At 41.4% G+C, this 144,179-nt stretch overlaps 3 protein-coding genes across 5 annotated transcripts in view; 2 read left to right on the forward strand and 1 right to left on the reverse strand.

The window, feature by feature from the left end:
- The first annotated feature begins 19,455 nt into the window (after nt 1-19,455).
- LOC140536260 (protein disulfide-isomerase A2-like) lies at nt 19,456-23,956 on the forward strand. The gene is made up of 4 exons (XM_072657980.1): nt 19,456-19,572; nt 19,669-19,850; nt 23,033-23,254; nt 23,888-23,956. The coding sequence occupies exons 1-4, from the start codon at nt 19,458-19,460 to the stop codon at nt 23,954-23,956; spliced, it is 588 nt and encodes a 195-aa protein (XP_072514081.1). The 5' UTR covers nt 19,456-19,457.
- A 1,151-nt stretch (nt 23,957-25,107) lies between these two features.
- LOC140536168 (uncharacterized) lies at nt 25,108-81,159 on the reverse strand. Of its 3 annotated transcripts, none has more exons than XM_072657850.1 (13): nt 81,096-81,159; nt 65,677-65,736; nt 64,891-65,247; nt 64,112-64,462; nt 61,663-61,752; nt 59,809-59,974; nt 55,642-55,815; nt 55,389-55,562; nt 55,136-55,309; nt 51,493-51,666; nt 44,423-44,593; nt 43,462-43,508; nt 25,108-27,043 (listed from the first exon to the last, which is right to left on the reverse strand). In XM_072657850.1, the coding sequence occupies exons 2-13, from the start codon at nt 65,732-65,734 to the stop codon at nt 26,505-26,507; spliced, it is 2,475 nt and encodes an 824-aa protein (XP_072513951.1). In that variant the 5' UTR covers nt 65,735-65,736; nt 81,096-81,159; the 3' UTR covers nt 25,108-26,504. The 3 variants fall into 3 exon arrangements, with proteins under 3 accessions (XP_072513951.1, XP_072513949.1, XP_072513950.1); XM_072657848.1 differs by lacking the exons at nt 25,108-27,043; nt 43,462-43,508; nt 44,423-44,593 and adding exons at nt 54,880-55,053; nt 55,943-56,116; nt 59,000-59,173 and having other exon boundaries at nt 51,582-51,666; XM_072657849.1 differs by lacking the exons at nt 25,108-27,043; nt 43,462-43,508; nt 44,423-44,593 and adding exons at nt 54,880-55,053; nt 55,943-56,116; nt 59,000-59,173 and having other exon boundaries at nt 51,582-51,666; nt 81,101-81,135.
- Nucleotides 81,160-136,681: 55,522 nt separating this feature from the next.
- LOC140536261 (protein disulfide-isomerase A2-like) overlaps nt 136,682-144,179 on the forward strand; it is an 8,808-nt gene continuing 1,310 nt past the window's right edge. The window contains exons 1-4 of the mRNA XM_072657981.1: nt 136,682-136,780; nt 140,142-140,321; nt 140,851-140,971; nt 141,068-141,246. Coding sequence (XP_072514082.1) covers nt 136,682-136,780; nt 140,142-140,321; nt 140,851-140,971; nt 141,068-141,246 — 579 coding nt within the window. The remainder of the gene's footprint in view (nt 136,781-140,141; nt 140,322-140,850; nt 140,972-141,067; nt 141,247-144,179) is intronic.

The following is a 144,179-nucleotide window of genomic DNA, read 5'->3' on the forward strand; positions in this document are numbered from 1 at the left end:
CGCGCCCGGACGATCTAAAGATGATGCGATAAAACGTCTAAACTTCTAAACTGTTCTCGTCCGTAAGGGGTGAACCGGGCCGACTTTCGATGCCGTTTTGCTTCTCGCTTAGCGAAGGTGAGAACAACCTCACCCGTTTGTTGTTTTCAAATTCACGGTCGTCGTCGTCCTGGTCGTTTCGACTGGTCAGCAGTACTCTTATCCCAGATATGTCGCAGTCGATGCAGGTGCACTTGTCGCTCGCAGAGAAATTGTTGAAATGATCGTACGTGAGAAAAAAAAAAGTTTTACTTACCGGACAAAATGTTACGGGTCGTTTCATAGAGGTCTAAAAGTTCAGATTCCAGCAGCGAACCTTCAGTGATCTCTTCGGTCTCATTTTCGAGCGGAGCGAAAAAGTAAATCCATTGCTCCTCGTAATTTTCACACAAGCTTTCTTGACGTACGACCTTAGCCGTTCGCACCCCCAGCTGAACTCTGTAGGCGTTATCTTGGTCCGAATAGCGTGAGATGATCAGAGTTATGCGTTGTTGTTGAAAGGCGGATCTCACCTTAACGCTTAACGCTTATCAGTCCACCTTTCCTTACAGACACAGAGAATCCCAAATCGTGACTGGTGGTTCTCGTGTTTCGTGTCTGGACCAGCATAGAATGGATTTCACCAACCTGTTCTGTTTTTCAGGATGGTTTGATTGAGCATGTAGAGCTCTCTCTCAGTCAGCCTCACATTGGTCAGGTTACAGTTCTTTTCCTTCTGAGAAAAGGCGTACTTGCGAAAAACAACGTAACGTTCCACGTTTTTGTTCTTTTTCGGTAAAATGACCATAGACCATTTTCCCTCAAAGTCTTTAATCTGAATCATTTGAACAGTCTATCAGAGTACCAGTCTATCAGAATTGGCTGGAATCCCTACAGAGTTTCCTCAAAGTGTGTGTGTGTGTGTGTGTCGCTCTTTCGCTGATGATGTGTGGAAGACATACGGTCAGAGGTGGGGTTTTGAAAGCAATTCTGTACCGCTCCTTTTTTCCCCTAACGTCACCTCCGACCATTTATGATTATATTTTTGTCACGTTTTACAGAAAGGGACAACTGTTTGACGGAAACATAAGTCTTACATAAAAAGACGTCAAAGCATAAAAAGTTACGAGCTTGTTTTTTACTACACTGTGGGTCTTCAATACAGCTGTCGCTTAGGAAATACCTAATATAAAAGCTAAAGTAGGACAGGAATCCGTCTATGTTGCTTGGGGAACTCCTTCGGACAGAATCTAGTCTCAGACGGTGGTGTATATATATAATGTTGTCTGTATATTCCTTAAAAAAATGTTTATTAATTAATACGGGATTAATACGGAATCATCTTAATTTTTACACACTCCTACATAATCCTAGAGCAGGAAAAATAAATTGGAAAAAGTACCATGGACAAAAAAACCCCAATATTCTACTTAAAGTTGTTTTTTTTTTCAGCCAGAGTACACATACATATCTTTTTATTTTTTATCAGTTCATAATCAATTGCAATTTACAAGATGTTTTTTATGCTATTAATTACAACATTTTAATAATATTTATGGAGGTATGCGTCATGATCCGTTAGGACAGACACAAAGAGGGTGAACACTCGCAGGGGATGGACCAAAGCGAGAGAGTTTATTGATAAATAAACAGGGCAGAACAGAAAACAAAAGCAGCAATAGTTAACCAGGGATAATATGAACCAAACAATAACAGTGACAACTAAACTGAGCAAAACAAAGGAGCACCCCTGAGGCTGACGTGAGACGAGGGCTAGGCTAGCGAGCCAGAGAGAGGTCTGAGCCAGAGATAATGCTAACCAAAACCTACAGGCAGTGCCTGGGTGAAAACCGTGAAAACACAAAAAAACGCGCTAGTCAGGCGCTTCTGAACTTACGTGACTCCAGAGCTGAGGGAACCGCTACCGAACCTGAACGACAGAACCTGAGAGAGGGCTAACTCCCCTGAGTACCGGGGATCCTTAGAGCCTGTCTTTAAAACAAAGACCGTGATGTAGCTTCATACCTGAGGCTACGGGAGCTAGGGCTCAGTCCCCTGAACGAGCCCTTCCTGAACCTGCCGAAGAGTAGACTACAGAGAGCTGAGAGTCAGAACTGAACGGTAGCCAAACTGATTCTCCCTAGCTAAGGAGGATAGCCTCTAAGCTACAAGGCTATCAGCAAACCCAACGAACCCACTCTGAACCACGGTGCCTCAGATAGTAACACTGAACACCTTCTACGTTACACAAAGGTATACACAACCTTAGGATGTTAATCCTCGGCACTGGCTGCTGGTGTTAGCCCTCCTTAAATAAGTCAGCCACAGGTGAAACACATTAACCAAACATGAACTAAAACACAAGACAGAATAAAACTGTGAACCATGAACATAATGTGAAGGAAAAATGCAACATTTAAAAATTCAACATGACGTTCCGTCTCTTGACGTCCTGCGCGCCACGACACATGACCGACCCCGAGGCGGGCGCGGCGACGCGGGCGTGACAGTATGTCTCACAAAGGCAGGATGTTCCGCTATTAAACAAAACTTGTTTTAGAATATCTGTGATTTACTCTTGTTTGTCATGACGTAAAAAAGCTGTCTGAACATCTGTTGAGTGTGGTGATTTTATATGTTTAGTCAGGGGTTTTATATGCTATATTGCCAAAAGTATTTGCTCGCCTGCCTCGCACGCATATGAACTTGAGTGACCCATTCTTAATCCATAGGGTTTATTATGATAACGGGCCACCCTTCGCAGCTATAACAGCTTTAACTCTTCAGGGAAGGCTTTGCACAAAGTTTAGGAGTGTGTTTATGGAAACTTTTGACCGTTATTCCAGAAGTGCATTTGTGAGATTAGACACTCTGAGGACGAGAAGGCCTGGCTCAAAGTCTCCACTGTAATTTATCCCAAAGGTGTTCTATCGGGTTGAGGTCAGAACTGTGTGCAGGCCAGTCAAGATTTTCTACACCAAACCCCAAACTGTTCCCCCAAAGTTAGGAGCATGAAATGCAAAATCAATGCATTCATCAGACAAGTAGCGATCTCCTGGCAAGAGCTCAGGGCAAACCCAGACTCTTCCAGCGGATTACCAGACAAAGAAACGTGATTTGTCACTCCAGAGAACACGTCTTCACTGCTCAAGAGTCCAGTGGTGGTGTACTTTACACCACTGCATATTACACTTTACATTGTGCTTGATGATGTAAGGCTTGGATGCAGCTGCTCGGCCGTGGAAACTCATTCCATGAAACTCTCTACGCATCATTCTTGAGCTAATCTGAAGACTACATAAAGCTTGGAGGTTGGTAACGACTGACTCTATAGAAAGTTGGCGACCTCTGCACACAATACGCCTCAGCATCCGCTGACCCTGCACTGTCATTTTACGTGGTCATCACCTACCACGTGGTAGGTGAGAAGTGTGTGGATAATGGGAACTCATGACAGTGTTTTGGTGTTTAAATGATCTTTAAATCAGGAACAACTAGGAACTGTGAATTAATCAAACAAAAACAAACAAATGTTTGTTTTTATTTACATTCACTCTTAATTCTCCATCGCTCCAACACTGAGACACAGCAGAACAGAAATGCAGCGATTACTGTAACGTTCACATGATATGTTTTCATGTTGTGAAACTATCATTTATCACAATTACAGTTTCTGCTGAGCGGATTTCTCTAAATGTATGTTTGCTTTCCACTTGGCTTTAGATAGGGCTAGTCTAATCTATGGAGCTTAAAAGGTGACAGAATCTGCATTTGTACATTTAAATCACTTTTATTAAACTTAAAATATTTAATGCCATGATTCATAAATCTGAATTTTAACTGTGATTTTTTAGTTTTGGTGATGAAATTTGCTGTCACAGAGCTGTTTATTTGGGTGTTCAGCATGATACGGTCATGCTGGCTAGGCTAGACAATGACCAGGGAACACTCACAGGGACAGTGCAAAGCAAGATAATTTAATAACAAAACCAAGGATGAAAACAAAACCAGAAGTGGCAGGAAAGTACAGGGTAAAAACGAGAACAGAACACAAACTCGGGACAACTCAAACAGGGTAGACTAAACTTACTTGACTCGAACACTAAGGAGTCGGCCACCGAATCCCACAGGTGACCAACCAGTCAGCAAAGAAGCAAACTCCTTCTGAATGAGCACTGGCTCTTAAAGAGCGTACTCCAGTGAACACCATAAACGAATCAAGAATTATCGTAACAACGAAGCCAACCATACAGCTTGGCGTGGCAAGTACAATTCCCGGCACGGAGGAGTCTGCTTCAGCTCCCTATATACCCCAGCTCCCAGGTGAAACAAATCAGAACACAAATTAACCGTGAATGAACAACACATGGACTGAACAGAAAACATGGCATCATACACAAACAGCTGTCAACATAAAAGTCCTTCGTGACTGACGTGAACAAGAGGAACAGAAAGTCCGTGAGTAGGGAAATCAACCAAACGCCAACTTAAAAGTCCCGAGAAGCCTGGGACCGCGGACCAAAACCGCCCCTGGGGCGGGTGCGGCGACGCAGGATTTCCGACGACTCAGGAATTTCCTAATCATCTCTAAAAGTAAATATATATGCTAAGGAAAGTAGTCACTGATGTAGTCATAAATGATTTTGTCTTCTGTTGCATTTATTATTACTCCCTTATTTATAGGAAAGGTGTGTTTTGAGATGTAATCAGTGTGTGTGTGTGTGTGTGTGTGCATGTGTGTGGGAGGGAGGGAGAGGTAAGGAGGGATAAATTACATGAGTGAGATCTTGGTGCATTTGCTGTCCTGCTACTCATCATACCTAAACGCTATCAACTGATAACACGGGCTCCAAATAATTACAAATACTGTACGTGCTAACAAGCGCTAGTGTTAGCAGTTAGCAATCGTAAACATGCACTGTAAAGACTTTGAGTCCACTTGGAGAAGAGCAGTTTACGTGAGGATGCTTTCGGTTCAGGTGCTACAGCATTGACGAAGTACTAGTATGGTAGTCATTGTCCGTTTATACAGTGAATACACTGCACTTCATTGTCCGACCTAAGCAGCGTAAAATCGTCCCACACCCACACCCCGGTATCTTCATTTTCCGTCATTGACATAGAGAGCAAAAATAAACATGCCAGCTTAAATCTTTGAAATGTGTCTCATTTATAACAGTAAAACAATGTTGACTGGAGCTGCGCAGAAACCTCTACAAGCTGGGAGTGATGCGATAGCAGAGACATTTAAAATAGATGGACGTTGGTGACATTATTTAAACGAAGCCTCGAGGCAAACAATTTGCCTTAACATTTTTTGTAACTGAATTCTAATAATCGTTTCAGCCCTAGTCAGCAATGTCCAAAAATCCAGTCACCCTTTCTTTAATTGTTGCAGCATGAAAGTAGCATATGATACAGCAACTGGAGTCAGGTGTGATGAAACTAAACCCTGCTGGGTGGTAGATAGGAGGAGAGTTGGGCAGCACTCCTGTGATGGAAATGATCACGCTTCATGGTTTACGCAGTTCAGACATTGTGATCTACTTGGTGTCGCTCCACCAGCCTCTACGTCTTCTGCTCCTCCAGGGGTCCCAGCGTCCTGCTTAGACTGCCTCCACTGACCAGCTGCCAATCCTGTGGTACAGACTGGTCTTCTGTTTTGGGATTTGGGAGACGCACTTTATGTACCCTCTTGTTTGGGATGGGTCATTCTAGCTCTGACTCTGCCCACTCATTACCACACAAACTTGCAGCCCATTTTCAGGACTGAATAACAGACACACAGTACTATGAAAATGCTTTAGGCTTTTGAGGGAAATGTATTTAAAGCGATGTTCAGTTGGTCATAATAATAATATTCATAAAATAAATATTAAACACCAGACATATGCACTGAATACACAGAGGCTAAAGGAACAATGCTTTAGGGTGTCTGGCAATGTAGAAAGATTCAGATGGAATGAGGTTCGAGTGACTTGTGAGAAGATATGCTATCTATTTCCAGAAAATCATAATTTTAATAAAAACGTAAAGATCTAATAGCACTGTTTTGGGGAAAAATCGCACCGTCCAAATATTACAGACTGGATAAGACAGACTGGATTAACCCTCAAAGACCTGGTTGAAACATATGGATTACAACTGGTTCTAAAGTTAGATTTCTTTACTCATTGGTTTATTTATTTTTTTAATTATTTTTATTGTTTTTTTCTTCTTTATCTATTATATAATTATTATATTTGTTATTATATTATATAATTATTATATTTGTTAATATAATAATTACTAGCTTACAAATCCAACCCTGCTTATTGAATCAAACATGACCGTCACCTGGTGAAGCTGCTTTAGAACATAACTTAGTTGTAGAACAAAGGCAGGAAGCCTTCTACCCACTTCCACAGCCAGAACTAGAATTTCCTCAGCAAATTGTTCAACCTGTACACTTGACCCAATTCCCTCTAAATTGCTAAAAGAAATACTTCCCATTATAATCAGACCTCTTTTAACAATTGTAAATTCATCCCTTAGCCTAGGGCATGTACCCAAAACCCTTAAATTAGCAGTCATAAAACCTTTAGTCAAGAAACCAAATCTTGACCCCAGTGTATTGTCTTATTACAAACCCATCTCCAACTTAACATTCATATCCAAGATATTAGAAAAAGCTGTGGCCCAACAACTCTGCTTATACCTGAGTAAAGATGACATGTATGAGAAATTCCAATCTGGATTCAGACCCAATCACAGCACAGACACAGCTCTAGTGAAGATTACAAATGATCTCCTTCTTGCCTCTGATCAAGGTTATGTATCTTTATTAGCCCTACTAGACCTAAGTGCAGCCTTTGATACAATAGATCATACTATATTACTAGAAAGATCAGAGAAAATGGTTGGAATCACAGGAACAGCCCTATCGTGGTTCAAATCATATCTAACGGGACACTATCAGTTCGTAAAGATAAAAGATTTATCTTCAAATTACACAGAAGTAAGATATGGAGTTCCGCAAGGCTCAATTTTAGGACCGCTATTATTTACATTATACAGGTTACCGGTTATAAGCAGACATGGCGTTAATTTCCATTTTTATGCAGATGACACACAGCCAAACCTGACGATAAATTTAGATTACAGAAAATTGAGGACATAAAACTCTGGATGTCACATAACTTCCTTCTCCTTAACAGTGACAAAACCGAGGTTCTCCTTTTAGGTCCAAAAGCTAAACTATCAGACTTTTAGTAAGTGCTAAAAATCTTGGTGTCACATTTGACTCAGATTTATCATTTGAGCAACATATAGCCAATATTAGTAGGACAGCCTTCATGCATCTTAGGAACATCGCCAAACTAAGAAACTCCTTATCTCTTCAGGACGCAGAAAAGCTAGTACACGCTTTTATTATCTGGAGGCTAGATTACTGTAATGCACGTTTGTCAGGTTGTTCCAGCAGGAACCTCAGCTGGTGCAAAATGCTGCAGCCAGTGTCCTTACTAAAACTAGAAAATTTGACCATATCAGTCCAGTTCTATCAGCACTTTATTGGCTCCCAGTTAAATTCTGTATTGAATACAAAATTCTTCTATTAACATACAAAGCCCTACATGGTACCTGCGGGATCTTATTACATATTACGAGCCATCAAGATTACTTAGATCTCAGGGTGCTGGCTTCTTAATAGTTCCCAAAATTCAGAAAACCACAGCAGGGGGAAGAGCCTTTTCTTATAAAGCCCCCCAACTCTGGAATAACCTTCCAGATAATGTACAGGACTCAGACACAGTCTCAATCTTTAAATCTAAGCTCTGTTTAAATCTGTTTAGTTTAGCTTTTGGTAATAAATGTTTCCTCTTAGATAAAGGTTGCAGGTCCAGGGGTTTGCAGACCCAGGGAATTGTAGTACACTGAGATGCTGGAGCTGTCGTCTCGCTGCTTATACGCGATCACTCAGGTTTGTTGACGGTGGAGCAGATGGATGCTAGCGTTTTCAGGTTGCTCCCGTGTCTGTGTTACCTTCTGGATCTCTCCTTTTAATTAGGCTGTTATAGTCAGAGTTGTCAGACACACTCTGATACTGCTCAACATTCTCTGCCCTCCATAAAATCCTCTCAGTACTAACTCTCTCTCTTTACCTTCTCAGAGTAAGTGGCCACCCAGCCCGACCTGCTGGAAGATTGCTCGCTGAGGTCCCCTCTACCTGCGTCAGACCAGCTGCCACCTACCAGTCCGACCAGCAGGCCCCCCCACCCACCACAACCCATAGCAGACCAGCGGCACGCCCGCCTACCACTGCTACCTGTTTAATGACCATGTTAAAAATTAAATGGACTCCTAACTATCTACCACTATGAATATCACCATCTGTTGTATCTGGTAATTTTTATCAATAATGTCTGTCCTTTATTAAGTACTAATCTGTCCTTTATTAAGTACTAATTATGTAAAGCTGCTTTGTGACGACAACAGTTGTAAAAAGCGCTATACAAATAAATTTGACTTGACTTGACTTGACTTTAAATAGTTCTGACCAGAGGAAGATGGGTCTCCCTTGTAAGTCTTGGTTCCTCCCAAGGTTTCTTCCTCCAGCTCTGAGGAAGTTTTTCCTTGCCACTGTCACTGTTGGCTTGCTCACTGGGGGTCTTTGATCCATCATGTCTTATGTTATTTCTTCTTTCTTCTTTGTCTCTGTCTTTTATTAATTACTAATTACGTAAAGCTGCTTTGTGACGACAACAGTTGTAAAAACTGTGTGGTTGGTGTGGCACAACAGATAATACCACTGCCTTCCAGTGAGCTATTACACCATGTGGGAGACCAGTGTTCGATTCCCGGTCTAGGTGACTATGCGGTGCTACACCAATAATGTAGCACTTAGTCCTTGGGTAAGACTCCTAACACTACATTGGCCCGCCCCTGTAATACGAGTAACCTTGTAAGTCGCTCTGGATAAGAGCGTCAGCTAAATGCCATAAATGTAAATGTAAAAAGCGCTATACAAATAAATCTGACTTGACCTCCGGAGCACTGACCGTTTGTTATCAGAAAGAGAAATACAACACAATGTTGTTTTAAGGGAAGAAAATCTCAAAAATAAAAGTGAAAAAGAGAATGAAAATGTCCCACTGGGGAAAAGAAGGCAGATAGCTTCTCTGATAGAATGGTCAAATGAGCACAGATTCAAGAGTCAAAATGGTCTCTTTGCCAAAAAACAACCAAACACGGAGAGCGGTACATCTTTTTTCGTAAGTACACATTTTTAAGGTTTTGTAATCTGATAAATGTGACGCTTTCCGGGGGATAGCTCTACACGCTGAGTCGATTCCGAATAGCAAGTGTGTCGGGAAAAATTCATTCAAACGCGAAATACGAGATATATACGGTTCACAACTCGAGTTTATTGTTATCTGTGAGGAAGGGTGGAACGATAAGCCTGAAGGTCAGTTCAGACTTTCAACAATTGCGAATTGCACTACACGGACCATGAGTATACCTACAGAGTTCAGCTAGACCTGCGTCCTGTGTCAGGAAAGCGTGTGTGACAATGAAGAGGACTAATGGGTCTACTTTTTTGTTCCAACCAAAAATTTGACTCTTTTGGAATCCAAACTTCTAGATAACAACCTGCCACATTTATCCTGTGATCAGCTTCCATAGTTTTTTGTGTATGTAAGATTTTATCTTTTTATGTTTGACCAAACAAATCAGAGTAAATCCTTCTAGTTTCCCCCTAGTATGAACGTTAATATTATAATATTGTTTTTTTATTAAATCTTATTGAGGTTTTTAGCAGTTATTAAACTATAAGAAAACAGCTGTTGCTTAGCTGAGGGGAGCTCCAAAACAATTTCAGATATACCAAGTATGATAAGAATTGGGTCTGGCTCCAGTTATACCTTTAACATATCGGATAAGGTGGCAAAAAATGTTAATTCAAAATATTATAAATCTTAGGACATGGTGCATTATTATAAGAGAGGTCTCCGTCTGTGGTATCATCAGGCAAATATTATTTAACATAATCTTTAATCTGTACATATCTGAAGTATGGAAATCTTGTTTGTCGTGCTATTGGTATCATAACCAAAAACACCTGAATGAGAGACTGAGCTCAAGGGAAGACATCTTTGCTCACAGGCGTGCTTAAAGAATCTCTGCATATAAGGGGAAAGTAATTACATTTTTGTATTCATTGCAAAGCCCATTCTGGTTATCCCAATTGTCCTGATCTAATGTAGGTAGTGCACAGTTCACAAAAAGATTGTCTAGTGAATTTGGATCTGCATTTGTTTTAGAAGCATATACATTTTGATTTAATGCTTCTGATTTAACTGTATGACTTGTCCAGTCACAGTCTGCTTTAAGATGTTGCCTTGCTAAAGGCTTTTTTGTTACTCATTTCTTACTAATTTAGGATACCTTTGTAATTGATACCTTTTTAATCAATTGTAGGATTAGCCGCATTTTTCTTTCTCCCCTTTTTTATTTTCTAATTTGATTGAAATACAATGCAATATCCACAAGTTTTATATACTATCAACGCCTGATAGAATATAAAACATCCTCTTACATAATACTTAAATGCATCCCAGATAAACGCAACTGATATGTCAAGTCTGTCATTAGTCTCACAGAAAATTTGGATTTCAAGCTGCAAGTAGGTACAAAAAGCAGAATCCACAAGCAGTTGGGGATTAAGCCGCCAGATATTCTGTGGTTTATAAACCTCTCCCAGTTTCAAGGAAAGAGTAACTGCACTATGTTGATACACATATCCACAAACGAATGGCATGAGTTTAGCATCTAACAGAAAATAATCAATTTGTGTATACATTGTGAACCTGGGAGTGAAAAGAGTACTCTTGACCAGCCAGATTGAGGATCCTCCAAGCATAATACATATTAGAATGACTGATAAATGTCTTTAAAATAGCACTTAGCACAATAGCACAATTGTCAGAGGTATTTTTACAGTTGATGATTTATCTAGGTACTGGTCCAGAATGCAATTTATGTCACCCTCAAATATTAAATTAGAATTAGAAATATTAGGAATCTTGTTTGTAACCTTCCTAAAAGATGTGAGGAAAGTCATAATTTGGCCCATATACATTCAGCAGAGTTATAGGTATAGATTGCAATTCTCCAGTGATGATTATTTATCTACCTTCTTTATCTGCAATAGTAGAGTGGTGTTAAATTATACTCCTTTATAAATTAAAATTGCCACACCTCTGGCTTTGGCTGAGAAAGAAAAATGATATTGTTGCCCAACCCAATTACACCGGAGCCTACTATGGGAATTCCGTTTAAGATGGGTTTTATGCAGCAGTATTATATCGTAAGAGAGAGGTTTCGGGTGTGTTAAGACTTTCTTACTCTTAACTGGTTCAATAAGCCCTCAAACGTTCCAACAAGTAAATGTTAAAGTACTTCCTAGTAGAGTTCCCAGTATCATCCTGCATAGAGACCGTATAGACAGGTCATCATTCAGTCAGTTTGAATGGGACATCTTTAACAATTTGCAGCATTCATATTACCCTGCCCCCCACATGTGCAAACCCAGTGTAACAAAAGCTGTCTAGCTGATACCACAAGCAGTACAGCGTGACTCACATGGATGGAGATCCAAACCAACAAAGAAAAACAAACATCCATCCACTATCAGCTGGATTTACTCTTACTAACCAATTACAGCCCCACTATATAAACAAACTGGGTTAACACGAAGCTAACCTAGCAGAACCAGATTCAGCAGCTCAACAGATAACATCACAACCTGCCAGTGAGCCACCACACCATGTGGAATACTGGGGTTCGATTCACAGTCTGGGTGACTATGCTGCACTACACCTATAAGAGTCCTTGGGCAAGACTCCTAACACTTCATTGGCCCACCACCTAAATGTAAATGTAAAACAGAAATGATCCACCCTATTATCAGATCAAAAATAAACATATTGTCTCAACAATGAAGGTGACAGATAAATTAGTGCTCATACAAGTTTCGACACTGCAATTATTAGGCAGCAGCAATAAACATTAAAGCGCTCATCGCGTAGTAATATAAAGTTTGCAACATGCAATTCCAAGCGTTACCTGAGCCTTCCATGACCGGCAGGAAGAAAGACAATACTCATTGGAGGCTACCTGACTGTTACGGTTCTTTTTTGGTTGTGAAATGTTCATATGCGAAGTTTAGCGCCTCAGTGAGATCAGTGAAGACTTTCTCAGTGCCCTTGTATGTAACTCGCAGCTTGGCTGGGTAAAGCAAGCCAAACTCCCGGTTTGTCGCTCAGCAGTTGGTGGAAAGTCTCAAAAACTCTGGATGATCTGATTGTTGAAGTGTAGATTCCTCTAAGACGTGACCTTGCACATACACATGGTCGTAATGGACCCGAAAAATGAGTTCATCCTTGGGCTGAACGCGCAGGGCTTGTTAAGCTCGGTCAAGAAGTGGTGAGCAACTCAGCTACAAAGTCCCTCATATTTTGTTCATGATCCAGCTGTCTTGTACTCCTGTAGATTTTGTCTCTTTGAGCGACCTTCCAGGTCAAGGCATTTCCCAGAAAGTCCGCTACTTCGGCAGCCAAACTTGACTTAAGTCTGAAGGGTAGGAATAGTGTTGGAATTTGCAGCTGCTCTATGTGTTCTAATGCTATGTTCATCTGTAGCTGCACGGTGTTTTGGCAATTCTGTGTTTAAGTGTGTAAATAAAAAGATCAGAATCAAACCAGACACACACACACTTAGTCATTATCTGGTCATCATTGGGGAGGATATTAGGTGATAAATGATCTTTTCCTTTATTATGTCTGTTATACTGCCTGTGTACTATTTTGCTCTAATTTTTTGTTCAGTTATCTATTTAAGTTAAAAGACATTTTGCATTTGCTGAAGACCCCCACAGTATATCTAATTATAAATCAGTCAGAGCCCTGAGTACTTTGGCTGATGCAAACGTTCGACTTCTGCTGTCACGCACCATTCAGTGAATAAACTGTGTTAATGGTGTTGGGCAAGGGGTTTCGGAACCGAACATTCAGTCTGGCGTTACCGGACTGGACCAGCGACAGCGACTACTGGATCAGTAGCCTCCACCGTCTCATATATTATGACGGTTAAAAACGGGTCGGAACGACGTCAAATGGTTTGACACACCAACCACCGGCAGATTATGGTGAAACTTAAACGGTTTGCGCGAGTAAGATGCGCTAAAGGCTTAGTTATGAACGAATTCCAAAGATATACATGTAGAGATTTCACTTGAGGGGATGCTGAGCACAGCCGGAGTTTGGTTCAGAGGACATCAAAACAAATTCGTTTTATTATGCATCATTAAAATAAGTTTTCCGTCAGTTTATCGTTTAGAGTGTGAGCTTTGAAAGGCAGGCTGTTGTTTTTATAGGGTTAGAAACGCGTCGTCCAGTTTGCTACAGAAAATGACGTAATTTGCGATGTTCCGAACCGCCGTCTTCAGGTGTGGTTTGACCAAACAGAAACCCCGTTAGTCCTGACTCCGCTTGAGTAACATAATATTCCAAACGTTTTGACTATTCTTTGTTAATGTTCAGTTCCACGGGTCTAGTAAGTGTCTCTAACGTAAAACCGAATCTCAGGTATTTTTTTTAATACTTAAAGGACTCAAAACCCGAAACAAAACCAAATTTCCACTTCCTTATTTTGACCTTCCACTAGGGATTTTCTAATTCGTATAACAGGTGGAGGGATAACGAAGGAGAAGAAGGGATAAAGATGAAATGTTATGAAGGTACAGTTCGCTGCTGGCACTGTTCGGTAGCGTGATGTATAATCACTTTTCTCCTCCATGGTTTTCTACCAGCTGAGATTCGAAGAGGGGAGTCGTAGTTTTTTAATGATTAGGGTGGGGGAGAAAGGCCGTATACCTTCTTTTCATGGATCCACGAAACACATTTCTGATCCCAGCCTTTCCACCTGACTTTTATTTGAATGCCGGATTTATTTCCTTTTTCCCTCTATTTTTTTTAACCCGATAGGTCCTGTTTACCAGTACTAAGATTTTCTGCATTTTTTCTTCATTAAAATAACCTTCTATCAAATCCCCATCCATGTCCCTAAGTTTATACACGGATGGGCTCGTTTTAATACTTTTTATACTACGAAAAAATATTCATTGAAAAATGTTGCTCTTAGCCTTTGTTCACTTCATATCTGGCTAGCTGGACCATTTCCTACCGCTGAATGTCTGTTTTTACCAGACGAATAAATTATAATAAAGTTAGTTATGTCCAGTCACCTCCTCGAGTTTCATTCCAATAGATCTGTGAAACGTATGGTTGTAGGAACGCACCAGCCATTTTAACACGTCCAAATACCGGGCAGATTTATCACCCAACATTTTTCCATACTCGTAAAAAACGTTAGAATAAACCTTTCCTCATCGTTGTACTTCGATTACATTGATTACTTAAATCCACCAAATCAATTTGCTTTGTTAGTATCACACCGATGACACAAATGTTTAGTAATTCTAATACCATAATAAAAATTATGCTATAATAAAATAAACTGAACAAAATAATGTTCAGTTCAAATACTTTGGATACATGTTTTGTAATAAAATTATGCTGAATACAATGGGTACATGTTTAAAATAAAATAAAGCTAAATATTTTGAATACACTCTTTGGGCAAAGAGTTGAAAAAAGAGTTCTAATCGTTCAAACCTTCTTTCAGCTTATTGTAAACGGTTTTCATGATGCTCATCACAAATCCATCCAGTTGGACAGTAATCTTAAACTCCTGATGCAAAGCTTTGCGAACGACGGTTTCACAATTAACGAAAACATTCCTCAATTTCTACTTTAAAGAAAACGCACGGGACACCTTCCACGCATGTGTGCTGTCCTTGTGAAGGGTGATCATTTTACACCCCGGACACATTTTTCCGTTTTCTTCTTTTTCACTCTCCTGACACAGTTGTTCTTTTTGTTCACTCTGATTATTCTTTGTCTCAAAGATCTTTGCATCCACAACGTCTATGTCCTCAGGACCGTCATTTGTCCCAGATTCATCATCAGAGGATTCCAACGAGTCGCTTGTCACGGACATAAAAACCCCGCCCTTCTTCTTCCTAACGCGCGAACCCGGTCGATCTTTCAGGTCTTCATGTCTCTCGCATAGCGACAACCTGGCTCGTTTGTTTGCTTTTACATCTTCCTGGCTAGCAATCATCATTCACAGCTTGAGAACATCGCAACATTCACATGTGCAGTTGTTGCTAGCTGGTGACAGAGCGAGAAACTAGGAGGATTCACACATATGAGTTTGGTATGAACACATGTACCATTCTACCTAGTTAAAACTGAGACTAACAACTGAATGGATCACATCTAAATATAAAGAGCATATAAGTATTTGCATTATTGTAATATTATTTAGTAATAGTAATAATAATAATAATAATAATAATAATAATATTTTAATATTTCTATCTAATAATCTTTCAAGTTTACAGCTCACAGCTTTCGGTGTTGTGGAGAAGTAAACTGAAAGCTTAAGGACACTTTTTTGATGAGTTTGTCTTATTTACACAATCTGAACAAAAGTAAGAGAACATTTGCTTTACTTGTAAATGTGAAAAACCTTTTTTGGACCAGAGGTCAGAAGGACCAGCATTCCCAGAAGCAGCACACCAAGACTAGTCATTCTTCAAGGAAGGGTGAAAATTCCCTCCAAAATTAGCTGAGGGTGACAACAACTGGATATTAAAGAAAATATCCATCATGTGAGACTGAACTTTAACATCTGGGTATAGTCTAGATAAAGAACCCTCTTAATAATTAATGCATTTTACATGTATTTTTCTTATCAGCAATAACCAGCTATTTTTTAGCACCTATCAAATTCAGATCTGTGAGTACAGTGAGGCAGGTGACAATTCGATTTTTTCATGCCAAGTGAAGTATATTTTCTACTTGTATCAACAAGTGGGAACCCCTGAAGTTTATTAGAAGTTTGCAATAATTATTTAAACGAAATTAGACATGTGCATAAATTTGGGCACCCCAACAAAAAAAATTACATCAATATTTAGTAGGTCCTCTTTTTGCAGAAATAACAGCCTCTAAACGCTTCCTATAGCTTCCATTAAGAGTCTGGATTCTGGTTGAAGGTATTTTGGACCATTCTTCTTTACAAAATATCTCCAGTTCAGTCAGGTTTGATGGTTTATGAGCATGGACAGCACGCTTTAAATCACACCACAGATTTTCAGTAATATTCAGGTCTGGGGACTGAGATGGGCATTCCAGAACGTTGCACTTGTTCCTCTGCATGAATGTCTTAGTAGATTTAGAGCAGTGTTTAGGATCGTTGTCTTGTTGAAGTATTCAGCCTCTGCGCAACTTCAACTTTGTCACTGATTCTTGATCATTGTTCTCAAGAATCTGCTGATATTGACTGGAATCCATGCGACCCTCCACATCCTTCTGTTCGTCAACTTAACCATTGAGTCCGACAATGCCCTGCTTGATGACTACAGAGCTGCCGCAGTCGAGTTTAAAGGGAAAGTGAGTTCTGGACAACCACAGATGAACACACTCAGACATTTATTTGCATGTGATTGCTTTGCCTCTCTGTTTATCTCTATTCCTGTTTAAAAAATAAAAATTCCTGTTACTGGGAATAGTTAAATGAGAGGTGCACTGACTTCCAAAAGGCATACCATTAAGGGAAGGCCAGGTCATGCACATTTCAATGCTTTATAAAAGAAAACCCTGCAAACCTTCTGCCAACATGGGGCTACCAAGCACTTTGGCCATCAAAATAAGCTCTGGAGACCCAAGAACAGTTTCATAGAGAACTTTTGTGAGTTCTGTGGACTAATTAAGTTGACAACTGAGCTTTTTGACTTCAATGAGCAAAGATATGTTTGAAGAAAAAGGGTTCCTAAAAAGAACACCTTTTCAACTGTTGAGCATGAGAGTAAATCAATCAGATTTGGGCCTTGTGTTGCAGCCAGTGGCACAGGAAACATTTCACTGGAGGAGGGAAGAATGGATCACAAATGGAGGGTGGTTTCACACTAGTGCTTTCTTCCGGATTGCTTTGAGAGTTCTGTAGGTTTTTAAAGCCAGGAACAGTCAAGAGCACCGATCTTTAGTCCTCTTTGACCAGGAGTGCCCAAACCTTGAGACTGAAGAAAAAAAAGAACAAATCTGACTCAATTCTGTAGCAAATCTAGCCTAAGGAGGTCTCATGATAGCAACAGCTCGGGGAGACTCCAAAATCAGTGGGTTGTGATTGAGCTTTTGGTGTAAAGGCCTAATTTATGATCTGGTTAATTGTTTTTATAAAGAAAAAGGTGCATGTTTATAATGTTCTCTTTCAGAACTGTAGTACATTGTGTACATATACAAGGTGCTTCACAAAGTTCTTTCAGCTGTGCCATAGGAGAAGCATTTTTGTATTAGAGATGTGTAGGTGAAGAACCTTAAAATTGGACATTTATATCTTTGTGTGGTTCTTCTATGAACCATTTGAAGCACCTGAATTTTAGGGCCTGTTTCATTCTGTAGATGGCTTCCTTTCCATATCAGAAATGTTTAAACTGGGGCTTTCAAAAATCATCACTATCGCCCCCCTGTGGTAAGCAAAAGTGATACATTCAGTCTTTGCTAACATTTTTCTCCCAAATATCACTGGATCTTTCTGCTGGATTCTTGTCCTGGAGTCTTTGACATACCCACGCCGTTCAAACCCCAGATTGTTGGTCTGATTCGGGCTTGTATACAGCTTTGCAATGAGCAGTATGATTTCCATGTAGCAACAGATATTTAAGGGATTTTTCCTATATGAATGAATGAGTAACACCCAACCAACCACATGGGGTACCAAAGCAACTATCAAGCAAACACCTGGCAACACCCTTGCAACCCTAAGTAGCACCTGATATAATATCAAACACGTAGCAACCACCTGTGACATTGTAACAAATGGGTTAAGGCAGGCTGCATGTGCAGGTCGGGAAACAGGCAGGCAGGTACAACACAGGTGAATCCATAATCCAGGTCATACAACAAAGTAGGTCAAAACCAAAAGTACCAACAAGGCACTGCAAACACGCCAAAGACTGGTAGAGTAATAGTGACACCCCTAAAGCACCAAAAACTGAGGCGCTTAAGGGGAATCCCAATCCATGAACAGTCATGAACAGCAACTGTGTGCTGGAGATGAGCCTCAGGTGAAGGGTGGAGTTTAGCCACCTGACCTGTGCATGAGCTCCCCACTGAGGCCAACAGAGAGAGACATTACAGATACCATTGCAACCACTTAACACAATAGCAACTACCTTGGATACCATAGCAACCACAAAGTAACACCATAGCAACCCACCTAGCAACACCACAGTAACGACCTAGGATACACCTTGCAACACCATAGCAACCACCTTTCAAAAGGACATGCACTTTTATGATATTATATATATATATATATATATATATATATATATATATATATATATATATATATATTTATTTATTTATTTATTTTATTTTTTTTACTTCAGCAATATTAAAGACATTGACACAGCTCCAGATGGTTCAGTTTGATCCGTGAGTGTGATCCGGGCTTATACTTATGTTATAATGATACAAATAGAGTAGTAATACCCAAACCAAGCACATAGGGTACCACAGCAAACAAACACTCACCAACAGGCTAGCGACCACCCAAGACACCACTGCAACCACTAAGCAGCTTAATAACACATAACTACTAAGCAACCACTTAACAACACCATTTTAACATTGTAGAATTCCTATGGGATACCATAGAAACTGCCTAGCAGACAAAGCAATTCCATAGCAACAACCAAGCAACTAAGCATTTTTTTTTGTTTTTGTTTTTGTTTTTAGCAGTTTAGAATGCCTTCTAGTTTGCAATCATTAATTTGATATTTAGCTTTTGCAGTACTGATACTACAGAAGGCTGAGCGCAGTAATAAGTTTCTATTATTGTGTGCTTTGGTCACTGACCAACCTCAGATGTTCCAGATGAGATTCTCAGGGTGGTTTGATAAAAAGACAAATACACTACAAAACAGTGAATAAGCAGCAAACAATCACATTAAGTCGACTTCTGTCTGTTCAAGAAAAGCTAAAGTAGGGCTGTGTCCCAATAATTTACTACTTTACTCATTTTTACCTAATCTGATGTGGATTCACATATTAGTCAGCTCTTAGTGATGCATTGGGCAACAGATCAGGCAAGGAAGGCAGAAAGGAATTTCTAAGGAGGTTATAATCTTTCCATGTCTGTTTGTGTGTTTCTCATAATGTATTGTTTTTATTACTGTAAGCAAATGTAGTACTAATCTGACAACCAGTAAGTTCATGAATGAGTCTTAATTTGGTTCTTGATCCTCAACTGTCTTTACACAGCCTCATATGATGAGCCAAGAGATTCCTGAAGACTGGGATAAGAATCCCGTCAAAGTCCTGGTGGGAAAGAACTTCGAACAAGTCGCCTTTGACGAGACCAAGAACGTCTTTGTGGAATTCTGTAAGCAGAATATTCTGATCATTTCAGTCAAAACTAAAACTACATAGGCGGGTCACTGATCTTTGCTATTATCCCTATTATTTTGACATTTCCCAGATGCTCCTTTGTGTGGTCACTGTAAAGAGCTGGCCCCTGTGTGGGAGAAGCTGGCAGAGAAATATAAGGACCATGAAGACATCATCATTGCCAACATGGATTCCACAGCAAATGAAGTGGAGGGGGTGACAGTGCAGGGTTTCCCCACCCTGAAGTTCTTTCCAGCAGGGACTGAAAGAAAGGTCAGCGATTTTTTTTCTTATCTGACCTCATCAATGCTTTTCATCATACTTTAGTATACTGCTTTTGGGGGAACATGGCATCCTGCATGGGTAATATATGACATGGGATGTTCTATAATGGGTACAAATAACTCAGATTTTCTCAGGATAATTATCTCGAGTTAATTCATTTGGGAAACAAATTCCAATGTTTTTCTGGGATTTTTTTTCCAGCTTTGCCCAGGTAATTTTCCAGGCAGGAGTTTTGGGGATAATTGTCCTAAGTTATACAACCCCTGGTAAAACACATGAAATCACCACACTTAACACATATTCAGATCTGTTTTACTTCCTGACAAACAAGAAAATCTCAGATATTATAAAACAAGTTTTATTCCTTCTGGCTTACTTTTAAAAAATGTTACTAAAATATTGTGTGAACACAGACGTCTCTGTCTGTGACAGGACTATAGGAAATTAGCTGAATGAGATAGGATTAACATATAGGAAACCACTAACCCCTAAACAGTATAAAACAAGGTTACACTGGGCTAAAGAGAAGCAGACTGTTGATGATTGGATGAGAGCAATCTTTAGTGATGAATTGCCACTTTGCATTGGCCAAAGAGATGATACTGGAGCTTCTGTCTGGTACCGTCCAGATGAAACATTAAAAGATGACTGCTTGAAGATGACAGTTAAATAAACTCCTTTATGATATGGGGTCCCATTTAAGGTGAACAAGCAGGGACATAACAGATATTACCTCAACAGTCAATGCACAGGTGTTCACTGACATTTTGGAAACTTTTCTCATGCAATCAATAGAAAAAGGTCATGGGAAAGTTATCTGAGATCCTGGACATCCTAGTCGGTCCTATTATATATATAATATGAGTGTGTGTTTGTGTATATAAATATACATATGATTGTAAGGATGTACGTATGTATGGGTGCATATGTACATAAAAGTGTATATAATAAGTTCTGGTCACCAGAAGGTGGGAGGTTGTGGCCAATGGAGAGTGGCCTGGGGTTTATCCATCCTACAAAGATGATCCATTAGCCATTGGGTTGGAGTTGGAACCAACATGATGTAGAATATTGTTTTTTCATGATGTTTTTTAACACTTTCATGAAGTCCATTAAAGAATTCAAGCCTTCATAAAAGCCACAGGAGGCACAACAGAATCATGCATGATTCCATATTTTTCTGTAGTTCATCCTAAAAAAATTTCATTAATTACAACAATTACAACAATTTTATTTAAATGTGTGTGTATATTTCACAAAGCCAGAATGTTCAGCTGTTAAAACTGAAATGGTTTTGTCTTTCTTTTTTTTTTTGCACTAAAAACAACAACAACAACAACAATAGCAATACTTTGGTTACAATATTTGTGTAGCCCCTGGTGTCCAGGAGATATGGAGTAAATGGAGTACTGGTGCCATCTGCAGGACAGCACTTACATTCTCCCTGTGTATCTACAGAGAATTTTCTACAATTTATTTTTCAAGATGATAAGCTAATTATTCAGAGACATATACTAAAACTATACTAAACCCTAGTGTATTTCCCACATGTTCTTTCAATGGCTCCATACATTTATCACCATCATCTACAAATGAATATAATATCAAATTAATTTAAACTTTGCTTCCAGCACCTGCTGTTTATGAACAATTCAGAAGTACGTAGAGTGAGTGTGAATCCTGCAGCTGTAACAGACAGAGGGGTTAGTTGTTAGTTTCTTAAAACTGTAAACAGTAACAAACACTAGTAATTCAGTAAAAGTGCTCCATATTAGCTTTATAACCTGGATTTGTAAGAATATCTGCAGCTAAATCAATATGATCAGTCAAAAGAGGATGTGTGCAAAATTCCACATTTATTTTTCACATCAAAGTGGAACAGCAATTATCAGCATTAATCACTTAATTAAGTTTATTTAAAATGATATATATGGGCTCACGCTGTTTACTTTGGGACGCTTAGTTCTAACACTGTGTTAAAAGTACCTCCAGCATGTGTGCTTGCTTTGAGTTGTTTACATGCTTCCGAATTATACACACGACTCAGTACGCAAACACACTTCACTTCAGGGTTCATCCTGAAAAATATCTTTCCTATCTTTTTACATTCTCACAGTAAGGTCTTCTGTGAATTCTGACTATATTTAGACATTTTCTCAAGATTCACACCATAGTAAGTAACTTTAAGCACAGATCCATTAGAACGTTTTCTAAATAATTTGTATTTTTATCAAACAATTGTATCATTGTTCATTTGCTCTTCTACTTTCCTGGGGGGCTTTTTTTATTAATTTTACTCTGATACAGTACAATGAGCACCTCCCACTGTTACAGTAAACCCAGTTCACTACTACTGAACTACTACAGTCTCTGTAGACTGCATCAATCCCACTGTGGATATACAGTACCAGTCAAAAGTTTGGACACACACTTTATTTTTATTTTTTATTTTTTCCTACATTGTAAATGAATACTGAAGTCAACCTGACTATGAAGGAACACACAAGGAATCATGTAGTAGTAAAATATAATAAAATACTATACTAAAATACATTTATGTGGGATATTATTTGGGGGTGCTGTTAACTTGCGGTTTCTGAGGCTGGTAACTGATGAACATATCCGGTGCAACAGAGGTAGCTCTTGGTCTTCCTTTCCTGGGCTGGTCCTGATAAGATCCAGTTTCACCATAAGTTTAAGAAAGTTTTCGGATTGACTGACCTTCCTTTCTTAAAGTAATATTGTACTGTCATTTGTCTTTACTTCGCTGAGTAGTTTATTATTAATTACTCAAATAGAGTTATTCACTGTATACCAACTTTACCCTATTCACAGCACAATTGATGGTCTCAAACACATTAAAATGGCCAGAAATTCAAATGTTTAACTCTTGATCAGACACAGCTGTTAACTGAAAGCCATTCCAGGTGACTACCTCATAAAGCTGACTGAGAAAATGCAAGTGCAAAGCTGAGCAAGAGGTGCCTTCTTTGAAGAATCTAAAATATAGTTTGGGTGACTTTAGTATTAATCTACAATGCATAACATTTTTAAATAATGAAAACACAAGGTGTATCCAAACATTTGATTGGTGCTGTATATAATATATTGTTTGAATGTTTTTGAAGAAATAAACTCTAATCAATGTATTTTCAACACTCTGATATCAGGTGGTGGATTACAATGGAAATAGAGATTTGGAAACTTTCTCCAAATTTCTGGATAACGGTGGGGTGTTGCCTGAAGGGGAGAAGGAGAAAGATGACGATGATGATGATGATGATGACGATGACGATGATGATGATGATGAGGATGATGACGATGATGATGATAAAGATAAGGACAAAGATGAAGATGAGGACAAGGATCAGAAAGACAGTGAAGAAGATGAGGTCTGTAATAGAATATAAAAGTCATACATTCCATGATGCTGACAAGTCTGCCTCTATCTCTGACGTTAAAATGTCCAAACTAAGATGTAATGCTAAAAACAGCATTTTTTCTCATCTCCTTTTAATAATCTCCTGATTGTTCATTTATAGTCTCAAATCTTTAATAAAATAACAATAATAGCAGCCGTAACTGAGCAAATAAGACAAGTTAAACTGTTAATAAATCATTGGAATACCCATGCTAGCATAATTTTAAAACCTCCAGGAGTTGATCCTTGGAGTAGGAAAAGAACTTCTTACAGTTTAATATCTGAAATCTGAATATGCAAAATACAAATTATAATGCACATGAATAGCTTTCTGGAACTACACTGAAATCCACTACACTAAAACCCATAAAACATCACTTTAATGCTGACTGAGGCTCATTACCCACTTCTGGTAGCCTTCAGGCCTTTTTGGAAATATGTTTTTGAACTGGTTAAATTTGTGTGCTTGTTCACACTGGACGTAGTAAAATAGATCAGTGTGTAAAATCAGTGCTTTCTTTTGTATGAAAGATCGTCTTATACAGGCGTTCTGTTCTGTTAATTTTCCTCTTGATCACATGTTCTTTCTATTTTTTCTCTTTAGGACTCAAACGAATCGGCGGAAGATTCAGAGAAACCCAGCAATGAATCCAGCAGCAAAGATGAGCTATAAAAAACAAACCAGCTCAGAAATCAGTTGGATAAATGAAGAATGACTGACACCGAACTGAATATTTGAACACAGGTTCACACAGTGTGAATTGATTGACTCTGCACTGAACCATTTAAATGTCATTCTATAGAGCAAAGCCAAATAATTGATCATGGTCAGAATTGTTTTAATGTTTAAAACAAACATCTCCCAGTTCTTTCTACAGACCTCAATTCAAGTGAAGTCAAGACATCTACCAGGTCTTTCCTGAGGTGTGAAGAAAGACCTGAGATGTTATGATGTAAAGCAGGACAGATAGGGAAGTATTATGGTATATCCATACATTGGTCTCATTATCGTCTTAATATCTTTAAAGAGTTTATATAAAGCATTTCTAAACCCTGTTCAAACAGTTTTAACTGAATAAACTCTGGTTAATAATTCTGGTGATGACTTTTCACTTTTTGATAGCACACATACATTACAAGTTACATCATTTCTTCATCCAGTGTTTTCATAAAAATAAATTAGTGAACCTAGTGGTAAAAAAATTACTCAATTCCTGTTACACAAAGAAGAATAAGTACTACCCAACTGTGAAGCAAGGGGGTGGTAGCATTATGTTGCGGGGGTGTTTTTTTCTTACGTGGAGTCACCGCCAGTCTATGGGTGTGTGTAATATTCTTTGGTGCCATAATGTCAGTTAATCCATTTTAGTTTCATTGGTTCACAGCAAAGAAAGGCTTCTTCTGCATTACTTTCCCATACAGCCTCTCCTTCTGCAAAGTGAGCTGAATAGCTGATCGATGCACAGTGACACCATCTGCAGCAAGATGATGCTGTAGGTCTTTGGAGCTGGTCTGTGGGTTGACTATGACTGTTCTCATCATCCTTCACCTCTGCCTATCTGAGATTTTCTTGGCCTGCCACTTCGGGTCTAAACTAGAACTGTGCCTGTGGTCTTCCATTTCCTCACTATGTTCCTCCCAGTGGAAACTGACCGCTGAAATCTCTGAGAGAGCTTTTTATATCCTTCCCCTAAACCATGATGTTGAACAGTCTTTGATTTCAGGTCATTTGTGAGTTGTTTTGAGGCTCCCATGTTGCCACTCACTTCTCCAATATCACTGTGTTCATCTGCTATGATAAATTTAACTGAAATTGCTGATCCGATCAGCCAATGATTTATAAAGGAAAATCATCAACATTATCAGGGGTGACCAACAACACGTACTCCTGACATATTGAAATATGAGAGATTAATGCTAATGTACTTGAACTTGTCTGTGCTTTAATATGTCAGCAGTGCTTCAGCTTCTATAAACATTTACAGAATGTAGAACTCACACATATTTAACTCTATATAAAACATCTCATATAAACCCCCAATCTCCAAAACACCAACTTCACACCTTCTCACCTTTCAGTGGAAAAGATTTTATTACCAATCAGAATCAATAAAATCAGAATCAATAAACTCACAATCAATAATCAATAAACTCACAAACATAATCAATAATCAATAAACTCACAAACATAATCAATAATCAATACATGTACAATCCCAATCAACAAATTTACAATCATAATCAATACATTTACAATCCTAATCAATACTATTTATTGATAGAGAATCAGAGCAGATCAGTGATCAGAATATTGATAAGAAAAATCTCTAATATTGATCTGAATATTTTTGAAGAGCTTCATTTAATAAAGTTTCTGCTAAATTTAAATTCTCACACACTCTCTCCCGCTCTCTCTCACACACACACACACACACACACACACACACACACACACTCTCTCGCGCTCTCTCTCTCTCTCTCACACACACACACACACACACACACACACACTCTCTCCCGCTCTTTCACACACAGACACACACACACACACTCTCCCGCTCTCTCTCGCGCTCACTCACACACACGGCTCTCGCTCTCTCTCGCGCTCGCACACACACACACACATACACACGGCTCTCGCTCTCTCGCGCTCGCACACACACACACACACACACACGGCTCTCGCTCTCTCTCCCGCTCGCACACACACACACGCACACACACACTCTCCCGCTCTCTCGCGCTCGCACACACACACGGCTCTCGCTCTCTCTCCCGCTCTCTCACGCGCACACACTCTCTCCCGCTCTCTCACGCGCACACACACACACGCGGCTCTCGCTCTCTCTCGCGCTCGCACACACACACACACATACACACGGCTCTCGCTCTCTCGCGCTCGCACACACACACACACACACACACACACGGCTCTCGCTCTCTCTCCCGCTCGCACGCACACACACACAGACGCACACACACACACACATACACACTCTCCCGCTCTCTCGTGCTCGCACACACACACGGCTCTCGCTCTCTCTCTCCCGCTCTCTCACGCGCACACACTCTCTCCCGCTCTCTCACGCGCACACACTCTCTCCCGCTCTCTCACGCGCACACACACACACGCGGCTCTCGCTCTCTCTCTCTCGCGCTCGCACACACACACACACACACACACACACACACACACACACACACACACACACACACACAGGTTATTCTATCTTACAGAGAATCACTGAGGAGTCATAATAAAGCCTAAAACCAGCATAGGGGGGTTGAGTGAATGTGGTGTAGAATGTGTGTAAGTGTGTGAGTGTGTGTGTGTCAGAGGAGACGCTGTAGAAGGACAGAGTGCCGGCTGGACAGTCCACATACACTCCTACTCTCTTACAGCTGGAGGGAGGAGGAGGGAGATCAGTGCTGTTCTTATTGTGACGAACAGAGTAACTGTTATTAGAGCAGAACAGAATCCAGGAGTTTTCATTCCGTCCAAACTCACAGTCTGAACTGACTCCTTTCCTGCTGATACTTTTATAAGTCAGAGCTACTTCAGCTCCTATCCCGCTCCACTCAGCCTCCCAGTAACAGCGTCCAGTCACACTCTCTCTACTCATCACCTGATAATACACATTAAACCTCTCTGGATGATCAGGATACGACTGCTGCCTTCCACACTCCACCTTCCTGTTCCCCTCACTCAGAGAGAGACATGTGTGAGCTGTGTTTGGGTCCAGTGTGAGATCACAGGCATCTAAACACAGAGGAGAAACACATCACTAAGAGTGTGTGTGTGTGTGTGAGTGAGTGAGCGAGAGACAGACCGCGCGCTTGCGCTTGCGCGCGCGTGTGTGTGTGGCAGTCTCTCTCTCTCTCTGCCACACACACACACACAAACACACATACACACACACACACACACACTCTCTCAGACTGTGTGTGTGAAAGAGAGAGAGAGAGAGAGAGACAGGGGGACAGTGTGTGTGTTTGTATGTGAGTATGTGACACAGAGAGAGAGAGAGGGACAGTTTAAGTGTGAGAGAGAGAGAGTAAAGAAAAAGAGAGTGTGTGTGTGTGTGTGTGTGTGTGAGTGTGTGTGTGTGTGTGTGTGTGTGTGTGTGTGTGAAATGTCTACACTTTTTTATTTGTAAAGGAGAGAGCTCACAGGAAAGAAAGGGGTTATATTTAGAATAGTGAGTGAAGGTCATTTCAGTTCAACTAAAATCATCAGGATTTAATCAGACAGAAAAACAACAGAACAATAAGAAGCAGAAGCAGAGCAGCTGGCAGAGCAGCTGGCAGAGCAGCCGTCAGCACTGGAAGCAGATACACCAGAATCAGGATCAGGATCAACTACAGAAAGAATCCAAAGGAAAGAGGAAAAGAGAAAAACTGAACAGGGAGCTGTAAACCTGCTAAACCCACCACAACAAAGAACACCAGAGGAACAGAGAAGAACACAGAGACAAACCAAACCCACTAAAACAGGAGCAGAGACCAGACACCACTACACCTCCGCCTCACACTGGGGTAAGAAAACAGCTTCCACAGAGCGACAGATTCACAGACTGGAGATTCTCATCCTAAATGAACGTCTACATTCAAATATAGCTACAAAAGAGGAGAACGTGCTCAGATATCACTAACCTGGCTAAGTTTGCTAAAGCAGCTAATCTGACTCTTACTGTGAGCCTCCTCTGATTGGCCAGCTGCACCGCCTGCATTTTTCAAAAAACCTGCTACAGCCAATGAGAATGTCCTCAGCAGCAGCAGCAGCAGCAGCTCCGCCTTCCCACACTTTTGACTTCCCCACAGAAGTTGGATCAGAGAGCAGCAGAGAGCAGCATAAACAGAGACAGCAGAGAGAAAACCCCTGAAATCCTGTTTAAAGACTGCTGCTTAATCAGAGGGAGAAACACCACCACCAGCCTGCTCTTCCACACTGAGCACAGTCCAGCACGGCATTCAGCTCTGATATTACACACACACACACACACACACACCACAGAAAGAGGATCTGCAGGAGCCGCCAGTTATACATCTTTGAGGATGCAGAAGACGACTCAGAGAACAGCTTCTAACACTGAACATGTACTGAAACAGCACAGTGATGGTGCAGAGGAGTGAAGGCGCTCTGCTGAAATTTAAAATGGCTTTTCCAGACTCATAAACCAGACCAAACAAGAAAGAGATGAAGCCCCCTGCCCCCAGCCCAGCAAACAAACACCTGCTGAAGGGGAAACAGAGCTCCCCACAACAGCACTGTAGAGCACAGCCCTCCATCAGTCAGCACTCAAAATCTTCCTGCTACACAGCAGACCATCATGAGCCCTCCTCTTATTCACCTGAAGAGCTACAGAAGCCTGAAGCAGAGGAAGCAGCAGAGCAGCAGATCAGCAGATCAGCCACCGAGGAGAAAGACACTGACATTACCATTCTGATCGATTCCAACGAGAAATTCCTACAAGAGGATTTACTCTTCCCAGGTCAAAAAACATCAAAAATATGGAGCCAAAAAATAAAGACGCCCACAAAATTCTCTCTGATTCCAAACCTGACACTGCCAAATCCATCATTCTCCATACTGGCAACAAGGACCTCTGAACAGAGCGAGAGAGAGAGAGAGAGAGAGAGAGAGAGTAGAAAGACTGATGTGCAGAGTAGCAGAGAGAGCTGCTGAGTCCTTTCCTAACCCCAAAATCATTATCTCCACCCTCCTGCCCTGCACCTGACCCAGCCACCATCCACAAGATCAATGCAGACATCTCTAGAGGATGTGCCCTCATGCCTAATGTGCACCTGGCCCAGCACTCTAACATCACCCCCCACCATCTCTACGACCATGTGCACCTGAGCAAACACACAGTCAGAGAATTTACCAGAACACTTAAAGATATTACAGTTGGCAGACATTCCTACTCAACACAGGAACACGGAGGAAGGTTCCCAAGACCACAACACAGCTTCAGGCACGCAGCCATCAGCCCTACCATCCACAAACATCTCCTGAGAGCTCGACACCTACCTGGACAGCATAGTCCTCCTCACACCCCGCCAACTGGTACATTCATTTTGCTCACCTCTTGGCAGTAGTGCCGTAGATTACATAACAACAGATTTAGACCCTTTCTCTCTCTCAGCACATTCACTGTAACACCACTAACCCCTCTGTCTGATCACAGCCAGAATAACAGCAGTGCACACACACAGCCCAGTAAGCTGTACAACATCCGGAGACCATACAGATGAGCCCGAAACAGCACAGAAGAGTTCCAGAAAGCAGCTGAAAACACTTTTACACCTTCTTTACTGTGAAACACTAAAGAATTATAAATGTACACTCAGAACCAAAACAGCTCAACATACGTACAAGCAACTAACACTAAATGAGGAGTCAATAACAACAAATACATTCTGGAATAACTGGAATAAACTAAAAAAAGAGAGATTATGAAGAACTGGAAATATAAAATGGAGATACATGAACAAACCACTTCCAAACACTGTTTAAAAAATAGAATTTGACTCAAATTCAGAACAAAGCAAGAGAAACAGAAAGCTAAAACCAAATAAAGCATCTGAACCCGACGGCATCCTGAATCAGATGCTAAAATGTACCAGTTCAGAATTTCATTTGGTCATTTTAAAACTGTTCAGTTTAGTTCTGAGTGTAGGTCACTTCCCTGAAACCTGGAACCATGGACTGATAACACCAATCTTTAAAAATGGAGATGAATTTGACCCTAATAATTACTGAGGCATCTGTGTGAACAGTAATCTGGGGAAGTTGATATGTGGCATCTTAAATTCTAGAATATTAAACTTCCTTATGAAGCACAGAGTCTAGAATAGAAGTAAAACTGGATTTTATTAAATCAATGTACACAGGAAACAGATCTGGAATTAAAACTGGCAACAAACAGATTCTCTCTCTCAGGAGCGCGGAGTGAGACAGGGCTGCTGTTTAAGCCAAACCCTGTTCAACATTTATATTAATGAACTAAACAAAATACTAGAGGAGTCTACAGCTCCGGTCTCACTCTGCACGACTCAGAGATCAAATTCCTGCTCTATGCAGACAACCTGGTCCTGCTGTCCCCCATAGAGCAGCAGGGTCTACAGCAGAACCTGGACCTGCTGAAGCAGTACTGCCAGATCTAGACACTGGCAGTAAACCTAAAAAAGACAGATCATGATATTTTAAAAAAGCTCCAGATCTCAGGGAACAAAACACACATTTCTATTAGGCAAGACGAGAAACCAGCCACGCCTTCAACTATAACTATTTAGTCATCACAATCAGTTCCTCTGGAAATTTCCACCAAGCAGTAAATCAGCTGAGAGAAAAACACGCAGGGCTTTCTACGCCATAAAACATCAAATTTGTAGCAGAAATTGCAAATCGAATTCAGTAATGGAATCTACTGCCCTTCATGGCAGTAAAGTGTGAAGTCTGCTTACCAATCAACAATGTGACAAATGAGACAAACATCCAATTAAGACTCTGCATGCAGAATTCTGTAAAAACATTTAAAAAGTGCACAGAAACGCCACCAACAACACATGCAGAGCAGAATTAGGCCGATATCCATTAATCATTAAGATACAAAAAAGCAATCAAATTCTGGAAGCATCTAAAAATGAGCGACCCAAACTCTTACCATTATAAAGCTCTGCAGGACCAACAGTTGAGCAAAGACAACAGTCCCCTCACTCAGCTGGTCCTGAGCTCCAGTTCTACACTAACACACACTAACACTCAACAAGCTCAGGACCAGAATATCACTAAACTAATCAGATATTCTATTCTATTCTGCACTTTCTGACTGAGTGTCCCAAATATACCCTGATCAGAGAACAGTTTTATAGACGAATGATCAGCATCTCTCCTGAGTTCCTGCACTACAGTAACACTGAGAGACTCTGCTGTTTATTAGGAGAGAAGAGTGAACTCCTCCCACTCTCTGCTCTCTATATCACAGCCTGCCACAACCTGAGGAAGAGCCACTCCCACTAATCATTATCCTTTATTAATCATTATTACTCTAACTCTTTACTTATTATATATCTTATACAGCTTCATCACTTTTCTCATTATTATAGTTAATATTGTTATTTTAAATGTAATATTATTTATAATTCTGTACATTTCTTGTAATTATTTGTATTCTGGTATTTATGTTTGTGTATTGTTTGTCTGCTTTGGCAACAGTGTACCCTGTTACAGTCATGCCAATAAAGCATTATTGAATTGAGTGCGAGTGTGTGAGGGAGAGAGAGTGTGTGTGAGAGAGATTTTTTTTTTAAAGCAACTTAATTTGATCATTGAACACTGAAACACAACATCACCACAGAGTACAGCACTGCAAGACCCTCAAAACAAAACAAGGCATGAATCCCTTTCACACACTCAGCTCAGCTGGCAAAGGCTTCCCTTCCTCCACACTACACAAAAGACTATTGAGGCACCATTCCACTTCAAAAATCTCCATGGTAGTCATGAGCTTATGAAAACCAAATTCAAAATGGATTTGCCTGTCCAGTTAAAAAAAAAAAAAATCAGCAGCTGCCACTTAACCCGTTCCTTCTGACTGTAGCCAGCCCAAAGTATAAAACTCTTGGGGGGTAAAAATCTTGGGGGGGTATCAGAAAGGGGCCTGAGTCTTTGGCATTCTAAAAAACAATGAAAACCGTCTCTGAGCCCACAGAAGACACAAGCACTACTCACCTCAGGATTGAACATTGAGACGAAAGCATTAACAGCCAACACACCATGCAGAATTCGCCGTTGGAGATCCCCAGTCCTTTTCGTCAGAGGGGGCTTATACAGCACCATCCACACTGGACGTTTGTCCAAACCCAGCCCAAGCTTGCTTCTCCACACAGTGTCCGGCCTTCCATTGAGCACTGATTTATTTAAAACCTTCACACAGCATTTATTCAAAAGCCTGGCCCGACACAGTGTGAAGATCCAATTTTCTGACAAATAGGAAAAAAAAAGGTGTCAAGCTCCCATTGCCATACTCCTGCAAAAAGGACTTGTCCTCCAACGACAACCTGCTACTCCCGAAGTCCAGAATGATCTTGGCATGCCGAACAGACCACTGCCCCAACAAAGAGGCTACAGCATGAACATTATCTAGGCCCAGTCCTGCCACTTCCACCAAGTTCCTCAGTTTAACTGTCTTCGAGACACAGAGTCTATGTGTAAGAATTACTGCCTCATCAGCCAACACATCCAGCCCAGCTCCTTTAACCAAGGGCTCCTCCAACAGCCAGTAGAGAGTTCTGCTCCAGTCGGTGGTGCTTGAAAACCTCAAAACCTAAAAAGTCCACAGTAAAAAAGGAGTAATCCGTTCAAATGCAACTGTCTATGATCCATAAAAAATAGTGCCATTCTGCTGTAAAGGTGAATCAGTCCTTGCCCCTCTTCCTCCCTGGGAAGGAACAGCACACTCTGCAGGTCCCAGTGAAGGCGGTCCCAGAAAAAATCCACCTGGACCACTTGCAACCGTGACAATAATCCAACCGGAGGGTCCACACAAGACAGTCTGTGCCAAAGCATTGAAGCCACTAAATTATTAGCAACCAGCACTCTTCCTCTAAAAGTCCATGGATCCATCTCCATTTCTTTAAACCGCCTGTCATTTTCTCCAGTTTTTCCCAGTTTTTCCACTGAAACAAGTCATCCCCATTTCCAGGTCATGTTAGCTGGTAGCTGCAGCAAGCCCTCAGACCACTGCCCCGCTGCCAAAGCGTCACGCTTTTTCCAGTTTACTTTAGCTGCAGATAAACACCCAAAATCTCGAACAGTAGCTACCAAATGGTCAACATCTGATTGTCCACTCACCATTATAACAATGTAATCCGCATAAGCGGAAAGCTGAAGCCTAGAGTGCCCATCCTGTCCCAAATCCAGACCAACAATAGTAGAGCGAAGCTTATTAAGCAGTTGTTCAATGGCCAAGGAGTAAAGCATTCCAGACAGAGCACACCCCTGGCGTATGCCGCCACATGCTTTAAATGGTGCACTCAGACCCCTGTTAATCTTCAATACACTTTCAACATCCTGATACAGCACTTTAACCATGTTAAGAAAATACAGGTCAAAACCAGCACTTCTAAGGTCTGCCACAAATACTGGTGCTCAACTCTGTAAAAAGCTTTTTCTTGGTCTATGGAGAAAAGACCAAAGTCGAGCCCATGAATCCTAGCAATCCAAAACATCACGCACCAGGAAAATACTGTCTCTGATGAATCTGCCAGGCACACGGTAGGTCTGGTCATGGCGTATGACCTGCCCCATCACATCCTTCAACCTATTAGCCAGGCTCTTCGAAAACACCTTGAGATCTGTGCACAGGTGACTCAGCGGTCTCCAGTAAGTTGCCCTTCCTAGGCATGTTTTAGGCATATCTTTAGGTGATAACTGCCCGTCTGCAGCTCAAGGGTAAACAGCCCTCCTTCTGGCTCTCATTAAGGACCGCTGACAGATCCGCACCTAGCTCAGTCCAGAAAGCCTTGTAGAATTCCACGGGTAGGCCGTCTATACCTGGGGTTGTCCCACCTTTCATGCCCTGTAGTGCTGCATAAAGCTCATTAACCCCTAGCGGTCTTTCAAGAGCTATGCTAGAGCTCCTAGAGAGCTTAGGCATCCCAGCATAGAAGTCATCAGCCAGCACAGCAGCATGCTTGTACTCACTTTTGTACAGTTCAGTATAAAACCGGTGTGGTTTCGAGATCATAGTAGTACAAAGTCAGATGATTATTATCTCTCACATATACCATATGTATTCCATTAGCTTCATTCTCTTAGTATATTATATCCAGACTAACATACTAATAGACTTAGGCACTTAATCATAACTTTCGGGTGAACTTTTACTGCTCTGTGTGAAAGGGACCACAAATCAGTTACTCCCCTTCGCTCAGAGTGGAACAAACTAGCTACTCCTCCGGTCCTAAGTGTAAGCCTTATCTGTTTTCCCTATCCCTATCCCTATGTTTCAAGGTTGCATACCAACTCGTTTGGATATCTTCAGGTGTGAGGGGCTTCAAAAAAACATATTTGAGCTTCCTTCCTCTTCATTAATTATGCACGTATGGTAACGCTCTTTTGTTTATTCATATCACAATTAGGTGTAACCAATGCGTTGTAACTTCTTTGTCTTCTGTGAACCAATGGAAGGTGACAACACCCCATTGGGGAGGTATATAACCTTTTGTAACTTGGTCAACCTTCAGAGATCTCTGGGTTTTTTCTAGGAGTTTCTCCCCAGCCGAAAGCTTTTCAATAAATATATTACTTTGGAGCATTAACTGTGACTCTGTGATTTTACTGATTTCTGCTTATTTAGAAAATTTCACACCACACCGGACAGCCCGTTTCCTGATCTCAGCCGGCTCTGTCAGATCCCGTCCATCCTCAGAACGCAGGGCATGAATTAAACGGCTCTGGCCATTCTTTCTCTCCAGGCCAAAGAAAAACTGAGATGGGACATCCAGCTGTGTTAGAGTCTGAAAATGTGATCAGACCAAAGCCCCCTGTGCCCTGACACCCAACAGGTCCTTAAGGGCAGATGTTTTCCACCCCAGGACCGCAGCCCGACCCTGATCTCCAGTAGACTCCAGCTGTCGTTGCAGGTCAATAATTTCAGCCTGAAGTGATCTCACTGACTGAGTGATGTACCTCGAAACACTGAAAGTGTATTGTTGACAGAGCTCTCATGTTCACCTTTCCACAATCCCATCATTCACGTAAACTGCAGAAACATCACTTTTGTAGTTTAAGATTATTCCAGTAAGTCATAAACACTCGTTGAAATGTCAGTAGGCACTCTTAGGTTTAATGTTGGCAATAAAAACAGAACACAGAACCAAGCTCTGATCTGAAAAAACAACAGGCGTGATATCACAGCTTTTAAAAACATTAAGGTGATGCTTAAAACAGTAAAATCGGTCCAATCTAGCCAGAGACACAAAACCGTCTCTCACCTTAGCCCAGGTATACTGCCTAAGAGTCTGATTCAGAACCCTCCACACATCACACAAGCTATAGGCTTTCAAGGACTCTCGCAGAACACACTGTGATGCAGCATGAGGTTCTATATGGTTCCTATCTAGTGCATCATCCTCAGTGCAATTAAAATCCCCTCCCAAAAACAAAACGTCCTCAGAACAAAGGTTCTGCAGAGCAGTTTTAACAGTATTCAGTACAAGAACCCTGTCCAGTCCCACAGTAGGAGCATCTACATTAAACAAAACTATCTTAAACTTCTCATATTTGACACAAACCACCAATCACCTTCCCTGCACCACCTGCTCCACCTCAAAGGACATCGGAAGAAAGTTTTTGGCAAATATAATAGCCACCCCCCCTGTAGCTGAGCCTAAACGGCTCATTCTGTCCTCCAGTCAACCTCACTGACAGGATCACTGTGTGTTTCTTGAACGAACAAGATGTCAAGACCCTTTTTCTCTTCATTAAATCATAGATCATTGCTTTTTTCAGCCAGTAAACCTCCTGCATAGGTTTCCTTTCCTCATAAATGCACAAACTGATAGTATAAATAACTTGTGGTCAGGAGAGTAGTCACACTGCTCCACTCCACCACCTCTCCCACACTCAGACCAGTCCTCCACAGAGCACCTCAGCTCAGGTGCAGGTTTAATCGCGTGCCTCAGAGTGAGCTGCTCATACTGAGTTTTCCCCTTTATTAAAAACTATTAAAAATTATTAAAAACTGCTTCATAAACCAACTACCAGCAAAACAGAGAAAAGAGAGAGAAACAGCGGCCCTCCACTCACTCACACACTCACTCACTTCAGCTCAGAGAGAGTGTGAGAGAGAGAGAGACAGCGTGTGTGTGTGTGTGTGTGTGTGTGTGTGTGAGTGTGCATGTGTGACAGGGAGAGAGAAAGTGAGAGTGAGAGACAGTCAGTTTGTGTCTGTATCTGTGAGTGTGTGAGAGAGAGAGAGACAGTGTGTGTGAGTGTTGGAGGTTCTTACCTCAATAGTTCCTGAAAGGAAGCTGGAGTGAAGATGAGCTTCTGAATTTTGAAGTCTTTTATTCTTTCTCAGTGTTTTTCCTCTGTTCAGTCTCTGTTAGCTGAAGTTTAGCTCTGGATTGTTTTCTTCTGTTTCTTATTTTTTTCCTCCAGAAAGTCGAACAGTTTTTCCTTCCTTTTAGTGGTTTTCACTGGTTTTCACTGGTTTTTGGATTTTATCTCATTTTAAAACCATTTAATTTGCAAACGTTTCAGGAGCTGAAATGAAACATGTTTCTCTCTATCCCAATCCTTAACAATCACACACACACACACACACACACACACACACACTGTTTCTCTCTCACAATCACACACACACACACACACACACACACACACACACACACACACTGTGTCTCTCTCACACACACTTTAAAATAAGATAAAATCCAAAAACCAGTGAAAACCACTGAAAAACACTAAAGGAAGGAAAAACTTTCTGGAGGAAAAAAAGAAGAAACAGAAGAAAACAAGCCAGAGCTAAACTTCAGCTAACAGAGACTGAACAGAGGAAAAACGCTGAGAAAGAATAAAAGACTTCAAAATTCAGAAGCTCATCTTCACTCCAGCTTCCTTTCAGGAACTATTGAGGTAAGAACCTCCAACTTAAAGGAAAAGCTAAAGAAATCCTAGCTATTGAGCCTCTAACAGGTTAGCACCTGCGCTAATCTAGCTAGCTACAGAGCGCGAGCCATAGCTGATGCAATTACAACAGCGCCCCTCCCTGTAACTATACCCCTCACTCTACCCCTCACTATACCCCCCCACCACTATACCCCTCAACTCTACCCCTCACTCTACCACTCACTCTACCCCCCACTATACCCTCACTCTACCCCTCACTATACCCCTCAACTCTATCCCCTTCACAATGCCCCCTCACAATACCCCCCCTCCCCCCCACACACTCTACCCCTCACTCTACCCAGAAAAGCTCACAGCAGATTCCAGTCAAGCAGGAGATAAAACCACCATCACCAACCTCCTGCTGTACACAGAGCACACTGAAGCCTGGCACACTGCCATCTGTGCTCACTACAAGCACCACAGAAAGAGGGGCATATGCAGCGGGAGACAGATAGTTAGAGCGAGGATGGGGACAGCTTCCTGACTGTGAACGTCTACCACAATGGAACCATCATTGAAGCAGTGTCTTGAGGGAGGAACTTAGGAGCCTTAAAACCAGTCAGCAACCAGCAGAGCAAGGACCAGCCCACTGTGATACACAGCCCGCCCACTCTGAAGCACAGGCTAAACATCCAAAACCAGATCCCGTCCTTTCTGGACAAGGACCCGCCCACTTAGAGCAAGAAACTGTCCACCCAAATCTACAACCCACCTCTTCAGAGCAAGGAGCTGTACATTCTGAGCAGGACACCACCCACTCCCAACCACAATCTGCCCACCCCAACCAGGAATCTGCCAACTCTCAACAAAGACCACCCCTTCTGAACAAAGGCCCACCCACTCCCAGTAACAACCCACCCGTTCTCAATTGTACAGTAGTACAGTATTCCTGGGATGCAGTCCAGATAGCCCTCTGAGAAGTAGACCACCCAGCCTACATGAAATCAGGCCACTTTATACACCATCAGCCAGGAAGATCAGCGGACACCCAGTCCCCCAGTCACTTCGACCCCCTGCCTCCACCCAGCCGTTCCACACCCAGTGCAGCTTCAGCACACTGGATCTCCACCTCACACAGACCTGACAAACCCAGCCCAGCACCCCACCCCCAGCACCTAGAAAACTACACCCTCAGCCAGCACCCAATCCAACCCACCCACATCCAGCACTCAGTCTGAAACACCCAGCGCTGAACCCCTGTACGCAGCCACAGAAGCAGACCTACGCTGCAGCAGTGAAAAACCCAGCCTCTATCACTCACTGTCCCGCAAAGTATAAAGAGATCATCATTCCCACTGTTAAACACCCTAATATTAAGAAAGATAGAGATTACAATTCGGTACAAATCTGAACAATCTAAATTTATAGTTCCAATAAAATAAAAAAAATTGGATGAAAATTCACAAAGAAATTAAAAAAACACTCCAAAAGAGATTTTCTTGTGCACTGTATACATCCCTCCCAGCGAATCCCTGTCCTTTAATGAAGACTGCTTTTCTAGTTCACACGATCAGATCAGCAGCTTCCAGGCCCAGGGGAGTGTGCTGATCTGTGGAGACCTGAACACACACAAGGTTCTCTACCTGACCTCAACACAGAACATGGTAACAATTATATATTCGGACATCAACACTCAAAACACATAACTAACCTCACCCATATAATTCTGATCCACAGGTGAACTGCAATGGTAAAGACTTCTGCAGCTCTGTTAATGTCTGGGTCTGTACATCGCCAGCGGTAGGTTAGAAGGGGACTCTTTAGGAAGATATACATTTGGCTCACCTCTTGGGAATAGTAAAGTAGATTACATAATAACAGATTTAGACCCTTTCTCTCTCAACGCATTCACTATAACACCACTAACCCCTCTGTCTGATCACAGCCAGAATAACAGCAGTGCGCACACACAGCCCAGTAAGCTGTACAACATCTGGGGACCATACAGATGAGCCCGAAACAATTCCCTTTCAAACACCAGTCCGGATTCGGCTCAAATTATTTCAATCAATTATAGAACTGATTCTCCTGTATGGTAGTGAGGAATGGGGGCACTTCAAATCAGAATTTTGACCAATGGGAGAAACATCCCACAGAAATTATGCAAACTGAATTCTGTAAAAATAGATATCCATTATTACTTAAAATAGGGCTGGGCAAAAGATCATATCTCGATATATTTTAGCTGAATGGCGATACGATATACAATATGATATTACATACATTGTGAAAAATAATGTGAATAAATATCTTATGAATATTAGACAAACACAGGTCAAACCGGGTCACTCATCATCCATGCCATGTCCTGTAAAAGTGAGTTTACTTTTTAATAACTGTATGTTAAAAGTATAACTTTATTAAATGAAAGCTAATTTAGGCCTAATGAAATATGATTAACACCTCAGTGTACACTAGACATTAATTTAATTTTGTTACAATTTTAAGTCAGTAGGTCTATATAAAATGTAGTAGTAGGGAATACTGTATAAATACTGGAAAAACTGTCCAGTCTAAGGACATTTTACATTGTATGCTGTAGCTAATTTAATAGAGTGAATAGAATGTTTTTAATGGAATAGGTAATAAATATTTAACTGATATAACTCATTGTAAATGAATACAGTTAAATAAACTCACTTTAACTGCTTAGTTCCAGCTTTGAGAAATGTTTACTCTGCGAGCTGGATGGAAAGGGTCTGTCTGACTGAATGGACGTGTTGAGCAACGCTTCTCGTGTAAAGAAATAGCGACTGGGCAGTGGGTATCGTGGGTCAAGAGTTTATCAGCTGTTTGAAGCCTCTTGCTCGACTGTTGAGGGGAACATAGCTACCTTTTGCTGTGTAGAAACTACCGCCTCAGTAATACCACGAAACCTCATGCTTTTCTTTTCGTCAGGCACAGCGTTAGCAGAGGAGGCCTGCAGTGCTGGCTGACCTGGTTTAGAGCTGCTGGGACATGAACGCTTCAGAACAGCAGCAGCAGCAGCTCAGAGTTTAACAGCTGCTCAGTACTGAAGTTTGAGCTGCTGCTGTAAGCAGTGAAACGTTCAGTAAAATCCGAAGCATTTCCACATAACTAACCACTTTTTACAGACTAGCACTAACTCCTCTTCACGCTCTGTGTTATTCGTCTCCATAGTGTGTGTGTGTGTGTGTGTGTGTGTGTGTGTGTGTGTGTGTGTGTGTGTGAGAGAGAGATATGGAGTAGGCAGAGTGAAGTAGACAAGCTGAGCAAAGTGATAATGAAAGAACACAATGAGGCGGTGTACAAGATTTAAACTCACCAATCAAATATCGATATAAACGATATAGCCTCACTCCATATCCTGCTCTGTTTATATCCTGATCTATTTTAAATATAGATTTATCACCCAGCCCTAACTCAACATTAAAAAAAAAGGATCATTAAATATTGGCTACACCTAAAAAACAGTGACCCCCCCTCCCCCCCTCTCCTATCCCCATAAAGTCCTGCAGTGCCAAGAGCTGAGCAAAGTAAAGAGTTCCCTAACACACACTAACCCAGTCACAAGTCAGGACCAGTCTGTAGTACAATCAGTTAGACCAGACCAAATTCTAACCCTCCTAAAACAGAACTACATCACCCACTGATACACACACAAAATTCACCCCCAGTTCAGCCGTCTCTCTGCTGACCTCAGACTGACCCTTCTGTTAGGAGAACAGAGAGACAGCAGCCCTCTGGCAGCACTGCATGTCCCACAACAAGAGGGACAGCGAGTGACACACACACGCACACTTATGCCCTTATTGTAAATATATTTTATTTGTAAACATTATTTCACACAAATATATATATATATATATATATATATATATATATATATATATATATATATATATACATGGACAAAATTGTTGAAACCCCTCGATTAATGAAAGAAAAACCCACAATAGTCACAGAAATAACTTGAATCTGACAAAAGTAATAATAAATAAAAATTATATTCCAGAAACAAAAGCACTGACAGCTAAACCCTGTGCAGAATTCTCCACTGGAGATCACCAGTCCTTATACAGCACCCTCCACACCTGTCCATCTCGACCCCCAGCTTGTCCCTGCAGGCCTACCATGCAGCACTGCTTTATTAAAAGCTTTGACACATTTGTATAAAACCTGGCCCGACATGGTGTGGAGATCCAAGTCCGGCAAGCCAGAGAGGTCCAATAATGGGACCGACACATTGTCCAAAGCTGGAGTGAGTGCAGTCTTTGGGAAAGGATCTCCCATATGGGGCACTCCACTCCCAGTTGCAGTAATGGGTAATGACAGCCCTCCTGCAACTCAAGGTCAAGGAACCAATAGCCAGGCTCTCATTAAGGACGGCTAGCAGATCGGCACCCAGCTCCATCCAAAAGGTCTTAGAAAACTCCACTGGAAGGCCATCAATACCTGGGGCAGTCCCACCCTCCATGCCCTGCAAAGCAGCATGGAGCTCCTGCTCACCCAGGGGTCTTTCCAGTATTTCATTAGAGTGTTCTGAGACCTTTAGCAGCCCTGCATAAAACCCTGCAGCCAGTTCTTTATCATCCCTGTATTCACTTCTGTACAGCTCAGCATAGAACCGTACAGCCTGCTTACAGATCTCTGTCGTCTCCGTCAGCTCCTGTCTGTCCTCAGAGCACAGAGAGTGATTGACCACTTTGACCCTTCCTCCTTTACAGACTAAAGAAGAACCTGGATGAAGCATCCATCTGTGCCAGACTCTGAAACCGTGAACGAACCAGAGCCCCCTCACCCGGCACACAGCCAACCACGCTCACTCACACACCAACAAGAAAGAGAGAGAGAGATTCTTTGAATCTTGAGAGAGAGACAGTGCGTGAGTGTGTGAGTTAGAGAGAGGGAGAGAAAGAGACAGTTTGTGTGAGAGAGACACTGTGTGTTTCTGTGTGTGTGTGAGAGAGAGAGAGGCCCTGTCCCAATTCTCAAAGCCCCTGCTGCAAGCGCACTTGTATGAAGCTGTGGAGGGGGGTGCTGTAATCAACGCAGATTCTGCACTGTTGGAGAATTCTTGTTGACTCAGTAATAAAATCCAGTTTCAGAGCTGGATCTGTCTGTTTTTACTGCATATTAATACTCCATTATGTAGAACACAGCTAACAGTAGCAGACTACCAGTATCCTCTAGTCCTCAGCTCTCTGTGAACGCCCCACTAACTTCACTGTTCATTAAATCTTTAACACACAAACCGTTCAGGTTCCAGCTGCTGACAGCTCCTAGTAATCTCACCCAGTTCTCCTGCTTTTGCTGAGTCTGTCTATCCCCTCATCTGACAGTATCAGGAGCATGGTGCTACCGCTAGTGTCGCTAAGCTGAGTCAAAGTACACAAGCTGAGGAGCTAACGGTGAACTGGCTAAGTAGCTAACAGGGCTAACGTATATAGCAGGAATGTAGGCTTAGTTTTCTACACTGTAAATTACACACTGTATCTGTTACTCCAGTAAAATACTGTGTTCAGGTGTGTAGTGAGGTAGACAGCTAACTAACGTAGCACAAGACCACAATATGAGCGTCTAGCCCGTTAGCTTTAGCTGTAGCGATCGTTATTTCAGTGAGAAATAACCAATGGTGGCAAGTGCAGGTCCAGTAAGTAAAAATCCACTCCAGGATTTTATTCCAACTGTCTGGACAGTTCAGCTACACCAGCTCAGCTGCAGCGCTTTTCCAGGTAGTTTTTACTGTCTGGACCTCTATTTGCCCCTCTGTAACTAACGGGACCCCAATCCGCTCTTTTGATGCCTGGATCTATAATCTTCTGTGAGTTTTGGTAAAGGGATGTGATCTCCTCAGGATATTAAACATTTCCATCCATCTTCTCTGTGGTTGGTGCAGTTTACTGCTCAGCAGCTGCTCGTCATTGCTGCTCTCTAGTGTGAAGAGTGCTGCTTTCTGCCCCCTGGTGGTGCACACATCTCTGTGATGGTGCTGCACAGAAACCCGTCTATACGACTCTGCTGCTGAAACACCAAATACTGCAGTTTCCCCGATGCCGGGTTTAGCAGGTGCTGCTATTTTCTCTGTGCTGCTGCTAAAATGGAGAAGTGGTCGGGGCAGAGAATCAGTAGAAGGATGATGGAAGGTTAAAATCACTACAGCAAGTTAAACAGTGCTTTTTCTCCTAACTGCAGAATTTCCACACACACCTCCCCCAAACCCATTTCAGTCTAGATAAAGAAACAGAGAACAGACTCCACCTAAACACTCTCCTTCTCCATCTTTCTGCTGTTTTATGGAGGAACGGCACTGAGTCGCAGGGGATCATGGGTAACTGCCTTCAACAAAGTGTGATCTGATGCAGACTGACGAGAGGGAGCATCAACTGCGAGGGGTGCAAGGGTGAGAGAGAGAGAGAGAGGGAGAGAGAAAGAGAGAGAGAGAGAGAGAGAGAGAGAGCGAGAGAGAGAGAGAGAGAGAGAGAGGGAGTGTGAGGTAATGTGTCTATACAGGGCGTCTCATATGTACTTACACTTCTTCAGTCCTGCTTTGATTCTGATCTCCCCTCCATGGTCCACTCTACACACACACACACACACACACACACACACACAGATCAGGACATCTAAATTGTTTCTTTCTTTTAGTGTTTATATACTTTCTTTCTCTCTCTCTCTCTCTCTCTCTCTCTCTCTCTCGCTCTCTCTCTCTCTCACACACACACACACACACACACACACTAATCTGACTGATGTATTTAAATGTAGGGGAGTGTGGGGTAAGATGAGGCAGTGGATAACTGAAGCACCCCCTGTATCTGAGCAGCTGTACATCATGTCTGTCCTTTAACCCTACAGTTAGACTGCACTGTCCTTCTTCATACTGCTGTGGAAGGAAGAAGAATGTGGACGAAGTAATAAAGAATATTTTAATAAAAACTGTTTTTCACCTGTTCAGAGTTTATTTCTCTCAGATCAGGTTTAATCAGTCTCACATCAACAGTAATTTCTCCCAGTTTTATAAAGCTCTATCAGATATGCAAATGAACCGCAGTGTGAGAACCTTTGAGTGGATCAGCAGGAGTGTAATGATAATAATAATGAATAACTGACATCATATTCAGATACTCCGTCACCAAGACCTCTCAGTTCAGACACGTATCTAATCAGCCAATCATGAGGCAGCAGTGCAGTGCATCATATCATGCAGATATGAGCAACAGCTTCAGCTAATGTTCACATCCACCATCAGAATGAGGAAGAAATGTGATCTCTGATGGACAACTACACATGTTTACTACAAATTAGTGCATTCTTCTCAGAGACCCTGTCAGACTATCAACACACCCTCTTCTTCTGTATGAATTCAGGCTGGTGCTGAAAGCTAAGATAATTCAGACCGTTCTCTGAACAGTGGCAAATCTGCACATGCACCCCTCACACATTTTAAGACTCAGGAACGTTCACACACACACACACACACATTGTTTATACCTGAGTGTGTTGAGCTTGCAACGTGGGTCCTGCAGTTTAGCAGAGAGCAGCTTCACTCCTGACTTTCCTGGATGGTTGTAGGTCAGATCCAGCTCTTTCAGGTGGGAGTTTGAACTCAGGCATGAAGCCAGAGAAGAACATCCTTTCTCTGTGATCATACAGTAAGGTAATCTGCAGAGATGAAGGAAAAATAGGAAGATAGAATGAGTGAGATACAAACTGTTGGTATTTTTGTAGTTAAAAGAACATGTAGTATATTCATTGGCTTTGCAGATGTAGAAAAGAAAGGGGGCCCCGTTTCTTGACCAAATATACACAAATTGAACAGAGATAAGATACTGTTTAGATTTGGACATCCCTTTGGGCAGACGTGTCAGTGATTTTAACGCTGTCCAGATGTGGCCATGGACCACTTAGGTAATGGGGGAGCTAATGGCTGTTCCCTATGGATGAAATGTAAACATTCCATATATGGCAACATTCCAACAGAATGTGGCGTGAAATAAGGTATAAAAACTCAAGGTATTCCTAAGTCGGAGAGAGAGAGACCGAAGGGCACCCAGAATTGGCAGACTCTCTCCACACTGTCTTTCGATTGCAATAAAATATATTATTGTTACAACTAAAGACGGTGGCTACAGACTCTCCTTTTTGAATAACAAGTCCATCTCCAGAAGAAGACGAACCGAGACGACAAATTTTGGCGCCCGAACAGGGACCCAGCTGTGACTTCCGGCGGCACCAGACGGTACCACGTGGAAAACTTTTGCTCGTGAGCCAACAATACACGGTGAGCACTTTTCTCACTATTCGAGCTTGGGTTTCAGCGTTGTGCTGGGATGTGTGCTGTGAGGCTGCACTGGCGTGTTAATTGGAACGTATGAGGTTGTGACATTATTTGGGAGGAGACTCTGTTCTAAATTTGGGTCGTTTGTGGGTTGTGCCACCACAATACGGGGGTGTAAGGAATGAGAAAATACGTAGGAACAAGAGTAATGACAAGGTATAAGGAAAATGAGGAACACAAAAGGGGTGTTGTTGAAAAAGCAGTGAGTAACATTGATAAGGCCATGTTAATTTGCGCCACGCAGGCTTTGAGAGCTAGGGCCCTTGTCTCTCTTAGGATTGTAAGACGTGAGCAGGTTCAGGTTGCAGTGTGAAAGTTAGCTTAACAGGGTGATATAAGAGAAATATGGGGGTTTTTAAGAGAAGAAACATGGGGTGTTATAGAAGAAGACAAGTACTATGGGATGTTACGGAAAAACAAAGAGAAATATGGGGTGTTGTAGAAGAAAAAGAGAAATATGGGAAGTTTAAGAGAAGAAAAGAAGGGGTTTTACAAGAGAAAAGAAGGGGTGTTACAAGAGAAAAGAAGGGGTTTTTAGAGTAAAAAGGGTAATACAAGAGAAAAGAGAAAAGAAGGGGTTTTTAGAGTAAAAAGGGTAATACAAGAGAAAAAAGAAAAGAGGGGTGAGTACTTATCAAAGTGTCAGAAGTAAAGAGAAAAGGGTATAGTGCACAGAAGAGAAGACTTAAGGGTTAGCATAAAACAGTCGACTTGGGGTGTGTGTGTGTGTGCGTGCCCAGGGATGTACATGTGTGTGTGTCAGTCTGTGTGTGGAGGCTGAGGGGCTGGTACCCTCCTCCCTTTCTTTGTCATGTTTTGTCTGGGTTAAAAGGGGTATGTTTGGTAAGAGGAGAGTAATTCACAAACTCTCCATAATGTTGGCTTTTATTGAAAAAAAAAAAAAAAAAAAAAAAAAAAAAAAAAAACATGCATATGGTCAAATACCCGATCTCGTTGGCTTTCTGAGATCCTATGCCTTGCAGGAGGTCTCTTCTGACAAAAGTATGGGGCCTGAGAGTCACTCCTTACGGGGAGGAGGAGCTGTATTTGAGTCTGTGCACCAGAAGCAATAAAAGCCAGATTAATTGAGGTTATGAAAAGATTTAAAGGGGACATGCAATTTAAATTAATTCTGATATTGTTTCAGACCATGTGTACCTTTGTGGGAGGTTGTAAATTTAAAGGAAAATATGGGGGCCCATAGAGAGAGAAAAAAAAAAAAGGAGTGAATGGTATGTGTTGTATGTCTAGTTTGTTATGTGTTGTATGTCTAGTTTGTGTTATTGTTTAATGGCAAATAATAGATAAAGGGATCCCATAAACATAGTTAAGTGATAATGATTATAGAACAGTAGTGTTAAATAAATAGGTTTCTCAGATGTGTGGGTTGGAATGAGGTATAGGAAAATTAATGAGCCCTGTCTGGATAACAGAGAGGGAGATAGGTAAGGGTAAAATTTCATAAACCACCAAAACAGCCCATATTGGCACCAGGTCATGTACAGTACAAGAATACTGTTAATAAGTCCTGTGATTGTCGTGTGGATCCTGGAATGTGGGTTTTTTTTTTTTTTTAAAGTGTAATTTCAACCTACCATCTGAGAGACAAATTTAAATCAATTCAAAGTTACTTATATATATATATATATATATATATGTGTATATATGTGCATGTAGAAGAGGTGATATTAGTAGTATGTCTAATTTGAAGGAAAGTTTATATATGGTTGAGATGAGTAGTATGGGTCAGCAATGTAGGAGAATAGTCTCTGGTATGTTACTGTTGAGAAGGAATAAATGAAATTAATACTGATTGTAGAATGTTGATATAATATGATAGCCATAATGTGAGATAAGTAGAGGAGTGTATTAAATCTACACTTTGTGTTTGCATATAACTATATAAATGCGAGTGGTTACTAAAGGAATTTAGTAGTAAGTTTGTGATTCTGTGTTTTGCAATGGCTAAGGCGTGGCTGAGCGCCAGATGTGTAATGCAGTGTTAATGACAAGATGTGCAGGAGCACAGGGGCCTGGCAGAGTGAGATTTTTCCTATGAGGAGAAATGATGGTTCATGGTTAAGAGTTTGGTTGTGGTGTCATATGAGATAATATATTATAATAATAATATTAGTCTTGTTAAATATGTGTTCATAAGAATAAGGACTAGAGGATAGTAATAGCAGAATGGTTGGTTTGTTTTGTATGGGGGAAAAGATGTCTAAGGTTGTTGTTTTTCCTGTGTTGAAATGGGTCCAGCGATGTTCTTGGTATGGCTTGTGTTGAAGAATAGACTATTATAGTGCTTCTAGCCAACTGTCTTTGGGATTATTATAATGGAGGTGGTGATTTTCTTGGTGTTCTGTGGCAGTGAGTGCAGTGAGTGTGTGGCTTGGAGTGCTGGTTGTGCTTTGAGAATGCATTAAACCTAAGTGATTATTAGACCCAGTATGAACTGTTATGCAAATTGTTCAGGGTGCATAACAGACCATTATGATGATAATGTTGTTTTACTAGTATCACTCATGTTGGTAGTTACCTTACACAGGGTTACTTTATGAGAGGAACTAGTGAGCCTTGATGGGTTAAATTAGTTTTTCTGGTATTTCTCTCCCTTTCTGCACAGCGGGAGAAAGGGGACTATCCACCATACATACTAGTGTGAAGATAGGCTTTGCACACATATGTTTCTGGTTGACCTATGACCCCTGGCTAAGGGAGAGTCAGGCATGTCAACATACATATACACTTGGGCTTAAGAAGGTGAAGAGTGTTAAATTGGTTTTTAGCGGAATAGTCTATGTTATGATGATAGTTGAGAAACTATGTTGGCAGTAGGCTAAGAGTCCCTTGGGGATATGAAGAATGGTTCAAGATGGTATTTTAGTATGTAGGAACAGAAGGAAGATGTATGGAAAGTGGATGGAAATAGGATGGAAAATGTATGTTTACAGTGAATTGTTATGGACCTTGAGAGTTTATGACAGGAACAACGTAAGGAGAAGAGACAGATGGAGCTTGGCATTCTTCAGTTGTTTGAACAAGAGGGACAGAAATTGGTTAAAGCAGCAAAGGATAAGAGAGAGAGGAGTGCAGAAGACATAGAGAGACAGGTAAGGGGCAAAGAAAAGCAGATGGCAGAAATTAGTGCACCATTTTCACATGTCAACCCAGTAAAAAATCCCCCACCATATGAGAAGGAGGTGACGTCTAAGAAGATCTATCCCCAGCTTCCAGTGATCACCCAAGAGGGAGACTATCGGATCAGAGATGAGGACGACCGAATAGTGGAAGCAGGCAAAGCAGAAACAATTATAAAGATGTATCCAACTTCCAAAAGTAAGAAGAAAACAACATGTTTGCAAATCGAAGGTGCAGTGAAGACCAGGAGGACAAAAGTTGGAGATGATGTGGATCAGAGTGCTTGGGAAGAAGCCAGAGGAGGATATGATCCAGCAGTCAGACGGATCCTGGTGAGGGCAGAAAGGAGAGGAGGCAAGACTAGACTGTATGAGGACTCTACTGATGAGAGTTCTGATGAAAGTGAAAATGAAGACGACGACCAAGACAAGGGACCCACAAGTCTTTGTACTTCAAGAGGATTCTTCCCGACCACAGCCAGTTCAAGAATGGAAGAAGACATCGACAGGGCTATGAGAAGTGTAGAGAGGCGTATAGACCAATGCCTTTCTCATGTGGACACTGCTATGAGTTTAGAGAAGCAGAACAGACTGGAAAAACAACTGAAGGAGCTACAGATGCAGAAGAAGGAATTGAGGACGGAAGGCTCTCAGACAGTGGACAAGGGATATGCATTGCGCCCAAGAAAAGGAACATCATGTGACAAGATGTGTCCAGTGATCATCCGAGGACAGACATTGGAATACAAGCCTTGGCAGAATACAGACATGTCTGATGTTTTGGAAAAATTGCCAACTCTACAAGACGGAGCACATCCTTGGATCGCAAAGTTGGAAGAGATCATGGTGGGAACACAACCTGCTGTAGGAGATATTAAAAGACTTCTTGCTAATCTCCTGGGAGTGCCGGGCATGGAAGAAATTCTGCAAAAAGCTGGATTCAATCGTTATGTGGGAACATTGTTGGCTCAGTTGTTTGGTGCTGCGCTTTTGTCGCTATGTGTAATGTTCTGTTGTTGCACACTGATATTGACTTTTGCTAAGGCAATGATTTTAAGATGGGTTGGAATTGTAATGCCGGGGGAACAAATGCAACTGCCATTATTACCTAGGACAGATTCAGAAGAAGATGAGGGATTAGTATTAGAAGGTGATTTGGTGGATAAATATCCATTCTGAGTATCTACTTGGATTATGACTTTAATTTAGTGAATCAAGTCTTTTATCATAAGTTATAACACCTATGTTATATTACCACAGCTTATGTAAAAGGGGATTTAAGTATATGATAGTATGGCTGAAAAGGGTGGCTTGAAAGATGATTTTCTGAGTAGTAATAGTTTGACACGTATAATACTGTTGTTGTGAAATCTGCATTTGATGTTTTGAAGAAAAGATATTGGCTGTTGTTTCTATCTTTCCCTTCAGACTAGCGTGGGGAGTACCATTGTGGGGGACTGGTATTCAGAGATCCCAAGAGGCAGAAAAGGGGTCAGATGTTGATGGACATTACTAATCGAGAGATCTGAAGATCTTTTGAACAAGGACATTGTAAATTCATCTATCCCGACTCACCATCAAGGAACACTCACCATCAAGGAACACCGTTGTTGATGAACTCCAATGTGCCACATTTAAATTTGTCAATTATTACTGTCTGTACTCTAAATACACTACATGTATAAATAGTAGTTTTGATATGTATAATCTATTGATATTATTTTGTAAATGAGTTGTAAGATGATGTATTTTATTGTAAGTAAGCACAGCGTGACCCCAGGGGTTTTGATTTTTTCTCGATACTAGGGTCAGTAATGGTAGGCAGGGACAGGTGTATTGGAAGGTCCGATGGGTCGACCAGCCTGAAAGTACACATTATGTTTGGTTTAATGGGGTTCAAAATGTATTTACTCACACTAGCAGATATCCATATTCAATATATATATCAATGAGACATTCCTTCTTTTTACATTGGCCTGGAGTACAGTATGTGGTCGCCTGGGGCAGAGGGACCGTGAGAGAGTTTTTCCTGTCTTGGATGATTGAGGGATATTAAAAGTGAGATAGCTGCCTGGCAGGTTTTCGCTCTCACATTCTGGGAAATAACTGTTAAAAAAGCAAACATAGAAGGAATAGGTCTTTAGAAGCACATGTAACCATGTGTGTGATGCTCTTTTATTTTATTGAGCCTCTGATTAGGCTCAAAGGGGGCAAATGTAGTATATTCATTGGCTTTGCAGATGTAGAAAAGAAAGGGGGCCCCGTTTCTTGACCAAATATACACAAATTGAACAGAGATAAGATACTGTTTAGATTTGGACATCCCTTTGGGCAGACGTGTCAGTGATTTTAACGCTGTCCAGATGTGGCCATGGACCACTTAGGTAATGGGGGAGCTAATGGCTGTTCCCTATGGATGAAATGTAAACATTCCATATATGGCAACATTCCAACAGAATGTGGCGTGAAATAAGGTATAAAAACTCAAGGTATTCCTAAGTCGGAGAGAGAGACACCGAAGGGCACCCAGAATTGGCAGACTCTCTCCACACTGTCTTTCGATTGCAATAAAATATATTATTGTTACAACTAAAGACGGTGGCTACAGACTCTCCTTTTTGAATAACAAGTCCATCTCCAGAAGAAGACGAACCGAGACGACAAACACTGTAATCTCAGTCTTCTTTTAGTACACAAACTCTCCTTGTGCTCTGACAGTTGCGAAATTTCACTGGAAACTATGTAGCCAATGATTTTTCCCTTTTTTCCCCATGTGTAACTCCCCCGAGCACTAGCAATGCTCCTGACACTAGGAGGACAAGGACTGAACATGCTGATACATCCAGACGACGATGTGTTCTTTCAAACTGCCACCAATGCGGTATTGACAGGCAGCCAACACACTCTGAGGAAAGTGCTGGGTCCTGAGCTTCACAGCTCCAGCTAACAGGTGCCTGTGCTAACATTGCTTAAGAGTGATGAGGGGAGAGAGAACAGCCAGTTATGCTCTGTTGGATTCTGGACACTAATAGCAAATGACACCGGGGGCATTAGATCGCTAAGCCACTCAGACAAACACTGACCTGAGTGTCTCCAGTTTACAGTGTGAACTCTTCAGTCCAGCAGAGAGTTTCTCCACTCCTGAATCCTGCAGGTCATTGTCCGTGAGGTCCAGCTCTTTCAGGACAGAGATTTCCAGATTTAAAACTGATCCCAGATTTTCACAAGACTTTCCTCCAAGATTACACAAAGCTAGCCTGAAAAGGAAAAGTAAATAGAATGTCCTCAAATGTTTGGCAGACGTTTAACAAGATAATATTAATCACAATATTAATAAACATTGATTAGATTTTTCTAAATACAAAGATAAACAGGTTCCAGGGCATGCATAGAAACAAAAAGCAGGAAAAAGCAGGCTGTTGTCTGAAGCGTTTATTTTCTTGCATCATAAATATTTCAAGTTCTCATTCTCATCTTATTCATGGTTTAGAAGAACTCCTGTAAGTTTATGACATAGTTAATAGTATGGCTAGCTCAGACTTTGCTATAGTTTACTCTGATTTAGTGAGTAATGAAAGAGTTCATGCAGGTTAATCACCATTTGTGTTGGTTAATCTATTTGGTACTATTAGCAGAGGTAGGAGTAGGTGAGACATGTGTGGTCACAAGCAAGTGTCAAGTCTTAAACTTCAAGTCTCAAGTTACTTTGTTAAGATTCAAGCAAGTGAAGTCCAGTTCCTGCTATAAGTCAAGCAAGTCTCAAGTGAGGTCATACTACTCAACTACTCCATTTTCCACATATAAGTGAGTTAAAAGACAGTGGTCATGAAGAGAGCTCTGGGCTCTGGGTCCTTCAGAAAGAAGGCTCAATATTCAGATGAGTCTGGGAACTGATTAAAAAAGATCTCAGAACAAAGAGAGGTTCCACTGTCTGCTAAATCATTTGGAACAAAAAGTGAAACAGCTGCAACATGACCAGATCCTAACAAGTTCTGCCCAAGATCAGACCACAGGATACATGAAGAAGACTCCAGCAATCCTTAAACAAAATCATTGGACATACAGGTAGCTCTCACCACAGTTGATGAACTACAGCATCTACCATCAGAAAGAGACCATTCCATTTTCATGGGAGATGTGCAAGGAGGAAACCACTGCTGCCAGAGAACATCTGGACAAAGAGCAGGACCCCTGGAACAACGTGCTTTAATCATGCACTGATTTCTGAAATTCCAGACTGATTTCGAGACTCTACAGTCTCCCACAATCAACTCTAAAATCAGACTTGTGAACATCGTAGGTCACATCTGTTAAATGTGGGTTATACTTGGCTCAGTGCAACTGGCTCAAGGGTGTGTTGCGTGCCACACGTCACTTTATTCAAAAGGGATGAATTACATCATACAGCAGAAACGCTACCTGTAAGTCAGTGCAGTCATGACCAAGAATGAAATTTCATTTGTCTTGTCATTGTACTTTACTTTACAGTGTGTTCTAATAAAGAAACTTCTGTCTCGCTCAAACATGAATGCTGGTGTGTTCATGTGACTGGTGAACGCTGCTGATGAGAAAGTGTCTGAATAAGTTATTGATTCCTTTGTTTTTACAGCGATTTAGTAAACTACATTTTATATAGTGCAATATTAATCAGTGATTGGAGATTAGTTTTGGTCACAGTCATAGTTTAGACTCATAAGAGTCAAATTAAAATATTAACCCTGGAACTGCAGGCAGTATAGCGAGGACTCGATTAGGGACTTGAAAAGCTGAAAAGACAGTCCTGAATCTTTCTTTGTGGATTTTGTTGTGACAGATGAAGTTGAATGTTGTGGTGGTCGTGTCACTGATTTATTTTCTGCAGATGTTGCATAATCACTGTTCTCTTTTTTACAACTATCATTGATTGCATAATCCTAGTACACAGCCTTTATTGTTTTTGGAAAAGCCGCTTCCATGACACAAGCTTCTTTGTATGCTGGTCTCTGCTGGTCTCAAGTCATCAAGTCATGAATACTAAGACAAAGTCAAGTCGTTTTTTTTTTTCATCAGTGTTAGTCAAGCTAGTCCCATGTGACTCAATTCCCTCATGTTTAATACTAAGTTAAGAGGTGGCTTAAATAAAGGTGTTCTTCTGTATGTTTGGTAACTGTGAATTACAAGTTTCACATGATTTGTACATTTATTAGTGGATTTCTAAGACTATTAAAATGCACAATAAACGTTAGTGTAGCTAGAGGACTATTATGAACTGTGTCAATAGTGATCCTACTGATTTTTCAATAAGAGATTTCCATGTGAACCTGCATTATGGAATTGATTCTAATTTGTTAATGAAGTTTTTCATGTAAATAAGGGTTTTTGGATGGTAAACCCAGTCCTGGATCTGGATATAGAGAGTCCTGGAGCTGGAAACCTTGCAGCCGGAGAGGACTGAACTTCAACATCAGAGCATTCAAAACAATTGGGGCACAGATAAGAATACACATTACACACTGCCCGGGATGTTTTATTTTGAAAACTCTTCTTTTAGAATTGTATTATTGGCATTTTTTTTTTTTTTTTTTTTTTTGCAGTGATCAGAGTATGAATGAAAAAAATGAAAATGAAAATGAATGTTTTCTTTAACTGAGTTATTCAAACCTCTCCTGTGTGGTTACATAGGGTGACAGGTGACATATTTAGTAGCAAACCACCATAAAGGGTGGTTTCTCATTCTCAGGCTCCTTCAATCTCACCAAACACAAAATACATCTTACTAAGAATGTCTGCCATTAAGTAAAGAACTCCTACATCATAAGCATTTCCTAATCCACAGCCCTCTACTCAAAGTGTTATTTATTAAGTGCTACTTACACAGTGTTACTTCACTCGAGGGGTGTGGTTAAAAGGATAATTGTTTAGCACAACTGTTTAGTTAAATACTTATTTATTTACTTATTATTTACTTTACTGGCTGACATTGATAGTAAAACTTATCACTCTCTCCTCGCTGGTTAAACAATAGCAGCAGCGCTGTACAGTTACAAATACGGAGACTCTAAAGCTAGGTTTATTCTTGTCGCAATGCAACTAGCTCGAGGGCGTGTGCTCCAAAAACAATACTAGTGACTTTTTACACGAGTAGTGAATACACTATACACAACACTTATTAAGTGCTTCTCACACTGTGTTACTCGATGTTTGTCTGTCAAACAAAGGTGTGTGGTTAAACATTTAAGGAGAAATTTTTAGCACAACTGTTTAGTTAAATAGTTATTGAAGTAAAAGCCTCTCTTGATAAATGTGTTGGGTTAGCCTTTTTATAAAAATACAGTATATGAAGAGAACTGTGCTAAAATCAGTGGAAAAAAGATGCATCAGCAGCCTCCATTGTTCTGTATGTTCGTCTTGTCTGTGTTCGTCCTACAGTCTTACTTGTTCTGGTTTTGACCTTGTTCCTGTCTAAGTTTCTAAAACTTAGAAACACTAACCTGAGAATCTGCAGTTAATAGTGAGGACTCTTCAGTCCAGCAGAGAGTTTCTCCACTCCTGAATCCTGGAGGTCATTGTTACTGAGGTCCAGTTCTTTCAGGGAGGAGGTTTCTGATTGTAGAACTGACTGCAGAGTCTCACAGGACTGTTCACTGAGTTTACACAGAGCAAGTCTGTAAAGAGAAAGTAATGTTAACATTTTTTAAATGCTGTTTTAATGTTTTAATTGGATTTTAAACAGACAGAAACACTGACCTGAGAATCTGCAGTTTACAGTGAGGACTCTTCAGTCCAGCAGAGAGTTTCTCCACTCCTGAATCCTGCATGTCATTGTTACTGAGGTCCAGCTCTTTCAGGGAGGAGGTTTCTGATTGTAGAACTGACTGCAGAGTCTCACAGGACTGTTCACTGAGTTTACACAGAGCAAGTCTGCAAAGAAGAGTAGGACACCTTACAGAACACTGAAGATATGTTACAGTTAAATGTAAAGAAGTTTTGAAACACTGACCTGAGAATCTGCAGTTTACAGTGAGGACTCTTCAGCCCAGCAGAGAGTTTCTCCACTCCTGAATCCTGCAGGTCATTGTTACTGAGGTCCAGCTCTTTCAGGGAGGAGGTTTTTGATTGTAGAACTGACTGCAGCGTCTCACAGGACTGTTCACTGAGTTTACACAGAGCAAGTCTGCAAAGAAGAATATGACACCTTACAGAACACTGAAGATATGTTACAGTTAAATGTAAAGAAGCTTTGAAACACTGACCTAAGTGTCTCCAGTTTACAGTGAGGACTCTTCAGCCCAGCGGAGAGTTTCTCCACTCCTGAATCCTGCAGGTCATTGTTACTGAGGTCCAGATCTTTCAGGGAGGAGGTTTCTGAGTGTAGAACTAACTGCAGAATCTCACAGGACTGTTCACTGAGCTTACACAGAGCAAATCTGTAAAGAAGTAAATACAACACATTTAAAAAACATTTAGTGGAACATGTTTTAACGAAATATATGAAGTCTGAAAATCTGCAGGTAGGTAGTTTACCTTTAAGGAAAGAAATGACAGAATTCTGACCTGAGTGTCTCCAGTTTACAGTGTGAACTCTTCAGTCCAGCACAGAGCTTCTCCACTCCTGAATCCTGCACACTGTTGTCACTGAGGTCCAGCTCTTTCAGGGAGGAGTTCTCTTTTTGTAAAACTGACTGCAGAGTCTCACAGGACTGTGCATTGACATTGCAGCCAGATAATCTACAGACAGGGATAAATGTGATTACAATTTTAGTACAATATTTGAAATGTCATAAACTCTGTGTATATTTGGAATGACCTGAACAAATTTTAGCCATGTGCTGCACTGGCCCACCACATTCTCTAACGCACACCATTTCAGTCTCTTGAATGTTTATACCAACTGTGCAACTCTTTAACCAAACCAACCAAAGCCATGTAATGAGTTAATGGCACTGAGAGTGGACACATTAAATACTTCTAAAAAGTGTCATTCATTAACACTATAAAAATGTATACTCCACCACTCCTTCACAGTAATGAATCCTAAAGCAGCATTCATCCTATTCAGCGTGCCTATGTGTTTCAGGGAGGAAGAAAACACCACCTACATACCACATGCACCTAACCACCTACATAAAAACTGCCTAACATTTATCCAGGGCCAAAAAGTAGCTTAGCCTTGGCCTAGCCTACTCCTTACCACAAACAATAATAATAATATAAGTACTTATATTATTACTATATTATTATTATAATTATAATACTATATTATATATATATAATTAAACCCTGGTCTGTCACTGGGAGGGCAGTGTTGTTACTGTGGTAATATAACCAATCTCACTTATGGAAAATTGAGATTTCATATAAACCAGCACACTATTTCTATTCTCGATTTTTGCATGTTTCTATGCCATGTGGGTTAGTTGTGAATTTAAGGGCGTAGCTCATCAACTCTCCAGCTCTGTGTCCAGATCTGATCTCCTTTTCCTTTACTGAAGTCTAGTTAGCTGATAGGAGCTACAGTGAGTTATTGTTTAAGTGCCCTTGAGGGTGCAGGGTAGCTCATCTCAGAGAGACTAGATGTGAGAAGTCTCTGTTGACCATATGAGCTTCCTTCCTTGTCTTTAACCCCTTAAAAAGGCAATGGCCTGTTGGAGAGCTGAAAGTTATTACAAACTTCTTTTACCAAATGATTTTGCCCCATTAATTTGTACAGAAGACCATGTAGTTACTGAAAAATACACCTGTGTGTAATAAGCCTTTCTGTGTTAATTATGTTTATATGTTAATCAGAATCAGAATCTCTTTATTTCACCAAGTATGTTACCCATACAAGGAATTTGTCTTGGTGAGAGCAACACGCATGACAAGTAACAAAGAAACACAGAACACAGTCTTAAACTAAAGGAAAATGACACTAAACAATAAATAGGGTAGGGGATAAATTAAAAAAAGTAGAAAGTACTAAAGGTAATAAAGGTAATAAAGAGCTGAAAAATATATTTACAGAAAAGAAAAGGACATCTGTACAGGTGTGAAAAGGACATCTGTACAGGTGTGAACCGTCACCGTGGCTGCCATCCTCGGCGCCATCTTGGAGAAAGACCAAGATGGATTGGAGAAACACTCTTTTGTTTATGCACGGCACAATTACATTGAACCGATAAACTGTACCTTCTTTGTTTACCACTAACCAATGAAATGTCAAAACACTGTACTTCTTCTGCTTGAGAATCTGATCTGTGCTGAACAGAATTTGCTGAAATTTATTGTTTCGGTGAGCTGTGGGCTGTTGACTCCAGTGCAGAGTCTTTTGCTTTTCTCTGCTGTTCACAACTATTCTCTTTTTATTCTTTTCCAGTTTCATGGTTTCTCTCTGAACCCACTATTACCATCCATCCCTCTACAAAGGTGAGACAGAGAAGTGTTGTTTGGTTGGGTATATATATACACACTGTGCCATGGGCCTGGTCAGCGCTGATTACCGCTGGAGATTTTGGGATTGGTTACAGTAATAGATCCACCTGCTCTACTACTGTGCTGGCCAGACCCCCTGCTGGTGGCTGGTGGTACATGCTGCATGCATACAGTTATCACAGGATCAGATCTGGATGATAGAATTTAAATGAATGTCACTGTTGGATTCAGTCAGAGTGAATACCCAGCCCTTGTATTAAATGCTACTATCTACTGTTGTGAGAAAAGCTTCTCAGCTCTCACTGCAGTGAAGACCAAGTACTGTAACAAAATGGATGCTGAGCCAGATCAGTGTTTGAAGCTCACAGTTCTCATCCCTGATATCACATGGCTATGCTTTCTGTGTGTCTAGTTTATCTGACACCAGTTATGCTGGAAATAATTTTCTGTTAATGAAATGATGTTTACTCAGGTTGTCTTTGTTTTATATTAAACTTTATTTGAAGATCTGAAACAATTAAGTGTAACAAATAATGGAGAGAAAGACCAGATTTTGAGCTGACAGGATGACTACAGCAAGTTGAATAATCACAGCAGTGATGATCAGAAAAGCATCTCTGAATGCAGAGCACGCCAAACCTTGAGATGGATGTCAGCCAGCAACTCTACAGTCTGATGAATCTAAATGTCTGCTTAGAAATGTAGAGAGTAGAATCAGAATGTGAGCTTCCAGTTTGCTGGAACATTTTAGAGAACAGCGCAAATACAGATATTTGAACACATTTCACTGATGTCAACATAAACAGTGAGGCTGGCATAAATGAACTAATGTAACTAATGAGTTTTACAACCAGTTAAAAACAATAAAGTGAAGGAAAGTAAGTCAGGTGAACAGAGGGGTAAAGCAGTGTTGGCTAAACAAAGTGCGTTGTCTGCAGCAGGTTAAATGTCCAATAATGTCAAAAATATATTATGACTTATTCCACCTTTTAAAATAAGAAACAATGGAATTAATACAGAAGGAGGTTCATAGGTGTTGAGAAGGTTCATAAATACAATATTAAGTCTATTAAATGTGTCCTGCTGCCTCTTGATAAAATATCACCAGGGTTTCTGCAGGCTGGCATACATTTTCTACAGTGCTGCCACTGAACTGCATTGACTGCATTGAATACTGCAAAAACATATTGTAATTCTGACCTGAGACTCTCCAGTTTACAGCGTGAACTCTTCAGTCCAGCAGAGAGCAGCTCCATCCTCGAACCCTGAAAGTTGTTGTTATGAAGGTCCAGCTCTTTCAGGGAGGAGTTTTCTGTCTGTAGAGCTGCGTTCAAAGTTTCAATGGACTGAACAGTGAGATCACAGCCAGCAAATCTACAGAAGGGGAAAAAATAAATCAGTATTTCATGTAAATTCCATGTATTTCTTGATAATAACTTATAGCCTTGTACTGGACATGGTTTGAGACATCAGCTTGGCTCTTTGTATTGTGTCATCCTTATATGTAATTCAACACTTTAGAATTTCTCAGTTCCTTCTCTGTCTGATATGTGTTGCAAGTTAATCTGGTTAAACTAATGGATTTTGACAGACTGATCTAAATGGACATCTGCAGCTTGGTGTGTACGTACTTCAAGTACATTAATTGTGATCTGTCTGATGGTCACACAGTTTCAAGTCTTCACAGTACTTAGTGATCTTCAGGCTAACATGTAAATGTCTAATTGACATATATAAGTAAGAAGTATTTTTTTTGTTGTTAAATAAATGACTTATGACTTCTTTATTTTTTGCTAAGTTGAGATCTTCATCTATTGACATTGTTTTAAAAGGAAATGTTTCAATAAATAACTAAATATTTAATAGGGTGTCCTAATTTTTTCAGTATTTAGGTAATGTGGATTCTTTTCCTTAGACCACCCACACTTGTTTCACAATGCTGTATTGTCCACAGATCATAATAACACTGTATTCATTTCAGCATTGTAATCTTTATGATAAGAACGCACCGAGCTGTCCGGCAGTTTGAGACAGCTAGGATGAGTCTCCTGTAACCCTCCTCTGATGTGTTGAATTTCTTCATGTCAAACTCTTTGCGTGGATTTTCTGTCTGGAGACGCAGGTAGGTGATGACTGAGCACTGTTTAGGAGAGAGCTCCTTTACTGAGTTTTTATCTGGAATCAGAGAGAGACAGCAGAAGGCATTTCAGATATTGCTTTCATTCAGCAATAGTTTTTCAGTCTGAATATTATTTAAATACATCTTTAAAAATGGGCTCTTTAAAGGTTCTTTAGTAATATAATGTAGAGCCATGAAAGAATCAGGTGAATGTATAAGTTGGTTTGCTGTGTCTAGTTTAATGGGTTCTTTACAACTTGTTGTAGATGGTTCTTTAAAGAACTTTTACAAAATGTTTTTATTTATTAATTAACATTTTCTTCAGTACTATATGAATATTTTTTTCATAATGAATGTGCTTCTGATGTGTTCGGTCTGCGGCTTGTCACTGTAATTAATAAATAATAGTGACAAATAATTAATAGATTTTTATTTTTCTGAAATTGAATACATTTAATTCAGTGGTTTGAAATACAAAAGTTTAATAGATATTAGTTACTGTAGTTTATTAATAGCTCTGTACTCTTTGTTTTATTTCAGAAACTGCTACTATTGTGTGTATGCGTACATATACGCCAATGTACAACAGCAACCACTGGAATGTTTCAAGTCTCTTAATCCAGTAAACAAGTTAAATCCATCTGATGAATTTGTGCTTTCTGACTGGAGTAGTGCTGTGGTCAATATCGCTTTTAACCAGCTCAGTGTGTAAAATCACAACAAACCTATTTATGTTCCATAAAGATTTTAGACATAATAATACTTAGCCTTTACATTAAGTGAGGGTTCTTTAGGTTTTCACATTAAAAACCATAAGACATCTACTCAAACATGTCAGTCTTTTAGGGGAAATTAGGTTTGGAGGCAATCAACTTCTAGTCTATCTAGACTTTCACTTCATTACACTACTCAGTTTTCATTTGTGTTGTAGTGCAAACCAAAGTTTAGACTTATACTTATGACTTATTACACTGCTAATTTTTATTTTAGCAATAGTGCAAATGAAAATGAGTGAAAATGAGCTGATTTATTGTGCTTTCTTGGGTCTGCCACTGCCATCTCTATCAGCAGTGTCTAATGACTGCTGTAATTGTATCCACTCACATCCTCTGTGTTTGCATAGTGGTATTACTTGTATTTCTTAGCAGAGACAGACTTACTGCAAACTTACTTGCAAAACAACTGAGCTTAGGATAATTTTCTTATGTAGCTCCAAAATTATGGAATACTTTTACATTTTACAGAGAGTACAGAGAGTTGTTGTTGTACCGGTGCGCTGTATAATAATAAACCCTTTAGCAGCAGTACTGTAATGCTTACTGCCAACATTTACTGCTGAAGGAAATCTATCTTCACTGCTACGATAAAGATCAGGGTTTGGAGCAGAAAAAGAGATTTTTCTACAGCTGTTCTACACAAATGCAACACAATAAACACTGTCACAGTCTGTGAAGTTAGAGCAGCTGTAGGTAACTGAATTAAAAAAGAGATAATATACACATACTGGTTTCAGCACCAATTACCCATTCCATCACATTACACACATTATTTTTATTACTATTAAGTGTTAGTTCTTCTTATGTGATCATACCGAAATAAAAAGCTGCTCAGACATTAAACTGCCTATTAAACTACACATTGACTGTGCATCCACACATTATTCCCAAAAATGGAGTAATTACGTATTTACAGAAATTAAATGTGAGTAATTAAATGTATTTACAGAAAATAATTATAAACTTACCTCTCAAGATGTAAACTGTAAAGACAATTAAAATAACAGCAAAAACAGAAATGCAGATGATGGCGATCTTCCAACCATGAAAACCTTTTCCTGAAATATAAATCAGATAAAACTAAATAGCAGGTCAAACATCAAAGGACTTACTTACTAGCCCTAACTACCATATATTAAAGATATTATACACACACACACTATTTCATCTCAAAAAATGAATATCATAAAAAATGTAAAATAACTTAAAAAAAGGAAAACTGTCAAGTGATGTATTTAAGGCAATTGAAATAATACAACCTCAAATTATTAGAATATTCCATTTTGAGCTAATTTGCTATTCAAATAGTATAAATACCATGGATCTCTCAGTCTAGTTCAGCACACACAACCAGAGTCATTGAGACTGATCACTTGACAGTTGCCCACAAGGCAATCATCAACTCCCTCCACAAGAAATGCTACCGAAGGTCATTGCTGAAAAGGCTGGCTGTTCACAGAGTGCTGCATCAAAGCATGTTAATGTAAGGTTGTGTGGAAGGGGGAAATGGGCACAAGCAATAAGGAGGACTACAACCTTAATACCAAGCTAATATAATTTTCCAGGGGGAATTAGCACCTGCACACAGTACCAAAACTACTACATTTACGGCATTTAGCAGACGCTCATATCCAGAGCGACTTACAAAAGTGCTTTGCTATTTACTCAAGAAAAACCTTAGCTAGTTGGAATAGACTAATATTTCAAAGATACCTCTAAGCTTAGACATTACTAAACACAAGACAATAAGGTGATCATAGTACTCTGCTATTCGTTCAATGGTGGTTGGTGTGGTGCAACAGATAACACCACTACCCGCCACTGAGCTACCACACCATGTGGGAGACTGGGGTTCGATTCCCGGGCTGGGTGGCTGGGTGACTGTGCTGTGCTACACCAATAAGAGTCCTACTAACTACTACACTGACCCACCTCTGTAATACAAGTAACCTTGTAAGTCGCTCTGGATAAGAGCGTCTGCTAAATGCCATAAATGTAAATGTAAATGTAAATGTAAGTATTCTTGGAAGAGGTGGGTCTTCAGTCAGCGTTTGAAAACAGCAAGCGACTCTGCCGTTCGGACACCCAGAGGAAGTTCTCCACCAGAAAAAAGCCTGGATGCTACTACCAAATTACTTGCTGACCATTATATTACTGTACCTGATTGGCCAGCCAACTCTTTAGACCTGAGAAAGATGAGAAACACCCAACCCAGAAATACAGACGAGCTGAAAGCTACTATCAAAGCATTGCATTGATGCAGTAATTTGTGGTAAAGGAGCCGCAACCAAGTATTGAGTTTATAAACATACTAGTCAAAACATAGACATTTCTTTATGGTACATCTGTTTCTGTTTGATCTGAATGCAATTCTTCTAATTTGAGATACTGAATTTCTGGTTTCCATGTGTAATGAATATAAAATATGACAGTTTACCTTTTTTTACATTTTCATTATATTCTTTTTTAGATGCATTAATATGTTTCTAATGCACAGTCCTTTTGTACTACTGATAAAATAATAATAATAATAATAATAATAATAATAATAAAGAATGATTTCATTGCTTTTACTGTAAACTGTGGGATGTATTTAGTCTAAACCACCCAATTCTTCAATAAAATCTAAAATCCAGCAAAAAAAATCACCTCAGCTCTGAAGTCAGTGAAAGGCAGGTACAAAAATATATTCAAACATAAAGTTTTAAAAAAAAAAGGTTTAAAGGTTACTGCACTAATATGTAATGTGTTAGTCTGAGACAGCTAGTGTTCCCCAATGTAGTCTGAATAAGTCTGATTCTGCATGCTGTTTATATAGCTTCCTTACCTGGACAAAAGCTACTCCTACGCATATTTTTTATTATCCATTGCGGTTGATTTAGTTCCGCTTAGATCTAATCAAAAAGGTACTTTCAGGTTATGTCACACTCATTTAGCTCCACCTTGATACAAATTTGCTTTGGTTGTGTTTTTTTTAAATATTCTGACATCCTCAAAACCTCAGTTGCTCTGGTATATGCATGTCCCTCCAATGGTACATACTGCTGTCTCTGCAATTGGTCCTACAGGCCCTAGGGTATGCTTCACCTTACATTCACTCCAGATCAACACCCACGTGAATCCCCTTGTAAATCTAAAGGTCCAGATTTTATTAAATTGTCACCCTACTCATACTATTGGCTGGGCAACCCTAGCTGTCTCAGCACAAGGCCTGGCTGCATATACACATATTAAATGCTTTTACTCAAATCTTCCATCAGTTCAACATAAAATCATTCCAGATTTTATGTGTAAGGAGTTGAGATGTCTACAGTGCTTGACATTGTTCCACTTACAATAACTATGAAAATGAATGAATGCATTTATTTCAAATGAAATTCTTGAGTAATGATAAACTGAAATTGTGATGTCTCTTACCTTTAACTTCAACGTAAAGAGTAATGTCATCATACCAGTCGAATGATTGAATTAAACATTTATAAGCTCCATCATCAGAAGGTTGGAGTGCTGAGAGTTTCAGTGAAGCATTTCCTTTGTGCAGTTCTTCTTTAAACAGAGCGGTTCTCCCTCTGTACGACTCCTCCTGATCACGGTTTCTGTCTTCATACTCTTCATACAGGTGAACTAGTGTGTCTGTGTCATGGAGTCTAAACCACTCCACCATCATGTCCTCAGCACTGATGCTGGGTTGGACAGAACAGGGCAGAACCAGATCTTCTCCAGCTTCAGCAACAAGGGGGTCAGCTGGACCCACTACTTTCAGTTGTGCTGAAATTAGAAAGCAATAGAAAAAGAATCAAACAGTGTATTTTTGTGTTCTGTTTTTTTTTTTTTTTTCAACATTCTCACAACAACCAGCGCTCAGGGCAGTACTCATACACTCCACTGCACTCTTACCTGATTCATGAGTGGACAGAGTCAAATTAATTGAGAAGCAGTTGATCTCTCAATGCTATAATACACAACAGTGCTGATTAAAAAAACACACTAACCCAATCTCTGTCTGCTACATTTCTATTACATGGTCAAATTCCCAGATGTTACTTGTGATGTGTATTCATGTACTGAACAGAAAAACTGTTGATTAATGTGAGAAGCTAATGTGACAGTAATGCAGCTGCCGTTATTGCTTTTTAAAGTATTTGAGTATTAAATACTTGTAAAGTATTAAGTATTAAAGCGGTTGTTGCTCTTACCATTAACTTTAACACGAAGAGTTATGTCTTCATAAAAGGAGTCAGATTTAATTAAACAATTGTAAGATCCCTCATCAGAAGGTTGGAGTGCTGAGAGTTTCAGTGAGGCATTTCCTTTCTTCAGTTCTTCTTTAAACATAGCTGTTCTCCCTCTGTAAGACTTTATCTGCTTCTCATTTCTGTCTTTAAAATCTTCATACAGATGCACCAGTCTTTCAGTTTCAGTCCAATCTGTTCTAAGCCACTCCACCATCATATCCACAGCACTGATGTTGGGTTGGAGAGAACAGGGCAGAACCAAGTCTTCTCCAGCTTCAACAACAAGAGGAGCAGCTGGACCAACTACTGTAAAGCGTTCTGCAATAAAGAGCAAACAGAAGAGCAAACATTATTAAAACGCTAATAGATCCATTAACCACCTTCTGGATTCTCTGCAGTTCGCCTATAGGGAAATTGATCTCTGAACATTGGACTTTATTCTTGATCACCTCAACCACACCAATGTAATTGGTCTCATCCAGTTACGAGCCTGCTTCCAGACATGTAGTTTTACAGCTGGTCTTCTGAAGCAGTTGAAGCAACACTTACAGCAGTAATTAATTAGTTTTATAATTTAAAAAATACGTAAGACTAAACAGTGGTGTATGCTATGTGCATGGGGGGAAATGTGGCTGTATTAAAGTAACTGAGTTAAGCTGATGAAGTGTTGAGGGAACTGTTAAGGATGTAAAATTAGTCAGACATTATCAGCACTCACTCAGACATTTGCTGCAGGAAAACACTTACCTGATATGGTCTCCATTAAGCCAGAGAGAGTCAGTAGAATCACCCAGAGAAGCTTCATCCCTGAAAGACAGGTCACAAAAACGTCAACATGTTTTATTCGTGTGGCTCTGCACAGCTGTTGAGTATGTTAAGTAATTATCAACTTTGTTCAGTAAGGAAACTTATTTCACAAATACACACACACACAAAGCAAACACACACTACACACATAACACATGTTTAAAAAAGGTTCATGCCAGTAAAGCTCAGCTCACTGGTGGTGTCCAGTCCAGCCCTGGCCACTCTCAATAAACCCTTTAATACTAATACAAATGGTTAATAAGAGACAAACTATCAACCCAGTTTAGGCTTTAAAGTTTCCATTTAAAGTTCTGTCCATTATGAAACTCAGTTCACATGTGGTGATTTTAAGACGTGTTGAAATAGCTGGTAGTCACATATGTACAATTTGTAATAAAACAATCAAATAATAAAATGTTTGGTCACAGTGTCAACATTACCACAATGTACTTGAATAAACGCACTAGTGACTACTTATAAAAGGGTGATTAAATATCACTGAGAAGAAGAAAGCGTTTGTGTTTTGACATGCAGTAAAGCTCCAAATATAAACTAATACTAGTGTCTCCCAGGAAATTACAATATTGGGAAACTGTTTATAATTTTATTCAAAAAGGTAAACTGTCATTTATTTTAGATTCATTAGATGCATTTAGTCTTTTATTGTTTTAATGTTGATACTGTTTGTATACTAAAATGAAATATGTTAATAATATGAGATACTGGATTTCTGACCATATATGCCATATATTACAAATTAACTTTCAAATTAATATTCTAATTTGTTGAGATACCATAGCATTTTTTTTTACTAAACCACTAAAATAATATATAAGTCATTAAATCATGAAGCATGTGGTCAAAAAATAAATATGTGCTCTCTCCTCACCCCCTCTACCCTACTCGTAAAAAGGTTGGCAGATGAATTTGATTCTACTGCCCAGTTGACCAAGCTACTGTAAACCATAGTGAAAATGTGCAGTATAAAGAAAACAGATAAACACATAGTTCCTACAAACACCAAAACAGTATATTCACCATTAATATCTGCGGGTCTCCTGTCTTCTAAGCATAATTACAGATAATAATAATAATTCACAGTAATAATTCACAAATTACAGTTTCAATTAATGTTAACATTACAGTATCTGTCTGTAGCCTCAGCCTGTTCCCCTGCAGCACTTATCTTAAACTAAGAGAATCATACATTGATATATCCTCCAGCAAGATCACGTCAGTTTTTGGGTCACAAAGAAGAGGTGTGTAAGTAGCAAAACAACAGCAATTTTTAGGGTTTTGTGGACACAGCCCAGGAGCTCCACTACTGCCACTCTGGGCCGTGAGGTGGATCTCTTTGAATCCTTGGATTTCCAGGGATCTCCTTGACTCCCCACACATTGGCGGCGTGTTCAGGTTGGCAAGAGTTCCGTTCGTAGTCAAGAGTTCCGTTCGTAGTCTGGTTCCAGAGGCAAACCTGTTGTATGCTTCCTGCTCATGCTTCTAGGCGACCCCGGTTTCAAGCAGTCGCTGCATACTAAGGTTTGGCTTGCCTCATTTTCTGGTCAGGCAGCTGGCTCTCCAGCTACCTCCGTATGTTCACAGAGCACGGCTCTGGATCTAGTGTTCTGTCATAGTCAGGAGTATTCTCAGTGTTATTCTGGAGGCAAGCAAGGTATGTTCTCTTCCTGTTCATGTTCCTCAGTTCTAGGCAGTATCTGCTAGTTCAGGTTAGGTTGGCCTCAGTTCTAGGCAGTATCTGCTAGTTCACATTAGGTTGGCCTCATTTTCTGGTCAGGCAGATGGGTCTCCAGCTACTTCCGTTTTTGCCATGAGAACTTTTGCCATGCGTTGCTGCACTTTGCTTTTCTTAGCCCCTTGTTTTGTATTTTGTTATGTTTTAATAAACATTCTTGCTTTGTTCCATCTCTGCGAGTGTTCATCCCTCCTTGTCTGGCCGTACACACTATGACAATTGGGACATATTGCATCAGGTAAATATTAGGGTCTTGCTAATTTTACATGTGGCTCTTACAAATGTATCAGGATAAACATTTAACATAATTTGGTGAATGTTTATTGGCGAACTACATGTACACAAACCTGCTGTTCAACAAGTTGTTTACTGAAGGGACTAGGCTACAGTACTAGTAAGACATATGTGGTACTTTTTCAGACATTTTCAAACAGTGTTTTATGCACCTGATGTGTCTTGTGTGTTGTAACCTTTTTGAGGGGCTTTATTTGAATATCATTGAGAATAATACCTTAAAATTGTTCAATTTGTGCAAATGTGCGGGTTCCTTGCAAGAAGTGGTCATTTACTGTCCAATATGCCATATAACAGCAATGGATAACACAATTTCACTGTGCAGTGTTGCTTGAATAAACATGGTTTGTGTGGAGGAGCTATCAGGTTCAAGGTACCGCCTACCTGCAGTCCAGTGCCATTTGGGAAACAAGTCAAGTCAAGTGGGTTTTATTGTCATTTCAACTACATACAGAGTACACAGTGAAACGAAACAACGTTCCTCCAGGACCATGGTGCAACATAGACAGTGCATACAAAACACAAGTGCAACACAAACAAGTGCAGACAGACAACACAACACAGTACAGACCAGAGAATTATAAATAATTGCCGGTAGTGTGCAAATTATGCAGTGTGTAAAGAATATTGAGTCCAGTGAGGTAGTAATGTTAGTAGTGCAAATGCTTTGTGCAAAAAAAATGCTTCCCATTTTATCTGGGGTAAATGGTTAGAGAGAGAGAGAGAGAGAGAGTGTGCATGTAACAAAAAAGACATCAGTTCAGAAGTTGAGTTGAGTTGAGAAGTCTGATGGCTTGGGGGAAGAAGCTATTGCAGAGTCTGGTCGTGTTGGACCGGATGCTGCGGTACCTACTTCCTGATGGCAGGAGGGAGAACAGTCTGTGTGAAGGGTGGGTGGAGTCATCCACAATGCTGGTTGCTTTGCGGATGCAGTGGGTGGTGTAAATGTCCATGACGGAGGGGAGAGAGACTCCGATGATCCTCTCAGCTGTCCTCACAATGCGTTGGAGGGTCTTGCGGTCAGAGGCTGTGCAGGTCCCAAACCAGGCAGTGATGCAGCTGCTTAGGATGCTCTCTCTAGGTTCCTCTATAGCTGGTGGGCTGGGCTTTCTTGGCTGTAGAGCTGGTGTTCAGAGACCAGGTGAGGTTCTCAGCTAAGTGGACACCAAGGAACTTGGTGCTCTTAACGATCTCCACAGAGGAGCCGTTGATGTTGAGCGGAGAGTGGTCTTGTCTTGTTTTCCTGAAGTCAACAACCATTTCCTTGGTCTTCTCTACATTCCAGTGAAGGTTGTTGACTGTACACCAGTCTTTCAGCTGCTGCACCTCCTCTATGTATGCTGATTCGTCGCCCTTGCTGATGAGACCCAGCACAGTTGTATCATCGGCGAACTTTATGATGCTGTTAGAACTGTGTTTCGCAGCACAGTCATGAGTCAGCAGGGTGAACAGCAGAGGACTCAGTACACTGCCCTGAGGTGCCCCAGTGTTCATTGTGATGGTGCTGGAGCTGCTGTCCCCGAACCGGACTAACTGGGGCCTCCCTGTCAGGAAGTCCAGGATCCAGTTGCAGAGGGGGGTGTTGAGGCCCAGCAGGCTTAACTTCCTGGTGAGATTCTGTGGGATGATGGTGTTGAATGCAGAACTGAAGTCTATGAACAGCATTCTGACGTAGGTGTCCTTCTTCTCCAGGTGGGTAAGGGACAGATGAAGGGTGGTAGTGATGGCATCGTCCGTGGAACGGTTGGGACGATATGCAAATTGCAGGGGGTCCAATGAAGAGGGCAGTTGGGTCATGATGTTCCTCATGAATAGCCTCTCGAAGCACTTCATGATGATGGGCGTGAGAGCTACAGGACTGTAGTCATTGAGGCAGGACACCGTGGACTTCTTCGGCACGGGGATGATGGTGGTGGTCTTGAGGCACATTGGGACAGTGGAGCTGCGCAGGGAGACGTTGAAGATCTGTCAACTGGTCTGCACACTCTCTGAGCACTCTGCCGGGGATGTTGTCTGGTCCTGCAGCTTTCCGTGGGTTGACTCTGCGCAGAGTTTTCCTCACATCCACTACAGTCAGGCACAACACCTGCTCATCTGGCTTGGGTGTGATCTTACTCACCAACGTGTTGTTCTGTGCCTCAAACTGTGCATAAAAGTCATTCAGGGCATCGGGGAGGAAGGCATCACTGTCACAGGACGGTGGCATTGTCCTGTAGTTTGTGATTTCCTGGATGCCCTGCCACATGCGCCACGTGTCACCCGTGTCTTTGAAGTGGCTGTGGATTCTCTGGGCGTGTGTGTGCTTTGCCTCTCGGATGGCTTGTGACAATTTGGCTCTTGCTTTCCTCAGGGCCGCCTTGTCACCCACTATGAAGGCTGAGTCGCGGGTCCTCAGTAGCGCACGCACCTCAGGAGTCATCCACGGCTTCTGGTTTGGGCGTGTGGTGATGGTCTTGGAGACAGTGACATCATCAATACACTTGCTGATGTAGCCAGTGACTGATGCTGTGTACTCCTCCAAGTTAACAGAGTCGCCTTCAGTTGCAGCCTCCCTGAACATGTCCCATGCAGTGCACTCAAAACAGTCATGAAGGGCAGAAATGGCTCCTGCCGGCCAGGTTTTCACCTGCTTCTGAACTGGTCTGGAGCGTCTGATGAGGGGTGTGTAAGCTGAAGTCAACCACACAGACATGTGGTCCGAGAACGCGAGGTGGGGGCGGGGCTCCGCCCGGTACACGCTGGGGATGTTTGTGTAAACAAGGTTCGCTCCTCTCGTTGCAAAGTCCACATGTTGATGGAATTTAAGGAGGACTGACCTGAGATTTGCATGGTTGAAATCTCCGCGACAATGAACAGTCCGTCTGGATGTTTGGTCTGCAGATCGCTGATGGCCCCGTGCAGTTCCCACAGTGCCTACTTAGCATTAGCATTAGCACTAGCACTAGCTGGTATGGACACGGTGGCTATCATCATGGCGGAGAATTCCCGTACTAAATAAAAAGGTCTGCACTTGACTATGATGAACTCCACCAGCGGAGAGCAGTGCTTGGCGACAGTCACAGCGTTGTTACACCATTCCGTGTTGATGTAAACACACACGCCTCCACTGCGTGTCTTCCTGGACAGAGCCGCGCTCCTATCCGCTCTGAACGAGGCTAGCCCGTCTAGCTGAATGGTGCTGTCTGGAATGTTGTCGCTAAGCCACGATTCCACAAAGACTAAAGCACAGCAGTCTCTGAACTCACGCTGGGTCGTTCGCTGGAGTCGAATTTAGTCCAGTTTATTGTCGAGGGAGCAAACGTTTGCGAGGAATAGCAATGGTATAGCCGGACGGCTAGGGCTAGCTTTTAGTCTCGCGCGAACCCTTTCGCTTTCGCTCGCACCGCTTACGATGACACTTCCGCCGGGCTCCGCCATCAGGAAACACCGGGGACTGCAGGCCTGGGTCTGGTTGCAGGCTGAGCTCTTGTAGCGTCTGCAGAACTTCGGAAGATTGTTTTTAGGCTGATTTTTCAGGGTCTGGCGGTGGTATAATATGTGCACTGGTGTTCCGGTGCACATATTTGCAGAGAAGGACGTAGATATGCACAAACAGTGACACAAAAAGCACCATTTCTCGGACCAAGAGTGGCTGCTGCGTGTTAACACACCGCCGACCGGAATTGGAGGTACTGGCAGGATATTATTTAATAAACAAAACAAGCACTAGGATGACTAAAAAATAAATACAAGACACACAGAAACAGGCCAAACTGGAAAAGCATACACAAGCACTCAAACTACCAAACTAACAGACAGGCCAAGCCAACAAACCATAAACTGGCATGATCACAGGAATATGCACATGCACATATGCACGCACCAGACCAGACAAGGGATGACTGAAATAAAGGGGTACTTATACAGAGGATAGTGGGGAACACCCGGGAGTAACAAGGGGACATGGTTACAAAGTAGACACTGGTGGAAACACTAATAGAAAGGCGTGGCTACGACAAACAAGACACAAACAGAGCCATGTGCTGGGGAGTGTACTTTTGTACTTTTCAACACAAACAAAGGAAGACATGACAACAGAGGCAGGCATGACAGAGTGTAAATGTATGCAGTGCTTAATTTAGTTCTGCGCTTTTAAGAAACGAATACCTTGAAATGAATTTGAGCGAATTCGGTGTACTGGATGAGCCAGTCTAACTCAACAATATCAATGTAAAAAATGAAGAAAGAACAAGGAAAGATTCTCCTTAGAGCTCAGATAGTTGTTTTTTCTTTAGTATTCTCATTTGGTTATGGTAATCACAACGATATTCTGTGATTAGTCAAATGTTAAAATACTAGTACTTTTTTTGGGAGGAAGAAATAAATGTGTGGAGGAAAGATTTCTTTTACTGTTTTGCCTTGGTCATTTGTGGAGTTAAAGTTTCAGGGAGAGCTTTAGCATTAAAACTACGACACAAAAGCTTTAGTGGAAGAAATGAACGGTACTACAGAGCAGCTCGCGGCTCAAAAAGTAAAACACCACCTCTATATTCCAGCTTCAACTACTTTTCAACACATAAATGGTTGGATTTAGTGTGTGTGTGTGTGTGTGAAAAAAGAGAGAGCGAAAGAGAGAGAAAGAGAACAAAAGAAGGAAGGAAGTGTAGGAGTATTTACATATTTATTTACACATTACATATTTCAGCGTAAATAAAATGTAATCTACCATCTGAACTCAACAGTAGCAATGCTATGTTTATCTGGATATATTATCTGGCTCCAAAGTCGTAACTACAACCCTCTGAGGTGACCTTGAAGGCAGCACTACGTCCCGCTTGTGAAGTTGGAATTGTGAGCATGTCACGTTAAAGTGCTTTGTTGTCTGAGCAACATGAAAAATGGCAACTAATATCACGTTAATAGCTAAATAGTCAGTTCGCTATGGATAACGATAAATAAGTTTGTTCTGTGTCACGTCAAGTTTTATTGTCATTCCATCTGAGTACAAGTACACAGTGGAGAAAATGTACATTCCTCATGAATCATCATGGTGCAACATGGAACAGAAACAATACAGTACAAACACATAAATGTGCAAACATGGAATCAGAACAATACAAACCATAAAGAGACAAATTAGATGCAAAGAGATTACAGATTTAAATATTTTATATTTAACCGATTTAACAGATTAAAACTCCTGAGTCACTGAATTGGATCGAGACATCCCTAGCTCTTCATATTTTTTACATTCAAAATGTTACATCAACACACACTAAATAAATGTGCAAAAAAAGGCACACTTCGTTATTGTATCCATTCCAGAACAATGTCTGTCTGTAGCCTCTGTAGTTTCCACTGTGCTCATTTCCCCAAACACATACACACACACACACACACCCCTCAAAAAGCGAGTACTTTTAAAGGTGCAATGTGGAGCATCCTCCATTCAGAGCATAAGAATCAGATCATTGCAAGTGTAAGTTCGCTCAGTCGGAGTAGTTCAGAGTGGAGTATTCAGAGAGAGCTCAGTCAAAACGTGAAGGAAATGCTTTCTCTTCAGGATGCAGGAGAATTATATAGCTACTGTAGTCATTCTTATCAGCATAGTAATTGTGTTTTATTTTAACCATTTAAATGTGGATACATGCTGTCACAAAAACATGTATATCCACAACAGTGACTTTTTAGTTGATATGACAGTTAATGTAAATTGTCATGTAAAACTGTATTCTGTGTTTGAGTATATTGTTTTGCCCATTTATGATGAAATACTGTCTCAATATAGAGAGCGATTACAACCAACAAATGTAGAAAAGCCTAGTTTTAGCTCATTTTACACTCAGCTCTTACAGATTTATCAGAATAAACCTTTGTAATCTGGTGAATTCATGTTTGGTATCAGTAAACTGTATGTACCCAAATCACTATTTACTATTTTATTCATTTTTAGGTTTATCAAAAAAAAAAAAAAGCAGCCGCATAAACTGATTTTGCTGGGTTAGGGTGTAATATTTCTAAACTAGTTTGCTGTATATATTGAATTTCAGTGCTTGAAAGTCTGAAGACATTTCAACACAAGGTCACATGACTCCCCTAACTGAAACCTTCACCTATCCAACCTCTTTCATAATAAGAGCCATTCTTACAAGCAATAACACAGTACTGATATCTGAGCTCAGTCTTTCAGTTGGAAAAGTCCAGCTGTTTGCTGTATTTCTCCACAAATACTCAATGATGATGAGCTCCTTCATCACCTAGTGTGACTATGTAGAGCTAGTTTACATGCAGTCTACTGATCTATCTATACATGCAGAGAAATAAGACATGAATCAGATTAAGAGTATGACTTCTACACACCTATGTGTGTGTATAGGGGGGGCTATATCTGGAAGAGTGTTGAGTTCATGTTTAGAACTGAGAGTGTGTCTGAACTTCATCTACATTTCATTAGAAAAACAAAAACTGCCAGACCACATTCCACACACAGGAGTGGCTACAACCATTAATACTGAGAGGGAGAGGAGAGAGAGAGAGAGAGAGAGAGAGAGAGAGAGAGAGAGAGAGAGAGAGGTTCCTAAATTTCATTATACAGTCATGGTCAGTCTGTGTGGTTAGTAGTGTGGTAAGCAGTGCTGTGTGGTCAGTAGTTTGATTAATAGTACTGTGTGGTCAGTAGTTGGATCTGCAGTACTGTGTGGTCAGTAGTTTGATCTGCAGTGCTGTGTGGTCAGTGGTTTGATCTGCAGTGCTGTGTGGTCAGTGGTTTGATTTGCAGTGCTGTGTGGTCAGTAGTTTGATCTGCAGTGCTGTGTGGTCAGTAGTTTGATCTGCAGTGCTGTGTGGTCAGTAATTTGATCTGCAGAGCTGTGTGGTCAGTAGTTTGATCTGCAGTGCTGTGTGGTCAGTAAAAAAGAGAAAAGTGCTAAACAGAGGAAAGTGAAAGAAGCTCCCTCATCATGTTGAACAGGTTAGGATGATGGCACGCTGCCAACAACAACAACAACACACACAAGCTCCAGCCTGCTGTCGGGTCTCTGATCTGATTCTGGAGAAATAAGAGCCTGACGCTCTCACTCCACCTCCCCAACTTCCTCAGAACCCAGAGAGAGAGAGAGAGAGAGAGAGAGAGAGAGAGAGAGAGTTCCACAGAAACGGGACTAGAACAGACTAGCACTTGTGTGATGTGTTCACATCATGTTCTCATTCTTTGGTTCCACTTCAGGTTCTAGGCTTTCATTCTCATCACAGCATTAATAACTGCTTAGAGTTAGAAGATTATAGGATATAGACATCAACAGCTAAAACTAGCAGCTGCTAGGTGGTCCTATCAGACTTCATCAGGGTCTACTGGATGTCCTGAATTCTTCTTGACTGACTGTTGTTTAACTTCCTGATTGAGCTGACTGAACAACTAATGAGCCAAGCGTCTGATTGGCTGTCTAGATCATCAATCTACCAGAAGAATCACAAACCCTGTTTTCATTAGGCTGCTGTTCCACCAGGTTTGGGCGGTATCCACTTATTTAATACTGGAAAACCATTTCCAAATATTAAAGTGGAAAACTGTAGCCGGACACTATCAAATAAAAAGCTCTGTTAGATCTTCACACCGTCGCCATGCACAGCTTTAAACACATAATTTAATAAATGTTAAACCATCAACCTGAATACTGTTGCTGAACTTAGGAGAGAGGAGCCGGTTAGCTTTAGCTTAGATAGCATGATAACATTCCATTTACCGCTGAACACGTTCAGTTCTGGCTCACTGGAACTCCACTGATGAAGTTAAAGAGTATCCACTAGTAATACTAGTGTAGTACAGTACTACCAGAAAGCAGCACATCTGCAGCTCGTTCATTATCTGAGCTACATCATGTGTTAACAGGTCATGTTATAACCAGTGGAAATGACGGCTATTTCTCTCCATATTATTATTCAATACCTTACAGTGAAGATATTATAATCAGATGTAGCTCATTCCCTCACTCCCTCATTTATTTACATTACCATTTTCTGCAGAGGCAGCAATACAGTCATGATCACCTAAAGCCATGGTTACTTTATTAATTAAACCCAGTCCAGAAGTAAACAGGTTGTATAAAGTGGTCAAATTGGTCAACTACTGACTCTTAATCAGGGTCTTACTGTTTAAACACAGATTCTCCTCTTACACTGCAGGGTTTCCTCATAAAGCAGATCATACTCAACTGTCCTGTCCATCAGAATCAGAACTCTATCAACACTATATCAACACTGTATGACTGATGAAAAATGAAGTGCATACAGTAAATATTCCATTTCCAGCGTACATTTAAAACCAGGTGTTATTTCCTACCTCTATATTTCAGAACACTGTGTGTGAGATTGAAGAAGCAATCCCTTTCTCTCTTGGAGATCAGCGTCTCTTCAGCCGTTTAGAGCTTTACTGTGTTACAGTGTGGTGTGGGGTTTGGACTCAAGTGCAGTTAAAGTTTGTTTTATTATTGTCAAATGAGACAACTCCTTTTGTGGTGTGTGCTTGGTGACTGTTGGGCTTGGACTCCCAACCTTGGTAATGGGAGCCCAGTGTATTTCCACTGGGCCACCACAGCTGTGAGGGGTGGCAGTATAAGCACTGATCGTAAGCAACACAAAAAGGCAGGAAAACAAACAAAGGAAAACCAAACTAAAGACAAATCAAATTCTTTTCTCTTTTTCGCTTTTCTCTTCACAGCTGTTCACTTTTCTCTTTTCTGTTCACAGCTTAAACTTCTCTTTTTTCTTTTTCACTTTTTTTTTTTTTTTTCTCACAGCTGTTCACTTTTCTGTTCCCAGCTTAAACTTCACTTTTCTCTTTTCTCTTCTCAACATAAACCCACTGTTACCGTTCGCCCCTCTACCAAGGTGCGACGGGGAAGTGTGTTTGGCTAGGTGTATTTATACCGTGCCACACAGGTGGGTCTGGTTAGTGTTGATTATCGCTGGGAATTCTGGGGCTTGGAGTTCTTTGCTCCAACCCCACCAGCTTTCCTACTTTGCTGGCTGGGCCCCCTGCTGGCAGCTGGCGGTACATGCTGCCTGCTCACATACTAAGTGTGTGATCTAATGACAGTGGGTGTAGTTCACTGAACAGCGTCACTAAAACAGGTTTGATCTAAATCTCAGTAATGCAGTGGGTAAGACAACCACCCACACACCATCTCACCTACAGTCACACTAACACACACAGACTACAGCGTTCTCTTCAGGACAAGCTAAAGTCTGAACAAGTCTCTACATGGAAAACTCTCCAGAGATCCAGTAGAATCAGAACATATGGAGAACCTCCATTACAGACCTTTCAGGTGCTGTTTGAAAGCTCTTTAGTTCAGCAGGGTAAAATCAGCTGGAAGGGCTTTGTGGTGAAAGTGGATCTAAGCTGCAGTGGACCAGGCTAGAGGTCCATTCGGTACCCACGATCAGTTCTAGATCTAGAAATCCTGTGGTTTTGTTTTGGTGGAATCAAGAGAACCAAAGTGATTTTTCATGTCAGATAGTTCAATGTATTTTATTTTTATTGATATTAGCATGGATCTTGATGGATATTATTTGGTAATATAGACTATTATTGTTATTAATTAGTGTTGATAAATGGATGCAATATTACATACTTTCATCATCATCTGTCATTAAACAATTCTGAATAAATGATAAATAAAGATAATTATTCACAAAAACATGGATGTTTAAAAAGTTAATGTTTATCTACTAATGTTTATTAACATAACTGTGTTTAGAGATATTTAACACACTAAGCCCTACAACGTAGCCCTACTCAAAGCCCCCTTCAGCTATTACATCCAACCCTTGACAGATGTCCAAGTGTCCCGTGTTCTCTTTTCTGAAAACCAAAATATGTTCCCCCTTACTGACCACAGCTAAAGACTTTAACTGTAAGAAGAAGCTACAATCCTTCAAATGAAATCTAATCTGCATATGAAAATCACTCATTAGAAATCAAACCTGAGCCTGACCAGAGTCCAAAGATCAACCACTTTTAGTACTGTGGAGTCAGGTCTCAGCAAGTAATCTGTGTGTGTATGTGAGTGTGAGTGAGAGAGAGAGAGAGAGAGAGAGAGAGAGAGAGAGAGAGAGAGAGAGAGAAAGAGAGAGACAGAGTGAGAGAGGGAGAGTAGTAACTGTGTACACAGTGTTTCTTCTAATTTGTTGGCAGCAGAGGGCGATGTTGATCATGTGATCAGGAGACTGAAAGTGAAAGTAGCTTTAAACTTCCACAAGAAGAGATCAGATATCAGAGCTCTGGATTTCACAGGGTCACTTCATTACTGAACTAAAACTGCTGTGAGAAACTACAGCCCTGAAACTGAGATCATGTGATCATGTAGCTCATGATCATTTTCTCTGTCTTTTATTGATCAAAACACATGGTGTTAAACTGTAGATCTCCAGTCTAAATTTTACTGGAGCACTGGTAACACCCAACCAGCAACACCCAACCGACCACATTGGGTACAAAGCAACAACCAAGCAAACACCTGGCAACAGCCTAGCAAAAAATAAGCAGCTCCATAGCAACCGCCTAGTACCACTGTAGCATGCACCTGAGATACCATAGCAGACACTTAGCAACACCACAGCAACCACTTAGCAACACCCCAACAACCACCTAGCAACCACTTAGCAACACCCCAACAACCACCTAGCAACCACTTAGCAAGACCATAGTAATGACCTCGGATATAAAGCAAACACCTAGCAACATCATAGTGACGTCCTAGCAACACACCTTAAATTATAATTTATTTGTATAGCACTTTTTTGTCACTAAGCAGCTTTACAGTAAAATGATAAGAGATCAACAACTTAAAGAAAGCCTAGAAATTTTAAAAAAGTTTTGGCCAGTTTGACATTTATGAGCGTGAATCACCAGTGTCCATGAGAGTGGCTAGAGGGAGCCAGGAATCGTGAGGAAAGAGGTTAAAACTGATTAACTATCCATCAAGAAATTAAATTAGCAGATGGAAAAAAAAGATTTCTCTAGTGTTCAATGTTGCAAATGGGAGTAATATTTGTGTCCAAGCTACTGAGGCCAGAATATCTTCACTACATCCTTACAGCTTTGTATGTTATTGGTGTGGATTTTAATACTGATGTTAATATTTGCTATATTAATGTCATATAAATGTATGGATTACATATATTTTCATTTTATTATAAATATAGGTATATGTTGGTTTGGTACACATGTAATACTTATGCTCAGTCTGCAGAGAGCTTGACTGAGAGACAGACTGAAGCTGATTCCAGTGTCCTGAGTGTATTACACACACACACAATGCAGAAAACGTTACAAACGTAACTTAGTTACTTAAATCTGTTCAAGCTACTGAGGGACAAATGGGGAGAATGTGTGCTCTTAGTAAACAGTAAAAGCAAACCTTGTTTGAGTGCCATGATTAATTTGTTTCCACAGTCTATTTATGCTCACCTTAGTACAGCTCAGTCTGTAGATCTTCTTGGGTGAATATTTTCTTTGGATGGTTTCTTCTTGTACAAATGCTGCCACTCTCTCACACATCTACCACTCATCACCTGTGTCTTACCTTAATGCCTTTCCTTTAATAATGCCAACCTACAGTAGTGTTACCATACTTCTATCTCCTATGATCACACTGTATGCTCACTTATTCCTAATATGAACTGTTTCACATGAAACCTCAAATGCAAGACATTGATTGCATGAGATTACGTTTGACTGTATGAGTTTGTAATTTGCAGCCTGTGCCCTTTTGTAGTGTGTAGATACTATTTCTCATTAAACTTTGATTACTGTGATTAAATTCAGAATATATACGTCTGCCATATGTTGCCACCCCTCAAAAATGTCTGCCCCCCTCTCGCCCCCCTTCTAATTTTCTAGATCTACCTTGGTCACAGGTAAAGGCGAGTAATGACTTGTGATATGTTGGTAGTGAGATTTAGTATTGTGACAGATAGGCTAATGATGTACAATGATTTATCAATGCGTGTTTGAAATGAGAGCTTTAAATTGGTTAATGTTGGCTCACTGTTCATATGGCATGTATCAGTATGTCATTTCATCAGGTGACAGAAGCAATCCTGCAGGCAGTGGTTTGTTTGTCGCTACATTTGACTTTACAATCAATACATTACAAAATGTATTAATTAACATATCTGAATTCAGTATAGACTAAAAACCTCAAAGCCAGTCCTTGAATAGAGTGGTGTTCTCATCTTGAAGGTTTAATTGTTTAGATGTTCTATCATGAAGTACAGAAATCTAACAATCACAATTTTGTAATTATTGTCTCAGGAACATACTAACAAAAAAAAAAAACTCCCTTAAGGGTGTGTCGGCTACCATATACAGTGACAACCACTGTATTTCAGCATAAATGAGTACATCCCAACAGATTTGTCAGAAAACCTTTAGTTTTCTTTCAGAATCAACCTTTTCTATGAGATACAATACTACATAATACTCCTACAAATGTGGGTTATTGACTGCAAACAAGATGTGTTCATTTGCACACACTAAACATTTTACAATGTTGCAAAAATAAGTACACCCCAATAAAAGTCTTAGGAGCACAGCTAAAGTTTAGACTAATTAACAAGAATTCAATCACAGGTTAGTCTTAATTATTCATTAAGCAGGTGTCCAGCATTTGACTATTAAAGAGCATCTATTAAAGGTCTCCAAAGGCACCACATGGAAGAGAAATGTCACAAGACCTGTGAGAAAATAATTTCTTTACGCAAGAAAGGTGAAGTCTTTCATAAAAGCAAAACGCCTCAGCTTCCATGGGGCCCCCTGTGGACCACTTTAATGTCCCCACCAATGTCAAAATCAAACCTACACCCTTACCTGACAGCCTTCTGTCATATTGTAAATATGAAAGTATAAACGCAAAGCAAACAAGGACTAAAATATGATCATTTTCTTGCTTGGTCTGGACCAGGGGAACCAAACTACACTCTAAACACACCTGAAGGTTTCACTGCTAGTCCGTTCAAACAGTTTTAGTGCAGAAAAGATGAATATCAGAGTAAAACCTTTAAAAAAATTAAAACCGTGGTAAGTAATTAAAACTGGTTGTTATTCCTGCTTCTGCTAATGACAAATATGAGTATAATATTATAATATAAATGTAAGAGATATTGTCTCTAGAGTGTCACACCCATATTTAAAACTCTGTTCGTCTCATGTCTAGTTTCACTATCATTCATCTTGTATTTTCAGTAAATACTCAAATACAATCACACCAAGTATCTCGCATCTGTAAGCATACAGTAATATTCTACATGATCAGTTTAAACAGTTAATTACCTTACTGTGTGAAATCCAGAGCTATGAGATCTGATCTCTTCTCTAATGGCAGCGGTTTAAAGACACTTTCACTTTTGATTCAGTTTCCTGATCACATGATTGATCAATGCCGCCCTCTACTGGCAGCAAATATGAAAACACTGTACTGTTTAGACACAGATTCTCCTTCTCTCAAAATATCTGTGTGTATTGGGGCATTAGAGGAGGACTAATTTTGCATCAACAAATGAGCTTCAGTCTCTAACTGAACACCAGAAGGGTGGACCTACAAGGGAAAGGGTTTCTAATGGCCCTTAAATGCACACAGTGTCTAAAAGCCAGAAACACTACTGTACCTGATACAATCATATCAAATCAAATCAAATCAAATCAAATTTTATTTGTCACATACATAGTCATACACAGTATAACTTGCAGTGAAATGCTTTTATGACAGTTTGCCCACATCAAGCTATACAATAAAGATCTACATTTAAACTTAACTAAACCTTAACTTAATGAAGTAAAGTGCAAAAGTGCAAAAGAAAAAAATAAAATAAAATAAAAATACAAATATATATACACAGATGAAATAGTGCGTGTCTGTGTGTGTGTGTATATATATATATATGTATATATATATATATATATATATATATATATATATATATATATATATATGTATACATATGTACATATTTATCTGTATGTGAGTGTATCTGTATGTGAGTTAAAAAGAAATATTTTCGTTATTGTCCGTAGTGTGTTTTCCCATGGTTGTGTATTGTAGTGAGTGAGGGTCCAGTTTGTGTATGTAGATACTTTAATTTAGTGTCCTAGTCCCTGTCCCCATTCAGGGCACGGATGGCTTGTGGAAAGAAGCTCCTCCTCATTCTCTCTGTGTTAGCCTTTAGGGTTCTTAAGCGTTTCCCCGAGGGCAACAGAGAAAACAGTCCATTGTTGGGATGACTGGGGTCCTTCACAATCTTCTTGGCCTTGGTCCAACACCGCTTCTTGTAGATGGACTGCAGGTCAGGAAACACCATCCTAGTGATTCGCTCTGCTGAACGTCTCACTCGTCGTAGCGCTTGCCTGTCCTGCTTGGTGCTGTTCCCAAACCAGACTGTGATGTTCCCCGTGAGGATGCTCTCGATGGTGCAGGAGTAGAAGGATCGTAGTACCTTGGAGGGCAGTCTGAAGTCCCTCAGTCATCTCAGGTGGTATAGGCGCTGACGAGCCTTCTTCGTTATGGTGTTGATGTGGCAACTCCATGACAAGTCCTGAGAGATGGTCACTCCAAGGTATTTGAAGCTTTCTACCCTATCCACTGCCGTTCCACTGATGTGGACAGGTTGGTAGCTCCTCTGCTGTTTCCTGCTAAAGTCCACAATCAGCTCCTTCGTTTTGCTGGCATTTAGCTGGAGATTATTATCCTGGCACCAGTTCTCAAGGGTTCTAATCTCTTCCAGGTAGGCCTTCTCATTATTTCCTGAGATCAGGCCCACCACAACTGTGTCGTCAGCAAATTTAATGATGTTGGTGGAGCTGGAAGTGGCTTTTCAGTCAGGTGTACAGCGAGTACAGCAGAGGGCTAAGGACACAGCCCTGAGGGGCTCCGGTACTGAGGGTGAGGGTGGGTGAGACATGCTTGCCTACCCGAACAGCTTGTGGTCTGTTTGTGAGGAAGTTGGAGATCCAGTCACAGATGGATGGGTGGAGACCTAGATATTCCAGCTTTGTGGTGAGTCTTGAGGGAATAATAGTGTTAAATGCTGAACTGTAGTCCACAAACAGCATTTTAACATAATTACCCCTCCCAGCATCCAGATGTGTCATCGATGTGTGGAGAAGGTGAGCGAAGGCATCATCTGTGGAACGGTTTGGACGGTATGCAAACTGAAACGGGTCCAGGGTGTCGGGCAGCGTGGATGTGATGAAGTCTCTCACCAGCTTCTCGAAGCACTTCATCACGACTGATGTGAGGGCGACTGGGCGGTAGTCGTTGAGGCAGGCTGGCTGTGGTTTCTTCGGGACAGGAACGATGATGGACTGTTTGAAGCACGATGGAACAATCCCCTGCGTCAGTGAGAGATTGAAGATGTCCGTGAATACCGGGGCTAACTGATCTGCACAGGCTTTTAGGACTCGACCACAGATGCCATTGGGTCCCGCAGCCTTCCTGGTATTCACTCTCCTGAACACCCGCCGTACATCACTCTCTGTGATGGTGAAGGCTCTTTGTTCTCTGACGTGCTCCTCTATATCAGCTGTGCCGGTGTTACTGTAGTTAACGTTGCCAGCTGCAGCATCAAAGCGAGCATAAAAGGTGTTTAGCTTGTTCGCCAGAGATAAGTCTGCACTTCCCAGTCCACAGGGTGGGCTCCTATAGTCCGTTATTGTTCTCAGTCCCTGCCACAGGCTCCTAGAGTCGTTTTGCTGGAACTGGGACTCTAGTTTTCTCCCGTAGCGCTGCTTCGCCTCCTTTACCGCCTACCTTACTCCATATGACGCAGACTTGTATTCCTGCATATCTCCGCTGATCAGTCCCGTGTTGTAGGCAGCAGTGCAGGCATTCAGAGCCTCCTGGATGCTTTTATTCACCCAGGGCTTCTGATTGGGAAATGTTTTGACTGTAGATTTCTGGACGGTGTTGTCGATAAAACCCACGACCGCTTCCGTAAACATGTTGACGTCATCGGAGCTGCGCCGGAACATGTTCCAGTCCGCGTCATCAAGAGCGTCCTGTAGCGCGGCCACTGATTGGTCCGTCCAGCGCTCGACCTCTCTCACCACCGGAAGCTCTTGCTTCAGCCTTTGTTTATATTTTGGTAGGAGAAAGATGGCGGCGTGGTCTGACTTTCCAAACGGTGGTACTGACTGCGCTTTGTAGCTGTCTTTGTGTGTGGTGTAGCAGTGATCTAAAGTCCGGTGGCCCCGGGTGGGGCAGGTGATGTGTTGGTGAAAGTTCGCTGCCACACTTTTGAGGTTGGCGTTGTTAAAATCCCCAACAACAATGAGTGCAGCGTTCTTATGGTGGGTTTGGAGCTGTGTGAGTGTGTCGTGAAGCTCACACAGCACGGTGTCCTTCTGTACATCTGGTGGAATGTACACTGTACAGACGATGACCGAGGTGAATTCCCGAGGAAGATAGAAGGGACGAAACTTTAGGGCGAGCAGCTCCAGGTTTGGTGTGCAGGAGCGTACGAGGGTCACAACATTAGTACTGTCGCACCACTTGTTGTTCACCATGATACATACTCCACCACCTCTTGACTTCCCCGACTCCACGGTTCTGTCCATGCGATGTACCGAGAAGAACTCGGCCGGCTGGCTGGTGTGGTCCGGTATTGCTGGGTTCAGCCATGTCTCGGTGAAACAGAGGAGGTTGCAGTCCCGAATGTCTCTCTGGAACTTGATTCTGGCCCGGAGGTTGTCGAGTTTGTTGTCTAGAGACTGGATGTTGGCTAGGAGAATAATAGGCAGAGGTGCCCTGTGTGCCCTGGCTCTCAGTCTGTCTTTGGCGCCGGCTCGCTTTCCTCTGTGTCGCTTCTTGTGGAGTTCGGCGTCCCTTTCTTTGTTCTCCTTCAGGATTTCTCTCAGCCAGCTTGGATCCGGAGTTAGCAGCGATTTAAGGTGAGTGAATTGTAAATTAACAGAAAGAAGAGTCTCTCGGTCGTATACAATACGAGCCATGATGAAAAGGTTTGAATAAAATAGCTAAAAACACTAAATTTAACTAAAAAAAAGCTAGATGTGGTCAGAGCAGTCGTTACGGCGGCCGTCGTCAGCGGCGCCATCTTAAGTCTGAATACTACACTCACACACTACCATGTTACTGCCATATCAGTGTCAGTGCAGTGTTGAGGACTCATGTGTATGTGCTTGGTGGTTTCTTTCTTTCCTATGGTGGTTGGAGAGGGGCTGGTAAACTGCCGAAACAGATGGGCTACAGTAAATGCACATGTACAAAGTGTGTACATGTGTACGGGTGTCTGATAAACTGGCGTATTAGGCTGTTAACTGTTCTCACAGGAAAATTGTATTTCTTATGTTCATTGCATAATCAAATGTCCATATGTTTAAAATGTTCATCAATCTGGGGAATTCATTCAAACAGCAAGCTTGTCTCCTATTTTTGATGGAGGCATTGTGGGGACAACAAGAAAGCCATTTGTTCAGTTACTCAACATTAATGACAACCACTGTCTTACAGTGAGCAGCATTTTCTGTGGGGCAAATTAGGTCTGCATTTATGACAGCTTAAATGTAACAATTAATAAGACCACCCAACAAATGCTGTTGTGGATGCTTAGACCAGAGGCACCCTATTTTATCCTGAAAAAAACTGCAGTGCAGAAGCAGCACTCAGGTAGTAACTGCAACGTTCTTGCACTGGCATTGAGTCCAGACAAGAGTTTCATGAGTTGAGTTTCATGTTGAGTATAAAAAAAATCTAAATAAATGTGTGTATGTGTGTGTGTGTATAATTTAATGTGTGTGTACATCAGAGTTATAGGGCTTTAAAATCTGGTCTACCCAATACCAAATTGACACTACGCATACAGTGTATCACAAAAGTGAGTACACCCCTCACATTTCTGCAGATATTTAAGTATATCTTTTCATGGGACAACACTGACAAAATGACACTTTGACACAATGAAAAGTAGTCCGTGTGCAGCTTGTATAACAGTGTAAATTTATTCTTCCCTCAAAATAACTTCTTCTGAATTCTGTACACAAGAAAGTCCGCAAACAGTTTGCTGAAGATATGTCAACAAAAGACATGGATTACTGAAATCATGTCCTATGGTCTGATGAGACTAAGTTTAATTTGTTTGATTCAGATGGTCTCAAGCATTTGTGGCGACAATTAGGTGAGGAGTACAAAGATAAGTGTGTCATGCCTACAGTCAAGCATGGTGGTGGGAATGCCATGGTCTGGGGCTGCATAACTGCAGCAGGTGTTGGGGCGTTACATTTCTTTGAGGGACACATGAACTCCAATATGTACTGTGAAATACTGAAGCAGAGCATGATCCCCTCCCTCCGGAAACTGGGTCGCAGGGCAGTGTTCCAGCATGTCTAATGACCCCAAACACACCTCTAAGACGACCACTGCTTTATTGAAGAGGCTGAGGGTAAAGGTGATGGACTGGCCAAGCATGTCTCCAGACCTAAATCCACTTCAGGAACTTTCACTAAGTGGGTGTACTCACTTTTGTTGCCAGTGGTACAAACATTAATGGTTGTATATTGAGTTATTTTGAGGGAAGAATAAATTTACACTGTTATATAAGCTGCACACAGACTCACTTTTCATTGTGTCAAAGGGTCATTTTGTCAGTGCTGTCCCATGAAATTATATACTTAAAAATCTGCAAAAATGTGAGGGGTGTTTTTTTCAGTTTTGTGATACACTGTAATTGCACAGGGCTGGATTAGGAAGTCAAACTCCCCCTACTCCTCAACTGTAGTCTGTGTTAGAAAGAAAGATAGCACTCTGCACTTATGTGTCGATTACAGGAACCTGAACTTGAAGACCCATCCAGACCACCAGCCTATCCCACGAGTCCAAGATATACTGGACAGTCTAGGAGGAAATTCTTGGTTTTCCTTTTTAGATCAGGGGAAAGCATATCATCAAGGGTTTATCACTGAAGAGAGCAGAACACTCATCGCCTTTGTGACGCCATGGGGTTTATCTGAGTGGGTACGTATTCCTTTTGGGCTCACAAATGCTCCAGCAGCCTTTCAGCGCTGTATGGAGGAGTGCTTGGAGGGGCTACAAGATGACATCTGCATCCCCTATCTAGATGATACGCTTGTCTTCAGTAAAACATTTCATGATCATGTGAATGACGTGTGTAAAGTCTTGCAGAGACTTAGACAACATGGCATTAAAAGCCCAGCAAATGTGACTTATTTAAGTTTGAAAAACGTTACCTGGGGAGGATTGCTTCTGCAGACGGTAGTCAAATTGATTCTGCAGACTTTGAAGCTGTAAGAGCGCTAAAAGATGTCAAACCAAAAAATGTTGGACAACTCAGGAAGGTGCTTGGTCTACTGACCTACTATTGACAGTACATCAAAGACTTTTCCGGAACAGCAAGTCCCCTCTATGATTTACTCCGGGCAGACACTGAGGAGGGCCCCATCACCTGCAGTAAAAAAGGGACAAAAGCAAAACCGAAAAGAAACTGTGTAGTGCCATCAAACCAGCCAATCTTTTGGAACAATCTCCACCAGCAGACCCTTGAAAAGTTGATTGATTGCTTGCATAATCCACCTGTTTTATGTTTTCCAGATTTTACCCAGCCCTTTGTTTTGCACACAAACGCATCCCAGCAGGGCTTGGGAGCTGTATTATACCAAAGACAAGATGGGAAACTAAGAGTTATAGCTTATGGATCACGCACTTTGGCAACAGCAGAGAAAAACTATAATTTGCATGCAGTTAAATTAGAATTCCTCGCCCTAAAATGGGCTGTCACAGAAAAATTCCAGGATTATCTGTACTATGCGCCAACCCTCACTGTGTACAGTAATAATAATCCCCTGACCTATGTACTATCTACTGCAAAACTAAATGCCACAACTTCTAGGTGGGTCGCAGAGCTAGCAGACTTTTATTTTTCACGATTAAGTATCGTCCAGGGAAAGAAAACAATGATGCGGATGCTTTGTCCAGAATGCCACTCGATGTAGAGTCAATGATGAAGGAATATTCAGAGGATCTGTGTTCTGATGTTGTTATGGCTGTTATGGCTGATTTTCTCCATTTGGATCAATGCAAGGGTGGATATCAGCATATACTCGTAATTGTAGATCACTTCACCCGCTTTGGCCAGGCATTTGCCACAACATCTAAGTCTAGTAATGTAGCTGCAAACCTCATCTTCAATGATTATGCCATGAAATTCAGGTTTCCAGCCAGAATTCACTATGATCAAGGTGGAGAATTTGAAAATCAGCTGTTCACCCAGCTGAAGGAACTCTGGGTCACGAACCACCCCGTACCATCCTATGGGGAATGGCCAAGTTGAACGCATGAACAGAACACTGTTACAGATGTTGAAGACCCTTACACAGACACAAAAATCTAACTGAAAGGAGCACTTGAATAAGCTACTGTATGCCTAAAGTTGCACCCGTAGTGAAGTGAGTGGGAACTCACCCTTTTATCTTCTTTTTGGAAGATCGCCTAGACTTCCAGTCGACATGCTGTTTGGATTGTGCCCACAGTCAGACCCCAAAGAACCACAAGACTTTGTTCAGACCTGGAAACAAGGCATGGAAGAGGCCTACACCACTGCAAGGAAAAACATCCAAAAAGCAGCTGAAAAAGGTAAAAGATATTATGATACAAAAGTTAGGAGTTCAGTACTACAACCTGGAGATCAGGTGCTAGTAAAAAATCTCTCACCTAGGGGAGGGCCTAGCAAGCTTTGAAACTACTGGGAGGATAGTATCCATATCGTAGTGCAGCGAATGGGGCCAGAGCTTCCCATCTACAAGGTAAGGCCAGAGCAAGGGAAAGGACATTCCAGAATTTTACATAGGAACTTGCTGATGCCATGTGATCATCTTCCACTTGAAACACCAGATCCAAGTCGTACTCCCAAGAGGAAGCAGGAAAGGAGACTAAGGCCTGTACCTCAACACCTGGAAGTGGATACGGATAGTGAGGAGGAGGGTAATTTCAGTTACGTAATTCCTCAAGCTTATGTGAGGCAGGAGGATAGACAGTTTCAACCAGAGGCAGAGATTGAGCCTAATGCCCAGGCAGTGGAACAAAGTGATGAGATGTTTGAAGGTGAGACACTGCCTGTTCCTGATGAGACCAACGAAAATGCTGGAGATCATTCAGTGGAACACGAATCTCTTGAACACTCATCTGTTGAGCAAAATGAAATCCCTTCAACAAGTATGACTGCTGAGTCAGGTGATCAAGTCCACCAGCGGCCACAACGGGACAGGCATCCACCAAGGCGAACCACATGTGATCAGTTAGGAATTCCCTCATGCTACCAAGTTGAACAAACATATATTGGCCAGTTACCCTTACAAACAGTTCTGCTGTGTTGCTTCCCAGGACTGATTACATTTCAACCCCCTTATTTTTGGCCTGCATGCATGTAATAGCCCCACCAGTACCAACATGAGCCATTGTTATGGACAATCTATGGACTGTAAACTGTCCTTTAACCATTAAATGGACACTGCTATCAGGTAGAGGGAAGTAGATCTATGGACTTTGGGCAACTGTGAACACTCAAAATGCTGAAATGTCAAGACAACATTTATTTTGCAGGGGAGCATGTGGTCAGTTAAAAATGATGTAGAACATGATTTGTGGACAGTAGTTGCAGTTGGTTGGCTATGCCTTAATTAAGCCAGTAGGGGGCGACTACAAAGTTTTCCTCATTCGAGCCATCCATGAGGAAACTTCGTTGTTTATTGTGCTCTTTGTCCTACCTTTATTTAGGTAGGGGACCAGCAAAATATGGTTTTATAAGGTTAGGAATGTAACCTGAAACTGTTAAGATGACAGCCTTTGCGAGCCTAATGCTAACTTTGAAGCTAGCGTCCTAAAGCCACATGGAAGAGATTAATATCAGCTGTCAGTAAGAGAAGTCAGAGTCGAACATGTATTTTTCTGTATTGAAGGTTTACACTGAGGTTTATACTGAGGTTTGTTAGTGAAAAAAGACACCGCCATCAATTCAGGGTGCTGTTGGTTACTGAGTAGATAATGGCGGCCAACGCTAATGTTCTGTTTTAAAAACTCATTTAAATGTTAATATATATAATATATATTTTCCTTACTTGTTGGTGTCAGAGACAGTATGTGAGACATGGGATGGTATAGCTTGTTCTGAATGTTTATATGGGTTTTGATATTTAACAGAGGAAAGTATAGGCATATTTCATTTAAATTTAAGCCTCAAGTACTCGGTTTAAGCTATTTTTCTGTTAATTAAACTGAATTAAAATCTTGTGATCACTATGTTGATAAAGCTGGAAATTATTTGGAATTCTATTTTTATGTAAAACAAGAACAAACTGAAGAGCATGTAATCAAGCTTTGCTTTGTATTATTTTCCTGAAGATTCAAGATAAATCCATCCATTAGGAAACTACATTGTTGTTTATTGTGCTCTTTTTTCTCCCTTTATTTAGGGTGGTAACATAATGTTGTGCTTTTTCATTAAGCCTCAAATGTTTTTGTTAAAAACCTCTTTTCCTTGATTGGTTTGTAGTTTTCTCAGAACTCGTCCTTCCTTTTGAATGGAATCAAAAGCTTTGGGCACCTCAGCCCCAGCTCCTGTTTCGTAATAGGCATAGCCCATTATATTTTGATAAAATATCGATACATGGACATTGACATAAATTTTATACCGTCGTTACTATCCGACACATTCATCATATCCACTAAATCGGCTTGCCATTGTTCATCAACGTTTTTCACGAAAACAGAAATTTCACAGAAATGGGTTTGAGAAGAGTATATGCATCCTGAGCCGCTAACCAGTTTTTCAAGGATGGCTCTTTGTAAACTCTCAACCCCTCCATAAGACCCCGGATTTGAGGGATTATAACATATATTCTTCAACAACCTCTCGGACATACGGTGTCTCTGCAATAATGGTCAAAACCGAATGTGTAATCAACATTTATTCTTACAAACACAAAAGTCTCGCGATATGAAAGATATTTACATTATGTTCCGTTAAAAAGGACAGCAAACAGTCAATTGTTTTTTCAACGTCAACATTTTCCTTGTTTAACATTTTCAAAACACACATTGGTTACATAGGTAAAGATACATAGTAAGTGACTTGTATGTGTCTTGAAGTCACATTCATCTCGTATTTCCCACATGACCGTTTCAGCAATGGCTTGGAGTTGAAGTCGGCACGTTCGAGATTCCGCACAACTTTAGAGCCCTGGCTAAGGTATATTTCAACCAAGGCCTAAAAAGTTTTGTCAACAGCCTTTTAGCATTAAAGTGTAGATAAAGATCTTCAGCCGCAAACAAGCAGGTGTGCTGTAATTGACTGGGATGGTCGATGGCGCATACGTTGCAGTATCACTTTCAATGATTTTGTCCATAAGATGACCCGTCACAGCGCGGATGATAGAAAGCACAGCCGAACTTACACACCCGTCGATTTCCACCAACGCTTCAGTCTGTGGTAAATCAGAGGAAATCTTTTCCGTGTTAGGAAGGTAGGAATACAAGTTTAAGAGTTGCCATTGCCGATGAGATCCCCGTCGTCACTGCGTGTAGAAAAAAACAAAACTTTGTGACTCCTTGATGACCGGTATAAGGGATCTGACTTTATACTCTGTGTTCTGGGGTGTGGGTCACAACTCTGACTCCGCTCCCAACCTCTTTCAAAAACACGCGATCGATTTTCAGATCGAGCACCTTTTCAAATGGATAGCTGATGTCGTAATCAAAATTATCATTTAGTCTCATTTTTAATCTCTCCATACCTTTGGTTCATTCCAGCTCATCAAACAATCGTTCAACGTTTCAGACAAATTCTTTCCAGTCGTCCCACTGTACCATCACGTGGTAATCTTTTTTTTTTTTCAAGAAAAACGCCGTTCGCTGAACGCTTGCGGTTGTGCATGGTAGACAGGCATATGACGTTGGATTCGTCATCAACGCCGAAGGCTTGTAAGCCAAAGGTGTACACCGATGTTTGCCCTGATGGTTTCCAAGGTGTTATGAGTATTGTAAATACAGGACTAGTACCCTTAGGTCTATTTTTCACAAAATTGTTCAATTAAACGATGCGCTTTATGAAATGACCTCATTCCTCACGATGCAAGGTAAAACGGGTAGCGGTGTCTTCCACACTCATGAATCGTGTCGGCGTCTTTCAAGCGCATTTTAGTTCTAGCCAGAGTCTGCTGTGTTTTTTGGGTGCATCTGTGACAGAAGCCATGGTCATTACGGTCATTACATCTTCTTAGACCGCCGCACAAACACTGACCCTTTAAATCCGTCAGCCTACAGGGCCTGTTGAATGAACGGGAAAAAAGAGATCTCATTAAACATGTTTATTAAACATGTTCATTAAACACTTACCCCTTCGTTCCAGGAACAAGGCCCGTTTAATTCTGAACGCTTTGTAAAACGTGTGCAAAACGGACCCGGGGTGTACTTGTTTACAAAGACCGAACCATGACTGGAAGTCATATTTCTGATTTAGTAAAGACTGCCACGGTTTACCAAGTGTCTAAACACAAGCCTCATGCATAGGTCACGTTTTTAAAAAGTCTTGCCTTCAGTGAGTCGGTGAGACGCGAATTGGAACTGTATAAACATGTTTTTTTCAACAGACGGATCTTTGGAAACATCCAACAAGACTTCCACTCCACGGAAAAAAGAAAGAAAGCGTGGTACAAGGGGGGAAACCTAAACGTTTTGAGGAGCAATTGCTTACTTTGTAATGCCTTTTCATATATATTTCTTTAAATTCCGATTTTGTTTACATGATGTATGAATCATTGTTTGTTTGTGTGTGTGTGTGTGTGTGTGTTTGTTTTCATGATTGTTGATAAAAAAATTAAAACCCAATTATTTAAAAAAAAGTTTTAACCTTGTTTATCCATATGTCTTATTTCAATTACAAATGTCATGTTTTTTTGGGCAACTATAAAGGTTTTTTTTTTTTAAATGCATGTTGTGTGTGCTTTGTTTTTATAAACAACATTTACTGAATATACCAAAAAATGTGTAACATTTATGTATTGATTAAAGTGTACTACTGTTAATGCTTTTTTTATGTTTATCTTTTTTTATATAGTCTCTCTCTCTCTCTTACACAGACACACACACACACCTTCTCACACTTATTTCTCACACCCTCTCTCACACCCTGGCACGCCCAAAACGCAACACCTATATACATTTTTTTAGTTCTTTTGAATCATTTCATTGACAGATTCACAGCAAAGGCACACAATTTTGGACACAACCCAGAACATGACAGTAATAATGAAAAGTTTGCAAACTTTTCACAAAACGCCATACTTAACCATACGATCATTTTCCAAGGTATCGCTGGTATAAGAATGGATTATTTCGGCAAAACAGAGTCCGTTTAGACGACGGCGTAAAACATACACACAGTGTTGACTGCAGGTATCAGAGGAATAACCTTGAACTTGTCTGGCGTTTAAAAAGATAGGGTTCGAGTTTCTTTTCATAAATCCAAATGTTTTTCAGAAAAAAAAAAAAAAAAACAGGCGGAAAGCCATACAAGTCGAAAAACTCGGCGTGTGTTTTTTTAACGGTGCTGGGTAGTGGGTCAGGTTGAAAGCGAATAACGTACAACCTTGGTGATAGTCTTCTCTGTTGATGGCCAAAGGTTGACTCTTTGGGTAGCGATCCGTGGCCTCGACCAGACTAAAATATTCTCTCAGACATCTTTGACGGTTAAAAACGGGGCGGAAAAGCATAACGGGGACGCCGTCCACCGTCAAATTTAAAGATTCTACGTCAAAGTGATGATAAATGAAAAGGGTTGCGAGTGAGAACCGATAAATGCCTCGTTATGGACGAATCCCAACGCTTTAAATTTAGGCACTTTTCCCAGAAACAAATTATCTTGACGGGATCCGCGGTTACCGGCTGGTCCGCTGATCAGTTGAACGGTCACGCGTTCCAGCGGATACTTGGCGTTTTGAACGTTTAAGCGAAGGCGTGAGCGAGTTTATAGCCGAGTTTTTGATGGAAAGACATCAAAACAAATTTATTTTTATTACGCACCAGTTTAACTCTCACGTCCACGGAATTTAATAGACGCTTTTCCTGAAATCCAAAATCGCAATGTGTCCCAGCAGTTAAAAAACAAAATCCTCCACGCCAGACCCTGGTTCTCTCCAGTGAGGTCAGTGTTGTCCATATGTCCCGCAGTATCCATTCTAAACGTGTTGGCGGAAAATTGAGATCGCAGGGTCTCCTCAGAATAATTCAGCCAACACTCCATGACGTAGGCGTAGGTCGAACTGCTCTGGGAAATCAGTTTATCGCCAAGAGAAACGTCTACCTGGCTAAAAAGGCTCGCGATGGGGTAGTTGATCAAACCGACTTTGGCGTCATGCGCTAAATCAGAACAGTTCGGATAATGGTTAATCCTCCCGCTTCCCGCTTGTTTAGCGTAATACTGCACATTTTTGTTTTAACCGACCCGTTTCAAATATAGTTTCACGATGAGTTTTCCAAATTCAAATTTCACGTTTTGATTTTGATCTATCTTTATCTCGATCGAAATTTCGCCAAAATCTTGCGAGCTCACTGGACAGTAATGCGGGTTGTCAAAATGAAGTGGTTCTGGAGTATTTGAATGATTCGCAAAAGAGGAGTTTCGTATCACCTACCGATTGGTGTTGCACTACGTACAGATAAAAACGTCCACACTTTATACAGGCCGGGTGCTCGCCCCTGTGCGCAGCGACTCACCGTGAAACCTAGAATATGTGCCAAAGCTCCAGACGTTCTAACGTGAACGGGCCACTTATTTTCCGAGACCAAACGCTTTGTTTCTTCTTTTTCAAGGTTATGTTTGACGCCTCTGGTCAATGGGCCTAAAACAAAAGGTCTTTTTTCCTAAAAAAAAAACAAAAATTGAAAAAAAAAACACTCTACTAGCCAATATTTTTTCAGTTCGATACGTTCTGTTTTCCGGCACGACTATTTTCTGCATTTCTTCTTCGTAAAAAAAACCCTCTATTACCTCTCCGTCCAGATCCCTAAGTTTATAGGGCGGGTCTCTTTTTAACACCACGAAAAAATATTCGTTGATAAATGTTTGCCTGCAACCTTTGGTGAACGCCCTGGGTTCTTTGGAAATGCGAACCAGGCCGTTCACTTTAGGTTTCGATAGCTGGATATTTGTAACCCCCAACCGTTTACCTTAGAAATTATTGTAAACTTAAACTTGATTATGGCGCGCCACCTCAACGGGTTTCATTTCGATAGATCTGTGATCGGTACGGTACGGTTGTATGAATGCACCAGATCATTCAACGTGTTAAATACCTAAACATACGACCATTAAGAGTTTTGTCGAAATGTTCCACCACTGAGGCCATTAGTTCGCTAGCCGAGGTGAAATGTCTAATGTTATATCTTTTAAAAGGTAAGGAGTTGTCGGATTGAAGAGTGACGGGTCGTCTGCCTTTCAAAAGTATTTCATCAAAAGCCCTACTCACGCTTCGTGCACATTTATTTACAAGATTTTACCCAGGCTTATTTAGAAAAAAATGTCTATATACGTGAAAATAATTTTTTTTTCGTCATTGTACTCTGAAAGCTTAAATCTCCCAAATCAATTTGCCACTGAGCATCCTTTTCCGAAACTAAAACCACGTTCCTTCTGAAATTAATTTGGGTTTATTTAAAGAATAGGTGTCTGAACTCTCAAGAAAAACATCCACGTCATTTTGTTTATGGCAGGAACCTGAGTCCTTAAGACTCTGATAAAACTTCCCACCGCAAATGGTCGTCATGACCTTTAGAAATAAAACCCCAAAACAAAACAAGCAAACAAACAGAAAAATACCCTCAAATGACAGACTGTGTGTGTTTATTTTTATACCTACATTATAATAAATAATATATATAGTGCTCGTGCACAGATCGTTTCCAAAAGCTTTGAGATTTCCGTCATTTTATAATTTCTGGGTTCCTCGTTTCACTCTCCCAACACGTATCAGAAACTTCTTCTTCTTCTTCTTCTTCTTCTTCTTCTTCTTCTTGACGACCATTCTCCGCATCTTTCACCTCATCATCATCAACCTCCAATTTCTACGTTGTCAGATCCGTCGCTCACCGTGGTTTCATCATCGCGCCCGGAGGATGGCAGGTTTGTCATTTTCTAAAGATGATGCGATAAAACGTCTAAACTTCTAAACTGTTCTCGTCCGTAAGGGGTGAACCGGGCTGACTCTCGATGCCGTTTTGCTTCTCGCTTAGCGAAGATGAGAACAACCTCACCCGTTTGTTGTTTTCAAATTCACCGTCGTCGTCCTGGTCGTTTCGACTGGTCAGCAGTGCTCTCACCCCAGGTATGTCGCATTTGATGCAGGTGCACTTTTCGCTCGCAGAGAAATTGTTGCAAGGATCGTACGTGATTACTGTGATTTGATAAGGCAGCTCTCACAACTACGAAAGCTGATTAGGGTAAAAAAAAAGTTACCGGACAAAATGTTACGGGTCGTTTCATTGACGTCTAAAAGTTCAGATTCCAGCAGCGAACCTTCAGTGATCTCTTCGGTCTCATTTTCAAGCGGAGCGAAAAAGTAAATCCATTGCTCCTCGTAATTTTCACACAAGCTTTCTTGACGTACGACCTTAGCCGTTCGCACCCCCAGCTGAACTCTGTAGGCGTTATCTTGGTCCGTATAGCGTGAGATGATCAGAGTTATGCGTTGTTGTTGAAAGGCGGATCGCACCTTAACGCTTAACGCTTATCAGTCCACCTTTCCTTACAGACACAGAGAATCCCAAATTATGAATGGTGGTTCTCGTGTTTCGTGTCTGGACCAGCATAGAATGGATTTCACCAACCTGTTTTGTTTTCGGGATGGTTTGATTGAGCATGTAGAGCTCTCTCTCAGTCAGCCTCACATTGGTCAGGTTACAGTTCTTTTCCTTCTGAGAAAAGGTGTACTTGCGAAAAACAACGTAACGTTCCCCGTTTTTGTTCTTTTTCGGTAAAATGACCAGAGACCAGTTTCCCTCAAAGTCTTTAATCTGGCGTCATTTGAACAGTCTACCAGAGTACCAGTCTATCAGAATTGGCTGGAATCCCTACAGTTTCCTTAAAGTGTGTGTGTGTGTGTGTGTGTGTCGCTCTTTCGCTGGTGATGTGTGGAAAACATACGGTCAGAGGTGGGGTTTTTGAAAAGCAATTCTGTACCGCTCCCCCCCCCCCCCCCCTAACGTCACCTCCGACCATTTATGATTATATTTTTGTCACGTTTTACAGAAAGGGACAACTGTTTGACGGAAACATAAGTCTTACATAAAAAGACGTCAAAGCATAAAAAGTTACGAGCTTGTTTTTGACTACACTGTGGGTCTTCAATACAGCTGTCGCTTAGGAAATACCTAATATAAAAGCTAAAGTAGGACAGGAATCCGTCTATGTTGCTTGGGGAACTCCTTCGGACAGAATCTAGTCTCAGACGGTGGTGTATATATATAATGTTGTCTGTATATTCCTTTAAAAAATGTTTATTAATTAATACGGGATTAATACGGAATCATCTTAAATTTTACACACTCCTACATAATCCTAGAGCAGGAAAAATAAATTGGAAAAAGTACCATGGACAAAAAAACCCCCAATATTCTACGTAAAGTTTTTTTTTTTTTTTTTGTGATTTGTCACTCCAGAGAACACGTCTTCACTACTCAAGAGTCCAGTGGTGGTGTACTTTACACCACTGCATATTACACTTTACATTGTGCTTGATGATGTAAGGCTTGGATACAGCTGCTTGGCCGTGGAAACTCATTCCATGAAGCTCTCTACGCATCATTCTTGAGCTAATCTGAAGACTACATAAAGCTTCGAGGTTGGTAACGACTGACTCTACAGAAAGTTGGTGACCTCTGCACACAATACGCCTCAGCATCCGCTGACCCCGCTCTGTCATTTTACGTGGTCATCACCTACCACGTGGTAGGTGAGAAGTGTTTGGATAATGGGAACTCATGACAGTGTTTTGGAACTGTGAATTAATCAAACAAAAACAAACAAATGTTTTTTTTTTATTTACATTCACTTTTTTAATTTTCCATCACTCCAACACTGAGACACAGCAGAACAGAAATGCAGCGATTACTGTAACGTTCACATGATATGTTTTCATGTTGTGAAACTATCATTTATTACAATTACAGTTTCTGCTGAAGCGGATTTCTCTAAATGTATGTTTGCTTTCCTCTTGGCTTTAGATATGGCTAGTCTATTCTATGGAGCTTAAAAGGAAACAGAATCTGCATTTGTACATTTAAATCACTTTTATTAAACTTTAAATATTTAATGCCATGATTCATAAATCTGAATTTTAACTGTGATTTTTTAGTTTTGGTGGTGAAATTTGCTGTCACAGAGCTGTTTATTTGGGTGTTCAGCATGATACGGCTAGTGCAAAGCAAGATAATTTAATAACAAAACCAAGGATGAAAACAAAACCAGAAGTGGCAGCAAAGTACAGGGTAAAAACGAGAACAGAACACAAACTCGGGACAAGGAGACACTAAGGAGTCAGCCACCGAATCCCACAGGTGACCAACCAGTCAGCAAAGAAGCGAACTCATTCTGAATGAGCACTTAAAGAGCGTACTCCAGTGAACACCATAAACGAATCTAGAATTATCGTAACAACGAAGCCAACCATACAGCTTGGCATGGCACGTACAATTCCAGGCACAGAGAAGTCTGCTTCAGCTCCCTATATACCCTAGCTTCCAGGTGAAACAAATCAGAACACAATTTAACCGTAAACGAACAACACATGGACTGAACAGAAAACATGGCATCATACACAAACAGCTGTCAACATAAAAGTCCTTTGTGACTGATGTGAACAAGAGGAACAGAAAGTCCGTGAATAGGGAAATCAACCAAACGGCAACTTAAAAGTCCCAAGAAGCCTGGGACCGCAGACCAAAACCGCCCCTGGGGCGGGTGCGGCGACGCGGGATTTCCGGCGACTCAGGAATTCCAGCGTATGTCATCAGCGAGCGGGGGGTTCTTATGGATCAGGCTAAGGTTCAGGCGGTCCTAGAGTGGCCGTCACAAGGTGGCCGTCACCGCGACTGAGATGGTACAGTGGCCGTCACCGCGACTAGAGTGGCCGTCACCGTGACTGAGATGGTAGAAGGCAGTAAAGGTACAGGGTCGGTCTCTCCCCCATCCGCCTTTGGTGAATGCGTGAGAGAGCATCTGCCTTAGTGTTACGGGAGCCCGGCCTGTAAGATATGTGGAACTGGAACCTGGCGAAAAACAGGGACCACCTAGCCTGTCTGGAGTTCAAACATTTTGCCTGACGGAGATATTCGAGGTTCTTATGATCCCTTGAGTAAAGACGCGATGGGCGCTGCCTAACTACTGAAGTCCCTAATGAACCTCCTGTAAAAGTTGGCGAACCCTAGAAAACTCTGAACTTTCTTAACTGAGCCTGGTGACGGCCACTCTAGGACCGCCTGAACCTTAGCCTGATCCATAAGAACCCCCCTCTCGCTGATGACATACCCTAGAAAAGGAATCTTTGAAACATGGAACACACACTTCTCTAACTTGACAAACAGCTGGTGGGACCTGAGTCTCGCCAGGACCAGGCGGACGTGACGTACATAGGTGATCAAGTTGGGGGAGTACATCAATATGTTGTCAAGAAAGACCACCACGAATCATCCGAGGTAGTCCTTCAAGACATCATTGATGAATGACTGGAAGACGGAGGGGGCGTTGGCTAGGCCATATGGCATTATACGGTATTGGTAGTGCCCCCTGGTGGTTATAAAGGCCATCTTCCACTCGTCCCCCTCCCTGATCCGCACAAGATTGTAAGCACTGAGTAAATCCAACTTACTAAACACTCAGGCCCCTCGCAACTGTTCAAGGGCGGACGGAACCAGCGGCATGGGATAAGGGAATCGCTTAGTTATGGCGTTAAGCGCCCTGTAGTTGATGCACGGCCTCAATCCCCCCCTTCTTCTGGATGAAAAAAACCCTGGCGCCACCGGAGACTTTGACGGCATAATGTACCCCTGTGCCAAGGCTTGATCAATGTACTCCTCCATCGCCCGCTCTTCTTCCCTAGTAAGGGGGTAGACTTTAGATTTGGGCAAAGCCGCACCTACCACTAGGATCGATGGTGTGGTGTGGGGGGGTCTTGGCAGCACCAGACTTGGAGAATACGTCCTTTAAGTCTGCATACTCAGACGGCAGGACAACAAGGGCCTCTGTTTCGGGACTCTCCACCGAGGTGGACATGACTCTAAGGAGGGCGAGATTGAGGCTGTGCATGCCACAACACTATCTCCCTATCGGTCAAGGAAATGTGGGGGTTATGTTTACCAAGCCAAGGCAGACCTAGTATCAGTTCGTGCTCGGAGGCCGAAAGTACCAGCAGCGAGGAGAGGTGATCTGGCGGGAGACCATAAGGAGTCTTCTCCTGCAGTCCCTGCGAAGATGCTCCGCCTCCCCACAGTAGTAGCACAACCCCTCTCTGGTCCGTCGGCTGCGCTTCTCCAGGGCAAAGTAAGTGGGTCTGGCATAACACAAAAGGTGAGTTTGCGGAAAAGCACCTAATGTCCACTTTGAAGTATGGGGCAAGATGGTGATGATGTGGGCAAGATGGTGATGATGTTTCTTTTCCAAAGGCCCGGGAACCTTGTTAGGGTGCATGGCGTCATGAACTAAATTAAAATCTGATAGCCTCTGCCCGAAAGCTGAAGATGGTTTGTCACTGTGTTTTTCAGCAATATACTATATGTAGACTATACTTATATGACCAAATCTAAGCTCCTCCCATCGCTGTCTCAATCTTCAGACCTCAACCTATAAATCATACAGGCAATTGGCTGTTATTCCTCACAAAAGGTTTTTATTCAAACTCAACATTTTTACTAGATCAAAAGCACCTTTGGCTTATTGGCTTCAGGACAAAGCCCATTAAATCAACCTTTCTGTGAAACTTTTATGATGTGCAGGAAAAAACAAACTATAAAAAATAAAACTTCACAAACATAGGTTAGCCTATTTGTCCATATTTTTTTCTTAATAAAAAAGGAAAAAGAGGTGTAACTCCTGTAATAAGCCCATTTGAGAATCAAGAGTAAATAAAAAAAAAGTATAAAGGTACTTCATTTCCTAATCATCTCTAAAAGTAAATATACATGCTAAGGAAAGTAGTCACTGATGTAGTCATAAATGATTTTGTCTTCTGTTGCATTTATTATTACTCCCTTATTTATAGGAAAGGTGTGTTTTGAGATGTAATCAGTGTGTGTGTGTGTGCATGTGTGTGGGAGGGAGGGAGAGGTAAGGAGGGATAAATTACATGAGTGAGATCTTGGTGCATTTGCTGTCCTGCTTGTCCTGTCCAACTTTTCTTGATCTTGAATCCTCAGTAAATCCTACTGAAAATCTCAACTTGTTCAAATGATTCTGATTAAATCAATTAATTTGCAAAACAACACCCTAGCAACCACTTAGCAACAAAACAGCCACCCCATAGGAACAGCCTAGAAATTGCCTGGGACTGGGAAGCACTGAAGCTGCTCCAGCATTCTGCGTTTCCCTTAGGAAAAGCACTTTTCTAGAATTTTTTATAATTTCTTCAGTCTTTAGAGTCAGTCGACTTCCTTAAATGGAGAATATTTGATGATTATACTGGAACTAACTTTGTATTTTAAGGCTTAAAGATTTGATGAGCCTTCAGCAGTGTAGGTGTTCCTGTGATCCTGTAGACAGTAAAAGACCCAGATCTGAGAGATTCCACAACCTTAATGTTGGTAAAACATGGCTGGTTAATATGAATGATTCCTAGATTAGTAATATACTGCATTATTAATGTAATGAACCCTTTCACCAAAGACCTGGATCATTTGTAGCTTAGTGAGATGCCTCTCAGAAACTGTCTACAAGTTGTACTTTAATAAAATATGCTTTATTAATAATTAATTGATCATGTGACTTACTTGTTTGACATACTGTTCTAAAGTCCCATTTAGTTTATTAAGATACATCTCACAACACTACAACAACCATCATTTTCTAACAAGTATTTTTTTTCTAGCCACCAGTCATCTGATCTCACTGCCCGACCTGCTTCTGATGATCTGCTACTGTGCAGAGTTTAGTTCCAGTCCTGATCTAACAGACTCTACAACACCCAGCTGATCAAGGTCTTTGGGAGCATCTGGACACTGGAGCCACAGGAGTGATGGAACTAAACCCTGCTGGGTGGTAGATCTTTAGGAGAAGAGTTAAGCAGCACTCATGTGATGGAAATAATCACACTTCATGGTTTACGCTGTTCAAATGTTGTGATCTACTTGGTGTTGCTCCACCAGCCTCTACGTCTTCTGCTCCTCCAGGGGTCCCAGCGTCCTGCTTAGACTGCCTCCACTGACCAGCTGCCAATCCTGTGGTACAGACTGGTCTTCTGTTTTGGGATTTGGGAGACGCACTTTATGTACCCTCTTGTTTGGGATGGGTCATTCTAGCTCTGACTCTGCCCACTCATTACCACACAAACTTGCAGCCCATTTTCAGGAATGAATAACAGACACACAGTACTATGAAAATGCTTTAGGCTTTTGAGGGAAATGTATTTAAAGTGATGTTCAGTTGGTCAGTAAGCAAAAAACATTAAAAAACATTCAAATTAGATTAAAAAACTAAATAATATTCATAAAATAAACATTAAACACCAGACATATGCACTGAATGCACAGAGGCTAAAGGAACAATGCTTTATGGTGTCTGGCAATGTAGAAAGATTCAGATGGGATGAGGTTCGAGTGACATACTATCTATATTATTCCAGAAAATCATAATTTTAATAAAAATGAAAAGAACTAATAGCACTGTTTTGGGGAAAAATCCCAATGTCCAAATATTACAGACTGGATAAGACAGACTGGATTAACCCTCAAAGAACTGGTTGAAACATATGGATTACAACTGGTTCTAAAGGGAGCGATTTATTTACTCGTTTATTTATTTATTTTTATTAGTTTTATTGTTTTTTTCTTCTTCTGGATTTATTATATAATTATTATATTTGGTATTATATTATATAATTATTATATTTGTTAATATAATAATTACTAGCTTACAAATCTAACCCTGCTTATTAAATCAAACATGGCCGTCACCTGGTGTAGCTGCTTTAGAACATAACTTAGTTTAGAACAAAGGCTGGAAGCCTTCTACCCACTTCCACAGCCAGAACTAGAAAAAATGATTTCCTCAGCAAATTGTTCAACATGTACACTTGACCCAATTCCCTCTAAATTGCTAAAAGAAATACTCCCAATTATAATCAGACCTTTTTTTAACAATTGTAAATTCATCCCTTAGCCTAGGGCATATATCCACAACCCTTAAATTAGCAGTCATTTTACATTTACGGCATTTAACAGACACTCTTATCCAGAGTGACTTACAAGCTTACTCGTTTTACAGAGGTGGGTAAATGTAGTGTTAGGAGTCTTGCCCAAGGACTCTTATTGGTGTAGCACAGCATAGTCACCCAGACTGGGAATCGAACCCTGGTCTCCCACATGGTGTTGTAACTCCATGGCAGGTAGTGGTGTTATCTGTTGCGCCACAACAACCACAACAACCTGTCATTAAACCTTTAATCAAGAAACCAAATCTTAATCCTAGTGTATTGTCTAATTACAGACCCATCTCCAACTTAACATTCATATCCAAGATATTTGAAAAAGCTGTGTCCCAACTCTGCTTATACCTGAGTAAAAATGACATGTATGAGAAATTCCAATCCGGATTCAGACCCAATCACAGCACAGAGACAGCCCTAGTGAAGATTACAAATGATCTCCTTCTTGCCTCTGATCAAGGCTTTGTATCTTTATTAGCCCTACTAGACCTTAGTGCAGCCTTTGAAACAATAGATCATACTATATTACTAAAAAGATTAGAGAAAATTTTTGGAATCACAGGAATAGCTCTATCGTGGTTCAAATCACATCTAACGGGACGCTATCAGTTCGTAAAGATAAAAGATTTATCTTCAAATTACACAGAAGTAAGATATGGAGTTCCGCAAGGCTCAATTTTAGGACCAATATTATTTACATTATACATGTTACCACTGGGCTCAGTTATAAGCAGACATGGCGTTAATTTCCATTTTTATGCAGATGACACACAGCTCTATACAGTGGGGAAAAGGTATTTAGTCAGTCACCAATTGTGCAAGTTCTCCCACTTAAAAAGATGAGAGAGGCCTGTAATTGACATCATAGGTAGACCTCAACTATGAAAAAATCTGAAAATCACATTGTCTGATTTTTAAAAAAAATATTTGCAAATAATGGTGGAAAATAAGTATTTGGCCAATAACAAAAGTTCATCTCAATACAATGTTATATATCCTTTGTTGGCAATGACAGAGGTCAAACGTTTTCTGTAAGTCTTCACAAGGTTGGCACACACCGTTGCTGGTATGTTGGCCCATTCCTCCATGCAGATCTCCTCATTGTCATGCTGAAGGACTCAGCCACGTTTCATCTTCAATGCCCTTGCTGATGGAAGGAGGTTTAACTCAAAATCTCACAATACATGGCCCTATTCATTCTTTCATGTACACGGACCAGTCGTCCTAGTCCCTTTGCAGAGAAACAGCCCCAAAGCATGATGTTGCCACCTCCATGCTTCACAGTTGGTATGGTGTTCTTTGGATGCATTCACTCTCCTCCAAACACAGCGAGTTGTGTTTGTACCAAACAGTTCTACTTTGGTTTCATCTGACCATAGGACATTCTCCCAATACTCTTCCGGAACATCCAAATGCTCTCTAGCAAACTTTAGACGCGCCTGGATATGTACTGGCTTAAGCAGGGGAACACGTCTGGCACTGCAAGATTTGAGTCCCTGGCAGCGTAGTGTGTTACTGATGGTAGCCTTTGTAACGTTGGTCCCAGCTTTCTGCAGGTCATTCACTAGGTCCCCCATTTGGTTCTGGGATTTTTGCTCACCGTTCTTGTGATCATTTTGACCCCACGGGCTGAGATCTTGCATGGAGCCCCTGATTGACGGAGATTAGCAGTGGTCTTGTAGGTCTTCCATTTTCTGATTATTGCTCCCATAGTAGATTTCTTCACACCAAGCTGCTTGCCTATTGCAGATTCAGTCTTCCCCAGCCTGGTGCAGGTCTACAAATTTGTTTCTGGTGTCCTTCGACAGCTCTTTGGTCTTCACCATAGTGGAGTTTGGACTGTTTGAGGTTGTGGGCAGGTGTCTTTTATACTTTTAACAAGTTCAAACAGGTGCCATTAATACAGGTAATGAGTGGAGGACAGAGAAGCCTCTTAAAGAAGAAGTTACAGGTCTGTGACAGCCAGAAATCTTGCTTGTTTGTAGGTGACCAAATACTTATTTCCCACCATTATTTGCAAATAAATTCTTTAAAAATCAGACAATGTGATTTTCAGAATTTTTCTCATTTTGTCTCTCATAGTTGAGGTCTACCTATGATGTCAATTACAGGCCTCTTTCATCATTTTAAGTGGGAGAACTTGCACAATTGGTGACTGACTAAATACTTTTTTTCCCCACTTTGTATCAGCCAAACCTGACGATAAATTTAGATTACAGAAAATGGAGGACTGTGTAAAGGATATAAAACTCTGGATGTCACATAACTTCCTTCTCCTTAACAGTGACAAAACTGAGGTTCTCCACTAGAAATAAACTATCAGACTTAATGTTAGACTTGGCTGATGCTTCCATTATTCCTGGTTTAGCAGCTAAAAATCTTGGTGTCACATTCGATTTATCATTTGAGCAACATATAGCCAATATTAGTAGGACAGCCTTTATGCAGCATAGCCAAACTAAGAAACTCCTTATCTCTACAGGAAGTGGAAATGCTAGTACATGCTTTTATTACCTCAAGGCTAGATTAAAGTAATGCACTTTTGTCAGGTTGTTCCAGCAGGAACCTCAATAAACTTCAGCTGGTGCAAAATGCTGCAGCCAGGGTCCTTACTAAAACTAGAAAATTTGACCATATCAGTCCAGTTCTATCAGCACTTCATTGGCTCCCAGTTAAATTCCGTATTGAATACAAAATTCTTCTATTAACATATAAAACCCTACATGGCCTCGCTCCTGAGTACCTGTGGGATTTTATTACATATTACGAACCATCAAGACTACTTAGATCTCAGGGTGCTGGCCTCTTACTCGTTCCCACAATTCAAAAAACCTCAGCAGGGGGAAGAGCCTTTTCTTATAAAGCCCCCTAACTCTGGAATAACCTTCCAGATAATGTTCGGGACTCAGACACAGTCTCAATCTTTAAATCTAAGCTGAAAACTAATCTGTTTAGTTTAGCTTTTGGTAATTAATGTTTCCCCTTAGATAAAGGTTGCAGGTCCAGGGGTTCGTGGACCCAGGGAATTGTTGTACACTGAGATGCTGGAACTGTCGTCTCTCTGCTTACACGCGATCACTTAGGTTTGTTGATGGTGGAGCAGATGCTGGCATTTTCAGGGTGCTCCCGTGTCTGTGTTACCTTCTGGGTCTCTCCTTTTATTAGGCTGTTATAGTCAGACCTTCCGGAGTCGTCAGACACACTCTGATACTGCTCAACATTCTCTGCCCTCCATAAGATCCCCTCAGTACTAACTCTCTCTTTTTACCTTCTCAGAGTAAATGTCCACCCAGCCCGACCTGCTGGAAGATTGCTTGCTGAGGTCCCCTCTACCTGCGTAAGACCAGCTGCCACCTACCAGTCTGACCAGCAGGCCCCCCACCCACCACCACCCATAGCAAACCAGAGCCACACCCTTCTACCACACACTACTACCTGTTTAATGACCATGTTAAAAACTAAATGGACTCGTAACTATGTGCCATTATTAATTTCATCACTATTAACTATATAACGACAACAGTTGTAAAAAGAGCTATACAAATAAATCTGACTTGACAATCCTTCAAATAAAATCTAATCTGCATATGAAAATCACTCATTAGAAACCAAACCTGACAGTAAAGACAATATCTTCATTGCTATAATTTGTGTAAAATATATGAATGAATATATGATGTGTTTTTAAACTGTCAGTAAATGAGTTTTTAACATGATAACTAGATAAACTATCACCGGTCACAGGCTCCCTATTAACTAACATCTACATGAAAATCCTACTGAATCACTACTTGTACTAATCATTTAATATCTGTGAATAATATAATAATATAGTGGGGAATATAGGGGAAAGACTACAAGATCAGCACAGGTCTGAATAAAAAGACCAGTCCAAGTTTCCAATTTACAATCTGTGATGGGGAATGAATGTGCTGCAGGAACTGAACTTCTTACTGATAAAGGCTGCTGAAAAGGGTCTTGCAGGTGAACAACCAGCACAACAGCAGCTTGACTGTACATTCTTAATCATTTCCCTCAAATTCTAACTAATTGTAAAGTTGACACAATGCACACAGATTATTAGCCTACAACCCTTGCTCTTTGATCTCTGTATGATAGTGAGATATGATATGATAATACTTGCATTTGATTTGACTTTGCTCCTAGTGTCATTACCACTGGACTACAGATACACTTCTAATGTGAGAACAATGTGCTCCAACTGGTTTTCTCTTTCTAATGAAACAGTGGAGTGTGTGTGCAGGTGTGTGATATTACAAACTGCTCTGCTGTGAGAAACTACAGTCCTGAAACAGACATCATGTCATCATGTAGAAGCTGTTGGGTGTGTCTGCTGTAGGACTGGATGTCCTGATGAAGATGGAGCTGAACGTGTCTAACTGAAGTCTCCTCTGAAAGACTCTGAAGACTGATCTCAGGTAACAGGTAACAGGTAACACTGCTGTGACTGATATCATCACTGCTGTTTCTGACTGGGGCTTTCAGTACGACACAGAAGGAGACTGAAGTTTGCGTGAGTTCCTCTGTGGTTGGTGCTGGCACAGGTGGAGGCAAACCAAACCTTCTGGGGTTATCAGACGATGCGACCTTAGTCTGGGCGTTCCCCTGCCAGTCATGAAGCAGCGTCTGTAAGAATGTAATTATAACATACTGTTTACAAAGACGAGGAACATTTCCTCATCTGGGCTGTCATCACCTTTTCTTCCTGATCATCTGTTCCCCAATCACATATTCATCTGAGATTCTGAATACTGACCGGTCTGAAAGCCGAGGCTTTTTAGGTACTGTGGTCGCGCCATCTGCACTGCGAGTCCTAGTGCGCGTCTAAGCCATGTTTTACGGTCAGAAGGGAAAGCTGCTTGCGCTGTACAGATAGAAAATAGAGAAGAAATGAGTTTTACAGCTTAATAAACATAACATAAAGAGGTCTAATGGACAAAAATATACCAGAAATAAAATTATGTAATAGCCTATAGGAAGGTCAGTCTAAAACAGCGAAAATTCAGATCTCTGTCATTAAATATAAATTAATCTTCTTTAAATTAAATCCAATTTACTTCTTTGTGCTTTTACCTAGAAATTAAATAGCAAAAATACATAAATAGATAACCTAACAATTTAATACATTTAACAAGTGAAATTGTTATCAAATCACTGAGGAACACAAGTTCATTGAAGAACAGTACTTATGGTATAAGTTTCAGACATTTTTTACTTCATGAGTTATTGGGTAGACCAGATTTTGAAGCCTTATAAAACAAGAAAATCAAATCACACCACTAGATTCTTGAAGAACAGTACATGAAGTCCTCAGGGTATGAGATGCAGACATTTTTATTCTAGGAATATGGAGTAATGGGATAGCAAACTTCTGTGAGGCGTTAATTTAAAGCCCCATAATGTCAGACCCTCGTTATTACGCCCTCCCCCCGCAGCGATCCCGGGTCGCCGCCCACAGGCCCAAAAAATGACTTCTGCGACGCACTCAGGTTAGGCTTGCCCAGTTAATTTGTTCAGGTATCCAGTTACCCCTGGTTTCACGTAGAGCGTTGCTCTAGTACTCAGTTAAAATTTACCACTAATATCGCCCAAGCTCATCTTGTGGCCGTTTGAGTTCTCCCCTTTGTTTTTCAAAGCTAGGCTCGCGGTTTATGTTTCCTTGTTATTCTCCTGTATCCCAAGCTAGGCTTGTGGTTTTCGTTTCTCCTCGTCCCTAGTCCAGCACATCATGGCTCATTCCCCTTCGCTCCTGGCTCCTCCCAGTCCCAGGTTTGTTGTGTTTGAGTTCCAGTTTTGTCCTTTAGATTGCTGCACCTTGTTTTTTTTCTGTACCTTGTTTTGTAATCCCTTTGTGTTTGAATAAATCTTGCTTAGATCCATCTCTGCAAGTGTTCGCCCTGTCTCTGTTTCGCCATACACGTCATGATGCATAACATTAAAATGAAATTATCAAATCCCACCTCAAAATTCATAAAGAGCACTTTTTCAGATGCTCATGTTATGGGTTTCAGGCACTTTCTGCTTTGCTATACCCTAAACATCATTAATCAGTAATAACTATTTTGAATATGACATATGTACAACATAATGCAAAATTACAAATTTTATTGTAAATGCTAAAAATTACATTTTACAAACAGGTGCTATTAATTCAGGTAACGAGTGGAGGACAGAAGAGCTTTATAAAGAAGAAGTTACAGGTCTGTGAGAGCCATGAATCTTGCTTGTTTGTGGGTGACCAAATATTTATTTTCCACCAAAATTTACAAATAGAATCATTAAAAAAATACTACAATGTGATTTCCTGGAATTGTTTTCCTCATTTTGAAGTGTACCTGTGATGAAAATTACAGACCTCTCTCATCTTTCTATGTAGGAGAACTTTCAGTGGCTGACTAAATACTCTTTTGCCCTACTGTGTATATATATGTATGTATATAAAATAAAATAATTTTAAAAATATTTAGAAATGTCATTTAAATGAAATAAGATAACAACAATAGCAGTTGTAACTGAGCAGACAAGCTAGCATAGCATATTTTAAAACCTTGGAGTAAGAAAACTTCTTACAGTTTGAATCTGAAATCTGAATATGTAAAATATAAATTATAATGGAGAAAACTTCAAAAATACAGGACTAAATAATTAACAAAACAACAAAAAAAATTTGTTTGGCACATGAATAGCTTTCTGCAACTACACTGAAATCCACTACTCTAAAATCCATAAACATCACTTTAATGCTGACTGATGCTCATAACCCACTGAGGCCTTATTTTTCAGGCCTTCTTCGAAATATGTTTTTGAACTGGTTAAATTTGTGTACTTGTTCACACTGGACATAATAAAATAGATCAGTGTGTAAAATCAGTACTTTCTTTTGTGTGAAAGATGTACAAGTCTTCTTATACAAACGAGTTGGCGGAAGATAAAAAAAAAAAAAAACAGCAATGAATCCAGCAGCAAAGATGAGCTATAAAAAAACAAACCAGCTCAGGAATCAATTGGATAAATGGAGAATGACTGACACCGAAATGAATATTTGAACACATGTTCACACAGTGTGAATCGATTGACTCGGCACTGAACCATTTAAATGTCAGTCTATATAGCAGAGCCAAATAATTTGTTTATGGTGAGAATTGTTTGTATGTTTAAAACATCTCCAAGTTTATTCTGCAGACCTCGGTTCAGTAGAATAAGTAGCAATTTACTCCATTCCTGTTACACACAGAAGAATAAGTACTACCTCTAGGTAAAAGCTAGACAACAGTGTATTGATCTAAACAAGAGGTGGTAGCATTATGATGTGGGGTGTTTTGCTGCAGAAGTGACTGGTGCAGTTCATGAAATAAATGGCATCATGAGAAAAAAAAAACATTATATGAAAATATTAAAGCAACATCTCAAGACATCAGTCAGAAAGGTAAAAATTGGGCACAAATAGAAGTCCACGTCACAGACCAGAGTAGGGTGGGTTTTTAAATTTTTCTTACATGGAGTCACAGCCAGTCTATGGGTGTGTGTAATATTCTTTGGCGCCATCATGTCAGTTAAAAACATATGTACAATAAATGTATGGAATATTTCCCATGGCCAAAGCCCGGCTGTCTTTTGTTAAAGGATTGTGAAAAACTAAACTGTAAATTATGAGTTATTGTACCTGCTAGACTTTCTTTAAAATGGTTATAATAGGTTAAATAGGTTGTAGGTGAGCAAGCGACAGAGACCCCCAGTGAGTTGGATCAAACGAGACACAGTTTGAGGAGCATTTTGAAACTCAGCATGGCCTCCAAATGTTCGAATGACAATATTGAATTAATCAGGAATACTTTTACTAACGAGACATACCGACAGTACTTTCGAAATAACATGCAATTGTACAGCGGGCATGGTCTTCTCAAGAACAAGCGTCCATATAGGATCTACAGTTTACTGCGAAAGAAATCTCAGAGATGCAAAATATATTCACCCGCTGCAGCATACCTCTAGAACACTGATCGTTCGTTATCAGAAAGAGAAATACAACAAAATGATATTTTAAGGGGAAATAAAACTGAAAAATAAAAGTGACATAGAGAATGAAAATGTCACACTGGGGAAAAGAAGGCCGAGCTACGTCATTTTCTGCTTCTCTGATAGAAATCAAATGAGCACAGATTAAAATGTCAAATGGTCTCTGGTAATTTTGTCTTACGATTCCAAGAGCAAGCAGATCGGGGAAATTTATTCCATGATCATTCAAACACGAAACACGAGATACACGGTTCACAACTCGAGTTTATTGTTGTCTGTGAGGAAGGGTGGAATGATAAGCTTGAAGGTCAGTTCAGGCTTTCAACAACTGCAAATAACTCTGATTATCTCACGCTACACGGACCATGAGGATACCTACAGAGTCATGCTAGACCTGCGGACGGCTTAGGTCCTGCGTCAGGAAAGCGTGTGTGACAATGAAGAGGACTAATGGGTCTACTTTTTATTCCGACCGAAAATTAGACTCTTGGAATCCGAACTTCTAGACAACGACCTGTCACATTTATCCTGTGAGTAAAACATTTTGACCTTGATCAGCTTCCATGTTTTGTTTTTTTTTGTGTATGTAAGATAGTGAAAATCATTTTATCCGTTCATGTTTGACCAAACAAATCAGAGTAAACGTGTATAATCCTGCTAAATCACAAGTTCCTCGCTCTGTCACCAGCTAGCAACAACTGTTGCGACGTTCTCAAGCTGCTAATGCTGATTGCTAGCCAGGACAATTACTTAATAGCAAACAAACGAGCCAGGTTGTCGTTTAGCGACAGAAGTGAAGGCTTGAAAGGTCGACAGGTTTCACCCGTTACGGAGGAGAAGCAAGGCGAGGGGTTTATGTCCTTGAAAAGCGACTTGTTGGGGCAAGTGACGAGTGATGTCTTAGGACATAGACGTTGTGAATGCAAAAGTCTCTGAGACAAAGGATAAGTAGAGTGAACAAAAAGAACAACTGTGTCAGAAGAGTGAAAAAGAAGAAAAAGGAAAAATATGTAAAATGTAAAACGGAGTGTAAAATGATCATCCTTCACAAGGACAGCACGCATGTGTGGAAGGTGTCCAGTGCGTTTCCTGTAGGTGTTAAAGTAGAAATGGAGGAACATTCTTGTTGATGGAAGAAGGTTTGAACGATCAGGACTCTTCTGATTCTCTGCCCATGGAGTTCTCTGAGATGTTGTCACGGTATATTTAGAACATATTTAGAATTTTATTTTAAACATGTATCCAATATATTTAACATTTCATTTTTAAACATGTATCCATTGTATTAGGCATCATTTTATTTTAAAACATGTATCCAACGTATTTGTACTGAACATGTATGTGTTTTTTATTATAGCATAATTTTAATTATGGTATTAGAATTATTAAACATTTGTGTCGGTGTGATACTAACAACAGCAAATTGATTTGGTGAATCTAAGTAATCGATGTAATCCAAGTACAACGATGAGGAAAGGTTTATTCTAGCGTTTTTTCCAAGTATGCATGGATTAAATGTTTGGTGATAAATCTGCCTGGAGTGGGAATAAAGCGAAGAAATGCTAGTAGACAAGTTTTCAAACCCTTTTGAAATAATATAAAATTAGACCACGACACGACCATTAGTTACCACGACAAGCAAGTTAAACGTGGTAGAACGTTTCAACAAAACTCTCAATAGTCGCATTCTTAGTTATTTTACGGGGCTAAACACTTACCGGTGTTAAAATGGCTGGTGCGTTCCTACAAACATACGTTTCACGGATCTATTGGAATGAAACCCGAGGAGGTGACTCGACATAACTAACTTTTTTATAACTTATTCGGCTGTTAGAAACAGGCATTCAGCGGTAGGAAATTGTCCAGCTATCCAGATATATAAAGTGAGCAAATGCTAAGAGCAAACATTTTTTATTAATATTTTTTCGTGTTATAAAAAGTAACAAAACGAGCCCCCCAGTGTATAAACTTAGGGATGGGGATTTGATAGAAGGTTATTTTAATGAAGAAGAAATGCAGAAAATCTTAGTATCGGTAAACAGGACCAATCGGATCGAAATAAATATAGGGAAAATTGAAATAAATCCGGCATTCAAATAAAAGTCAGATGAAAAGACTGGGATCAGAAATGTATTTCGTGGATCGATTAAAAGAAGGTATACGGCCTTTCTCCCCCGCCATAATCATTAAAAATCTCAGCTGGTAGAAAACCATGGAGAAGAAAAGAGAGTATACATCGCGCTACTGAGCAATGCCAGCAGCGAACTGTACCTTCAAAACATTTCATCTTTATCCTTCCCTCTCCTTCGTTATCCATCCACCTGTTATAGGACTTAGAAAATCCATAGTGGAAGGTCAAAATAAGGAAGTGGAAATTTGGTTTTGTTTCGGAAAGGACTTGAGTCAGATCGACAAACACGATGTGGGGTGCGTTTTTTACGCAACCATCGAGAATCTTTTGTTGGAATAAACAAGTATTTAAAAAATAACTACGGTTCGGTTTTAGGTTAGAGACATTTACTAGACCTGTGGAACTGAATATTAACAAAAAATAGTCAACACGTTTGGAATATTATATTATTCAAGCAGAGTCAGGTCTAATACGGTTTCTGTTTGGTCAAACCACACCTGAAGCCGGCGGTTCGGAACATCGCAAGGACGTAATTTCTGGAAGGATGCGTCTCTGGGATTCAAACTCCGTGGACGTAAGCGTTAAAGTGATGCGTAATAAAACGAATTTGTTTTCATATCCTCCGAACCAAACTCCGTCTTTGAACTATGGTGGACTGTGTGTCAAACCATTCGACGCCGTTTCGACCCGTTTTTAACCGTCAAAGATATCTGAGAGAATATTTTAGTCTGGTGGAGGCTACTGATCGCTACCTGAAGGATCGTATCCTTTGACCGTCGGTAGAGGCGATATGACACTTTGTTCGCTTTTAACTTGACCACGAAAGAAGAGGGCGGCGACCACCTGTCGCTGGTCCAGTCCGGTAACGTCAGACTGAATGTTCGGTTCCGAAACCCCATTGCCCAACACCAATAACACAGTGGTTTTTGCCGTGTATGACAAAGCAATCGAAAGCGTGAGATAAAAAGGGCCACATTTTACAAAAAATGGACACGCCTCAGCTTTTCAAATTGATGCGCTGCATCAGAGGCTTCAATGGACTGCTATCTGTTCCCTACCCCTGCAAGTAAAACAGCCCCGTCCCTCGGGTTTCATCGTTAACACACACCCAACACCACCAACACTGTCTTGCCGTTTTCATTTTACCAGAGGGAAATAGCAGGGTTTTTTTTTATTTCAATGGATTCCCGCCAGACTTTGATCTTTTCCTCAGAGGCATCTTGAGATTTCTAAAAAGATTTTTTTGTATTTTATTTAACCATAGACAGGACCATGCGCCTGGCGCATTGTGTATTTTTTTATGCCATCATCTGAACTAACTTGGCTTTGTAGAAAACAAAAAAAACAATTGCGATTTGTGAAAAGCTTTTAAACGATGGATTATTACTGTCACATTCTAGATTGTGTTCAAAACTATGTATCATGTTGTGAATGTCAATAAATGATCAATCACCGATACATGTTGTTTTTTGTGCATAACTATATAAAAAGAAAGTACTTACATTTTATTCATTAACAACACAACCTCATACAACCTCACATATAAACCTCATAGTCACAGCATAACCAGTTACACCTTATTTCAAAAAAGAAAGCCTAATAGCTTTATTCGTTCACTGTATGGTCTAGACTTAACCAATCAAAATAAAATACAAAATGCATTATCAAAGAGTAATAAACGTTGCATATTCGTAGCATAACCAATACACTTAATTTAAATGCATTTTTCAAAGAGTGCAATATGCTTTATTGTTCAGGGTAAAAAAAATAGTTTCTTGTTTCAAAAGAACCATAGGTTGAACACTGTGTTTATTCACTAAAGGGTGTGCGACAGCGGATGTCGAACGTTTGCATCAGCCAAAGTACTCAGGGACTCTGACCAGTCCTGCGATTTATGATTAGGCATTTGATATACTGTGAGAGCCTTCAGTAAATCCAAAATCTTACTCCCCCACACACGACCCTGCGACCCGTCCAAGCATTATGCAAAGCGTCCATAATCAAACGGTTCCAAAACATTACATCTAGTTCAAACTGAAACTAACAACTGAATGGATCACATCTAAATATGAAGAGCATATACGTATTTGCATTATTGTAATATTATTTGATAATATTATTATTATTTGAATATTTCTATCTCATAATCTTTTAAGTTCACAGTTCACAACTTTCAGTGTTGTGTAGAAGTAGACTGAAAGCTTAAGGACGCTTTCTTGATTAGTTTATGTCTTATTTTACATTGTGGGCATTTTCTGGCACATAATTTATTTTCCTGCTTTAAGATAACAAAATGCTGTGCCTAATAATTAAGGTTGCACACAGGACCCAGCTCATTTCCTTCACTCAGTCATCCACTACATTGCAAGCTCTTCACAGGGGTCAGCAGACAGGTACTTACTTTCGGCAGTGTTTCATTAAATTCCACCCACAACACCTCCAGAAGGCTCACCAGTGATGTCTGGCATCCCAAACCCACTCCCATTCAAGCTCACTTTACAGAGCAATCACTTATCCAACTTGACTATAGATCCACTCTGGTCTTTCTGGTGACTGAGACTGTACATAAAATATGACTGTACAACAGCATATGCACAAAACATCTCCCATCATGTTACACTTGCACATTAAATAACACACTGCCCTTCCCCGCCCAACCTCAGCCCTTATTATCCACAACCACTGACTAGATATTTCAGCTACATCTGACAATTCCTTTACTGCTGGTCTTAGCCCACAGCCTCTGCATCCAAATTCAACCTGCAAAGACTTACTTCTACTGGTCTAATACATGCCTGCCACCCACACTCTCTCACCTCAGTCACCAAAGGTGCATCTCAACTGCTTCCTTTGCCAGCCAGTAGGTGGCAGCATCATGAGAATTGCCCAATGCAAGTTCAACACTGAACTCCCTCTCTGAGGTCGGCCCTTACTGGGTAGATGGAGCAGAGGGAACAAACTCTGATTTTGCTTGTAGCAGGTAGACATCAGATGCAAAGAGGAGAAAAACTTGCAATTGGCCGCCTTAACCTCCTTCTCATAACTGGATTCACCTGTGTGTGTAGGTCAAGGGTCAAAGAGCTTACAAAACAAATGTAGTTTTCTAATAATTTAAATAATTTAATCAATATCTTTTTTTAATAAGCTATTAATAAAACTGATGAATTTTGTTTAAATAATTATTGCACTGTTTCTGTAAATCCTATAAACTTCATCTCACTTCTGAAATATCACTGTGTTCGTCTGCTCTGATATACTATGGAATTGCTGATCCGAACAGCCAATGATTTATAAAGGAAAATCAACATTATCAGGGATGCCCAAACGTTTTCATACCACTGTACAACATGTATTCCTGACATATTGAAATATGAGAGATTAATGCTAATGTACTTGAACTTGTCAGTGTTTAAATGTCAGCAGTGATTCAGCTTCTATAAACATACAGAATGTAGAACTCACACATATTTAACTATATATAAAACATCTCATATAAAACCCCCCATCTCCAAAACACCATCTTCACACCTTCTCAACTTTCAGTGGAAAAGATTTTATTACTAATCAGAATCAATACATTTACAATCCTAATCAATATTATTTATTAATAGAGAATCAGAGCAGATTAGTGATTAGAAAACTGGTGAGAATAATCTCTAACATTGATCTGAATTGCAGATTATTAATGATGCAGTTTCAACAAGTGTTTTTTACTCTGGATTAGAAAATGCACACAAACCATCTCACTCGCATGCACACTAATTTTTAAGCTTTATCTCTTGCACACAAACTCACTCTCTCTCACTCACTCACTCTCTCTCTCAAACAGCTTATTCTTTCTTACAGAGAATCACTGAGGAGCCATAATAAACCCTAAACCCAGCATAGAGTCACGTCAAGTCAAGTCAAGTCAAGTCAAGTCAAGTCAAGTGGGTTTATTGCCATTTCAACTACATACAGAGTACACAGTGAAACGAAACAACGTTCCTCCAGGACCATGGTGCAACATAGACAGTGCATACAAGACACAAGTGCAACACAAACAAACAAGTGCGGACAGAACACACAACACAGTACAGACCAGAGAATAATAAATAATGACGGTAGTGTGCAAGTTGTGCAATGTGCAATAAATAGAGTCCAGTGAGGTAGTAAAGTTATTAGTGCAAATGCTTGTGCAAAAAATGCTTCCCATGTTATCTGGGGTAAATGGTTGGAAAGAGAGAGAGAGAGGGAGAGTGTACATGTACCAGAAAGATATCAGTTCAGAAGTTGAGTTGTGTTGAGGAGTCTGATGGCTTGGGGGAAGAAGCTGTTGCAGAGTCTGGTCGTGTTGGACCGGATGCTGCGGTACCTTCTTCCTGATGGCAGGAGGGAGAACAGTCTGTGTGAAGGGTGGGTGGAGTCATCCACAATGCTGGTTGCTTTGCGGATGCAGCGGGTGGTGTAAATGTCCATGACGGAGGGGAGAGAGACTCCGATGATCTTCTCAGCTGTCCTCACAATGCATTGGAGGGACTTGCGGTCAGAGGCTGTGCAGGTCCCAAACCAGGCAGTGATGCAGCTGCTTAGGATGCTCTCTATGGTTCCCCTATAGAAGAGGGTGAGGATGGGTGGAGGGAGACGGGCCTTTCTCAGCTTCCGGAGGAAGTAGAGACGTTGTTGGGCTTTCTTGGCTGTAGAGCTGGTGTTCAGGGACCAGGTGAGGTTCTCCGCTAGGTGGACACCAAGGAACTTGGTGCTCTTAACGATCTCCACAGGAGCCGTTGATGTTAAGCGGAGAGTGGTCCGGTCTTGATTTCCTGAAGTCAACAACCATTTCCTTGGTCTTCTCTACATTCCAGTGAAGGTTGTTGACTGTACACCAGTCTGTCAGCTGCTGCACCTCCTCTCTGTATGCTGACTCGTCGCCTTTGCTGATGAGACCCAGCACAGTTGTATCATCGGCGAACTTTATGATGCTGTTAGAACTGTGTGCAACACAGTCATGAGTCAGCTGGGTGAACAACAGAGGACTCAGTACACTGCCCTGGGGTGCCCCAGTGTTCATGGTGATGGTGCTGGAGCTGCTGTCCCCGAACCGGACTAACTGGGGCCTTCCTGTCAGGAAGTCCAGGATCCAGTTGCAGAGGGGGGTGTTGAGGCCCAGCAGGCTTAACTTCCTGGTGAAGTTCTGTGGGATGATGGTGTTGAATGCTGAACTGAAGTCTATGAACAGCATTCTGATGTAGGTGTCCTTCTTCTCCAGGTGGGTAAGGGAGAGATGAAGGGTGGTGGTGATGGCATCGTCTGTGGAGCGGTTGGGACGATATGCAAATTGCAGGGGGTCCAATGAAGAGGGCAGTTGGTTCTTGATGTTCCTTATGACTAACCTCTCGAAGCACTTCATGATGATGGGCGTGAGAGCTACGGGACGGTAGTCATTGAGGCAGGACACCGTGGACTTCTTCGGCACGGGGACGATGGTGGTGGTCTTGAGGCACGTTGGGACAGTGGAGCTGCGCAGGGAGACGTTGAAGATGTCCGTGAGAACATCTGTCAACTGATCTGCACACTCTCTGAGCACTCTGCCGGGGATGTTGTCTGGTCCTGCAGCTTTCCGTGGGTTGACTCTGCGCAGAGTTTTCCTCACGTCCACTGCAGTCAGGCACAACACCTGCTTGTCCGGCTTGGGTGTGGTCTTTCTCACCAACGTGTTGTTCTGTGCCTCAAACCGTGCATAAAAGTCGTTCAGGGCATCGGGGAGGAAGGCATCACTGTCACAGGACGGTGGCATTGTCCTGTAGTTTGTGATTTCCTGGATGCCCTGCCACATGCGCCATGTGTCACCGGTGTCCTTAAAGTGGTTGTGGATTCTCTGGGCGTGTGCGCGCTTTGCCTCTCGGATGGCTTGTGACAATTTGGCTCTTGCTTTCCTCAGGGCCGCCTTGTCACCCACTCTGAAGGCAGAGTCGCGGGTCCTCAGTAGCGCACGCACCTCAGGAGTCATCCACAGCTTCTGGTTTGGGCGTGTGGTGATGGTCTTGGAGACAGTGACATCATCAATACACTTGCTGATGTAGCCAGTGACTGATGCTGTGTACTCCTCCAAGTTAACAGAGTCACCTTCAGTTGCAGCCTCCCTGAACATGTCCCATGCAGTGCACTCAAAACAGTCCTGAAGAGAACGCGGGGGGGGGGGGGGCGGGTGTGTAAACGGAGAATTCCCGTACTAAATAAAAAGGTCTGCACTTGACTATGATGAACTCCACCAGCGGAGAGCAGTGCTTGGCGACAGTCAAAGCGTTGTTACACCATTCCGTGTTGATGTAAACACACACGCCTCCACTGCGTGTCTTCCCGGACAGAGCCGCGCTCCTATCCGCTCTGAACGAGGCTAGCCCGTCTAGCTGAATGGTGCTGTCTGGAATGTTGTTGCTAAGCCACGATTCCACAAAGACTAAAGCACAGCAGTCTCTGAACTCACGCTGGGTCGTTCACTGGAGTCGAATTTAGTCCAGTTTATTGTCGAGGGAGCAAACGTTTGTGAGGAATAGCGATGGTATAGCTGGACGGCTAGGGTTAGCTTTTAGTCTTGTGCGAACCCCGGCTCTTTTACCACGCTTCCGCTTTCGCTCGCACTGCTTGCGATGACACTTCCGCCGGGCTCCGCCATCAGGAAACACCGGGGACTGCAGGCCTGGGTCTGGTTGCAGGCTGAGCTCTGGTAGCATCTGCAGAACTTCGGAAGATTGTTTTTAGGCTGATTTTTCAGGGTCTGGAGGTGGTATAATATGTGCACTGGTGTTCCGGTTGTTTGTTCCGGTTTGTTTGTGTTGAAAATACTTTTGTACTTTTCAACACAAACAAAGGAAGTCATGACAACAGAGGCAGGCATGACAGAGTGTAAATGTATGCAGTGCTTAATTTAGTTCTGCGCTTTTAAGAAACGAATACCTTGAAATGAATTTGAACGAATTCGGTGTACTGGATGAGCCAGTCTAACTCAACAATATCAATGTAAAAAATGAAGAAAGAACAAGTAAAGATTCTCCTTAGAGCTCAGATACTTGTTTTTTCTTTAGTATTCTCATTTGGTTATGGTAATCACAACAATATTCTGTGATTACTCAAATGTTAAAATACTAGTACTTTTTTTGGGAGGAAGAAATAAATGTGTGGAGGAAAGATTTTTTTTACTGTTTTGCCTTGGTCATTTGTGGAGTTAAAGTTTCAGGGAGAGCTTTAGCATTAAAACTACAACACAAAAGCTTTAATATTCCAGCTTCAACTACTTTTCAACACATAAATGGATGGATTAAGTGTGTGTGTGTGTGTGTGTGCAAAAGAGAGAGAGAAAGAGAACAAGAAAAGGAAGTGTAGGAGAGTGAGAGTTATGATATTTAATCCATATTTCAGCATAAATAAAATGTAATCTACCTTCTGAACTCTACAATAGCAGCGCTGTGTTTATCTGGATAAATTATCTGGCTCCAAAGTCGTAACTACAACCCTGTGAGGTGACCTTGAAGGCAGCACAACGTCCCGCTTGTGAAGTTGGAATTGTGAGCATGTCACGTTAAAGTGCTTTGTTGTCTGAGCAACATGAAAAATGGCAGCTAATATCACGTTAATAGCTAAATAGTCAGTTCGCTATGGATAACGATAAATAACTTTGTTCTGTGTCATGTCAAGTCAAGTTTTATTGTCATTCCATCTGAGTACAAGTACACAGTGGAGAAAAAGTACATTCCTCATGAATCATCATGGTGCAACATGGAACAGAAACAATACAGTACAAACACATAAATGTGCAAACATGGAATCAGAACAATACAAACCACAAAGAGAAGTTAGATGCAAATATATTATAGAATTAAATATTTAATATTTAACCGATTTAACAGATTTAAACTCGTTAACTGTGGCTCTACTCTTTACCATACCCAATCCATTAAAAATGCCTGGATTAGCCTCTGATCCGGAGTCACTGAATTGGATCGAGACATCCCTAGCTCTTCATACATTCAAAATGTTACATCAACACACACTAATTAAATATGCAAAAAAGGCACACTTCGTTTTTGTGTCCATTTCAGAACAATGTCTGTCTGTAGCCTCAGTTTCCACTTTGCTCATTTGCCCAAACACATACACACACACACACACACACACACACACTCACACACACTCAAAAAGCAAGTTGTTTCCAGCAATTCTATAAACAGCTCCTCTTCCTCAGCCTGTGACCCTCTACCACTTATCTGTAACCTGAGACCTCTCTGGCAAGAATGTGTAATTGCACAGAGCATGTGGAGGAGTACTTTTAAAGGTCCAATGTGGAGCATCCTCTTTTCAGAGTGTAAGAATCGGATCATGGCAAGTGTAAGTTCACTCAGTCGGAGTAGTTCAGAGTGGAGTATTCAGAGAGAGCTCTGTCAAAATGTGAAGAAAATGCTTTCTCTTCAGGATGCAGGAGACTTATATAGCTAATGTAGTCATTTTTATCAGCATAGTAATTGTGTTTTGATTTTAACCATTTAAATGTGGATACATGCTATTAGAAAAACATGTATATCCACAACAGTGACTTTTTAGTTGATATGACAGTTAATGTAAATTGTCATGTAAAACTGTAATCTGTGTTTGAGTATATTGTTTTGCCCATTTATGATGAAACACTGTCTCAATATAGAGAGCAATTACAACCAACAAATGTAGAAAAGCCTAGTTTTAGCTCATTTTACACTCTTACAGATTTATCAGAATAAACCTTTATAATGTGATGAATTTATGTTTGGTATCAGTAAACTGTATGTACACAAATCACTATTTACTATTTTATTTATTTTTAGGTTTATCAAAAAAAAAAAAAAGCAGCCGCATAAACTGATTTTGCTGGGTTAGGGTGTAATATTTCTAAACTAGTTTGCTGTATATATTGAATTTCAGTGCTTGAAAGTCTGAAGACATTTCAACACAAGGTCACATGACTCCCCTAACTGAAACCTTCACCTATCCAACCTCTTTCATAATAAGAGCCATTCCTACAAGCAAACAATACTGATATCTGAGTTAACCAAACCAAACCAGTTCTAAACATAAACTGAGTTCATGTTTAGAACTGAGAGTGTGTCTGAACTTTATCTACATTTCATTAGAAAAACAAAAACTGCCAGACCACATTCCACACACAGGAGTGGCTACAACCATTAATACTGAGAGAGAGAGGAGAGAGAGAGAGGCTCCTACATTTCATAATACAGTCATGGTCAGTCTGTGTGGTTAGTAGTGTGGTAAGCAGTGCTGTGTGGTCAGTAGTTTGATTAATAGTACTGTGTGGTCAGTAGTTTGATCTGCAGTGCTGTGTGGTCAGTAGTTTGATCTGCAGTGCTGTGTGGTCAGTAGTTTGATCTGCAGTGCTGTGTGGTCAGTGGTTTAATCTGCAGTGCTGTGTGGTCAGTAGTTTGATCTGCGGTGCTGTGTGGTCAGTAGTTTGATCTGCAGTGCTGTGTGGTCAGTAAAAAAGAGAAAAGTGCTGAACAGAGGAAAGTGAAAGAGGCTCCCTCGTTGTGTTGAACAGGTTAGGATGATGGCACGCTGCCAACAACAAAAACAACACACACAGCTCCAGCCTGCTGTTGGGTCTCTGATCTGATTCTGGAGAAATAAGAATCTGACGCTCTCATTCCACCTCCCCAACTTCCTCTAAACCCAGAAAGAGAGAGACTTTCACAGAAACGGGACTAGAACAGACTAGCACTTGTGTGATGTGTTCACATCATGTTCTCATTCTTTGGTTCCACTTCAGGTTCTAGGTTTTCATTCTCATCACAGCATTAATAACTGCTTAGAGTTAGAAGATTATAGGATATAGACATGAACAGCTAAAACTAGCAGCTGCTAGGTGGTCCTATCAGACTTCATCAGGGTCTACTGGATGTCCTGAATTCTTCTTGACTGACTGTTGTTTAACTTCCTGATTGAGCTGACTGAACAACTAATGAGCTAAGCGTCTGATTGGCTGTCTAGATCATCAATCTACCAGAAGAATCACAAACCCTGTTTTCACAGCTCTTTCATTAGGCTGCAGTTCCACCAGGTTTGGGCAGTATCCACTTATTTAATACTGGAAAACCATATCCAAATATTAAAGAGGAAAACTGTAGCCGGACACTATCAAATAAAAAGCTCTGTTAGATTTTCACACCGTCGCCATGCACAGCTTTAAACACATCATTTAATAAATGTTAAACCATCAACCTGAATACTGTTGCTGAACTTAGGAGAGAGGAGCCGGTTAGCTTTAGCTTAGATAGCATGATAACATTCCATTTACCGCTGAACACGTTCAGTTCTGGCTCACTGGAACTCCACTGATGAAGTTAAAGAGTATCCACTTGTAATACTAGTGTAGTACAGTACTACCAGAAAGCAGCACATCTGCAGCTCGTTCATTATCTGAGCTACATCATGTGTTAACAGGTCATGTTATAACCAGTGGAAATGACGGCTATTTCCCTCCATATTGTTATTCTATACCTTACAGTGAAGATATTATAATCAGATGTAGCTCATTCCCTCACTCCCTCATTTATTTACATTAACTGTTTCTGCAGAGGCAGCAATACAGTCATGATCACCTAAAGCCATGGTTACTTTATTAATTAAACCCAGTCCAGAAGTAAACAGGTTGTGTAAAGTGGTCAAATTGGTCAACTACTGACTCTTAATCAGGGTCTTACGGTCTTACTAAACACAGATTCTCCTCTCACACTGCAGGGTTTCCTCATAAAGCAGATCATACTCAACTGTCCTGTCCATCAGAAGCAGAACTCACACTCTATCAACACTGTATGACTGATGAAAAATGAAGTGCATACAGTAAATATTCCATTTCCAGCATACATTTAAAAGCAGGTGTTATTTCCTACCTCTATATTTCAGAACACTGTGTGTGAGATTGAAGAAGCAATCCTTCCTCTCTTGGAGGTCAGCGTCTCTTCAGCTGTTCAGAGCTTTACTGAGTGTGTGATCTAATGACAGTGGGTGTAGTTCACTGAACAGCATCACTAAAACAGGTTTGATCTAAATCTCAGTAATGCAGTAGGTAAGACAACCACCCACACACCATCTCACCTACAGTCACACTAACACACACAGACTACAGCATTTTCTTCAGAACAAGCTAAAGTCTGAACAAGTCTCTACATGGAAAACTCTCCAGAGATCCAGTAGAATCAGAACATGTGGAGAACCTCCATTACAGACCTTTCAGGTGTTGTTTGGAAGCTCTTTAGTTCAGCAGGGTAAAATCAGCTGGAAGGGCTTTGTGGTGAAAGTGGATCTAAGCTGCGGTGGACCAGGCTAGAGGTCAGCATGGGCATGGAAAGCCTGAACCCATCCGGTACTCACCATCAGTCAGAGGGTTTAATGTATTTTATTTATTATTGATATAAGCATGGATCTTGATGGAGATGGTTTGGTAATATAGACTATTATTGTTATTAATTAGTGTTGATAAATGGATGCAATAATACAGGAAGATGATAAAATCCTGCACTTAACAACTGATATTACACATAGAGCCCAGCCGGTCCCCTCCCAGAGTCCAATGATCAACCACTTTTAGTACAGTGGAGTCAGGTCTCAGCAAGTAATCTGACAATCTGTGTGTGTGTGTGTGTGTGTGTGTGTGTGTGTAGGAACAGCACATTTCTACACACTGTGTACATTCACTGGCCACTTTATTAGAAACCCCTCCCCTGTAGTTCCACCCTGCTGGTGTTTAGTTAGAGGTTGTAGCTCATGTGTTGATGCAGTTTGTGTTAGACAAGTTCAAATATCTCAATACTGTGTGTGTGTGTGTGTGTGTGTGAGAGAGAGAGAGAGAGAGAGAGAGAGAGAGTAGTAACTGTGTACACAGTGTTTCTTCTAATTTGTTGGCAGCAGAGGGCGATATTGATCATGTGATCAGGAGACTGAAAGTGAAAGTAGCTTTAAACTTCCACAAGAAGAGATCAGATATCAGAGCTCTGGATTTCACAAGGTCACTTCATTACTGAACTACAACTCATTTCAACTAGTTTCAATAATATTGTGTCTTTAAATATGATGTTTTGGTTTGTTCATATATTAACTATTAATATAATTATAGAATATAATATAAATATAAATTCTTTCTTTCAATATTATTCAACCTCAGAGTGTGTGCACATTTTCTGTGTGTCATTTTTGTCCAGTAAAAAGACAATAACTTCATTGCTAGAATTTGTGTAAAATTAATGAATGAATGATGTGTTTTTAAACTGGAGGTAAATGAGTTTTTTTACCATGGTAACTGTCACCAGTTACAGGCTTCCTATTAACTAACATCTACATGAAAATCCTACTGGATCACTACTTGTACTAATCATTTAATATTTGTGAATAATATAATAATATTGTTTTCAGAGCTCAGGGCAAAGACTACAAGATCAGCACAGCTCTGGATAAAAAGACCAGTCCAAGTTTCCACTTTACAGTCTGTGATGGGGAATGAATGTGCTGCAGGAACTGAACTTCTTACTGATAAAGGCTGCTGAAAAGGGTCTTGCAGGTGAACAACCGGCACAACAGCAGCTTGACTGTACATTCTTAATCACTTTCCTCAAACTCTTAAAAAATAATTGTAAAGTCCACACAATGCACACAGATTATTAGCTGATCAAACGGCCTTGCTCTTTGATCTCTGTATGATAATGAGATATGACATGATAATACTTGCATTTGATTGGACTTAGCTCCTAGTGTCATTACCACTGGACTTCAGATATACTTCGAATGTGAGAACAATGTGCTCCAACTGGTTTTCTCTTTCTAAAGAAACAGTGGAGTGTGTGTGCAGGTGTGTGATATTACAAACTGCTCTGCTGTGAGAAACTACAGTCCTGAAACAGAGATTGAATGATCATGTAGAAGCTGGTGGGTGTGTCTGCTGTAGGACTGGATGTCCTGATGAAGACTCCTCTGAAAGACTCTGAAGACTGATCTCAGAAACAGGTAACAGGTAACACTGCTGTGACTGATATCATCACTGCTGTTTCTGACTGGGGCTTTCAGTACGACACAGAAGGAGACTGAAGGTTTAAGGATCATGTGATCATTTGTTGAAATATCTGCACAGGAATATGAGCAGTTCTGTGTTTCTGGTTCTGATCATTACACTGTTCTTCTACACAGTTTCTCAGCACTGTGTGTGTTTGTACATTAGCCTGTGTGTCTGCACTCTGTGTTCAGTGTGTTTTCAGCTTGTAAGCAGCTCATGTGGGGCTGGGTTCAATTTACCAGTCGTTCATCACTTAAGCTCATGATCCTTTACTCTGTCTTTTCAAACTACTGACACACTGACACGGCATAAATCAAGCTGCGCGATCTCTAAAATAAAAAGGTCGCTAAAATAGGACCCCGTGTGTTTTACGATCTTCATGCAGCTTGATTTAGGGCGTGTTAGTGTGTCTTTACTGTAGTAACGATGGGAAAAGTAGGCCTCGCACGGCTTGAGATGCACAAAAGGCATGTACTAAGTCCCTTAATTATTCATGGGTGTGTTTTGGGTGTAACATGCAATAAACCAATCAGCGCATCACTTGCCTTTCCCTTTAAGAACCAGGTGCGCTCTGACTTCGAAGGATTGCTCTTTCAGTGGGGCATCTACCTGACCATGTCCAGCACTTCTCAGCAGAGGAAATGGACCTGCTCGTTCACACTGTGAAGGTCATTACCGGGAACAGCAGGGATTTACTGATGCTTGCTGTGTTTCCTTGTTCCAGCCTGATGTAGACCTCAGTTATGAAGAGCCCTCACTAGTACATTACCACACAAACCTGCTGGACGCAGGTACATCATCAGGGCTTCCAGATCTTCAGATTTCATTCATTAGAAACCTCACCCAGCTCCTCCATTTGATGTAGTTATTGTTATAGAGAAATTGGTTTCAGATTGTGTTTAGTCTGATTTATGTTATTAACCTTGTTTGGTGTCATAATAAAGAAAATGTATTAATTAATAATGATGTAACTGTTAATTTAAAAATATATTAATCAACCAGGGTGACTAATGAGTTGATGAAAAAGACAAGATGAAAATTATCCGTTTTATTAAATTATTTATTGTATGAATCATTTTTTTAATATGGTAATGACAAACATGATTTACAGTTTTGATAGGTGAAATAAGATCATAGAGCTAATTGCTGGACATAGCATATAATTAACAATACTAGTTAATTAGTTAACTAGAGTGCTGAAATCATTATGCAAACTCCAATCAGTGCAAAAACCTTAATAAATATAATACAGAAAAATATAGAACATGGACTATAAAGTGACCTGAGAGATGTGCAGCTCTTACTCCAGCAGGAACTGTTGCTCATTAGTCTGTCTGGAACGCTGCACTGTGGAGAATAAGTGAAGTTATTACACAAAAATGTAGCTGTTGTTTCTTAACTAGTTCTTCAGCACAGTCTGATGTAGAAAAGAAAGGCTAGTTTATAGCTGTGCAGCAAACGGTCAAGCCTCAAGTGTGTGTTTTATTTACCACAAGAAACTCATAATAGTGTTTTCTACCTACCAACACTCTCTTGACTAGAGTTTGCCTAAGTTCCTCTGTGGTCTAGAGACAGGTGGAGGCAGTCCAAACCTTCTGGGGTCATCAGGGCGAAGCGACCTTAGTCTGGGCGTTCCCCTGCCAGTCATGAAGCAGCGGCTGTAAGAATGTAATTATAACATACTGTTTACAAAGACGAGGAACAGTTTCCTCATCTGGGCTGTCATCACCTTTTCCTTTTCTTCCTGATCATCTGTTCCCCAATCAAAACTGTGAAATTTGAGATTAGTAAATACTAGGAGTCATATTACAAGAACATTTACTTCTACAGTACTACTCAAAACAATGATTACAACTAACACACTGTTCCTGAAGTCACTGATCTCATGTTCACTCATGTTCAGGTTTTCAGTGTCTTGGACACTCATATTCTGAAGACTACATGATAATGAATTACACACTGTCAGCATAGGTCTGACATATACCATATTTACCTCTTCTCCAGAGCTTCAGAGGCATCCATGCTGCTCCCCAGAGCTTCAGTCCCTTCCTCTATATGTGGCAGATCTTCTCTACAGAGATAAAATTGTTCTATTTGTGAAAATGTAGACCACCAATAATCCCATACCTCTGTATTGATATTAAGATCTATAATTCACAAAGTGGTTTAAAAACACTGGTCAAATGATGCTTCCTCCACTGCCTCTTACTAGGGCTGAAAGTGCTGGGACATTCAAAGCTAAACAGAAAATACCATAATCCCCTTATTTACACTGAAAAGTGAACATTGCTTCACTAAAATATCAAACTACGCTAGTGAAATCTGACCACATCCACCGACTGGGTCACTTCTGTTTCTGTTAGAAACGACGGATAAACGTTATAACGTTAGTAGGCAGGAATGGGCAGGAGCAACGCGTTTGCTGCTGAGGTAGTAAACAGCTGTGGCCGATCTGCTCCTCCGGTGTTAGCCAGCACTAGTCTGGATCACTTCACCTGTTTCAAATACGCGCTGCCTTGATAACCCAGCACTGACTGAAGTTCAGTGCTCACCTGTTCAGGAGAAAATGAGCCAGTTGCCGTCTTGAAGTCCTTCTGGACTCTAAACTGTCTCCATCTATCAAACACATCGCCAGTATTTACTCTGGATTTACTCCGTCTCTATTCATGGAGCTTTTTAGACGAATGCAGAGGCTTTTTTAGGTACCGCAGTCACGCCATCTGCACTGCGAGTTCTATTGATCCGTTTATCCAGATTTAGTTGCACAGTGTACAGAGCAGCTACAGTGTTTAAATCATGGTGAAAACAAAAACAATTAAGATACATGGTTTTCATTGGACAGCAGCAATTTACTCCATTCCTGTTACACGCAGAAGAATAAGTACTACCTCTAGGGGGAGCTAAGCACCGAGTGATGTTTAGCATAGATAACCTTTTTTTATTAAAGCTAGACAACAGTGTATTGATCTGAACATTTTGGAAAAAAGATCAAGATATCTTAAAGATAATTTCATGATAGTCATGACATTCTTGATAGCCCTGAACTGATTCGCTCCTGTAAATGCAAGACATGTTAATGTGAACAAAAGCAACAAACCTTGTAAAGATGCTGGCTGAAGCTGGTAAGAGAGTGTCATTATCCACAGTGAAATGAGTCCTGTACTAACATGGTTTCCACTAAGTAAGGAAAACTGTAAATTATGAGTTGTTGTACCTGCTAGATTTTCTTTAAATAGGTAAAATAGGTGGTAGGTGAGCAAGCGACAGAGACCCCCAGTGAGTTGGATCAGCACAATTGGCAGAGGTATTTTTACAGTTGTTGATTTATCTAGGTACTGGTCCAGAATGCAATTTATGTCACCCTCAAATATTAAATTAGAATTAGAAATATTAGGAATCTGTCATGCTGGCTAGGCGAGACAAGGGAACACTCGCAGGGACAGAGCAATGCATGAATATGGTCTTTAATAATGAAACCAAACAAACAAATACAACATAATGAGGCAGCAAAGTACAGGGTCCAAAAACCGGAAACTGAAAACAAACAGGTGACAACAGAATTGGGGCTAAACCTGAGGCTGGAACGTAGCCCGGGAGCAAAGTGAGAATGGTCAAATCAAACAAAGGGAGGAAGGCTAGAACTCAAAGAAACCAATGAAACTAGCAAAACAAAACCTCACCCCAAAACCGCGCTCGTCAGGCGCTAATAAACTTACTTGACTAGAGTGCCAGGGAACCAGACGCCAAAACCCAGTGGCGACCAACCGGTGACCCAGACAGCAATCTCCTTCTGAACGTGAAACCGCTCCGATAGAGCATCCACTACCGAAGCCTGTAGACTCTCCAAGAAGTCTCATGAACGTGAAGCCAACCTTACAGCTTGGCATCGCAAGAGTAATTCTCGGCGACGAGGCATCTGCATTTGCTCCCTTTGTACTCCAGCTCTCAGGTGAAACGAATCAGAACTAGACAGAAAACATGGCGTCTTACTACTACCGCTGTCAACATAAAAGTCCTTAGTGAGAAAACCAACGGGAGGAACAGAAAGTACATGAACACTGAAATTAACCCAACATCGACTGAAAAGTCCCAAGGAGCCTGTGGACCGCGGCCCGAAACCACCCCTGGGGGGGGCGCGGCGCTGAGCTGACAGTACCCCAACGGGGACGCCCCGGTCGCCGGCCAGATGCCTGAGAACCCGGAACGTCCGGGAGCGGGCCCACTCGGTCCGACGAGACGGACTGCAGCACTTCCTGGGGCGACCGCGAGGCCTGGGAGCCGGTTTGTCCGGACAGCATTCATGGAACTCCTGGACCAACGCCGGGTCCAGGACGTTACTAGCCGGTTCCCAGGAGCGTTCCTCCGGACCATACCCTTCCTAGTCCAGCAGATACTGCAGTCTGCCCCCGCGCCGTCGGGAGTCCAGTACTCGCCGGACCGTGTAAGCAGGAGTCCCTTCCACTTCTACAGGCTCTGGCGGCGTGTCCGCCGGGGTGGCCTCGTCCAGGGGCCCAGGCACCACAGGCTTGAGCTGCGACACATGAAACACAGGATGTATACGTGAGTGCGGAGGTAAACAAACCTTAACAGAAACCTCGTTGACGTGCTTGACAACCTCGAATGGACCCATGTACTTAGCTGCCAGTTTCTGAGATGGAAGACCAGTCCGAATGTCATGTGTGGAGACCCATATGCAATCTCCAGGCGCGTACGATGGGGTCTCCCTACACTTCCGATCGGCCTGTGTCTTATAGTGCCGCAGGAAGGTCTGGATGTGCTGATGGGTCTTGGCCCAGACAGCTTCGCTGCAGCGCATCCATGCATCGACTGCTGGTACTCGGGTCTCTGCAGCAGTCCAAGGGGACAACCGGGGTTGGAAGCCTAACATACACTGATAGGGGGTGAGGCCAGTGGTCGCGCACCTCAGCGAGTTCTGGGCCATCTCGGCCCAAACCAGATACCGCAACCAGTCGCTGGGGTAGTCGTGACAGTAGATCCGCAGAAACTTACCCAGCTCCTGGTTAGTGCGCTCGCACTGGCCATTGGTCTGAGGGTGGTATCCTGAGGAAAGACTTACGCTCACCCCCAGGTGCTCGCAAAACGCCCCCCATATCCGGGATGTGAACTGGGCCCCTCAGTCTGATACTATGTCCTCCGGGATTCCGAAATTGGTGGTCTACCAGGGCTTGGGCTGCCTGCATAGCTGTGGGCAATGTAGGGAACGGGATGAACCTAACCCCCCTCGAGAAACGATCCACCACCGTCATCACCACTGTGTAACCTCCGGATTCGGGCAGATCCGTGACAAAGTCCACCGCCAGGTGAGACCACGGGCGGTCAGGGACGGGCAGAGGCATGAGCTTCCCCGAAGGGAGCGTCTTGGGGGTTTTGCACAGGGCACAGGTGCTACATGAAGCGATTATTCGGTGAATGTCTGCCCGCATCCCCTCCCACCAGTACTTGGCTGCCAGTAGGTGAAAGGTACGGGTCTCACCTGGGTGGCCGGCTGTTGGAGAGACATGGGCCCAACCAATGAGCCTCTCCCGGAAAGCGCTCGGTACATAGACCTTGTCCGGGGGGGCACACCGCGGGAACGACGGTGTTGGAAAGCGCCTCGGCTATCTCTGTATCGGGGTCCCATTGTATCGCCGCGACTGAAACAGAAGGTGGTAATACGGGTACTGGGTCGACCTCCCCCCCTCCGCCGTTTGGTGGATGCGGGAGAGGGCGTCCGCCTTGGTGTTACGGGAGCCTGGCCTGTACATGATGTAAAACCGGAACCTGGCGAAAAACAGGGACCACCTGGCTTGCCTGGGGTTCAGACACTTAGCTTGCCGGAGATACTCGAGGTTCTTATGGTCGGTAAGTACCAGGAATGGGTGGTCAGCGCCCTCCAACCAATGGCGCCACTCTGACAGTGCCATCTTGACTGCCAGGAGCTCCCGATCCCCTACCCTGTAGTTCCGCTCTGCTCCTGTGAGCTTCTTAGAGTAAAACGCGATGGGGTGCAAGCGGTTGCTTCCCTCCTGTCTTTGTGACAGGACGGCCCCCACCCCTGTACCGGAGGCATCCACCTCCACCACGAACGGTCTACGGGGATCGGGGTGGCGCAACAATGGGGCCGACGTGAAAGCACGCTTAAGTGCTTGAAACGAGTCCTCTGCGGCCTGCGTCCATGTGATGCGCTGTGGGGCTCCCTTGAGTAATGACGTAATGGGCGCTGCCAAACTACTGAAGTCTCTAATGAACCTCCTGTAGAAGTTTGCGAAGCCTAGAAAGCTCTGTACTTCCTTGACCGAGCCTGGTGACGGCCAATCCAGAACCGCCTGAACCTTTGCCTGATCCATAAGAACCCCCCGCTCGCTGATGATGTAACCCAGAAAAGGTATCTCCGGCACGAGGAACACACACTTCTCTAATTTAACAAACAGCAGGTGTGACCTGAGGCTCGCCAGGACCAAGACCGCTCCCTCCACTAGGTCGATGGCGCAGTCATACGGGTGGTGGGGGGGAAGCTTAGCAGCACCAGACTCAGAGAAGACGTCTACAAGGTCTGCATACTTGGAAGGCAGGATGACTAGGGATTTTGCCTCTGGACTCTCCACAAATGTGGACCTGACTTTAAGAGGTGCGAGATTGAAGCAGTGTGCGCGGCAATACGAGGACCAAGACACTATCTCCCTGTCAGGCCAGGAAATATGAGGGTTGTGTTTACTCAGCCATGGCAGACCTAGTATCAGTTCATGCTCAGAGGCCGGGAGCACCAGCAGTGAGGCCTCCTCCTGGTGCAAGAAGCTAGCGGTTAGGTGGACCCCAGTCGTCACGTGGGTGATGGGCCGAGGACCCATGGGCTACCCATCCAGGGTGGTGATGCGGAGAGGTCTCAGGAGTTCCTCCACCGGGATCCTCAGGCGCTCCACAATGTCGGCCCTCAGGAAGCTCCCCTCCGCACTGCAGTCGATCAACGCAGCAACACACACAGACTGGGACTGGTAGGTCACTAATACCAGCAATGTGATCGACCGTGACACAAGCCCCTGCACGGGCAGACTCACCACATTAGTGCGAGGAGCCCCCTCCCCGCGCCCATCGGTGTTTGGGCGGGAAGCCATCAGGATCCTCTTCCGGCAGTCCCTGTGACGATGCCCCGCATCCCCGCAGTAGAAACACAGCCCCTCTCTGGTCCTTCGACTGCGTTCCTCAGGGGCCAAGCGGCCAATACCCACCTCCATGGGATCACTCTCCGGCATACTCGGTGAGGGGGAGGCCGCTGCTCCTGCAGAACTGGAAAGTAATATACTCCCTGGTGCCCCTTGGCTGGCCTGTTTCTTGGGACAGGCGACCAATCCCCCAGCTCCGTGGGGTCTGGGGTGAGTAGGGCGACCTAAGAGCTGGTCCAGCCGGATCGCGAGCACGATGAAGTCATCCAGCTCCAACGTCTCGCCCCGACAGGCCAGCTCCCACTGCAGACGGGGATTCAACCCGTTGCGAAACAGGGCCAAGAGGGCCAGCGGATTCCATCCGCTCCCTGCCGCCAGAGTACGGAACTCGAGGGAGTATTGAGCAGCCGACCAGGAGCCCTGCTCCATCCGCAGCAGCAGGTCGCCCTTGGTGAGTCCCTCTCTGTGGTGTAGAAACACCGCCTCAAAATATTTAAGGTAATCCGAGAGGGATCCTTCGCTTAGCTCCGTCCAGGTGGCAGTGGCCCAATCCAGAGCTTTCCCTGCGAGCCGGGATACTATAAAGGCAATCTTCGCTTGGTCAGTGCCGGTCGGAGAGTTCTTAAAGAAGACCTCACACTGAAGCAAGAACCCCTCGCAAAGCTCCGGATTGCCACTGTATGTATCAGGCTTGCCTACCGGATACGCGCTATGAGGTGTGAAGACGGGACTGGGAGAGCTAGCAGGCTCCAACGAAGTCTTAACCAGATTCGTGAGCCCCTGAACGTCACCCACCAGGTGGCCGACAGTCTCTGACACGCTCTGTAGAGTGTGTTGCTACTGCCCCAAGAATTGACCTTGGGCGCAAACAGCGTGATCCAAGGCCTCCATCCCCGCTGTTCGGAGGGTGTCGGACGAGAATTCTTTCATGCTGGCTAGGCGAGACAAGGGAACACTCACAGGGACAGAGCAATGCAAGAATATGGTCTTTAATAATGAAACTAAACCAACAAATACAACAAAACGAGGCAGCAAAGTACAGGGTCCAAAAACCGGAAACAGAAAACAAACAGGTGACAACAGAATTGGGGCTAAACCTGAGACTGGAACGTAGCCCGGGAGCAAAGCGAGAATGGTCAAATCAAACAAAGGGAGGAAGGCTAGAACGTAAAGGAACCAATGAAACTAGCAAAACAAAACCTCACCCCAAAACCGCGCTCGTCAGGCGCTAATAAACTTACTTGACTAGAGTGCCAGGGAACCGGACACCAAAACCCAGTGGCGACCAACCGGTGACCCAGACAGCAATCTCCTTCTGAACGTGAAACCGCTCCGATAGAGCATCCACTACCGAAGCCTGTAGACTCTCCTAGAAGTCTCATGAACGTGAAGCCAACCTTACAGCTTGGCATCGCAAGAGTAATTCTCGGCGACGAGGCATCTGCATTTGCTCCCTTTGCTCCCTTTGCTCTCAGGTGAAACGAATCAGAACTAAACAGAAAACATGACGTCTTACTACGACCGCTGTCAACATAAAAGTCCTTAGTGAGAAAACCAACGGGAGGAACAGAAAGTACATGAATACTGAAATCAACCCAACATCGACTGAAAAGTCCCAAAGAGCCTGTGGACTGCGGCCCGAAACCGCCCCTGGGGGGGGCGCGGCGCCGCTGGGCTGACAGAATCTTGTCTGTCTTGTCTTCCTAAAAGATGTGAGGGAAGTAGTTTGGCCCATATACATTCAGCAACATTATAGGTATAGATTGTAATTCTCCAGTAACTATGATATATCTAGCTTCTTTATCTGCAATAGTAGAGTGGTGTTTAAGTAATACTCCGTTACGACTTAAAATTGCCATACCTCTGGCTTTGGCTGAGAAAGAAGAATGATATAGTTGCCCAACCCAATTACACCGGAGCCTACTATGGGAATTCCGTTTAAGATGGGTTTTATGCAGAAGTATTATATCCTAAGAGAGAGGTTTCAGGTGTGTTAAGACTTTCCTACTCTTAATTGGTTCAATAACCCCTCGAACGTTCCATGAAGTAAATGTTAAAGTACTTCCTAGTAGAGTTCCCATTATCTTTCTGCATAGAGACCGTATAGACAAGTCATCATCCAGTCAGTTAGAATGGGACATTTTTAACAATTTGCAGCATTCATATTACCCCGCCCCCGACACGTGCAAACCCAAAAAGCTGTCTAGCTGATACCACAAGCAGTACAGCGCGACTTACATGGATGGAGATCCAAACCAACAAAGAGAGGGGGAAAAACAGGCATCCATCCACTATCAGCTGGATTTACTCTTACTAACCAGTTACAGCCCCACTATATAAACAAACTGGGTTAACACGAAGCTAACCTAGCAGAACCAGATTCTGCAGCTCAACAGACAACACCACTACCTGCCAGTGAGCTACCACACAACGTGGAATACTGGGGTTCGATTCACCGTCTGGGTGACTATGCTGCGCTACACCAATAAGAGTCCTTGGGCAAGATTCCTAACACTTCATTGGCCCACCTCCGTAATACGAGTAACCCAAATGTAAAACAGAAATGATCCACCCTATTATCAGATCAAAAATAAACATATTGTCTCAACAGTGAAGGTGACAGATGAATTAGTGCTCATACAAGCTTCGACACTGCAATTATTAGGCACCAGCTATAAACATTAAAACGCTAAACTCGTAGTAATATAGAGTTTGCAACATGCAATTCCAAGCGTTTCCTGAGCCTTCCATGACCGGCAGCAAGAAAGACAATACACATTGGAGGCTACCTGACTGTTACGGTTCTTTTTTGGTTGTGAAATGTTCATATGCGAAGTTTAGCGCCTCAGTGAGATCAGTGAAGACTTTCTCAGTGCCCTTGTATGTAACTCGCAGCTTGGCTGGGTAAAGCAAGCCAAGCTCCCGGTCGCTCAGCAGCTGGTGGAAGGTCTCCAAAAATCTGGATGGGCTGATTGTTGAAGTGTAGATTGCTCTTAGACGTGACCCTGCACATAATGTTCTTCAACACATGGTCGTAATGGACCCGAAGAATGAGTTCATCCTCGGGCTGAACATGCAGGGCTCGTTAAGCTCAGTCAAGAAGTGGCGGCACTTCTTTCAGCAACTCCGCTACAAAGTCCCTCATATTTTGACCATGCTCCAGTCGTTCTTGTACATTTGCAGATTTTGCCTCTTTGAGCGACCTTCCAGGTCAAGGCATTTCCCAGAAAGTCTGCTACTTCGGCAGCCAAAGTCTTGACTTGAGTCTGAAGGGTAGGAATAGTGTTGGAATTTGCAGGTGTTGCCTGCTCAATGTGTTCTAAAGCTACGTTCATCTGTTGCTGCACGGTGTTTTGGCAAGTGTGTGTTTGAGTGTGTAAATAAAAAGATCAGAATCAAACCAGGACTACAGAAATGTTTGTACACACACACATACACACACTTAGTCATCATCTGGTCATCAGTGGGGAGGATATTAGGTGATAAATGATCTTTTCCTTTATTATGTCTGTTATACTGCCTGTGTACTATTTTGCCCTCCCTCTGTTATTGAAGCAGTGAGATATTTTGATATTGTTTGTTTGGTTTTGTGTTTCTCTTGCTTTATTGCTTTACTGTCTACGCCCTGCCTCTGCCTAAATCATGAATTACACACAAAAACTAACCTAGTTTTTCCTGTGTAAAAGAGGAAGGTGAAAAAGAACTAGAAAAGACTTTTTAAAAAAAAAAATAACATTTTGAAACATTTTGTTTGATTATTGACGCTTTGCATAATGCTTGGCCGGGTCCAGAGCCCTGAGTACTTTGGCTGATGCAAACTTTCGACTTCCACTGTTGTGCACCATTCATTGAATAAACACAATGTTCAACCTATGACTCTTTTGAAACAAAGAAACATTTTTTTTACCCTGAACAATAAAGCATATTACACTATTTGAAAAATGCATTGAAATTACGCGTATTGGTAATGCAATGAATATGCAACATTTATTACTCTTTGATAATACATTTTGTATTTTACAACATTTATTGTTTATATGGTTTGAAAATGCATTTTGATTATTTTTTAAATAACGTTTATTGGTTATGCGTTGGATTGGTTAAGTATAGACCATACAGTAAATGAAAAAAGCTTTTAGGCTTTCCTTGTTTAAATAAGGTGTAATTGGATATGCTGTGACTATGAGGTTTATTTGTGAGGTTGTGTGAGGTTGTGTTGTGAATGAATAAAATGTAAGTACTTTCTTTTAATATAGTTATGCACAAAAAACAACAGGTTTCGGTAGTTTTGAATCGTTTATTGACATTCACAACAGGATACACACTTTTGAACACAATTTAGAATGTGACAGTAATAATTTATCGTTTGCAAGCTTTTCACAAATCGCAATTGTTTTTTTCTGCAAAACCAAGTTCGTTTAGATGACAGCGTAAAAAATATACAATGCGTCTGGCGGGAAACCATAGGAATCTTGTTATTTCCCTCTGGTAAAATGAAAACGGCAAGACAGTGTTGGCCGGGTTGGGTGCGTGTTGAAGATGAAACCCGAGGGACGGGGATGTTTTACTTGCAGGGGTAACAGATAGGGGTAACAGGGGTAACAGATAGCTGGCTAAAAAGTCCTCTGAAGCCACTGATGCAGCGCATCAATTTGAGGGGCTGAGGCGAGTCCATTCTTTTGTTAAATTTAGTCCTTTGTACCTCACGCTTTCGATTGATTTGTCATACACGGCAAAAACTACTGTGTTAATGGTGTTGGGCAAGGGGCTTCGGAACCGAACATCCAGTCTGACGTTACCGGACTGGACCAGCGACAGCGACTACTGGATCAGTACCCTCCACCAGACTGAAATATTCTCTCATATATCGTTAAAGATTAAAAACGGGTCGGAACGGCGTCACATGGTTTGACACACCGTCCACCGATAAGAAAAGATCTACATAGTTATGGTGAAACTTAAACGGTTTGCGCGAGTAAGATGCGCTAAAGACTTAGTTATGAACAAATCCCAAAGATATACATGTAGAGACTTTACTTGAGGGGACGTTAACTATTTTTGTAGTTAAAAGCCGGAGGACATCAAAACAAATTCGTTTTATTAAGCGTTTTATTTAACTCTCACTTCCACGGAGTTTAAAATAAGTTTTCCGTCAGTTTATCGTTTACAGTGTGAGCTTTGAAATGCAGGCTGTTGTTTTTATAGGGGTTAGAGATGTGTCGTCCAGAAACGACGTCCTTGCGATGTTCTAAACCGCCGTCTTCAGGTGTGGTCTGACCAAACAGAAACCCCGTTAGTCCTGACTCCGCTTGAGTAACATAATATTCTAAACGTTTTGACTATTCTTTGTTATGTTCAGTTCCACGGGTCTAGTAAGTGTCTCTAACGTAAAACCGAACCGTAGTTTTTTTCTTAAATACTTAAAGGACTCAAGTCCTTCCCGAAACAAAACCAAATTTCCACTTCCTAATTTTGAGCTTCTACTACGGATTTTCTAATTCGTATAACAGGTATAACAGCTTCGCTGCTGGCACTGTTCGGTAGCGTGATGTATAATCACTTTTCTCGTCGTAGTTTTTTAATGATTAGGGTGGGGGAGAAAGGCCGTATACCATCTTTTCATCGATCCACGAAACACATTTCTGATCCCAGCCTTTCCACCTGACTTTTATTTGAATGCCGGATTTATTTCATTTTCCCTATATTTTTTAATCCGATAAGTCCTGTTTACCAGTACTAAGATGTTCTGCATTTTTTCTTCATTAAAATAACCTTTTATCAATTCCCCATCCACGTCCCTAAGTTTATACACGGGTGGGCTCGTTTTAATACTTTTTATACCACGAGCCTTTGTTCACTTTATATCTGGGTAGCTGGACCATTTCCTACCGCTGAATGCTGAATGCATCTCACTCAGAAGGCATTTTTTTACTCCATTTTTTACTTGGGTGGTAATACCCAAACCAACCACATATGGTACCACAGCAAACAAACACTCACCAACATGCTAGCGACCACCCAAGACACCACTGCAACCACTAAGCAGCTTAATAACACATAACTACTAAGCAACCACTTAACAACACCATTTTAACATTGTAGCATTCACATGGGATACCATAGACACTGCCTAGGAGACATCTATTAACACCCTAGCAACTACTAAGCAATTCCGTAGCAACAACCAAGCAACTAAGCATTTAAACATGTTTTTTTTTTGTTTGTTTGTTTGTTTTTAGCAGTTTAGAATGCCTTCTAGTATGTTTTTCGTATGTTGGTCAAGCTACCAAAAGTTTTTTTTAGAAGTTTTTTATTATAAAAATATAATATCAGTATCAGAAACACTAGATAATCAGGATTTCAGTATCAGTATTGGTGCCAGAAAAGAAAAGGATTACCATCCTTGTAAGATATTGTGCTTTATGGAGGTCTGGAACGACAGTCTTGTTTCTCATATTGATTGGTTGTTTTTGTGAACATGGGTGCTGTTCATTAAGATAGACATCAACAAAGAGGTTTCCCATGTGACAAAGTATTTTGGTATCTCTGCGAGTGACACTCCAGTTCTCCGACTTATCAACACTGACACGGTGAAGAATAACGCCATGGAGGAAAAAAACATCAACAAGGACACGCTGAGGACTTTCTGCCAGGGTGTGCTGGATGGCAAAATAAAGGTTATCAGAAGGGCTGATCAATATATTGTTTGTAATCATTCATGTGATATTTAGCATTTGCAGTACTGATACTACAGAAGGCTGAGCACAGTAATAAGTTTCTATTATTGTGTGCTTTGGTCACTGACCAACCTCAGATGTTCCAGATGAGATTCTCGGGGTGGTTTGATAAAAAGACAAATACACTGCAAAACAGTGAATAAGCAGCAAAGAATCACATTAAGTTAACTTATGTCTGTTCCAGGAAAGCTAAAGTAGGGCTGTGTCCCAATAATTTACTACTTTACTCATTTTTACCTGATCTCATGTGGATCCACTTATTAGTCAGCTCTTAGTGATGCCTTGGGCAACAGATCAGGCAAGGAAGGCAGAAAGGAATTTCTTAGGGGGTTATCATATTTCCATGTCTGTGTGTTTCTCATACTGTATTGTTTTTATTACTGTAAGCAAATTTAGTACTAATCTGACAACCAGTAAGTTCATGAATGAGTCTTAATTTGGTTCTTGATCCTCAACTGTCTTTACACAGCCTCATATGATGAGCCAAGAGATTACTGAAGACTGGGATAAGAATCCCGTCAAAGTCCTGGTGGGAAAGAACTTCGAACAAGTCGCCTTTGACGAGACCAAGAACGTCTTTGTGGAATTCTGTAAGCAGAATATTCTGATCATTTCAGTCAAAACTAAAACTACATAGGTGGGTCACTGATCTTTGCTATTATCCCTATTATTTTGACATTTTCCAGATGCTCCTTGGTGTGGTCACTGTGAAGAGCTGGCTCCTGTGTGGGAGAAGCTGGCAGAGAAATATAAGGACCATGAAGACATCATTGCCAACGTGGATTCCACAGCAAATGAAGTGGAGGGGGTGACAGTGCAAGGATTCCCCACCCTGAAGTTCTTTCCAGCAGGGACTGAAAGAAAGGTCAGCCATTTTTTTTTTCTTATCTGACCTCATCAATGCTTTTCATCATACTTTAGTATACTGCTTTTGGGGGATCATGGCATCCTGCATGGGTAATATATGACATGGGATGTTCTATAATGGGTACAAATAGATAAGTAATTATCTCGAGTTAATTCATTTGGGAAACAAATTCCAATGTTTTTCTGGGATTTTTTTTCAGCTTTGCCCAGGTAATTTTCCAGGCAGGAGTTTTGGGGATAATTGTCCCAAGTTATACAACCCCTGGTAAAACACATGAAATCACCACACTTAACACATATTCAGATCTTTTTTACTTCCTGACAAAAAAGAAAATCTCAGATATTATAAAACAAGTTTCATTTGTTTCATTCTGGCTTACTTTTAAAAAATGTTACTAAAATATTGTTTGCATTTTGTTTTTCAAAAAGAAGTAGAAGATAAAATTGAATCAATGGAAAGGACTATAAAACTGCTTCAGAAAGGAAATACTACTTCTAATACTAAAATAAAAAAAAGGCACAACAAAACGAAAGGAAATCAGATGTGTGAACACAGACGTCTCTGTCTGTGACAGGACTGTAGGAAATTAGCTGAATGAGATAGGATTAACATATAGGAAACCACTAACCCCTAAACAGTATAAAACAAGGTTACACTGGGCTAAAGAGAAGCAGACTGTTGATGACTGGATGAGAGCAATCTTTAGTGATGAATCGTGACTTTGCATTGGCCATAGAGGTGATTTCAGGTGAAGAAGCAGGGATATGACAGTTATTACCGCAACAGTCAATGCACAGGTGTTCATATGGAGTAAATGGAGTACTGGTGCCATCTGCAGGACAGCGCTTACATTCTCCCCGTGTATCTACAGAGAATTTTCTACAATTTATTTTTTAAGATAATAAGCTAATTATTCAGAGACATATACTAAAACTATACTAAACCCTAGTGTATTTCCCACATGTTCTTTCAATTACCCCATACATCTATCATCATTATCCACAAATTAATATTATATAAAATTAATTTAAACTTAGCTTCCAGCACCTGCTGTTTATGAACAATTCAGGAGTACATAGAGTGAGTGTGAATCCTGCAGCTGTGTCATGCTGGCTAGGCGAGACAAGGGAACACTCGCAGGGACAGAGCAATGCAAGGAAACAGTCTTTAATGACCAAACAAACACAAACACCAAAAACGAGGCAGCAAAGTACAGGGTCCAATAAACAGAAACAGAAAACAAACAGGTGACAACTGAAATGGGGCTTAACCTGGAAGACCACCTGAGGCTGGAAAGTAGTCCGGGAGCAAAGCGAGAGGGGACAAATCAAACGGGGGGAGGAAGGCTGGAACTCAAAGGAACCAAAGAAACCAGCACACAAAAGCCTCCCCCCAAAACCGCGCTCGTCAGGCGCTGATGAACTTACTCGACTAGGGAGCAAGAGAACCGGACACTAAACCTCCCTGGCGACCAACCGGTGACCCAGACAGTGAACTGCTGAACCTGAAACCGCTCCGATAGAGCATAAACTACTGAACTCGTAGACCTCCCTAGAAGTCTCCTGAACGTGAAGCCAACCTCACAGCTTGGCATCGCAAGAGTAATTCTCTGCGCCGAGGGATCTGCGTTTGCTCCCTTTGTACTCCAGCACTCAGGTGAAACCAATCAGAGATAAACAGAAAACATGGCATCTTACTGCGACCACTGTCAACATAAAAGTCCTTGGTAGTAGAACGACGGGTGGTGAAACAGAAAGTACCTGAACATAGAAATCAACCCAACATCCACTTAAAAGACCCGAGGAGCCTGTGGACCGCGGCGCCGCTGGGCTGACAAGCTGTAACAGACAGAGGGGTTAGTTGTTAGTTTCTTAAAACTGTAAACGGTAACAAACACTAGTAATTCAGTAAAAGTGCTCCATATTAGCTTTAGAACCTGGATTTGTACGAATATCTGCAGCTAAATCAATATGATCAGTCAAAAGAGGATGTGTGCAAAATTCCACATTTATTTTTCACATCAAAGTGGAACAGCAATTATCAGCATTAATCACTTAATTAAGTTTATTTAAAATGATATATATGGGCTCACGCTGTTTACTTTGGGACGCTTAGTTCTAACACTGTGTTGAAAGTACCTCAAGCATGTGTGCTTGTTTTGAGTAGTTTACATGCTTCCGAATTATACACACGACTCAGTACGCAAACACACTTCACTTCAGGGTTCATCCTGAAAAATATCTGTCCTATCTTTTTACATTCTCACAGTGAGGTCTTCTGTGAATTTTGGCTATATTTAGACATTTTCTCAAGATTCACACCATAGTAAGTAACTTTAAGCACAGATCCATTAGAACATCTTCTAAATAATTTGTATTTTTATCAAACAATTGTATCATTGTTCATTTGCTCTTCTACTTTCCTGGGGGGCTTTTTTTATTAATAATTTTACTCTGATACAGTAAATGTTACAATGAGCCCCTCCCACTGTTACAGTAAACCCAGTTCACTACTACTGAACTACTACAGTCTCTGTAGACTGCATCAATCCCACTGTGGATATACAGTATCAGTCAAAAGTTTGTACACACTTTATTTTTTATTTATTTTTTTCCTACTTTGTAAATGAATACTGAAGTCAACCTGACTATGAAGGAACACATAAGGAATTGTGTAGTAGTAAAATATAATAAAATACTATACTAAAATACATTTAGGTGGGATATTATTTGGGGGTGCTGTTAACTTGCGGTTTCTGAGGCTGGTAACTCTTATGAACATATCCGGTGCAACAGAGGTAGCTCTTGGTCTTCCTTTCCTGGGCTGGTCCTGATGAGATTCAGTTTTACCATAAGTTTTAGAAAGTTTTCGGATTGACTGACCTTCCTTACTTAAAGTAATATTGTACTGTCATTTGTCTTTACTTCGCT

The sequence above is a fragment of the Salminus brasiliensis genome, chromosome 15 (assembly GCF_030463535.1).
Source record: "Salminus brasiliensis chromosome 15, fSalBra1.hap2, whole genome shotgun sequence".
In the NCBI taxonomy this organism is placed as follows: domain Eukaryota; kingdom Metazoa; phylum Chordata; class Actinopteri; order Characiformes; family Bryconidae; genus Salminus; species Salminus brasiliensis.

What these genes read in the sequence shown, in the direction of transcription:
- LOC140536260 (XM_072657980.1), top strand. Translation starts at nt 19,458, where the DNA reads ATGATGAGCCAAGAGATTCCTGAAGACTGGGATAAGAATCCCGTCAAA. An exon ending in GAACGTCTTTGTGGAATTCT is followed by an intron (nt 19,573 to 19,668) that starts GTAAGCAGAATA and finishes GACATTTCCCAG; the next exon opens with ATGCTCCTTTGTGTGGTCAC. An exon ending in AAGACAGTGAAGAAGATGAG is followed by an intron (nt 23,255 to 23,887) that starts GTCTGTAATAGA and finishes TTTTCTCTTTAG; the next exon opens with GACTCAAACGAATCGGCGGA.
- LOC140536168 (XM_072657850.1), bottom strand. Translation starts at nt 65,734, where the DNA reads ATGAAGCTTCTCTGGGTGATTCTACTGACTCTCTCTGGCTTAATGGAG. An exon ending in TACAGTTTACATCTTGAGAG is followed by an intron (nt 59,975 to 61,662) that starts GTAAGTTTATAA and finishes CTCTGATTCCAG; the next exon opens with ATAAAAACTCAGTAAAGGAG. An exon ending in TGTAAACTGCAGATTCTCAG is followed by an intron (nt 51,667 to 55,135) that starts GTCAGTGTTTCT and finishes TTTCCTTTTCAG; the next exon opens with GCTAGCTTTGTGTAATCTTG.